At 46.3% G+C, this 107,472-nt stretch overlaps 1 protein-coding gene across 1 annotated transcript; it reads left to right on the forward strand.

Annotated features, from left to right (window-relative positions):
• Positions 1-23,902: 23,902 nt before the first annotated feature.
• Slc5a1 (solute carrier family 5 member 1) lies at positions 23,903-98,815 on the forward strand. The gene is made up of 15 exons (XM_045132501.1): positions 23,903-24,215; positions 33,032-33,103; positions 51,797-51,901; positions 53,744-53,803; positions 55,370-55,474; positions 68,799-68,904; positions 70,317-70,397; positions 72,162-72,382; positions 72,610-72,745; positions 76,068-76,175; positions 82,577-82,727; positions 85,843-86,011; positions 89,678-89,893; positions 94,670-94,772; positions 98,285-98,815. Exons 1-15 carry the CDS (start codon positions 24,081-24,083, stop codon positions 98,506-98,508), a joined length of 1,992 nt encoding a protein of 663 aa, XP_044988436.1. The 5' UTR covers positions 23,903-24,080; the 3' UTR covers positions 98,509-98,815.
• The last annotated feature ends 8,657 nt before the right edge of the window (positions 98,816-107,472 follow it).

Below are 107,472 nucleotides of genomic sequence, written 5' to 3' on the forward strand. Positions count from 1 at the left end.
TTTTCATTCTCACACAGAAGCCCAGTCATCTGTAGCTAGGATCCCCATATGAGGGAGAACATGTGGCGCTTGGCTTTCTGGGCCTGGGTTACCTGACTTAGTATAATACTTTCCAGGTCCATCCATTTTTCTGCAAATTTCGTAACTTCATTTTTCTTTACCGCTGAGTAGAACTCCATTGTATAAATGTACCACATCTTCATTATCCACTCATCTGTTGAGGGACATCTAGGCTGGTTCCATTTCCCAGCTATTATAAATTGAGCAGCAATAAACATGGTTGAGCATGTACTTCTAAGGAAATGAGATGAGTCCTTTGGATATATGCCTAGGAGTGCTATAGCTGGGTCATATGGTAGATCAATCTCTAGCTGCTTTAGGAACCTCCACACTGTTTTCCACAATGGCTGGACCAGATTGCATTCCCACCAGCAGTGCAGAAGGGTTCCTTTTTTTCCACATCCCCGCCAACATTTATGATCATTTGTTTTCATGATGGTGGCCAATCTGACAGGAGTGAGATGGAATCTCAATGTAGTTTTAATCTGCATTTCCCTGATGACTAGTGACGTAGAACATTTTTTTAGGTGCTTATATGCCATTCGTATTTCTTCCTTTGAGAACTCTCTATTTAGCTCCTTAGCCCATTTTTTGATTGGCTTGTTTGATTCCTTATTAGTTAACTTTTTGAGTTCTTTGTATATCCTAGATATTAATCCTCTATCAGATATATAGCTGGCGAAGATTTTTTCCCATTCTGTAGGTTGCCTCTTTGCTTTTTTCACTGTGTCCTTTGCGGTGCAAAATCTTTGTAATTTCATTAGGTCCCAGTGGTTAATCTGTGGTTTTATTGCCTGAGCAATTGGGGTTGTATTCAGAAAGTCTTTGCCAAGACCAATATGTTGAAGGGTTTCCCCTACTTTTTCCTCTAGCAGTTTCAAAGTTTCCGGTCTGATGTTAAGGTCTTTAATCCATTTGGACTTAATTCTTGTGCATGGCGAGAGAGAAGAATCTATTTTCATCCTTCTGCAGATATTTATCCAGTTTTCAAAACACCATTTGCTGAAGAGGCTGTCTCTTCTCCAATGAGTATTTTTGGCATTTTTATCGAATATCAGGTGGCTATAGCTACTTGGGCTTACATCTGGGTCCTCTATTCTGTTCCACTGATCTACATGTCTGTTTTTGTGCCAGTACCATGCTGTTTTTGTTACTATGGCTCTGTAGTATAGGTTAAAATCAGGTATGGTGATACCACCAGCCTCTTTTTTTGTTGCTCAGTATTATTTTAGATATTCGAGGTTTTTTATGATTCCAAATGAATTTTTGGATTGTTTTTTCTATTTCCATGAAGAAAGCCTTTGGAATTTTGATAGGGATTGCATTAAATGTGTAGATTGCTTTAGGTAAGATTGCCATTTTCACAATATTGATTCTTCCAATCCAGGAACAAGGGATGTTTCTCCACTTTCTAGTGTCTTCTGCAATTTCTCGCTTGAGTGTCTTAAAGTTCTCATTGTATAGATTCTTTACTTCCTTAGTTAGGTTTATTCCAAGGTATTTTATTTTTTTTGATGCAATTGTGAATGGGAGTGTTTCTCTGATTTCATCCTCTGTGTGTTTGTTGTTAGGATATACGAAGGCTACTGATTTCTGTGTATTTATTTTGTATCCTGCTACATTGCTGTAGGTTTTGATCAGCTCTAACAGCTTGCTAGTAGAGTCTTTAGGGTCCTTTATGTATAGAATCATGTCATCTGCAAATAATGATAACTTGATTTCTTCCTTTCCAATTTGTATCCCTTTTATGTGTGTCTCTTGCCTTATTGCTATGGCTAAGACTTCCAAAACTATATCAAATAGAAGTGGAGACAGTGGACACCCTTGTCTTGTTCCTGATTTTAGTGGAAAAGCTTCCAGTTTTTCCCCATTTAGTAATATGTTGGCTGTAGGCTTGTCATAAATAGCCTTTATTATATTGAGATATGTTCCTTCTATTCCCAGTCTCTGTAGGACTTTTATCATGAAGGGATGTTGGATTTTGTCAAATGCTTTCTCTGCATCTAATGAGATGATCATGTGATTTTTGTCCTTCAACCCATTTATGTAATGTATTACATTTATAGATTTGCGTATGTTGAACCATCCCTGCATCTCTGGGATAAAGCCTACTTGGTCAGGGTGAATGATCTTTTTGATATACTCTTGTATTCTGTTTGCCAATATTTTGTTGAGAATTTTTGCATCTATGTTCATGAGGGAGATTGGTCTGTAATTTTCTTTTTTTGTTCTATCTTTGCCTGGTTTTGGTATCAGGGTGATGCTGGCCTCATAGAAGGAGTTTGGTAGGATTCCTTCTTTTTCTATTTCCTGGAAAAGCTTAAGAAGCAATGGTGTTAGCTCTTCCTTTCAGTTTTTTATTTTTGAGGCAAGTCCAACAGACTGGCTTTTAAAAAAGATTTATTTTTAGTTATTCATTAGAGACAGAGAGATAGATAGATAGAGAGAGAGAGAGAAAGAGAATGGGTGTGCCAGGGCTTCCTGGCCACTGCAATGAACTCCATACGCATGCACCACCACGTACATCTAGCTTATGTGGGACCTGGGGAGAATTGAACCTGGGTCCTTAGGCTTTGCAGTCATGTACCTTAACTGCTAAGTCATCTCTCCAGCCTCAGATTGGCTTTTTTTAAAAAATGTGTGTGAGAGAGAGAAAGGGAGGGAGGGAGGGAGGGAGAGAGAGAGAGAGAGAGAGAGAGAGAAAGAGAGAGAGAGAGAGAGAGAGAGAGAGAGAGAGAGAGAGAGAGAGAGAGATGACTGGCATGCCAGGGCCTCCAGCCACTGTACTCAAACTACAGACCCGTGCACCACCTTGTGCGCATGTGCAACCTTGTGCATGTGACCCCATGTGCTTCTGCCTTAGGTGGGATCTGGGGAGTTGAACATTGGTCCTTAGGCTTCACAGGCAAGTGCCTTAACCACTAAGCCATCTCTCCAGTCCCTGGCTCCATTAAAAAAAAAAACACACAAAAAAAACTAAGCTACTAACTTAATAAAGAATTGACAAAGTTGGCTAGCCTAGATAACTTGGTTATTTCTAAATGTAACGTGTTTCTCATCAGATGATTCAAATTTATGCTAAGTTGCTTATTTTCCCTCTCGGTTCAGTGACCATCCCCTTTCTAGTCTAGGCGCTTTGTGGCTCGACTGTGAGGCCAGCGAGTTGGCAAGCGCCTCTGAGCCTCCCCAAAGTTGAGCAAAGGGAAATGAGTGCTTGAGTTCCCAGGGACAGGGCGTGACAGTGCTGGTAAGGCAATTAGTGGTTCTTGCTTCAGAGACAGGTGTGACCTGAAGAGGGCGGTCCCCGACCCCGCGGGCCAAACTCCTCCCGAGCCAGCGGGCGAGAGGAGCAGGCGACAACTCGCCCTCCCTGACCGCGCCGGGGGTGTGTGGGGACCCACCCATGGACCCCGGGGTTATCTTGCACACCTCACCGTCGTGGGCCTGGGACCTTTGTCACGGAGCGTGTGAGGACACTGCGCCGCAGACAAGGGTTAGACTGACCCCCCAGCTCCCACTCGGTGACCGGTGACCGTGGCCGGGAAGCCTCCTCTAGCTGCTGGCTACTTGCTGAGCGCCAGTGGCTTGTCGCGCACGGGGATGCTGCAGCTTGGCTCTCCGCTCTTGGCCTGTGCTTCCTTCCCCCTAGATCATTATCACTGGTCTTTCTCAGTGCTGTTTACAGTTTACATTACTCTTTTTTTTTTTTTTTTTTTGGTTTTTCGAGGTAGTATCTTGCTCTAGCCCAGGCTGGCCTGGAATTCACTATGGAGTCTCAGGGTGGCCTTGAACTCACTGTGATCCTCCTACCTCTGCCTCCCGAGTACTGGGGATTAAAGGCGTGCACCACCATGCCTGACATTAAAAATCAAGATATTTTAAGGAGCTGGAGAGACTGCTCAGTGGTTAAGGTGCTTGCTTACAAAGACTGAGGGCCTGGGTTTGATTCCCCAGTACCCACATAATTCCAGATGTACAAAGTGGTACATGTATTTGGAGTTCATTAGCAGCAGCCAGAGGTCTTGGAGGACCCGTTTATTTTTTCTTTCTCTATCTCTTTCTCTTTTTCACACTTCCCCTCTCTTTCCTTGCAAATAGTTAAATAAAAATATATCTTTGTTTATTTGCAAGGTTGGGGAAATGGATGTGCCAAGGCTTCTTGCCATTGCCAATGAACTCCAGATTCATGTACCACTTTGTGCATCTGGCTTTATGTGGGTACTGGGAAACTGAACTCAGGCAGACAGACTTTGCAAGTAAACGCCGCTGAGCTACCTCCCCAGGTCTGAGCTTTGTTTGTTAATATTGGTAGTATTGCATTATTAATTGTACGCAATACATAGTAGGTCTTGTGCTAAGCATTTACCGTGGTATCTCTTTAATTATAACAGTGTATTTGTAAAATAGATCTTGTTATCCCTGTTTTGCAGGAGAGGAGATAGTGAAACAATTTTCTCAAGGTCATAGTATAGATAGGTGAGAGAGTCTGCACACATACCTCAGTCCATCAGACTTCAAAAGTATGTTCAATAAATTCTTAATGAGTGAAAGAATGAATCATTGCAAAAGGCTGGTAGGAAACTAGCCTATTATGTAATCAGCTTTGAGAAGGTGTATATTCTGCTAGAAGAGGAAACAAGTACATACATATTTGGGCCTGAGATAGGTCCACACATTATTGGATTTCAGAAAAATTGAGGTGAATGGGGGAGGCTCCAGTGTAATGAGTGGGAATATAAATAGGTTTCGCAGGTCAGAAGGCATTGGAAGATAGTAGACTTCTTTGTAAGATCGTAGAGATGGCAGATGGGGCAGTAGCCAGGTGGCCCTCCAAGCTTGGTTGAGGAAACAGCATTGGGTCGAGGAGATAGTGAGGTCAGTCAGGAAAACCTAGGAATGTATGAAGATATATGGAGAAGACGAAGGGGAAGGACGAACTGGAGATAGGTTGGCAGATGGTGGAGGATCATGAGCTCCAGGCTGAGACCTTTGAGTGTTCAGAGCACCTAACAGTTTTGGGTCAGAGAGCGGCACAGTCTATTGTTCAGGACGGGTAGGAGGAAGGAAAGACCTTGACAAGGGAAGCTACAAGGGTGTTTCCATTATCTGAGGAGAAATGAGGTGGCTTGGTCTGGGGCAGGGGGAGTTGCTGAGAGTTGTAATGAAGAAAAGGCCAGAAAAAGCATTTCAAAGGAAGACCCCATGGGTTTCAGAAATGGGGAAGTGTGTCTTAGAAGCAAGTGATAAAGAAAGGAAAAAGAAAAAGGAAAAAAAAAAAAAGAAAAAAGTGATAAAGAAGTTGCTTGAGGGGATGGAGAGATGGCTCAGTGGTTAAGACACTTGCCCGCAAAGCCTAATGACCCAAGTTAGATTCCCCAGTACCCACATAAAGCCAGATGCAAAGTGGCACATGCTTCTGGAGCTCATTTGTAGTGGCTAGAGGCCCTGGCGTGCCATTCTCTCTCTTTCTCTCTCCCTCTCCCTTTCTCTCTCTCTCTCTCTGCCCTCTCTTTCTGCTGGCACATAAGTAAGTAAAAGAAAAGAAAAGAAATTAAAAAAAATGTTATTTGAGGTCAGATTCTTGAGTTCTGGTTCCAGCCCAAATCACGTGGCCTCAATAGGCCTTATCCCATTTACAAAAGATATGGGACGCGTTATGCTGTCTCTAGTGACCTTTCCAAGGTTCATGTTCAAGCTATTCGCTAGTTTCCAGGTCTGCAAGAGGCTGATGGCTGAGGTGAGCAGATCTGACGTGCAGACCCTTGGGCTTCCTCCTAGGGGCAAGCTGACTTCGGAAGGACCTCAGCTCTGGGCTCCTCTGCAAGGTAGCTGCATTGAGTATTGTCACGTGTGTGTCCCTGGGAATTCACATATCCTGCTTCCTTATGTTTTTTTTTTTTTTTCCATAGTAGAAACATCCTCGTATGACTTCGGGTTATCTCCTGAATTGTGTACCTTCTGAGGGCTGCCTTCTTGGACTCTGATAGTAACAAACTCATTGCACAATAAAGCTCATGTTATGGATCTTGCTAAAGGTTGCCGAGGAAGAGCCAAGAGGTCCGAGCTGAACAGAGCTTTCTGGGAATCTCCGTTCAGTCCCTCCACCCATAGGCCATCAAGACTGTGCCCTCCAGTTAGAATCTGAGTGTGGCACAGTCTGAAGTAGGAGAAGAGGATCAGCTCTATGCTGCCAGGACCCCTGAGCGGAGGGAGGAGGCTGTTAGGTGGAGGAATCAGGAGTGGGAATGAGGCAAGAAGACCTGCGAGTCAGGGTAGAGCCATGACTGGAAGCTAAGGTTTTGAGTCCCCCCCGCCCACCAACCCTGGAGGATTTCTTTTCCTTTCCTTTCCTTTCCTTTCCTTTCCTTTCCTTTCCTTTCCTTTCCTTTCCTTTCCTTTCCTTTCCTTTCCTTTCCTTTCCTTTCCTTTCCTTTCCTCTCCTCTCCTCTCCTCTCCTCTCCTCTCCTCTCCTCTCCTCTCCTCTCCTCTCCTCTCCTCTCCTCTCCTCTCCTCTCCTCTCCTCTCCTCTCCTCTCCTCTCCTCTCCTCTCCTCTCCTCTCCTCTCCTCTCCTCTCCTCTCCTCTCCTCTCCTCTCCTCTCCTCTCCTCTCCTCTCCTCTCCTCTCCTCTCCTCTCCTCTCCTCTCCTCTCCTCTCCCTCCCCTCCCCTCCCCTCCCCTCCCCTCCCCTCCCCTCCCCTCCCCTCCCCTCTCCTCCCCTCCCCTCCCCTTTCCTCAGCTCTGGGCTCCTCTGAGAGGTAGCTGCATTGAGTATTGTCACGTGTGTGTAACCTAGGAGTTCACATATTCTGCTTCCTTATGTTTTTTTTCATAATAGAAATATCCTGGTATGACTTCGGTTTATCTTCTGAATTGTGTACCTTCTCAGGACTGCCTTTCCTTTTTTTTTTTTTTTCTCCCACCATAGTACACTCTGAGCCCATATTTCTGGTGTGCTGTTAATGGTTCAAGCTGGGCATTGGTGCTTGCGTTTAATCCCAGTCCTTGGGAGGAACAGGAAGGAGGATTGCCATGAGTTCGAAGCTACCCTGAGACTACATAGTGAATTCCAGGTCAGCCTGAGCTAGAGTGAGACCCTACCTCAAAACAAAACACAAAACAAAACAAAAAACCAAAACAACATCCCCCTCAAAATAACGGACTGCTGCTCCCACAATGCATAAACCACAATCCCATGGGGAATACCTGCAACCCCACTGAGGAGCGTCCCCAGCAGAATGGGGGAAGGGACTAGGGAAAAGAGGGTCCTAACACGTGATGTCGCCTTACGAAATATGTTAACAGTATCAAGACACCTTCAGGTCATGTAGGCATTTTCTTTCTTGCCTCTGTCACCTCCCCCTACCTCAATTCCTCTGAGCCCCTTCCTCTTTTCAAGACTTCCTTCTTCTATTTTTTTTAATGCTTTTTTTTAATGTTTTATTTATTTATTTATTTATTTGAGAGCGACAGACACAGAGAGAAAGACAGATAGAGGGAGAGAGAGAATGGGCGCGCCAGGGCTTCCAGCCTCTGCAAACGAACTCCAGACGCGTGCGCCCCCTTGTGCATCTGGCTAACGTGGGACCTGGGGAACCGAGCCTCGAACCGGGGTCCTTAGGCTTCACAGGCAAGCGCTTAACCGCTAAGCCATCTCTCCAGCCCTATTTTTTTTTTTTTTTGAGGTAGGGTCTCGCTGTACCCCAGGCTGACCTGGAATTCACTATGTAGTCTCAGGGTGGCCTCAAACTCACAGCGATCCTCCTACCTCTGCTTTTCCCGTGCTGGGATTAAAGGTGTGCCCCACCACGCCTAGCTTAAGGCTCTTCTATTTTGATGTCTCATTCTGTTTGTCCTCTTCCTTCATCATCAACAACAAAATGTTGATGTCTTCAATACTGTGCAGGTCTTATGGAGGTAATGACATCCACTGTAAGGCCATGAATGCACCTGTCACCTCATGTCCGGACGGTACTGTCTCAACGTACTCCTCCCTACCCAGTCACTCTTAACTGTCTTCCCACCCCCTTGCCTCTTCTGCCTTGGAGAGTGTGATAGAGAGGTCTCCTTTGGTGCTGAGGTCTCAACAGCCTTTTGTTTATTTTTATTGTATTTATTTATTTGAGAGAGGGAGAGAGAGGAAGAGGCAGGTAGAGCGGGCACATCAGGGCTTCTAGCCACTGCAAATGAACTCCAGGTACATGTGCCACCTTGTGCATCTGGCTTAACATGGGTCCTGGGAAACTGTACCTGGGTCTTTAGGCTCCACAGACAAGCACCTTAACTGCTAAGCCACCTCTCCAGCCCTTAATAACCTCTGATTTTCAGTGCTTTGATGAGTTTTGCATTTCCTTAGTATCTAGAGCCATTCTGAGACAAGCTTCTCTGGTGAGAGCAACACTAAAATTCTTCCTGCCTCCCCTGCAGGGGCCCTGGTCCACGCGATAGAGACGTCTCGTCCAGTGCTGAGCACTCCACCGTCCCTTCTCGCCACCTTGATGAGTCTCTGGTCTCCCTGGTGGTCACTGCCATCTGCAAAATGAAGCTTCTGTAATCCAAAATAAGAATAGCATTAATCCACAGGCATAAACATAACCATTTAGAGAGCAATTTAATGGGCAAAGCGTATCTATTTAACCAAAGATCGTGATAGCTTCCACTCCCTGCCCCAGGGCCTATGGCCTTTCAAGCCATAGACTTTTCTTTTTGACGTAAGGTTTTTCTCTAGCCTAGGCTGATCTGGAACTCCCTCCATGGTCTCAGGCTGGCCTTGAACTCACAGTGATCCTCCTACCTCTTCCTCCCAAGTGCTGGGATCAAAGGCGTGCTCCACCACACCTGGTTAAGTCATAGGCTTTGACTGGGTTCTCAACACCAGCCGTGAACTGACTTCCATGGAACGGGCCTCACATCCAATCAGAGAGCCGTTGGTTGCCCCCGTCACTGACATGTCACTGTGGCACTGGTGGACACATCTTGCTTAGCTGGCCAGCTAGCTGTATATCCTGCAGGATCCACTGCTGGTTAAGACCGTTGATGACTGTTCCCCCACCACCCCCCCCCCCCACCCGCAGCCCATACGACGCTTTCCAGCCCTGGCTGCCGGGGTGAAGGAGGCTTCCTGCTCAGTTCCAGCCTGATCTCTCCACACCCAGTGACTGAAGCACGTGTTGTGATTCAGCAAGAGGTCTTACTTTCTAGTTCTGGAGGGCAAGCAAGAGCATTGGCCATAGCCTGCCTTGTTTACGGGGGTCACGATCAACAACTTACTGGGATTGTCCCACCCCACGTAGGCATTTCTTTTTCCTTAAGGGGTTTCCAAAGACAATTCCTCTCATACACCCTGGTCTCTGAAACTTGGCCTTGCGTGGGGACTCAGGATATCCAGTCTGTGTGTCGGTGAGCCTCAGTGATTCTGTGGGCTGGGTTTGAAGACATGTATGACCATGACCAGCTTTATAAGTGGGTTCTGGGGGAGCTGGGCTTGGTAGTCTCTGGCCCGAGAGACCCTCATGGTTAAACAGCAAGCGCTCTTTTTTTTTCATTTATTTATTTATTTAAATTATTTTAGTAAGTGCTCTTAACTGCTGAGCCGTCTCCCCAGCCGTATCTTCTTCCCCTAATTTGATGTCATGAGATTTGTCCGGGTTGTACGCGTCCATAGTTTGTGTCTTTTCTGTTGGTCGGCGTTCCATGCAGTGGCCACGCTAGACGGGCTGTGGTGGTGGCCGTTTGGAGACGCAGTCTCGCGATGTAGCCCAGGCTGGCCTATGGCTGTAATCCTGCTGCTTGAGCCTCCCACGCGCGGGGATGACAGGCACGCGCCACCGTGCGAGGTTTGAGTGGACACGGTTCGATGAATTCCTCCGCTGACCTGTCAGTGGACGTTTGGGTTAGACCCAGTTTCTGGCTGTTCTTACTAAAGTTGCTCTGGACATTCATATGCAGGGTTTGGTTTTCTGGATGCTGTTATCATTCATCAGGAGTAATTACTTATGGGTGGAAATTCTGGGTCATAGGATGAGCAGAGGTGAAACTGTGCAAGAAATTTTTTTAAAGATTTTATTATTTATTTATTTGAGACACACACACACACACACAGAGAAAGAGTGAGAATGGGCGTGCCAGGGCCTCTAGCCACTGCAAACCAACTCCAGATGCATGTGCCACCATGTACATCTGGCTTACTTGGGACCTGGAGAATCAAACCTAGTCCTTAAGCTTCACAGGCAAGCACTTTAACCACTAAGCCATCTCTCCAGCCCTCTTTTCTTTTCTTTTTTCTTTTTTGGTTTTTCGAGGTAGGGTTTCACTCTAGCCCAGGCTGACTTGGAATTCACCATGTAGTCTCAGGGTGGCCTAGAACTCATGGTAATCCTCCTACCTGGGCCTTCTGAGTGCTAGGATTAAAGGTGTGTACCACCACGTCTGATTATTTTTTAAAATTTTATTCATTATTGCTAATTTTTTTGGTTTTTGGAGGTAGGGTATTGCTCTAGCTCAGGCTGAATTAAAGGTGTGCACCACCACACCCAGCTCTAAGGCTGAATTTTTTAATCTGATTTTTATTTTATTTATTTATTAATTAGAGAAAGAGAGAGAGAGAGAGAGAGAGAGAGAGAGAGAATGAGAGAGAGAATGGGAGCACCAGGGCATCCAGCCACTGAAAACAAACCCCAGTTGCCTGTGCCCCCTTGGGCATCTGGCTTACATGGGACCTGGAGAATCAAACCTGGGTCCTTGGGCTTTGCAGGAAAGTGCCTTAACTGCTAAGCCATCCCTCCAGCCCTAAGGCTGATTTTTTTTTTTCTCAAGTTTTATTAACGTCTTCCATGATTATAAAAAACATCCCATGGTAATACCCTCCCTCCCCCTACTTTCCCCTTTGAAATTCCATTCTCCATCATATCCCATATCCCCTCTCCAACTGTTCAAGAAATGTTAAGTGTTGTTTCAACAACAGCTTGTAGGTGGAAGAACATGGCATTCGTTGCTCAGAGAGCAGGCCATGACCTTGGGCAGGTCATTCTTTCCCTAGGTGTCAACTTTCTCACTAGGGGCGGGTTGGGTGCTCTGAGCCCTCGTCAGTGTGGGGAGGGAGTCTGTTATTCTTAAAGGTCTTGCAAATAGAAAACGCACACACGCTTTCTTCAGGCACCAAAGGAACTGGCTTATGAGTCTGGCAGCTTTGCTGCAACGAAGCCGGCGCCCGCGGCTCTGCGTCAGGGCCCGAGGCGGTGATCTCCGTGTTAACACAGCTGTGGTTTCAAGAGGCCTTTGCCCCGCAGCGAGCACAGCTCTCCTGCATGGGACATGAGGATAATTTGCACTGAAGGAAACTCTCCCAGCCCAGGAGCTTTCTCAAGAGGTGGAAGATAAGCAGCAAGTGACTCAGGGGGGATAGAAACAAGAGATTGACCTCGGGCCTGGGATCCCCATTGGCTGGAGGGAATAGCTAATGGGCCCTGTGGGGGTCCTCTGTGACACATGAGGCCTGTGGTTGGATCCTGTATTAAAAAGTGAAGTAGGGCTGGAGAGATGGCTTAGCGGTAAAGTGCTTGCCTGTGAAGCCTAAGAACCCCGGTTCGAGGCTCGGTTCCCCAGGTCCCACGTTAGCCAGATGCACAAGGGGGCACACGCATCTGGAGTTCGTTTGCAGAGGCTGGAAGCCCTGGCACGCCCATTCTCTCTCTCTCCCTCTATCTGTCTTTCTCTCTGTGTCTGTCGCTCTCAAATAAATAAATAAATAAAAATTAAAAAAAAAAGTGAAGCATTTCTTGGCTGGAGGGATGGCTTAGTGGATAAGGTGTTTGCCTGCACAGCCAAAGGACCCAGGTTTGAGCCCCCAGGACCCACGTTAGCCAGATGCACAAGGGGATGTATGTGTCTGGAGTTCGTTTGCAGTGGCTGGAGGCCCTGGTGTGCCCATTCTCTCTCTCTTTCTCTATCAAATGAATGAATAAATAAAAATAAAATATTAAAAAAGTGCAGCATCTCTTGTCTCCTGGCAACACTTCTGTCTCAGCCTATTTCACATAGCCATCAGAACCGAGCAGAAGAAAGGCCAACCACAAGCCCTTCAACAGCAGGACGATGCCAGGGCCAAAGGGAAGGTTTGGACGTTTGCATTTTGCATCATGACGGCGGCTCACACTCACTGAGCGGAGCCGGGTCAGAGCAGACGGCCTGCACCTCGCTCTTGGGTGATGAGCTTTTGTTGATGTTTGTGTCTTCGCCCCCGTGGGTGTGTATTTATGGAGATGGTTATGGATCTGCCTGTAGATGGTCCCATTTTATGTGCACCACCTAATGGTGCCACTATTCTTAACACATTAGTCAGTCAAGGGTGACACACCCCTTTCTTGCTTTCTGCAAGGATTTCTGAGACTTGAGGTAAAAACGCCGCTGCGCAGCTTGCCCAAGACTCCCAGCCAAGCTCAGTGATAAGGATCACTTCCGGCTGCACTGGGATGCGCTCCTCCAGCCAGACAGAAGAATGTTCCTTGAAAGGAATCTTTGCTTCATTGCTTTGAGCATTTCGTGTCGTCCCAGGGAATATGTGTGTGCTCCATGTTCATGGTGACCAGACATAAATGATAGTTTTTTTTTTTCTTTCTTTTTTTTTTGTAAAAATATATTTTATTTATTTGAGAGAGAGAGAGAGAGAGAGAGAGGGAGAGGGAGAGACGGAAAGAGGTAGAGAGAGCGTGATAGAGAGAATGGGCATGCTAGGGCCTCCAGCCACTGCAAACAAACTCCAGATGCATGTGCCTTCTTGTGCGTGTGGCTTACTTGGGTCCTGGGGAATCAAACCGGGGTCCCTTGGCTTTGCAGGCAAACGCCTTAACCGCTAAGCCATTTTCTCCAGCCCCTTAAATGTGACTTGGACAAAAGTCCACCCTTTATCTTGCTTTATCTTGACGTCAACTTCTTTCTTGCAAACCACAAGGTCTTTCTTCCTCTGTTGGTTTTCCTTATATCTTTACATCTTGCTATCTGGCACTCCTGGGAATGCCAGGCATAGGCGGGCACTCAGGATGTACTTGTTACGTGGTGAATGAACTTTAGAGTCGAGTCGTGTGTCCGGATGCACGTGCCCGGGGAGGAGGCCCGAGGAGAATGTCCAGTGTCCTCCTCTGTCATTCATGTGCCTGTTTCCTTGAGAACGGATCTCCCACTGAACCTGGACCTGTCACGATTTTGTCAGACTGGCTGCCCAGTGAACCCCAGCAGTTCTCCAGCCTCCGCTCCCCGCAGGTCTGGGGTTAAGGGTGTGCGTGGCCATGCCTAGAGGCTGAGTGGGTGCTGGGGAACCTAGCTCAGGGTGAACCAGACCCTTTCAGGCCCTGTGTGTGTGCACCATGTGCTCTTCCCCCTGAGCCATCTTCTCAGCCCCACTTTCTTTATAGCCGAAAAGGCTGGAAAGCAGACACAGTTCTGACTCAAACACACCCGCTATCAATGTCACACGCCAGAGTGGAACATTGGTTATAGCTGATAATCCCCATTGTTACCTCACTTTTAGTCAAAGTCCATAGTTTACATTAGTGTTCACTCTTGGAGATATGCACATGCCATGGGTTTTGACGGTGGTAACATCATATGAACCATGATGGTATCTTTCAGTCAAGTTTCACTGGGCTAAAAATCCTCTGCTCCACCTACTCACTCCCTCCTCCCTGTGACTAATCCCTGGCAACTGCAGATCTTCCTCCTGTCTCCATAGTTTTCCTTAATGTTAGATGATTGTAACCACACAATAGAGCGATGTCTCAAAAGAGCTTCTTTCACTTAATAATATGAATTCAAGATTCTTTCATTTTTTAAAAAATTATCTTTTTGATTTTTATTTATTTATTAGAAAGAGAGAGAATAAGCATGCTAGGCCACCCAGCCCCTCAAAGGAATTCCAAATACATGGGCCACCATGTGCCTCTGGCTTACGTGGGTCCTGGGGAATCAAACCTGGGTCCTTAGCCTTCTCAGGCAAATGCCTTAACTTGTAAGCCATCTCTCCAGCCCTCTTCCATGTTTTGTTATGACTCAATAGATCATTATTTTCATGTCTGAATAATATAAATGTATTCCAGTTTGGATATCAATTCACCTAGAACAATAGCTAGGTAGCCCCCAAGTTTTGTTAATTATGATATTTTTAGTTTTTTAATATATATTAAAATTTTTTTTTATTTATTTAGTTGAGAGTGACAGTGAGAGAAAGAGGTAGAGAGAGAGAGGGAGAGAATGGGCACGCCAGGGCCTCCAGCCTCTGCAACTAACTCCAGATGCATAACGTGGGTCCTGGGGAATCGAGCCTTGAACTGGGGTCCTTAGACTTCATAGGCAAATGCTTAACTGCTAAGCCATGTCTCCAGCCCTTTTTTTTTAGTTTTTTGAGATAGGGTCTCACTCTAGCCTAGGCTTACCTGGAATTCCCTATGTAGTCTCAGGGTGGCCTCAAACTCATGGTGATTCTCCTACCTCTGACTCCAGATTGCTGGGATTAAGGGCATGCATCACCATGCCAGGCTTTTTGGCAATTATGAATAAAGGTATTATAAACACCTATTTACAAATGTTCTATATTTGTACAAAAGTTATTTTTCTAATTTTTTATTTATTTCTGAAAGAGGGAGAGAAGGAGGCAGGTAGAGAGAGAAACTGGGCACACACAGCCTTCGGCTGCTGCAAACAAACTCCGGACACATGTGCCACCTTGTGCATTTGGCTTACGTGGGTCCCAAGGAATCAAACCTGGGTTGCTTGGCTTCAAAGGCAAGTGCATTAACAGGTAATCTATCTGTCTAGCCCCCAAGGATTTCTTTTTTGTGGTACTGATGACTGAACCTAGGACCTTGTGTATGCTAGGCAAGAGCCCTGCCACTGAACTATATCCCTGGCCCCATACAGGTTACATATAACTATTAAGTATTTACTATGCTGCTCAATGTCTGATCCCAACAAAATGTAAACTCAGTCTCCTGAGTGCTAGGATTACAGGTGTGAGCCACCATGCTCAAAATGACCTTTTAAAAATTATTCTTCATTTATACTTTTTTTTTTTTTTTTGGCATTTGAATCCATTTGCTCTCAACCTCCTCCCAGGTTCCTGAAACTTCCATTGGCCTTACTTTGTTGTTTTGGTTGGAGTTCCAGTCCTTCCATATTTGAGTGTGGTTTCAGTCAACTTGAAGTCTTTCTCCCTTTACTAAGGTTGCTATTTCTGGAAACCCCATTCTCCCTAGTCATCAACATTTCCAGTTCTGGCACCACTCCTTTTATTGATGCATGCCAGTTGTGACGTCGAAGCAGCACAGTTACTCATCTTTATAAACCTTGTGAAACTCCCCATAGCTCAGCGATACTACCATTGTTCCAGAGGGGTCACTGTTGCCTCACGGTACCTCTGGTGTCTGGTACGTCATGTCGAAAGCGTCACAGCTAAGACAGGAAATAGTTTTCCTAATTCTCAGATCAGAGTGCTTTCATGTACTTCTCCAGTCACCTCTTTGTTCATCCATCGTTCAGTTCATCCATCTTGCATCCATCCCTCACTCACATATCACTCACCACTCCTCGTCCATCTGTGATCTATCCTTCCATGCATCTCTTTCTTTCTTTCTTTTTTTTCTTGACAACTTCCATGATTGTAAACAATATCCCATGGTAATGCCCTCCCTCCCACTTTCCCCTTTGAAATTCCACCCTCCATCATATCCCCTCCCACACTCACAGTCTCTCTTTTATTTTGATGTCATGATCTTTTCCTCCTATCCTGATAGTCTTGTGTAGGTAGTGTCAGGCGTTGTGAGGAAATGTGTCTATTTCTTACCCACTCATTCTGTTGCTATCTATTTCCTTCCCAATAGGGATTGGACCCTGGGCCTCACACATTCAAAGCATGAGCCCTAGTACTGAGCTACATTCCAGGCCTTATGACTGCTCTTTATTTCAAAACCACTAAAACACTGGGCGTGGTGGTGCATGCCTTTAATCCCAGCACTTGGGAGGCAGAGGTAGGAGGATCGCCATGCGTTCAAGGCTACCCTGATACTACAGAGTGAATTCTAGGTCAGCCTGGGCTAGAGCGAGATCCTACCTTGAAGTAAAAATTAAAATATTCAGTACCCATGTTCACAGCAGTATCGTTCACAATACACAAAAGGTGGGCGGGAGCTGTGGCGGGGGTGGGGGATGGCTCAGTGGGCGAGCGTGTTTTCTGTGGAAGCATGAGGACAAGCTCAGTCCCCAAAACCCACCTAAAAAAGCTGAACGTGGCCGTACATTCCTGTAATCCCAGCATGCTGAGACGGGGTAGAGATAGGAGAATCACGGAGGCTACCCTGGTCAGTCAGTTTAATTGAAAAAACAGGGAGCTCCAGCTCTGGGTTCAGGGAAACGACGTGGAAGAGTAATAGTCATCCAACATCATGTTCGGTCACTACAATGTCTGCACGTGAGCTGTGCACATCTGTACATATGTGTGCATTCACTGCGCGTGTGCACACACACACACACACACACACACACAGCAAAAAATGTGGATGCTCACCAGGTGTCCATAAACTAAAGAGATAAACAAAAGGCATATAGTAAATATTATTTAGCCTTACACAGGAAGGAATTATGACACATGTTATAATGTGGGTGAACCTTACAGACGTTAAGGTAGGTAAGCCAGTCACAAAGCCAGTACGATAGATTCAGTCATGCGAGGACCATAGAGCACAAAGCCAGTACGATAGATTCATTCATGCGAGGAACATAGAGCACTCCATTTCCTGCAGACATGAAGTAGAATGGGGGAGACAGAGACCCCCAGAGGCAGGGGAGGCTGGGAGCGCTGTTGTTCTGTTCTGGTTATAGCGATGCACTACATACAGGGCGTTTCACAGGTGCTGGGCGGTGAAGACAGAGAGCCGAGAGCCGGATGACGCCCTGGCCCTCACCGAGCTCGTCTTCTGCCTGGAACTACAGCCACTAAGAGGGCAAGCAAGGAAAGAAGGGATTCATGTTTTGTTCTGAATACAAAGTGAGCCAGCGTGAGGGTGAGGGTGAGGTTTGTTCTAGTGTGGGCAGCCAGAATAGATGGCGGTCCTTCACTTAGTTAGGGGTCATCAAAGTCTCAGGAAGTTCACATGCCCTCGCTCCCAGCAAACCACCGATCTGACCACAGCTGTACCTATGATTCTAAGGCGTCATTGGTTGTCTCTGAGTGGCCCATGGGTCAGGGGTCCCTGCTTTACTGGCTCCTGAATGTTCTGAGGGAGGCATTCCAGTGTTAGCATATTGCAGGAGTCCTCTGTGACCCAATTACTACCTACGTGTCTGCTCGTCTGCCCAGCCATGCAGACCACGGGTACTCCAAGTGCCCTGAGTACATATTCCAGGCGCTCTCACATCACACTCCCTCCCTTTCCCTACCTGAGTTACCTTAGGAGCTCTTCAGACTCCGTGCAAATATCCCCTCTTGAGTTATTGTCTCTTTTGCCCCCTCACCACTTCCCTTAAAGTGACAGAGTCATATAATCTACCTCACAGAGCATCACACTAAGATGTCCCCGTTTATTATTATTATTATTTTATTATTTTCGGTTTTCGAGGTAGGGTCTCACTCTAGCTCAGGCTGACCTGAAACTCACTATGTAGTCTCAGGGTGGCCTTGCACTCACAGCGATCCTCCTACCTCTGCTTCCCGAGTGCTGGGATTAAAGGTGTGTGCCACCACGCCTGGCAGCATTATTTTCATTATTTTAATGTATTCATCCACTCCGCTAATATTATTGAACATCTACTAGACATCATCCCCAGTCTTAGGGACAGCAAGGGCCTAGGGACATTGCCACTATCCTTATGAAACTTATGGGTTAGTGGGGATTATAGACATTAAGTATATAGCTACATAACTAAATGAACATTAAAAATTGAATCGATGGCTGGAGAGATGGCTTAGCACTTAAGGCACTTGCCTGCAAAGACAAAGGACCCAGGTTCAATTCTCCAGGACCCACGTAAGCCAGATGTGCAAGGTGGCACATGTGTCTGGAGGCCCTGATGCACCCATTCTCTCTTGCTGCTTCTTTCTCTCTATCTCCCCCTCTCCCTCAAAGGAATAAAAATTGAAAAAAATTGAATCAATGTAGGAAGGATAAATAAGGCTTTTAAATCCAGTATTTGTTCTAAGATGGGATGCAGATCAGGAAATCAAATGGAAGAAACAGAATGAGAGCAGGACTGGGGAGATAGCTCAGTGGCTAAAGGCACTTGCTTGCAAAGCCTGATGTTCCTGAGTTTGATGCCCCATCACCCACATAAAGTCATGTACACAAAGAGGAACGTGTGTCTGGTTTGTTTGCCTGGCATGCCCATACTCTAACTTTCCCTGTTCACAAATAAATAAGTAAAAATATTATTTAAAAGATTGAATTACTGAGATTAGATATTAGATGTGATTCTCTTTTTAAATTTTTTTTTTTTTTTTTTCAGAAAGAGTTTCACACTAGCCCAATCTGACCTGAAACTCACTCTAGCCCAGGCAGGCCTAGAACTCATAGCAATCCTCCTACCTCCGTTTCCCAAGTTCTGGGATTATAGATGTGTACCAACACGCCCGGCTTGAGTATTCTTATAGTGATGAAATGAATTCACCTTTTCACTGGGTTCAAATGGCCTGTTGGACACTTGAATGAAAAGCAGGAAACTTTTAGAATCAGTCATCAAGTTGGGGAGAAATTATCTGAGTAACAAGTTTAATTTTTAATTATGCCTTCTACGTAATTCATCTTCAAATGAGGTGAAATTCACATGACATAAGTGTAACCATTGTAACAGGAATCCAGAGGCATTTAGCACATTGTGTGGTATAACTCCCATCTCTAGTTCCAAAAGCTTTCCATCATCCCCCAAGGGTGCCTCCAAGGGCCCAACACTAAGCATGAGTGCATAAACACCTTGAAAGAAGAAGCTGTTGATCTTGTTCATTTTGTACCCCTGATGGTCAGCTGTTATTTGTTGAATACACAGATAACCTTTTAATCCCACTGTTAACCTTCATGGTGTTTTCAGTTGTCAAATATTTTTTTCTTTAAATTTATTTGGAGAGAGAGAGAGAAAGAGAGAGAGAGAGAGAGAGAGAGAGAGAGAGAGAGAGAGAGAGAGAGAGAGGGTGTCACTGTGCATCTATCTTATATGGGACCTGGAGATTCGAACATGAGCTCTTAGGCTTTGCTGGCAAGTGCCTTAACCACTAAGCCATCTCTCCAGCACTCAGAGTTTTTTTCTAGCCAGGCATGGTGGCACACAACTTTAATTCCAGCACTCAGAGTTTTTTTCTAGCCAGGCATGGTGGCACACAACTTTAATTCCAGCACTCGGGATGCAGAGGTAGGAGGACCACTGTGAATTTGAGGCCACCCTGAGACTATGTAGTGAAGTCCAGGGCAGTCTGGGCTAGAGCAAGACCCACTATCAAAAATAATTTTTTTTTCTTAATCATGTTAGCACATCATTAAAATTTGTTAATTTAACAAAAAAACATGGTATAAAAGACATGGTATATAACACATATAAAATGATTTTTTATATCTTGGTCATTTTTTGCATGCAAAGTTCAGAATATTAAGTATGTTTATAATGCGGTGTGACCATCGCCAGCATGTATTTCCATAACTTTTTACTTGTAAACTGAAACTCAGTGCCCAGTTTCTCCTGGCTGAAGTCGCTCAGTGACGTGCTGGGTCCTGGTTTGGTACTCAGTACCAGACAAACAACACTAATAACATCCGGACCCCTATCATTTTTGTTGTTGTTGTTTATTTGTTTTTATGACAGCGTCTCCATCTTGTCCAGGCTGACCTGGAATTCCCTATGTAGTCTCAGGGTAGCCTCGAACTCACAGAGATCCTCTTACCTCTGCCTCCCGAATGTTGGGGTTGAAGGCATGAGCCGCCACACCCAGCTTCCTGACCCCTATCTTTTATAAGTGGAATTGCCCAGGGAGCTCTGAGCCTGGGCTTTGTGCTTCTGGTGTCCCTGCCTTCGGGCTGGGTGACTGATGAGCGTTGGACGGACGGTGTGGGGGAAGTCTGCAGAGCCGTGGGGAGCTCCCCAGACCGGAACCTGCAGGCCTCTGAGCCACTCCCCGTCTCACCTCTGAGTCAGGACGCTGCTTGGTGCCCGTCACATTGACGGTGGACCTTAGAGAGCGGATCCCTCCAGGACACGAGGGTCACTTACCTCGCCCTTGCCATCTGCTCGCATCCTAGTCTCTGAGTTTACAGCAAACCAAGATGTGGGCAGCAGATCGTGCCTAGGGCCGTGGTGATTTCTGCCTTCAAAAACCACTGACTGGAGGGCCTCCCACGTACAGACAACTGGATGCCAGACGGGGGGTGGGGTGGGTGGGGGGGTAGAGCTCTGGCTTCTGGCCTGGCAGTAGTTTCAGGGTCAGAACCGAAGTCACTTCTCCTTGATTTGTTGCCTCCTGTCCCTCCTCTGCACGGACAAGTACACGGAGTTGATCACTATTGTGGCCGTTTACCAGCTGAGTGATCTTGTGGCAGTTTAACCCTCTTGAGTCCCAATGCCCATAACAATGGGGAAAACAGCTGGGTGTGGTGGCGCACCCCTTTAATCCCAGCACTCAGGAGGCAGAGGTAGGAGGATCGCCGTGAGTTCGAGGCCACCCTGAAACTACATAGTAAACTCCAAGTCAGCTTGGGCTAGAGTGAGACCCTACCTCAAATAACCAAAAAACAAAACAAAACAAAACAAAAAAGGGGTGGGGGAAACACTATGAAAACGGAAGCTGCTCCAGTTTGCACACTGGTTATGTATTCTTTTTTTTTTTTTTTTTTGGTTTTTCGAGATAGGGTCTCACTCTAGCCCAGGCTGACCTGGAATTCACTGTGGAGTCTCAGGGTGGCCTCAAACTCACGGCGATCCTCCTACCTCTGCCTCCCGAGGCCTGGGATTAAAGGCATGCGCCACCACACCCGGCTATTGGTTATGTATTCTTTTCCATTTCTGCCTCTTGCTCTGCGAGGACAGCAGCCTGACTGAGAACCTCTTACCTCTGAGACTCGATGAGGCAACCATGACAAGGATAAAAGTCCTCCATGCGGGCTGGAGAGATGGCTTAGCCGTTAATGCACTTGCCTGCGGAGCTAAAAGCTTATGTCCAAATCTCCAGGTTCCGTGCGGCCATTCGCAGTGATGCAAGTGTGCGATGTCACACGTGCACACAAGGGGCACACATGTTTGGAGTTTGTTCCCAGCGGGCTGAAGGTCCTGGTGTGCTCGTTCTCTCTCTCAAAATAAAATAAAATGATAATAATAAAACAGTCCGCCATGTCCTCGGGTACCGAGGATACGTGTAGCAGATGCTGGAGTGCATCTGTCCGCTCTCTCCTTCATCATCACCCCCATTCAGCCCCTGGCCAGCCAGGAGAACGTGTTCTGAGGTTACCTCACCAAGTAAAGGACAAGCCAGATGCCAACCTGGTGCGTCTAATTCTGTGGCCACTGCTGAGCTCAGTGTGGGTGAGTAGTGTCCAGGGAGGAGGTGAGGAGATTGATGTTTTCTTATAATTTAATTTACTTTTTTTTTTTTCTTTTTTGGTTTTTCGAGGTAAGGTCTCACTCTGGCTCAGGCTGACCTGGAATTCACTATGTAGTCTCAGGGCGGCCTCAAACTCTCGGCGGTCCTCCTACCTCTGCCTCCCGAGTGCTGGGATGAAAGGCATGCGCCACCACGCCCGGCTTAATTTACTTTTTATTTATTTAAGAGAGAGAAAGAGGCAGAGAGAGGTAGAGAGAGGGAGAGAGAGAGAATGGGCACACCAGGGCATCCAACCACTGCAAATGAACTCCAGATGCAGGCACCACCTGGTGCATGTGGCTTATGTGGGTACTGGGGAATTGAACCGGGGTCCTTTGACTTTGCAGGCAAGTGCCTTAACTGCTAAGCTATCTCTCCAGCCCAGGTGATGCTTTTTGACCATGGTTATGTTCCCCTTTTCTGCTTTCAGAAATGTTGGTGATAGAATGAGCTCCTTCCCGAGGCTGGGAGGTGTGGCAGGGGATGAAATCTGGGGTCAGGTGAGGCTGGCATGCTGTGACCTGCAGCCGTGAGGGCTTGCTGTCCCCCTGGTCACTGAGGCCCACGGAGCTGCTGGAGAGCATCAGAGTTGGTGCTGGGGTCTTTCTTCAGAAACCAAGTGTTCAAATTCTGCAATTACACGGGGGGGGGGGGGGGTCGGGTGAGGAAGTGGTTTTCCAGAGGGGAGTGGCTTGCCTAAGGCTACTTGGCAGTGGACCCAGCTCTTGACTCCAGCTCCTGACTTCCGGCAGTGCATTCCTGCCTTCTTGCTGATGCTCCATGCCGAGGACCAGGTGGGGGCAGGGTCCTGGCAAGAGCACTGGGAAGCTCAGCTGGTGGTCTTGCAACTTCTCCGCCTCATGGCTTCTGTCCTAAGCTAGTCTAGGATTTGGCACCTAGAAGAGCCAGGCTCCACAGCCAAGCAACCTGCATTCTTGCCTGGAGGACACATAGCAAACCTCCGTTAGGTCATTTTGGATCCAGATGCTCAGAGAGCACACAGGATTTGCTCAAGGTAACCCAGCGCATTCACAAGCCAAGCTGGAGGATCGTTGGCTGGAGCCCACCAGGAGCCAAAGTGCCGTTGCTCTCCGGGTTTGCGGGAGGGTGTGTGCCACCACACGTGGGCACTCTTCATGCTTTCACAGGTCCCCAACAGAGCCTGGAGAGATGGCTTGGCAGCTGAGGCCTGAGAAGCCTAAGGATCCAGGTTCGATTCCCCAGTACTCATGTAAACCAGATGCACAAGATGGTGCATACATCTGGAGTTTGTTTGCAGTGGCTAGATGCCTTAGTGCACTCATTCTCTCTTTTTCTCTATGTTCCTCTTTCTCCCTCTCCCTTAAATAAATAAATAAATAAATAAATAAATAAATAAAATATGTAAAAAAAATGTTTTCAAAGTCCATTTCAGTCGTTTGTTGATACCTGAGGGTGATTGGGTCTAGGGTCCCCTGTAGATACCAAGCTCTGCAGGGGATCAATTGTCAACTATGCAGTGGCCTGGCATTGGCACGTCGCCCATGCTCGTGGTCCTGTACACTTGAAACCGTCCTTAGATCATGTATCTACCCGCTACCACGTAAACGGTACAGAAAGCCGCCCTACTGTACTGCCGGGGAATGGAGTGCCAGGGAATGTGCGGCCAGTGGAATATTTTCCACCTGCAGCTGCAGCACTCCCAGGTAGGGAAAAGCTGAAGACCCCTGGCTCCCAACGGGACCTCTGCCCCTAGTTCCAGTTTCTTCCTCCCTAGAGTGGAGGAGTAACACTGCTTCTGGGGGCCGCAGGCCGGGGAGGATGAGTCAGGAACGTAGGCAGTGGGTGGGGACGCTGGTGGCCCAGCAATGACAGTCGTGTTGAACTGTCCTCCAGGCAGCATCCCGCCACAGTACCGGTGCTCCTGTGAACAGTCCTCCGTGGACACTAGGAGCCTGACTGATTTCTAAGAAAAGGTTCTGGGGCGCTCAGCCACTACACAGAGCAGCTAGGTCCCCAGAGATGCAGGGACTCATCCAGAGGCAGGTGGTGGGTGACTCACACCCTGCTACTTCGCGCTTTGCCGCAGGTAGGAGTCCAGCACGGGCCGGGCGGGGCAACAGCGCGGGGTGCCTGCTGCGGGAGCACAGAGGGCCTTTGTGCCAGGCGGGTACCACCCCTTGCCAGGCCCCTCCCTGCTCTGGGGACAGCCTTTACCTGCTCTGCAGGCCACCTCCCGCTGGCACAGGCTCCTCTTTCCAAGTTGCTTCCAGAGTTGCTGCTTCTCCGACGGTGCAGCCCAGCTCAGGGGCCCCGGGCTCCTGCTCCACAGCCCAGGGCCGGCTCGGGTGCCCTCCCCCGGGGCTGATCATTAACCTCAAGGCGGTATAAAGAGTGAGCAGGGCCCCCCCCCCCCGAGGGCCCGAAGGGACGCGTTGCCACTGCCATGGACAGTAGCACCTGGAGCCCCATGGCCACGGCCACGGCCCCGCCTGTCCAGTCCTATGAGCGCATCCGCAATGCGGCTGACATCTCGGTCATTGTCATTTATTTCCTGGTGGTGATGGCTGTTGGGCTATGGGTAAGTGGAGTCCTGGAGCGAGGGCCACTGGGTGCGTTGAAGGACTCACGGAGGAGGCGCTAGGGGCAAGGTGGACCCATAGGTCTATTCAGGGGTATGGTGTGTGTGTTTCTTGGGAAGATGGGGATGCAGGGAAGAGAGAGGGGGGCCCATGGGAGCCTGTCAGGCTAGCAGGCCCCCAGGAAGATCTGTGATTAGAGGAGAAAGGCCCAGGATTGTAGAAAGCAGGTTAGAGAGTGAGGGGCAGGAGAGGGGCATCCTAGAGCCCCAGGCACAGTCTCAGGGCAATTTCTGATGAATCTGGAAGCTACAGGGTCTCTGCCAGCCAGCCACAGGTGCTTGGGGAGGTGGTGGTGGTCGTGGTGGGGAGCTGCTAGCTGATCCAGAGGCCTTCTGTGAAGGAGATCCCAGGGAGTAGAGCTAGGTGGAGATGGGGAAGCTGAGGGGAGCAGGAGGAGGAGGAGGAGGAGGAAGAGAAGAGCCGGTGGCCCGATGCTATCATCAGGGAAGTCCATGTGTCTCCTCTTGGGATTGTGAGGACACACCAAACCAGAGAAACTTGTTCTCTACAGTCAAGGCCTCGCAAAGTTCATTTCTGACTCTGGCGCACCTAACAAGTCGAAAACGCCTGCTGATGATTTCAGCCCCTTCCAAGGGCTGTCCTGCGCGTGTGGTGACAGGTGGCCGGAGGCTCATGTGGCAGCGGGCGGTTTGGTGGGACCTTTGCCTTAGGGGGGAGGAGGGCAGCATGAGCTCTTCCATAGGCACAGCCTTGTCAGGGGGCAAAGGGAGGGTGCTTTTTATTGAGAGGCAGGAATGCTGATCCCCCTTCACAGAATTGGAAGTTGAAGTCCCATGCGGTTGTGATTTGCCGAGATTTTGTGATAGATGGAATTGTTCCTGGCACTCAGGTGTCTCAGTCCCAGCTTTTCCATGGTTCTTGGCACTCGACCACGGTGCCCGCTTCCCTCCCTCCCTCCCTCTGGAGCTTGGAGTCGAGACGCAAATGCATCCTCTGCTGGCCGTGCCAACACTGCCCCATTTCCCAGACAAGCACGGACCCTCTCAGTTCTCTTAACCCAACGCCTTTTAGCCCCTACCAATGCTGCAGGTGTTTACATTTTTTTTTTTTTAATGGTGTTTGCACTTTTGAAATATCTGTGAATCGGTATCTCTTGTCCTATTCAAGGCTGCTTAATGAGGCCTCTAGTGTTTGTCTATGTTTAATCTTCCCCCATTAGCCAATGCCCTGGGCCCAGATCATTTAACATGCTGGGTTTCTTCCTGTCAACGCTCCTCCTCTTAGTGCTTCTTCAGGTGTCAAGAGCAGCTGATGCTCGGCTGGCCGTTCTGACTCCCAAAGGAGCTCCGGCTGCACAGGGAAGGTGGCCCAGGGCCACCGTGTTCCCTGCACTTAGACACCCCGTCTCCCTCTGTCACTTGGCCCATGTCTTCCCATGCTAGTTAGCTCCGTTCTCTTCTCTCCCGGGCTTTTGCCTGTGACTTCTTTGGCATTTCTTTCTTTCTTTTTCTTCCACTACCTCTCTGTTTACTTCTTGGCGGGGTGGGGAGGAGGTTTTTTTTTTTTTTTTTTAACATCTGTTTAAGTTAAATCTTCAATGTGATTGTTTCTGGGAGATTTAAATAAGCTATCCTGTAACCCCTCAAGCCAGGGATTGTTAAAAACCAAAATCTTGTCCCATAGTCTGTTTTTGTATATCTCACAAGCTAAGAATGTGTCATACACTTTTTAAGTGGTATAAAAACCACAAGACAAAAATAAAATAAGAGTATGTGGTGGAGATCGTATGTAGGCCACAAAACCCAAAGTATTCACTATACGACCCCCTTTGTCTTTAGGCCCAAAGAAATAACTGCTTGTCTCATTCAGTCATTATGAATCTTGTTCCTTGAACCAATAGCTTCATTGATAGCAGAATTGACATGTCATCATTGAATGGCTGAGTTGGAATGGCAAGCCCAGCCCTTCTATTTTATAAATGAGGATGAGAGAGGCTAACTAGAAATCATTCAGATGAGTCAATCCAGAGGCAGGATTAGAACTTAGATCTTATGATGTCAAAGCCAATGCTATTCTGCCCTTTCTGTCCCCAAGACACTGTCCTTCCTGGGAATACCGTCTTCATTGTCTTCTCTAGCAATCCACTGAAGTGACAGTGTCCAAATTCCTTCTCTCCTCATATATTTTCATAAAGATGGGACCTATAGTTTACTGTCTTTAATCCTCTTCATTTTTTTTTTTTTTTTCGAGGTAGGGTCTCACTCTAGTCCAGGCTGACCTGGAATTCCCTATGTAGTCTCAGGGTGGCCTCAAACTCACGGTGATCCTCCTACCTCTGCCTTCCGAGTGCTGGGATTAAAGACGTGCGCCACCACGCCCGGCTAATCTTCTTCATTCTATAATCCTATGTCTGCAATGAATTATTTGACAAAATAATTTTTATTTTTATTTATTTGTTTGAGAGAGAGAGACAGACAGACAGAGAGAAAGAGGCAGAGAGAGAGAATGGGCACACCAGGGCCTCCAGCCACTGCAAATGAACTCCAGATGTGTGCGCCCCCTTGTGCATCTGGCTCACATGGGTCCTGGGGAATTGCGCCTCGAACCGGGGTTCACAGGCAAGTGCTTAACTGCTAAGCTGTCTCTCCAGCCCCACAAAATCATTTTTGATAAATTGTTACCAGCAGAATTTACTTGAATAGTCCCATAAGAAATGCTTCTTCAGTGGCCCCATTCCCATCTCTGGACATCTCAGGCAAAGAGGAACCCTTCCTGGTCCTCGGCTTTTCCCATCTCATCTTGCTGTGGCCCGTCAGACCACACTTACATGTCAGATCACAGTAGGTCACATCTGTGTCTGCCCTCTTCAGGCCCAGCACAGCACCCCAAGTTTCTCAATCTGGTCCTCAGTTTTGTAGACCGGGGGGCCACCCTCTAGCTCAATGATATTTTTGTGCTATTGGGGAAAAAAATGAAAATCAAGCCATGGTGTCACTGATTGTGATTGATTTTCTGTTACACTTTTGCAAGGATGAGTTCATTCTAGTCTAGTTATAGAGTGGACAGGTGAATTAAAAAATACTTTACTTATTTATTTGAAAGAAAGAGAAGGAAATAGAAAATTAAAAAATTATATTATATAATATTATAACAGGTTATATATTATTAACCCCTCACCCCAACTCCTGTTACCCTGGGGACCCTCCTCAGTGGGGTTGTGGTAATCACCGTGGGGTCATGAAGGCCTCAGTCAGCTCCAGTGGCGTAGTGGGGGGCCATGTCTCAGGGTATTTCTACCTGCTCTGTGGCTCTTACAGTCTTTCCACCCCCTCTTCTGCAATATTCCCTGAGCGATGACAGGCCTGTTGGAAGTCTGATTTAGTGTTAAGTTATTTGTAGTCTCTGGATTTCTGCTTTCATAGTTTTTTTAAAAAAATATTTTATTTATATTTATTTGAAAGAGGGAGAGAGAGAGTGAGAAAAGGAGAGAATGGGCACATCAAGACCTCCTGCCACTGGAAACAAACTCCAGATGCATGCGCCACCTTGGGCATCTGGCTTTCGTGGCTACTGGGGAATCAAACATGGGTCCTTTCACTCTGCAGGCAAGTGCCTTAACTGTTAAGCCATCTCTCCAGCCCTTTCATAGGTTTTGGTAGTTCTATGTGTCTGTCACCATCAACCTGGGGGTGGTTGTCAGGCTAGCAGTAAAGAACAGTGTTCATGATGTTGCTTCCTCTGCGATTTCTCCTGGGTCCTGGCAGACGTAGAGATGGAACGTCCCATGGTGGGCAGCCTGCTATCTCCTTGTCTTACTGATGGATCTTGACTGTCCTCTGTTTTCTCCGCCATCTGTAAAATCAAATGCTCTCCAAGTGTGAGAGCAATTTGGGTTAAAGGAGCTATGCAGATTATTTAGGAGATTTTTGGTGTGCTAGCCCACTCTTTCCTGACCATGGCATTCTGACTTGGTCTTCAGTACCAGATTTGAGTTCCCTCCCACGGAGCAAGCCTTGTGGCCAATCAGAGACCAGTTGGTTACTTGTAGAGGCTGCATGCCACTATTGCACAAGTGGGCACTTCTTTTGTTTTCCTTTTTTTTTTTTTTTTTTTTTTGAGGTAGGGTCTCACTCTAGCCCAGGCTGACCTGGAATTCACTATGGAGTCTCAGGGTGGCCTCGAACTCACGGCGATCCTCCTACCTCTGCCTCCCAAGTGCTGGGATTAAAGGCGTGAGCCACCACACCTGGCTTTCCTTTTTTTTTTTTTTTAAAGATTTTATTTTTATTTATTTACTAGAGAGAGAGAATGGGCACACCAGGGCCTCTACCTACTGCAAACAAACTCCAGGTGCATGTGCCATCATGGGCATCTGGCTTACATGGAGAATTGAACCCGGGTCTTTAGGTTTTACAGGCATGCACCTTAACTGCTAAGTCATCTCTCCAGTCCCTCCTCCTTTTTTTGGTTTTTTGAGGTAGGGGTCTCACTCTGGCCCAGCTTGGCCTGGAATTCACTATGTAGTCTCAGGGTGGTCTCGAACTTCCTACTTCTGCCTCCCAAGTGCTGGGATTAAAGGCATGTGCCACCACACCTGGCACAAGTGGATACTTTATTTATTTATTTAAATGTTTATTTTTATTTATTTATTTGAGAGCGACAGACAGACAGGGAGATAGACAGATAGAGAATGAGCATGCCAGGGCCTCCAGCCACTGCAAACGAACTCCAGACATGTGTACCCCCTTGTGCATCTGACTAACGTGGGTCCTGGGGAATCGAGCCTCGAACCGGGGTCCTTAGGCTTCACAGGCAAACACTTAACCGCTGAGCCATCTCTCCAGCCCACAAGTGGGTACTTCTTGTCCGGATGGTTGATCTTGTAGTCTGCAGGGTCCCCTGCTAATTCATGCTGTGTGTGACTGTTGTTCCCTGGCAGTTCCATGAGAGCTCTCCAGTGCTGGCAGGGAGCTAGCTGCCCTTTTGGTTCCGGTATAGTATTCTGCTGTCCTGTGACCACAGCCCGTAGTGGCTTCAGAAATTGGGTCTTACCTTTTAGCTCTGGAAGATAATCAAGTGTCTTGGCAATGGTCTACATTGTTTTGGGGGAACCTCATGGGTCTTCCTGGCCAAGAGCTCACTGTGGTGGGTAACCCAATTCCAGGCCTTGGATTTCCCAGCCAGAGTCCATGGTTGTGAGGTTAAGTTTCTCCCACCTTCTGGACAGGTGAATTTAATGTCTTGAATGAGACTGTGCCTTTCCATGCACAAGGCACTTCCGAACCTTACAGAAGACTGACAATATGTAGTATGCTACATAAAGTAAAAAAAAAAAAAAAAAAAAAAGGAAGGCTTATGAAAGTATCGTCATGGAACCCGTTGTTTTGCACAATATATGTTAATGAGTGGAAAGCTGGGCGCTGGGGGCGTGCACCAGTGATCCCAACGCTGGGGGCGTGGAGACAGTCTGATCCTTGTCAGGCAGTCTAGACCACTTGATGAGAGAGCCTCCCTCCCTCGACAAAGGTAGACAGTATTCCTGAGCAATGACCCCCAGGCACATGCCCATACCTGCGTATAGATATGTACTTGCACACACACAGACGCACAAAATGAATGGGAAAGGGATTTTTTTTTTTTTTTGAGGCAAGCCCAGCAGACTTGCCTTTTTTTTTTTTTAATGAGAGAGAGAAAGAAAGAATTGGCGTGCCAGGGCCTCCAGCCACTGCCATTGAACTCCAGATGAGTGCACACCCTTGTGCACATATACAGCCTTGTACACTTGCATCACTTTGTGCGTGTGGTTTATATGGGACCTGGAGAGTCGAACATGAGTCCCTAGGCTTTATAGGCAAATGCCTTAACTGCTAAGCCATCTCTCCAGCCCCCAAAGTAAGGATTTTGAAGGTAAAATGGAGTTCTCTCTCTCATAAACTAAATTAAAAAATTTTTTAAAATATGGAGTTTTCTAGGTATTCAGAGGGGCAGATTATTCTTTTTTTTTTTTTTTTTTTTTTTTGAGGTAGGGTCTCACTCTAGATCATGCTGACCTGGAATTCACTATGTCATCTCAGGGTGGCCTCAAACTCACTGCCATCCTCCTTCCTACCTCTGCCTCCCGAGTGCTGGGATTAAAGGCGTGCACCACCACACCCTGCTTAGATTATTCTTGTTTCTGAGGAGAGATCACAGGGGAGATCCCATGGAGGAGTCAGGTTTCACAAGGAAGGTGGCATTGAGAGGCCTTGGAATGTGAGCATGGAGGACCTGTGCTTCCAGAGACGAGGGGTCAATGATTTGAAGAGGAAAAGGCTTAGGGCAGTCGCATCTCTGCTTATCTTTTGTCCAGACCTGACATCTTTTCTGAATCTTTCCAGGTCCCTGCTCGAGACCTTGCCCTTACATTCTTCCCTTAAGCTTAGACTTCTGAGACTAACTGGGAGATGTTTGTGTGGGAGCCCTGAGTCCATTTTCTCTGTTCCTCCAACCATGGACTTCAGAATTACTTTCCGAGTGACCTTTAACAAACCAGCTTTTGGAGTCTGGGTCCCCTGGATTTATTTTGGTGACAGCCCTAGCTAGCTACCTTCTCTTAGGCCTGCTGGTTATCTTGCTGTTTCCAGGAAACCTATCATAGAATCTTCACAGAGTATGTCCCATGGGAGGGAGGACCCTCCCAGGAATCCAGAAAGACCTGGGCTTCCCCTGGCACTACCTGGCACACGGGGCTGCTCAATCAGTGTTGATTGATTGGCGGTATGACGATCCCAGTGCGTACACCCGTGCGGTCTGGGCACCTACCACTGTGTCCCTTGTCACGTTGTTGGCTGCGTGAATGGCATCACAGGTTACTTCCTTTGTGCCAATGATGTTCTTTGGCCTCAGTGGTCACACGTGAGAACACAAGCAGCAGTAATTGGGGACGTCACCGTCAGCCGTTAGCAGAGAGAGCAAGTGTCTGATCAAAGAAAACCAACGACAGAGAAAGACAGACAAAGGGAGAAGGGGGCCAGACGCCAGGCCAAAGGTACTGTTTCCATTTGTGCTGGAGCACTCGGTCTGGGCTGGAGCCCGAGGCTGGACCAGAAACCACTACAGAGTTCAGAAGCACCAATTCCAGAGGAGTCACAAGGGGCTGGCCATCATTCATATTGAAAATGGATGTTATCTGTCTCCTCCCGACCCTTCAGCGGCTCCCTGTTGTCTGTGAATAAAGCCTGCGCCTTGTAGGCTGGCATTTGAGCTCTTCCATCTTTTTCCTTCTGTCCCTCTCACTGTTGCCCGGTCTCAGCAGCTTCACCCGCCAGCACTGTCGTTCCCCAGACCACACGCCTGCCTGTTCTTCCGCCTTCTGCAAACTCTCTCCCTTTGTTTCTCTTGACTAATCGAACCTTACCCTTCCTTCAAGATCTGACGCAATGCTGCCCCTCAGGGAAACCTTTCCCGTCACCCCCCTCAGAAGTCATCTCCCCCTTACCTCTGTATTTACTTCACTAGTCCTAATATGTTATGAAGTCCTGGTTCTGTTGAGCTCCTAGCACAACCTCAGAGGGGACAGATTTAAGTTGAGTTTGAATGTCTGGCCTTTTATAAGCATATTAAGTATGAAAACTTTGCATTCTTTAAAAAATTTCTTTTGTTTATTTTTATTTATTTTTTTGAGAGTGACAGAGAGAGAGAGATTGAGAGAGAGAGAGAGGCAGATAGAAAGAGAGAGAGAATGGGCGCACCAGGGCCTCCAGCCACTGCAAAGGAACTCCAGACGCATGCGCCCCCTTGTGCATCTGGCTAACATGGGTTCTGGGGAATCGAGCCTTGAACCAGGGTCCTTAGGCTTCACAGGCAAGTGCTTAACTGCTAAGCCATCTCTCCAGCCCCAAAACCTTGCATTCTTTTTTTTTTTTTCTCAAATTTTTATTAACATTTTCCATGATTATAAAAAATATCCCATGGTAATACCTTCCCCTTGCATTCTTTTTTTTTTTTTTTTTTCTGAGGTAGGGTCTCACCGTAGCCCAGGCTGACCTGGAATTCACCATGGAGTCTCAGGGTGGCCTCGAACTCATGGCAATCCTCCTACCTCTGCCTCCCGAGTGCTGGGATTAAAGGCGTGCGCCACCACGCCCGGCCCTTGCATTCTTAAGATGTTTTTCTTTTCTGCTAGTGGCTTTATTGAGATTATAATTTACATATCAGATATTACCTTTGAAAGGTATGTATTTCATTAGGTACCTCAATGTGTTTTTTTTTTTAAATACATTTTATTTATTTATTTATTTGAGAGGGAGAAAGAAGCAGAGGGGGAGAGAGAAATAGAGAGAGAATGGGCACGCCAGGGCCTCCAGCCATTGCAAATGAACTCCAGATGCTTGCGCCCCCTTGTGCATCTGGCTAACGTGGGTCCTGGAGAGTCGAACTGGGATCCTCTGGCTTTGCAGGCAAGTGCCTTAACCGCTAGGCCATCTTTTCATCCCGCTCACCGTGTTCTTTAAGAAAAGCATCAAGTTCCATTTCCCACTGCTTAACATGCACGCAAACAGAGCCAGATGGAATACTTTTCCCACAGCCACAGTGTAGGTGAATTGCAGAGCCAGTTCTAGGGAAAATTGACTTCACTTTCCTGTCTGTCAAAGGTAGGTCTGGGTGTATAAGACTGCTTGTGTGTCTGTGGGGTGGAGACAAGGCATGTAAAAAGTGAGTGTTCAGAAAGTGCTAGTGCGTGGAGGTATGTCCTTCAGGCTGGCAAGGTCGATCTCCCAGTTTTCTATTAAGTTTTTGACCCTTTCTCCCTCAGGCCATGTTCTCCACTAACCGTGGGACTGTTGGAGGTTTCTTCCTGGCGGGCCGGAGTATGGTGTGGTGGCCGGTGAGTTTTCTCTGACACGTACATACATGCTTATGTATGTGCATATTTGTTTATGATACTTCTTTTAGGAACCTGTTTTCTTCTTGGCTGTGGTCCTGGCAGTTCTTCCTCATCTAGAGCCTTCATTATCCTGCCCAGTCCTCTCGGGCATCCTTAATCTATTGTGTTAAAAGGAATACCTTTTTTTTAAATTTAAACTTTATTTTTATTTATTTAAGAGAGAGAGAGAGAGAGAGAGAGAGAGAAAGAGGCAGAGAGAGAATGGGTGCACCAGGGCCTCCAGCCACGGCAAACGAACTCCAGACATGTGCGCCCCCTTGTGCATCTGACTTATGTGGGTCCTGGGGACTCGAACCTGGGTCCTTTGGCTTTGCAGGCAAATGCCTTCACCACTAAGCCATCTCTCCAGCCCAGGAACAGCTTTTGAATAAATAATGCTTGGAGTCTGTCAAGGGGTAAGTAGAAGAAAAGACTGCTCAAGGTGTTCAATGTGGAGAAACAGAAAAAAATGCACAGCCAGGTGAGGTGGAACACACCAGAGAGACTGAGGCAGGAGGATTGCAATTTCGAGGGCAGTCCTACCTACACAGTGGAAAAACCCAAACCCAAAACCTAACTGTGGTGGTTTGATTCAGGTGTCACCCATAAACTTAGGAGTTCTGAATGCTAGGTTCCCAGCTCATGGAAATTTGGGAGTTAATGCCTCCTGGAGGCAGTGTATTGTTGGGGGTGGACTTATGGGTGTTATAGCCAGTGTCTCCTTGTCAGTGTTTGGCACACTCTCCTGTTGCTATGGTTCTACCTTATGTTGGCCAGGGGGTGATGTCCACCCTCTGCTCATGCCATCGTTTTTCCTGCCATTGGGGAGCTTCCCCTTGAGCCTGTAAGCCAAAATAAAGCCTTTTTTCTCCCCCCCTCAAGCTGCTCTTGGTTGGGTATTTTCTAGCAGCAAAGTGAACCTGACTGCAACACCAACCAAATCAAAACAATAACAAAAGAAGCACAACCAAGGGAATTTTAGACAAATTTGAACTTCCATTTCTTTCTTTTTTTTTTTTTTTAATAAAAATACTGACCTTCTAGGAGTGATAGGAGAATTTTTCTGTTGCATTTTTGAATTTCTTTTTATTTTTTATTTTTATTTTATTTTTTAAAAATTTTTTGTTCATTTTTATTTATTTATTTGAGAATTACAGAGAGAGAGAGAGAGAGAGAGAGAGAGAGACAGAGGCAGATAGAGAGAGAGAGAATGTGTATGCTAGGGCCTCCAGCCACTGCAAACGAACTCCAGATGCGTGCGCCCCCTTGTGCATCTGGCTAACGTGGGTCCTGGAGAATCGAGCCTTGAACCGGGGTCCTTAGGCTTCACAAGCAAGCTCTTAACTGCTAAGCCATCTCTCCAGCCCGAATTTCTTTTTAAACTGAGAACTTTATTGCATGTTGATCATATGCCCATCAGGTTAGACTCTTACATCCCCTCTCCCCTGGCCCCATTCCACAGAGGGCCCTCCTCAGCGGGGTTAGCAGTGCTCACTGTGGGGTTATGAAGGCTCTAGGCTATCTCTGTGGTGGGGCACTGCCTCAGAGTACACCCTGTGGCTCTCACATTCTTCCCACACCCTGTCCCCCGATGTCCCCTGGGCCTTGGAGGGCGTGTTAAAGTGTCTTTTAGAGCTGGGCTCTCAGCAGTCTCTGAACTTCTGCTTTGAGGCGTTTTGAGTACCTCGATCTCCCTGGAGGAGGTTCTCAGGGCAGCAGTGAGAACTGCACCATCAGGAGAGTGTGGGACTTCTTACATGGTGCAAAAAACAAAACAAAGCAAAAAACCCCAACATACAATAGCTCTTTTGTTACCTGTCTCCTATTTTAAGGAGAGATTTTGTGTGTCTTGCCTTCTCTGGAACCTTCTTCAATACCTGATGCCCAGGAGGCTCTCAGTAAAATACTCATGAAATGGATGGAGGAGGGGCTTCCGCCCGTGTCCAGTCACAGCGTTCTGTGCACAAGGGTTCCTCATCTTGCTGGAGTTTACATTCAGTGACAGAAGAGCTGTTTCCTCTGATTCTTGCGCCCGAGTGGAACTCTCGCCATCAAAGGACATGTGCATGTGGAGGACACGCTTTCTGTCATATCACCACAGGGACTGAGCTGGGCTTCTCACCAGAGTCAGTGGTTGATTGAATTGTCCGGGCTGTTCAATTCTATGGGCTCTGGGTACACATTAGATCGGCTGGAGAAAGAGTTGATGGTGCAAACATGCACAAAAGGAGAAGGCAGGAACAGTAATGAGTTGAGAAGAGGGAAAGAGAGAAAATGACTGTCCCTGCTGTGATATAGACATGTTAGAGGGGAACTCTCAGGAAATCGCACAGCATCCTCCAACTGGATTTTGATTAACTATTTGGAGTTTAATAAAACGGCATTCTCATAGTGGCTTGGGCTATCCCTGAAGACATTTCTATTTAAAAATTAAAAAATATGAGCTGGGCGTGGTGGTGCACGTCTTTAATCCCAGCACTTGGGAGGCAGAAGTAGGAGGATCGCCATGAGTTCAAGGCCACCCTGAGACTACATAGTTAATTCTAGGTTAACCTGGACCAGAGTGAGACCCTACCTTAAAAAGCCAACAAAATTTTTTAAAATATATTTTTCTTTTTAAAAAAATATTTTGTTTTTCTTTCTTTCTTTATTTGATAGAGGGAGGGGAGAGAGAGAGAGAGAGAGAGAGAGAAAGAGAGAGAATGGGCACACCAGGGCCTCCAGCCACTGCAAACAAACTCCAGATGCATGCGCCCCTTGTGCATCTGGTTATGTGAGTTCTGGGGAATCGAACCTGGGTCCTTTGGCTTTGTAGGCAAGAACCTTAACCACTAAGCAATCCCTCCAGCCCTAAGTATATTTTTCTATACATTTATTTATTTATTTTTAAGGACAGAGAGAGAGAGAGAGAGAGAGAGAGAGAGAGAGTGAGAGAGGGAGAGAGAAAAGAGACAGATAATAGGCACACCAGGGCCTCCAGCCACTGCAAATGAATTCCAAATGCATGTGCCACTTTGTGCATCTGGCTTTCTGTGGGTCCTGGGGAACTGAGCCCCAGTCATTAGGCTTTGCAGGCAAGTCCCTTAACTGCTGAGCCATCTCTGTAGCCCTCTATGCAGAAAAAAAAACTGACAAGTACGCTTGTATTTATTTAGAGTGTACATGATATATTGATACAAATATTGTTTTGGCATGCATGTGTAGGATGTGGTATATGTGTGTGTATATGCACATGTGTGTGCACACAACGTGGAGAGGCCGGAGGAAGATGTTGGTGTCCTTCTCTATTTCTCTTCCACCTTATTTCCCTGACATAGAGGCCCTCACTGAACGTGGGGCTTCCTATTTTACTACGGAGCCCCAGGGAGCCTCTTGTCTCAGCTCCCCTCACAGCTGGGCATGTGCGGCCATGCCCAGCTTTCTACACGAGCGCTGGGGATTGAACTCAGGGCCTCCTGCTTGGGCAGCAAGTGCTCTTACCAATTGGCCATTTTTATAGCCTGATGTGGATTCTGTATATATATTATGCAATTATTAAAATCAAGCTAATTACTACATGTATCACCTCATCTACTTTTCTGTGGTGAGAACATCTAATATCTGATTTCCTAACAATTTCAAGTATACATTATTACTACCATTATGGTATATATTGATCTCCAGAATTTATTTAACCTAACTAAAACATTGTACTCTTTTTTTGTTTTCATTTTTATTCATTTGAGAGCAACAGTGTGTGTGTGTGTGTGTGTGAGAGAGAGAGAGAGAGAGAGAGAGAGAGAGAGAGAGAGAGAGAGAGAGAGAAAGGAGAGAGAGAGAATGGGCACACTAGGGCCTAGGATTTTTTAAAAAAATATTTTATTTAGCTGGGCATGGTGGTGCACACCTTTAATCCCAGCACTTGGAAGGCAGAGGTAGGAGGATAGCCATGAGTTTAAGGCCACCTGAGACTACATCGTGAATTCCAGGTCAGCCTGGGCCAGAGTGAGACCCTACCTTGAAAAAAAAAGTTATTTATTTATTTGAGATTTATAGAAATAGGCAGAGAGAGAGAGAGAGAGAGAGAGAGAGAGAGAGAGAGGGAGGGAGGGAGGGAGAGAGAGAAAGAGAGAAAGAGAGAAAGAATTGGTGCACCATGGCCTCTAGCCACTGCAAAAGAACTCCAGATACGTGTGGCCCCTTGTGCATCTGGCTTATGTGGGTCCCGGTGAGTCGAACCTGGGTCCTTTGGCTTTGCAGGGAAGTGCCTTAAATGCTAAGTCATCTCTCCAGCCCTAAAATTATTTTTATTTATTTATTTATTTGAGAGAGAGAGAGAGAGAGAGAGAGAGAGAGAGAGAGAGAGGCAACGAGGCAGACAGAAAGAGTGAATATGCACAAGCTAGGGTCTTTTGCCACTGCAAACAAACTCCAGATATGTGTGCCACTTTGTGCATATGGCTTTAAGTAGGTACTAGGGAGTCAAACCCAGGCAGGCAGGCTTTGCAAGCAAGCACCTTTCACTGCTGAGTCATAGATCTCCAACCCTGGCACCCAGTATTGTTATGCTTTGCTTCAATTATATGAGCTTGTAAGATTCTACATGTGAGTGGGGCCATGAAGTCGTTCATAGTCGATCCTTGCGATGGCCAAGAGTACTGACTGGATGCTGAAGTTTGGTGGCAAGCCTCTCATGATCACCTCTCTTCACACCTTGGTAGGAGGCACACACATTCAAACCTTACATTCTGTTGCAGGGATTTGTGTTTTTCTGTTGCCTGGGATTGAAAGCAGGAATCAAAGAGGCACCTTTGATCTCAAAGTTCAAGACTAGGTTAGAGTAGTTCCTCTACAGCCATGCTGTCTAATATGGCAGTCTATTCTTTTTTTTTTTTTAAATTTTTTAAAAATTTATTTATTTGAGAGCAACAGACACAGAGAGAAAGACAGATAGAGGGAGAGAGAGAGAATGGGCGCGCCAGGGCTTTCAGCCTCTGCAAACGAACTCCAGACGCATGCGCCCCCTTGTGCATCTGGCTAACGTGGGACCTGGGGAACCGAGCCTCGAACCGGGGTCCTTAGGCTTCACAGGCAAGCGCTTAACCGCTAAGCCATCTCTCCAGTCCTGGCAGTCTATTCTTATTTATTTATTAGAACCAGAGAGATGGAGAGGGACAGAGAGAGAATGGGCATGCCAGGGCCTCCAGCCACTACAAATGAACTCCAGATGCATGCACTACTTTGTCAGTCTGGCTTATGTGGGATCTGGATAGTTGAATCTGGATCCTTAGGCTTTGCAGGCAAGCGCCTTAACTACTAAGCCATTTCTCCAGCCCTGCATTTTTATTTTACTTAATATTTTAAGTTTTTTGTTTTTCAAGGTAGGGTCTCACTCTAGCCTAGGCTGACCTGGAATTCATTATGGAGTCTCAGTCGTGCCTTGGCCTCCCGGCAATCCTCCTAGCTCTGCCTTTCATCCTTGTGCTGGGATTAAAGGCGTGTGCCACCACGCCTGGCAAATCTTTGATTTTTTAGATAGGTTTGTTTCCTTCTACCTATCTCTTAAAATAAAAGTGTCACTCTTCTCAGTTCTAAGTTTTAAAAAATATTTTATTTTTATTTATTTATTTGAAAGAGGGTAAAAGGGAGAGACGCACAGAGAGAGAGAGAGGGAATGGGTCCCCCAGGGCTTCCAGCCACTACAAATGAACCCCAGATGCATGCGCTCCCTTGTGCATCTGGCTTATGTGGGTCCTGGGGAATTGAACTGAGGTCCTTTGCCTATGCAGGCAAGCGCCTTAACCCCTAAGCCATCTCTCCAGGCAAGTGGGCTTGTGTGAGGTTTCCCATCGCTGTTGCTTTCCTTGTTTGTGTCTCAGGACTGGGTTATTCTAGTCAGCAGAGAAGCGGGGCATCGTTCTTTTGTGCAGAACAACCCACTGCTTCCTTGACAAGCCTGATATTTGACTCTTCCTCTTCCACACATAGCATACAGCTAGGGCTCCATGAGAGTATAAAGATAACCATCCTTAGGGCTGGAGAGATGGCTAAGTGGTTAAGGCACTTGCCTACAAAGCCCAAGAACCCAAGTGTGAGCCTGATGTGTGTATGTGGAAGTGTGGGTGTGCCCTCAGGTGTCCATCCTCACCTTCCACCTCATTGGAGGCGGGATCTTGTGTGGTTCACAATTGCTTGCAGCAGGCTAGTTGGCCCACAAGCTGCGGGAGGGTCTCCTGTCTCTGGCTCGCGTTTCACCGCAGGTGCACCAGGGTCACAGATGTGAACCACCACATTGTGCTTGGACAGCAAGCATTGTCACCCACTGAGCCATCCTTCCTAGCCCGTGAACTAATGTTTTTCTTTCTTTTCAATTTTTATTAACATCTCCCATGATTGTAAAAAATATCCCATGGTAATACCCTCTCTTCCCCCACTTTCCCCTTTGAAATCCCATTCTCTGTCATATCCCCTCCCCGTCTCAATCAGTCTCTTTTATTTTGATGTCGTGATCTTTTCCTCCTCTTATGAGGGTCTTGTGTAGGTAGTGTCAGGCACTGTGAACTCATGGATATCCAGACCATTTTGTGTCTGGAGGAGCACATTGTAAGGAGTCCTACCCTTCCTTTGGCTCTTACATTCTTTCTACCACCTCTTCCGCATTAGACCCTGAGCCTTGGAAGGTGTGGTAGAGATATTACTTGGTACTCCAGTCACTTCTTTCCAGCACCATGATACCTTCTGAGTCATCCCAAGGTCACTGCCATCTGAAAAGAGAAAATTCTCTACCCAAAGTGAGTAGCATTAATATAAGGGTATAATATTAAGAAAAGTGCTTACTGGGCAGTTTGATAAGCATAGTATATACATTTATCCAGACATCGGCAGATGTTATACCCATAGGGCTCATGACTACCTGTTTTAAGTTTTCAGTATCAGGGATGTATTCCCTCCCATGGAGAGGACCTCCAGTCCAATTAGAGGGCAGTTGGCTTCTACCATGATAGACGTGCCACTATTATACCCGTTGGCTCATTTGGCCCGGCTGGCCAATTATAAGGCTTGCAGTGTCCACTGTTGAGTATCTTCACTGATGGTATCTCTTTCTCCCATTGAACTGCATGTAGAATGGCTTCTTCTAGCTTTCTGCCAGCAATTTTTTTTTTTTTTTTTTTTTTTTTGAGGTAGGATCTCACTCTGGCCCAGGCTGACCTGGAATTCACTATGTAGTCTCAGGGTGGCCTTGAACTCATGGCGATCCTCCTACCTCTGCCTCCCAGGTGCTGGGATTAAAGGTGTGTGCCACCATGCCTGGCTTCATGAAGTAATTTTAGATGGTATGTTCACTTAACACTCAAACTCTGTAGAAATGCCTTAGGGGCTACCCTCCTCCTCTCCATTCCCTGACAACTCAACTTCATTTATTTATTTATTGAGGTAGGGTCTTGCGATAGTTATAGCCCCCATGCCCCAGCTTCAACTCAACTTTTACTTAAAGGAACTCAGCTAACATTTTGTTTGCTGACGAGTTTGTACTCACTTAAAGTTTAAGAACGGCTGAGGCCAGGTGTGGTGCACATGTCTTCAATCCCAACACTCAGGAGGTCAAGGTAGTAGGATCACTGAGAGTTCGAGGCCACCCTGAGACTACATAGTGAATTCCAGCCTGGGTTATAATGAGACCCCACCTCGAAAAACTAAAAATAAGTAAATAAAAACAGTTTAGAAGAGTAAGTCCAATGATTTCTATTCTAAAATTTAAAATGATTTGCAATCACCACAGCAACATACATCTATAAGAAAGAATTAAAGGAAAATATGGCATGCAAGAAGGTATACATCTGAGAATTTTTTCTCCAAAATTGAAAAATACTTTAAATAGCATCAAAACTATATTCTTGGGCTTGAGAGATGGTTTAACGGTTAAGGAACTTGCTTGCAAAGCCAAAGGACCCAGGTTTGATTCCCCAGGACCCACATAAGCCAGATGCACAAGGTGGTGCATGCGTCTGGAGTTCATTTGCAGTGTGGCTAGAGGCCCTGGTGTGTCCATTCTCTCTCTCTCTCGCCTTCTTCTTTCTGTCTCTCTCGAATAAATAAATAAATAAAAATAATATAAAAAGTATCTTCTTAATTTCCCTTTGAAATAAAATGCCATCTCTCATTGTTTAGGAGTCTATACTTATAAGCCCATACCTAGAATTCAAGTTCTTTTTTTTTTTTTTTAAATTTTTATTTCTTTATTTATTTGAGAGTGACAGACACAGAGAGAAAGACAGATAGAGGGAGAGAGAGAGAATGGGTGCGCCAGGGCTTCCAGCCACTCAAACGAACTCCAGACGCGTGCGCCCCCTTGTGCATCTGGCTAATGTGGGACCTGGGGAACCAAGCCTCGAACCGGGGTCCTTAGGTTTCACAGGCCAGCGCTTAACCGCTAAGCCATCTCTCCAGCCCAGAATTCAAGTTCTTAAATGTGCTGGTCCAAGGACAACCTAGCAGAGGCCAGTGGCTCTGGAGGGTTGATATTTCTCTGTCTCCCAGCTGGGGCAGAAACTTTGCAACGGGCCCTTTGCTCCCTCCCTCTGCCTTCCTGCAGTAGCTTTTAGTGTAGAAGTGGGCAGCCAGAGAAGCCAGAGAACCCCGGGGCTTGGGGAAGGGAGAGCTGGCGCTAACCCTGGGTTGGTACCTGACAAAGGGAGAGCTTGGGTGTCACCCGTGAGAAAAGCAGAAGGAACTCAGAGCTTAGAGAGTCTGAGAGGAGATTAGAGAGAGGAGAGGGTGGTTCTGGGTGTTTCTGGGGCGTTAAGATCGCTTTGGCAACAGTGGTTATGACACATGCAGGAGAAAATTTAACTCTGGAAAAAGATCCCATTAAAAAAAAAAATTAGCAAGGCCCAGAGATTGAAATAGAAGTCATGGAAAGTTGTAGGTGCGGAACAAGGGTTCCAGGGCTGAAGTTACAAGACAATTCAGTGTACACAGGAAAGAGGAGGGACGGTTCCCCCCAGGAGCCTGAGTCATACTCCAGACAAGCCAAGTTCTCTCATCTTAGTAACATGAAACCACAAAGTGCTTACATCCCTGTACTGGTAGGGCCAGGAAACCCCTTTCTTGTGGCACTGCGGTTTGGCACCTTTAACTAACACCCTCCTGGCCGCTGTATTGTAAATACTAGTTGGAGGAGGTCGGCAATGTGAGAGTAGAAAACCTGGGAAGCTCACGGGCTGAGCTTTGAAGGAGACTTCTACCCCGCGTGGCCAGAGGGAGCAGAAATTACTGAGAAGCGAGGCCCCATGCGCCTTGGCTTGAAGGACAGTATGGTCACTCCTTTGCACTGGCAGAGGTGGCTCCATGGGAATGCCAACTGACACGGGACTGAACCCGTCCGATGACAATTCCCTCCGTGCAGATGCGAGCATTTCGGAGGGTACACGGTGGGAACTGCCCAGGGCCCAAAAGGATTTGGTTTTCTCTACTGTGTGACGTTGGGCAGTTCACGAACCTCTCTGAGTTTGAGTCTTCTCTGTAAATGTGGGACAGTCAGATGAGGGATTTCAAAGATGGTCCCATGACTAAACTTCTAAGAATCTATGTCATAGAGGAGGAAAGAAAAAAAATCACAAGAAGTTGAGTATAGGCATGCTGGTCAGTCCACCATCTCAAAGATGTAATAATGACAGGGCTGGAGAGGTGGCTTAGCAGTTAAGGTGCTTGCTTGTGAAGCGTAAGGCCTCAGGTTTGAGCCTCCAGGTCCCACATAAGCCAGATGCATATGGTGGTGCATGCATCTGGAGTTTGTTTGCAGTGGTTAGGGTTAGGGTGTGCCTATTTTCTCTCTCCCTCTCTGCATAAGGTCAGAGAGTAAATATTTGTGTTTTCAGGTATGCGATCTCTCATCATGGCTCCTCAACTCTGCTGCTGTAGCTTGAAAAACACACATGGAAAATTCATGAGTGAGTGGTGTGGTTGTGTTCCAATAAAACTTTATTTAGAAAGAGCAGGTGGAGGGCTTGTGTTGTTGTGTTGAGGACAGACAGGCAGTGTCAGGCAGCACACTATTGGTTTTCTCTCGTTCTGTTTTCATCCGTCACTTTATTTGATCAAATCCTCAGCGATCAGGGTTCGTAAGTACCGTGGGGATGAGGACTAACTCCGCAGCTTTCCCAGGTGTTCACGGAGATTAGTGCAGAGCCAGCTCCCTTCTGCTTTTCTGGTTATTCAGGTCTCTTTCTCCTTGTCCCTTGAGAAGGGAGTGTATGAGAACACGGGTGTAGTGAAGCCTCACGCGCGGTGCTGTGAGAAAGAGAGAGAGAGAGAAGACGCACCAGGGCCTCTAGCCACCGCCCTTGAACTCCAGATGCACGTGTCACTTTGTGCATCTGGCTTTACGTGGGTACTGGGGCTACAATGCTGGTCATTGGGCTTCGTAGGCAAACCTCCTCACCACTGAGCCATCTCTCCAGCCTCAAACTTTTTTTTTTTTTTTTTTTTTTGAGGTAGCATCTCACTCTAGCCCAGGCTGACCTGGAATTCATTATGGAGTCTCAGGGTGGCCTCGAACTCACGGCGATCCTCCTACCTCTGCTTTCTGAGTTCTGGGATTAAAGGAGTGTGCCACCATGTCTGCCCCCCTTCAAACTATTAAAATTTTTTTTTTATTGTTTATTTGAGAGAATGCAAAAGAGAAAAAGAGAGAGAGGAAGAGAGAGAGAGAGAGAGATTGAGCATGACAGAGCCTCTCACTACTGCTGCAAATGAAACCCAGACATATTTGCTGTGCCACATTGTGCATCTGGCTTTATATGGGCACTGTGGAATTGATCCAGGGTGGGCAGGCTTTGCGCACAAACACCTTTAACTGCGGAGCCATCTCTCTAGCCTCTGTTTCCTCTGATTTGTATCTTGGGCTCCCCGGGGAGCTGCCCCCTCCCTTCTTTCCTTCTCCCTCTCCTTCTGTTTCTCATGCTCTTTGAGATTAAAGTCTCACTCTGTAGCTCTTGTTGCCCTCAAATTTGTTACATCACCCAGGTTGGCTTCAAGTTTGTTACATTCCTGCCTCAGCCTCCTGAGGTTTTTTTTTTTTTTTAAATTTTTTTGTTCATTTTTATTTATTTATTTGAGAGTGACAGACAGAGAGAGGAAGAGGCAGGTCGAGAAAGAGAGAGAGAGAATGGGCGCTCCAGGGCCTCCAGCCACTGCAAACAAATTCCAGACGCGTGCGCCCCCTTGTTTGTCTGGCTAACGTGGGTCCTGGGGAATCGAGCCTTGAACCGGGGTCCCTAGGCTTCACAAGCAAGCTCTTAACCACTAAGCCATCTCTCCAGCCCAGCCTCCTGAATTTTTTTGGGATTTCAGGCATGGGCCAGCACAGTTGGCCCCTCACTACTTGTGGCGGGTCTTGCCTGCGGCTCCGCGCCTGGCTGTGAGGAGATCCACGCAGCTGTCCTCTGCACAGCAGCTCCCTTGTGTTCCTAGGCATCGGTCGACGGATGTGCAGCCAGGTTCCTGCCGTTCAGTTATTACCTAAGCTCCTGGCTTCTCTCCCACTGGCCATCCCCTGAGTGTTTTCTAACAGATTAGCCCTTCATTGTGCAGTCGGAGAAAGAAACAGGTAAATTATCATTGTTGTTCCTAGTTGGTTGGAGTCAGAAGAGTGCTGAAACTACCGGCTGAGATGTGGTCTTGGGGTGATTCACACTGGACATCTGTCTGGGCTTTTCTTGGCCCATCGGTAGCACTTGGCACAGGACAGAGCAGCTAGGGTCCTGTGTGTCTTTTAGGTAATTTTTTTTTGGGGGGGCTTTTGAGGTAGAGTCTCACTCTAGTTGACCTGGAAGTCACTGTGTCGTCTCAGGGTGGCCTCGAACTCACAGCAATCCTCTTACCTCTGCCTCCCGAGTGCTAGGATCAAAGGCATGCGCCACCACTCCTGGCAAGGTAAACTTTATGAGGGAGATGACTTGGAGTTAAGAGCATGGGTTCCAGGGCTGGAGAGATGGCTTAGCGGTTAAGCGCTTGCCTGTGAAGCCTAAGGACCCCGGTTCAAGGCTCGGTTCCCCAGGTCCCACGCTAGCCAGATGCACAAGGGGGCGCACGCGTCTGGAGTTCGTTTGCAGAGGCTGGAAGCCCTGGCGCGCCCATTCTCTCTCTCTCCCTCTATCTGTCTTTCTCTCTGAGTCTGTCGCTCTCAAATAAATAAATAAATAAATAAAATTAAAAAAAAAAAAAGAGCATGGTTTCCAGAGCCAAGCTGCCCTTGTTTGAACCCTAGCTCCGTGAGTGCCTACCTCTCTGTGCCTTAGCTTCTTTAATTGGGAAATGGTGATCATTTCACCCACCCTGAAGAGTCTGTTTTTGGGGGTGTGGGTGTGTGTTTTCACATGTGTGTGTGCATGCTTGTGGAGGCCAGAAGTTGACATCGAGTGTCTTCCTCCGTTGCTCTCCACTGTATTCTTTTTTTTTTTAATTTATTTTTATTTATTGATTTGAGAGTGACAGACAGAGAAAGAGGCAGAGAGAGATAATGGGCTTGCCAGGGCTTCCAGCCACTGCAAGCGGACTCCAGATGCATGTGCCCCCTTGTGCATCAGGCTAATGTGGGTCCTGGGGAATTGAGCCCCGAACTGGGGTCCTTAGGCTTCACAGGCAAGTGCTTAATTGCTAAGCCATCTCTCCAGCCTTTTTTTTTTTTTTTTTGAGGTAAAGTCTTGCTCTAGCCCAATTAATCATGTAGTCTCAGGGTGGCCTCGAACTCACAGCGATCCTCCTACCTCTGCCTCCCGAGGGCTGGGATTAAAGGCGTGTGCCACCATGCCAGGCTCCACTGTATTCTTTGAGACAGAGTCTCTCACTGGACCTAGAGCTAATGGATGTGGCTAGACCAGCTGGTCAGTGAGCCCTGGGGAGTTCCTGTCTGCACTTCCCCAGTTCTGGGATTCCAGGTGTGCACCACCACACCTGGAATTTTACATGGTTGCTGGGGATCTGAACTCAAGTTCTTCACTTTACCCACTGGGCAATCTTCTCAGATTCCCACACCTGGTTTTTGTGAGACAGGGTCTCATGTAGCTCAAGCTGGCCTTGAACTTGCTATACATAGTTAAGACTGGCCTTGAATCTTTGATTCTTCACTATTCTCTTCTCAACTGCTGGGATTACAGGTGTATGTCATTACACCTGGCTTTGTAGAGTTGTTTTGAAGATTAAATTAGTACATGTCACTGTATCAGGGCATTATATAGTTAGTTCTACCCAAGAGTTGGCTATCATCATAATCTTTTTATTTGTTTTTTTGAGGTAGGGTCTCACTGTAGCCCAGACTGACCTGCAATTCACTCTGTAGTCTCAGGGTGGCCTCGAACTCACGGCGATCCTCCTACCTCTGCCTCCCGAGTGCTGGGATGAAAGCCGTGCGCCACCACGCCTGGCTCATCATCATCTTTTAACTTTCAGACAACCTCTCACTATGTAGCTCAGGCTAGACCATAGAGTGATCATCTGCCTGCCTCAGTCTCCTGAGCTCTAATAGTACAGGTGTGCACGACCCTGCCTGGTTTATCATCACTATTGTATTTTATCTCCAAGTCCTAAGGTGGGGCTTCCGTCATTCATTAATTCATCTATCCACCCATCGTTCTTTCATCCTACAATTACATGTCAGTTACCTTCTGTGTGCCAGATTCTTCCACAGGCGCTCCTATGCATCCGTGCATATGTGTGCACGCCACTCAGTGTCACACAACAACAGAGTGTTCATAAGGAAATGAATGTACCTGGGCCAACAGTACGTGAGGAGGAGCAGGGTGACCCTTAACGTACAAAGGAAGACCTTCTGAGGATTGAACACTTTAGGCTGAGACCTGAAGGATCAGCGAGGGCAGCCAGAAATGAGAAATGTCTTAGGTGTGGATACGCCAGCTACTTTGATTCCCTCATGACACATTGTATACACGCACTGAAACATCATACTGTATGCCCCATAAGTGTTTATTTATTTATTTCTGTGTGTATTATTTAGTTATTTAAAAGTATATTTCTTTTATTTTAATTTTTTTGTTACTTTTATTTATTTATTTGAGAGCAACAGACAGAGGGAGAAAGCGAGAGAATGGGCATGCCAGGGCCTCCAGCCACTGCAAATGAACTCCAGACGTGTGCTCCCCCTTGTGCATCTGGCTAACGTGGGTCCTGCAGAATCGGGCCTCAAACAGGGGTCCTCAGGCTTCACAGCCAAGCGCTTAACCACTAAGCCATCTCTCCAGCCCTATTATTTATTTTTATTGGTAACTTCCATAACTATAGACAGTAACCCATGGTAATTTCCTCCCTCCCCCTACCTTCCCCTTTGAATCACCACTGCCCATCATATCCCCTCCCCCTCTCAATCAGTCTCTCTTTTATTTTGATGTCATGATCTTTTCCTCCTATCATGATGGTCTTGTGTAGGTAGTGTCAGACACTGCGAGGTCATGGATATTCAGGCCATTTTGTGTCTGGAGGAGCACGTTGTGAGGAGTCCTACCCTTCCTTTGGCTCTTACATTCTTTCTGCCGCCTCTTCTGCAATGGACTCTGAGACTTGGAAGATGTAATAGAGGTATTTCAGTGCTGAGCACTCCTTTGTCACTTCCTCTTAGCACCGTGGTGCCTTCTGAGTCATTCCAAGGTCACTGTCATCTGAAAAGAGAATATTAAGAGGGAAAGTGCTTACTGGGCAGTTTGGTGAGCACAGTATACACATCTAGCCAGACTGTGTATTTTATGTGTGGTATGTGTACATATATGGTGTGTGTGTGTGTGTGTGTGTGCGCATACACAGATAACATCTATACACACACACATGCAGAGACTAGAGGCAAACATTACATCTTCTCTATCACTTTTCTATTTTATTTCCCTGAGACAGGGTCTCTTACTGAACTTGGGATTTGCCATTTTTTGGCTAGTCTGGGTGACCAGGGAGCTCTGGTCTCCACTGCCCTTGGTGCTGGGCTGCAGGTGTACACAGCCAGGTCCGTTGAATCCAGGTTCTCATGCTTACGCCTCAGGCACTCTTACCTGCTGAGCCAGCTCCCCCAGAACCTTGTAAATATTTATAGTTATTATGTGTGAGTTACAATAAAATAAAATTGAAGGGGGGTGCTGGAGAGATGGCTTAGCGGTTAAGCGCTTGCCTGTGATGCCTAAGGACCCTGGTTCAAGGCTCAATTCCCCAGGACTCACGTTAGCCAGATGCATGTGTCTGGAGTTCGTGTGCAGCACCTGGAGGCCCTGGAGGGCCCATTCTCTTTCTCTGTCTCTGAATCTTTCTCTCTCTGTCTGTCACTCTCTAATAAATAAATAAATAAACAAACAAAACAACCAAAAAAAAAAAAAAAAAAACTGAAGGGGGCTGGAGAGATGGCTTAGTGGTTAAGACATTTGCCTGCAAAGCCTAAGGACCCAGGTTTAACTCCCAGGACCCACATAAGCCAGATGCGCAAGGTGGTGCATGTGCCTGGAGTTCATTTGCAGTGGATGGAAGCCCTGACTTGTCCATCCTCTCTCTCCCCTTCTCTCAAATAAATAAATAAAAATAAAATAAAAAAGAATGATTATATCTCTGTCTAAAAAAAAAAAAAAAAAAAGGGAAGGACCAGACATGTAAATATTTGGGGTTGCGTAATCCAAGAAAAAACAAAACAACACAATAAACACCCTAAATAAATACCACCTGATGGTGCAAGGCCATAAGGAGGAGGAAGCTTGAGGTACCCAAAGATCTTCAAGAGGAGCATTGTGCGAAGACACAGTGCATATAGATCATGCCCACTGAAAGGAGACTCCTGAGCTATAGGTGACCAATCTTGGCGCACCAAGATTGGTGCATGGGTTGGTGTCTTTTCTCCTTGACCTCTGATGCCACAGGGAAGCCTCGCCTGCCTTTTGTGCCCAGAACTCTAGGGGAAACACCAGCTTCAGCGGTTTTCCTGTTCACTTGGGTCTGTGAATAGGGAGAGGCCCATATGGAGGTAATGACTAAAAGACGACCATTGTCTCTGGGACGTGAGCTGACACAGAGCCAACAGAGATTAGGGTGACTCCAGAGCGAAGCTGGTGTCTAAATATTTACCAGGGTCTCAGAAATAAAGTATTCTGAATAGATGAACCTCACCTTATTTTCTGTCCCAAACCAGGAAGTTCAGTCCTGGAGTGATGGCAAAAGTCAAAGGTCAAACCTTTCCTGTTGAAAAGAGATGCCAGTTAAGATTAATGACCAGTTCCCGAGAGGGAGAGGGAGCAATCTGAAATGAGGCTGTCCCCGATTTACAGTGAGGTGGGTGGAGGGTCTTACTCCAGTGTCCCTGCGTGGGGAATTCAGGAGAGAATATATGGGAACAAAGAGGAAGTCAGTGTGGTGCTGGGGTCTTTTCTGGTGCCCCCCAGACTTCTACCACCTTGGGCTAGAATATATTGCACAAGTCATTCCACAACCCTGACCCTTAGCCTCCTCCTCTGTAAAATAAAGGTGAGAATAACATCTTTATTTTTTATTTTTTTGTTCATTTTTATTTATTTTTTTGAGAGTGACAGAGAGAGAGAGATTGAGAGAGAGAGAGAGGCAGATAGAAAGAGAGAGAGAATGGGCGCACCAGGGCTTCCAGCCACTGCAAACGAACTCCAGACACGTGCGCCCCCTTGTGCATCTGGCTAACGTGGGTCCTGGGGAATCGAGCCTCGAACCAGGGTCCTTAGGCTTCACAGGCAAGCGCTTAACTGCTAAGCCATCTCTCCAGCCTGCAGCTGCCTTTCAAGGTAGAGAGTACTCTGTCACCAGAGGCCAGCAAGCAGAAGCTAACCCTTACTTGGAAAGTGTTGCAGAGGGGACTCAAACTATGGTACCTGTGGCCTCTCACAACCGTGGGAGATTCTATGATTTCTCTCTTTCTCTCCTTTTCAGACAAGCTTATAGGAAAGGAAATTTACTTCATCAAATGTCATGATGAACTCCCTAAAATCATGCCTTTGTGATATGACATTATATTATTTTCTCAAGTATCACGTCATCAAACTTGCTGGACTTGCTCTGACCTGTTGCTTTTGTGGCAGCCAAGCTATGTAAATAGTTGGGATGATGTTTTTAAAACATATTTTATTTATTTATTTGAGAGGGGAGAGAGAGAGAGAGAGAGAGAGAGAGAATGCCAGGGCCTCCAGCTGCCATGAACACTCCAGATGCACGTGCCACCTTGTGCATCTGGCTTTACATGGGCATAGGGGAGACTAGTTGGGAAGAGGAAGGGATTCAGTGGAGGGGGCAAACGGAAGGTTGTGGGAGGGGATTATGATCATGTCATGTTATCTATGTATATGGAAGTTGTTGATAAAAAATTAAAAAAATAAAAATATTATAGGGATCTAGAGAATTATTACTATCATTAATATCTTTAAAAATATTTTTACTTATTTGAAAAAGAGAGAGAGAGAGAGATAAAGAGAGAGAGAGAGAGAGAAAGCATGCATGGGCTCCAGGGCCACTAGCCACTGCAAACCACCTCCAGATGCATGTGCCACTTTGTGCATCTGGCTTATGTGGATACTGGGGGATTGAATCGAGGCTGGCAGGCTTTGTAAGCAAGTGTCTTTAACTGCTGAGCTATCTCCTCAGGCCCAGCATCTTGTGTTATTTATGGAATTTTATAATTTAAAGGCTAGGAATCATTAGCTTTGTGTTCTTTCTTATTTGGTAAGCATACTGAGGGCTAGTGGTTTCTTTTAAGTGACTTCTTTCAAGATCATCATGTTTATTTACTGGACAAGGCTATAAGCCACCAGGCCTCACGGAGGACATGGAGACAGATGTGATGCCCACCTCTTTACCGCGTCTAACATTAACAGTAGGGGAGTTGTTTGGTCAGGTGCTTTCTGTTGAGGTTGAAGTAGTTTTCCTTTTCTTTTGAGGTAGGGTCTCACTCTAGCCCAGGCTGACCTGGAATTAACTCTGTCATCTCAGGGTGGCCTCGAACTCACAGTGATCCTCCTACCTCTGCCTCCCGAGTGCTGGGGTTAAAGGCATGTGCCACCATGCCCGGCTTTAGTTTTCCTTTTAAAGGGGTCTCATAGGAAGCCACTCACTGTGAGCCAAACCCCGGAGAGAATAAAGTAAGAAATTTTATTTTCTTATTTGATTTTATTCTCTTTTGAGGCAAGCCTAGCAGACTGGCCTTGTTTTATGTGAGAGGGAGAGAGAGAGAGAGAGAGGGAGAGAGGGAGAGAGAGAGAGAATTGGCATTCCAGGGCCCCCAGCCACTGCACAGGTCTTGCTCCTGAGCAGACAATTTTCAAATCTTTTGGAGGAGTTCTTATGGAATGGGAGACTTCCAGTGGATTTTTTTTCCCTTCTGTTTGCTTATTTTGGGCTGTTGGGCAGTTCACAAAAGATTCACAGATGATCTGATTTGAAGTTACGTTCGACTCTTCCTCCAATTCTCTCCTTTTTAGCATCATTATTTTCCAAGTCCGCATTTCTGCCTTGGGAGCGAGCTCTCTTGCGGATTTCAGCCTAGCCAAGCTCACAGCTGGCCTCTGTTCCCCAGCACCCTTCATGTGACTGATGCTCCTCTTCTTGCCTTGGCCCCTTCCAAGTGAGTGTCCTGGCCAAGCAGAGATTCCTTACTCGACACTGTCTCTGTGTTTCCAGATTGGAGCCTCTCTCTTCGCCAGTAACATCGGAAGCGGCCACTTTGTGGGCCTGGCCGGGACGGGAGCCGCCTCAGGCATCGCCATGGGTGGCTTTGAATGGAATGTGAGTAATACTTGACCCACTATGTCCTGATGGAGAAGCAGCCTGTAGTAGTCCATTTTTCAGTAATACGATGACATGCTGGAGGCTGGATAACTTTATAAAGGAAAGAAGTTCACACTTGGATGCAGAAAGTCCAAATAGCATGGTATAGAGTCTTCCAAGGGTCCTCGCTTGTCTGCGTGACCTCATTATGAATGGCAGGATGGTGGGATATCTATGAGAGAACGAGGTCATATCACCCCAAATAGGAAGCCAGAGAGGTTGGGTAGAGCCAGGACCAGATTTTTTAAAAAAATTTATTTTATTTTATTTATTTGAGAGTGACAGAGAGAGAGAGAAAGAGGCAGATAGAGAGAGAGAATGGGCGCGCCAGGGCTTCCAGCCTCTGCAAACGAACTCCAGACACGTGCGTCCCCTTGTGCATCTGGCTAACGTGGGTCCTGGGGAATCGAGCCTTGAACTGGGGTCCTCAGGCTTCACAGGCAAGCGCTTAACCACTAAGCCATCTCTCCAGCCCAGGACCATGTTTTTATAACAAGCCTACCTCAAGAATTACCAAGGGTGGGCGGGTTGGAGAGATGGCTCAGTGGGTTAAGGCACTTGCCTGCAAAGCCTAAAGATCTGGGTTAGATTCCCCAGTGCCCACCTAAAGCCGGGTGCACAAAGTGGCATGGGCATCTGGAGTTCATTTGCTGTGGCTAGAGGCCCCAACATGCCCATTCTCTGTTTCTTCTCAATATCTCTCCCTGACTAAAACAACAACAACAAAAAGCCAACTTCCAAAGAGTTCCATTGGAACAACTTTTGTCACTTCTGTAGGTAGTATTCTCAATGACTCAAGGATTTCCTGCTATGTTCTGTCTGAAAGGTGCCACCACTTCTTATGACCATAAGGACTAAGCCTCCCATATATGAACCACAGCCTAATCTTAGCAATCCGCGAGTTCAGTCTCTGTTCAGAGGAACTTAAGATGTTAGGGAACCCACCCCTTAGAGCCACCCTGGGGTAGAGATGGAATGGCATGACTTGAGGATCCCCAAGGTCCCGCTTTGCTTCCACCGTAGTTGTAGGAAAGATCCATTGTAACAGTATTTCTTCTTCTTCTTTTTTAAATTTTTTTATTTTCAAGGTAGGATCTCATTCTAGCTCAGGCTAACCTGGAATTCATTATTAGTCTCAGGGTGGCCTTGATCTCAAGGTAATTCTCCTACTTCTGCCTCCTGAGTGCTGGGATGAAAGGTGTGTGCCACCATACCTGGCTAAAAAAAATACATTTTCAGTTTTTTATTTGAGAGAGAGAGAGAGAAGAAAGTGTGGGTGCATCAGGATCTCCTGTCACTACAAGTGAATTCTAGACACATGTTTCATGTATATCTGGCTTTATGTGGGTACTGAGGAATCAAACTCAGGCCATCAGGCTTTGCAAGCAAGTGCCTTTAACTGCTGAGCAATCTTGCCACCCCCTAAATAGTATTTTACTCCTTATAAATCAGGAAGAGGCAAAAAAATTGCCCTGGCTGGGGGCCTGGGATTGGGATGTTAGTGGGAAGCCTCTGGGTCTCCTTTTGCTGCTGCTCAGATGCTTTTGTTGTGTGCCAACCAGGAAGCATAGCCACTTAGGGATTGTCCTCAGAGAGGAAGGAATAAAGGAGGGAGGGAAGAAGGGAGGGAGAGGAGGAAGGAAGGGAAGAAAGGAGGAAATGGTGGGTGATTACTTTTTCTGTAGCAGCTGAGGGAAACAAAGATGGGTGTAGATTTCTCTAGCAGCTGAGGGTCCCTTGAGGGAAACGGATGGGCTAAGGTTTATCCCGATTTGACTGTACCTCTTGTTTTGTTTCCAGGCCTTGGTTTTTGTGGTTGTGCTAGGCTGGCTGTTTGTCCCTATTTACATCAAGGCTGGGGTAAGTATCTGTTCTGTTAACCCATTTCATGCCAGCGAGCGCACACCTGTGAGCCCGATGTCCTGGACGGCGGAGGAGACTTTATGGATATAAGCCTTTCACATCAGATGTAAAAATGGTTCCCAGCTGCCTGCTGGGGGCATGAAACATCCTCAGTGCAGATTCACGACTCTCTTTTATGAGAAATTATTTTTTTAAAATATTTTATTTCTTTGTTTATTTGAGAGAGAGAGAGAGAGGATGAGGCAAAGAGAAAGAGAGAATGGGTGCACCAGGGCCTCCAGCCACTGTAAACGAACTCCAGTTGTATGCGTCCCCTTGTGCATCTGGCTTCTGTGGGTCCTGGGGAATTGAACTGGGATCCTTAGGCTTTGCAGGCAAAGCCCTTAACCACTAAGCCATTTCCCCAGCCCAAGGTTCATGACTCTTTGTCTAGCAAGGTCTCCCAAGCAACACCTCCCTCCTCTATTCAGAGCTCTCTAAAGCATCCACTCCTGTGGGTGTGCCCTTGCACTGACGCACAACTGTCTGTGGGAGAACCAGCAGCTTGAGCGAAAGAGCCATTTCCCCCCCACCCCCATTTGGGTGCTTCTCACGTTAGTGTGCAGTGATTCTCAGCTCCCAAACACAGCTTGAGTATTCCTCGTTCAACGAGGCGCACCACCCGTGAGTGAGCTTACATGCCAGGGGCTGCAAGGAATGGGGGGGGGGCAGGGGAGAGGAAGCAATGCAGAAGGCCCCTCCCGAAGATTCGCACATTGCTGGGGATGCATTCATCCCAGACGACTGCAGAGGAGCAAGCCGGGAAGTGCGGCTGGTATTTGGAGAAAGGAACTAAGAGGGGATTTGGGCAGACCTGCAGCCAGCCACAATCCTTGGCTCTGTGTGCAGAACGTGGAGAAGGTCATGGTTAGCCTGGCCAAATTGCGCAGTCCACTGGCAAGGGGCCACTGTTGTCTTATTTTCAGCTGAGGCAGTGAACAGACCAAAAATTATGTGCACATATATCTACATACATATGGACAGACAGACAGACAGACAGACAGACACACACACACACACACACACACACACACACACACACACACGGCAAGTACCTGCCTCTTCAGTTATGTCTCATCATGTGGTTAGTACAGGCTGGGCTTAGTGGTTTAATCCCAGCACTCAGGAGGCTGAGGGAGGAGGATCGCTGTAAGTTCAAGGCCAGCCCGGGACTACAGAGTGAAGTCCGGGTCAGCCTGGGCTGGAGTGAGACCCTGCCTCAAAACAAGCAAACAAAACGAGCAACTGTGGTTATTGGGCACTTTCTCTACATTGGGACTGTGTGCTGGGACCTAGCGACTCTTACAACAGGAGAGAGGGCATGTGGGCCTGAAGTCAGCAAATGCCTGGGACATCAGGGGGCCATCTGGTCGCTTTGTAGACTTCAGGACTAACAAGGGATAAATTCTTGACCGAAACTTCTGTGGTTCTGATACAAGGCTGGGTTTCGTTTTTTCTGCATACTCTGCCTCCACCCCGCCCCCGTCACTGCGGCCTCGGTGACCTCTCTGGCATCCCGTGCAGGTCGTGACAATGCCGGAGTACCTGAGGAAGCGGTTTGGAGGCAAGCGGATTCAGATCTACCTCTCCGTTCTGTCCTTGCTGCTTTACATTTTAACCAAGATCTCGGTGAGTCACTGCTGGGGGCGGGGTCCTGGCTGTCTCAGAAGCTATCCACGGTCACTGTCCCCAACCAAGGGGCAGTTATATGTTCCTATGAACTTTGTGCCTTACTCATTCTTGTTCCTTGGGTGGGGGGTAGGCAGTCCTAGTTCATGCATCAGGAAGCCAGCGGAGTGCCACGGGACCCTTTGTCCTCCGCTGCGGTACAACTTGAAGGTGGAGCAGGCTTATGAAAGTTCAGCAAAAGCTGCTCCAACTAGAATATTAAATGGGAGTTAGGATAACGTATGACCCAGAATTCCCAATACTGGGTATATATCCCAAGGAAATGAAGTTGGTAAAGGAAATACCTGACTTCCTATGTTTTTTTTTTCATATTTTATTTATTTATTTATTTGAGAGAGAAAGCGGGGGGGGGGAGAGAGAGAGAATGGGCACACCAGGGCTTCCTCCACTGCAAATGAACTCCAGACACATGCGCCATCCTGTGCATCTGGCTTACATGGGTCCTGGAGATTCGAACTGGGATCCTTTGGCTTTGCAGGCAAATGCCTTAACCGCTACGCCATCTCTCCAGCCCTCCTGTGTTTATTATAGCATGATTCGCAATGGTCAAGATATGGGATCAACGTGTGAGCTCATCAATAAGTGAATGGATAGATACAACTATGATCCCTTTTTGTTTCTCTGTACTATTCAGCCTTAGAGACAAATCTTATCATTTGACAAGCTGGATGAAACTGGAGGTTATCATATTAAGTGACAGGAGCAGGCACAGAAAGACAAATACTCATGATCTCACTTGTATGAAGGATTTTAAAAAGCTGAACTTATAGAAATAGAGTTTTTAAAATGCTTTTATAGTCGGGCATGGTGGCACATGCCTTTAATCCTAGCCCTTGGGAGGCAGAGGTTGGAGGATTGCTATGAGTTCAAGGCCAACCTGAGAATACATAGTAAATTCCAGGTCAGCCTAAGCCTGAGCTAGAATGAGACCCTACCTCAAAAAACAAAAAATAAAAAAAACAACCCTTTTATTATTTTTTGCATTTATTTTATTTTACTTTATTTGAGAGAGAGAATGGGCACTCCAGGGCCTCCAACCACAGCAAACAAACTCCAGATGCATGTGTCCTTTTGTGCAATTGGCTAACGTGGGTCCTGGGTAATTGAACCTGGTTCCTTTGACTTTGCAGGCAAATGCCTTAACCACTAAGCCATCCCTCCAGCCCCTATGACCATGATTTTAAAAGATAATTGAATTATTGGTCCATATCTAAAATTTCCTGATTATCACAAAATGTGTTCTTATAGGTGTGCACATGATTTCTCTTTCTCATAGGTAATATATTTGTACGTTTTCAGCCTCATGCCATTATTTTTCCTTTTATATTGTCTTTTAGTCTGCTACTTGTACGTCTAACATGGGTTCTTAGGCTTTGCAGACAAGTGCCTTTACCACTAAGCCATCTCTTCAGCCCTTTTTGTTGTTTAATAATAGGAATTCTTTATATGTTCTGAATTCTAGACCCTTACTACATCTATACATTGCAACTATTTTCTCCCATCTTTAGGTTTTCTTTTCACTTTCTTTAAAAAAAATTTTTTTGTTTATTTTTATTTGAGAGCGTCAGAGAGAGAGAGAGAGAGAGGGAGAATGGGCGCGCCAGGGCCTCCAGCCACTGCAAACGAACTCCAGACGCATGCGCCCCCTTGTGCATCTGGCTAACGTGGGACCTGGGGAACCAAGCCTTGAACCGGGGTCCTTAGGCTTCACAGGCAAGCGCTTAACCACTAAGCCATCTCTCTAGCCCTTTTCACTTTCTTTTAAAATGTATCTCTTTATTTCTTTATTTAAGAGAGAGAGAGACAGAGAGACAGAGAGGAGGCCAGCTTCTTGATGCTGGAAATGAACTCCAGACATATGCCCCACTTTGTGCATCTGATTTTACATGGATGCTTGGGAGTTGAATTGTAGCCCTGGCCAGCAGGCTTTGCAAGCGAGGCCCTTTGACCTCTGAGCCACTTTTATAGCTTGTCTTTTAACTTTCTTTTGTATATTTTAAATTTTTTGATATTAAGAATTTTTTTTTGAGACAGGGTCTCATGTAGCTAAGGCTGGCCTTGAACTTGCTAAAGTTGAAAATGACTTTGAACTTCTGATCCTCCTGCCTCTCCAGTGCTGGGATTACAGGCATGTTACCATCATGTTTGTTTTTTTGAAATTTAATTTTTTTATTGACAACTTCCATAATTATAGACAATGAACCATGGTAATTCCCTTCCCCAACCACATTCCCCTTCACAACTCTCCAACATATCCCCTCACACTCTCAATCAGTCTCTTTTATTTTTAAAGATATTTTATTTTTATTTATTTGACAGAAAGAGAGAGAGAGAGAGAGAGAGAGAGAGAGAGAGCATGCCAGGGCCTCCAGCCACTGATAATAAACTCCAGATGCATGCACTATCTTGTATATCCGGCTAACATGGGTCCTGGGGAATCAAACCTGGGTCCTTTGGCTTTGCAGGCAAACACCTTAATCACTAAACCATCCCTCCAGCCCTCTCTCTTTTATTTTTGACATTATTGTCTTTTCCTCCTATTATGATGGTCTTGTGTAGGTAGTGTCAGGCACTGTGAGGTCATGGATATCCAGGCCACTTTGTGTCTGGAGGAGCACATTATAAGGAATCCTAGCCTCCTGTTGTAGTCAGGTACACATTGCTGGTAGAAAACATCCGACCAAGAGCAGCTTGTGGGAAAAAGGGTTTATTTTGGCTTACACACTTGAGGGGAAGCTCCATGATGGTGTGAGCAATGGGTGGACATCATTTCCTCACCAAGATCAGGTGGACAACAGCAGCAGGAGAGTGTGCCAAACACTGGCAAGGGGAAGCTGGCTATAATGCCCATAAGCCCATCCCCAACAATACACTACCTCCAGGAGGCTTTAATTTCCAAACCGCCATCAGCTGGGAACCTAGCATTCAGAACACCCAAGTCTATGGGGGAACATGTGCATCAAACCACCACACCTTCCTTCGGCCATGCTTGGTTTTAGGCAGTGCTGGGATTGTTCTCGAGGCTTCATGAATGCCAGGCAGACTCGTGCATGCTAAGCAAACGCTATACTGGTTGAGCTATAGCTGAGGTCCTCAATTTTTTTCCTTGTTTTGGACAGCATCCTTTGATACCTGAAGGCTTTAAATCTCAGTGAATCTATCCGTTTTGCATTTGGTTGCTTATGTTGTTGGTAGCATTTCTTAGAACACACTGTACAGTTCAAGGTCATGAAGTCTTATCTTCATGTTTTCTCCCTTACCTTCTAGAGAGAGAGAATGGGCGCGCCAGGGCTTCCAGCCTCTGCAAACGAACTCCAGATGCATGCGCCCCCTTGTGCATCTGGCTAACGTGGGACCTGGGGAACCGAGCCTCGAACCAGGGTCCTTAGGCTTCACAGGCAAGCGCTTAACCGCTAAGCCATCTCTCCAGCCCGGCTTTTTTTTTTTTTTAAATTTTTAATTTATTTATTTGAGAGCAACAGACACAGAGAGAAAGACAGATAGAGGGAGAGAGAGAGAGAATGGGCGCGCCAGGGCTTCCAGCCTCTGCAAACGAACTCCAGATGCGTGCGCCCCCTTGTGCATCTGGCTAACGTGGGACCTGGGGAACCGAGCCTCGAACCAGGGTCCTTAGGCTTCACAGGCAAGCGCTTAACCGCTAAGCCATCTCTCCAGCCCGGCTTTTTTTTTTTTTTTTTTTTAAATTTTTAATTTATTTATTTGAGAGCAACAGACACAGAGAGAAAGACAGATAGAGGGAGAGAGAGAGAGAATGGGCGCGCCAGGGCTTCCAGCCTCTGCAAACGAACTCCAGACGCGTGCGCCCCCTTGTGCATCTGGCTAACGTGGGACCTGGGGAACCGAGCCTCGAACCGGGGTCCTTAGGCTTCACAGGCAAGCGCTCAACCGCTATGCCATCTCTCCAGCTCGGCTTTTGGTTTTTTAAGATAGGGTCTCACTCTAGCCCAGGCTGACCTGGAATCCACTCTGTATTCTCAGGGTGGCCTCGAATTCATGGTGATCCTCCTACCTCTGTCTCCTGAGTGCTGGGATGAAAGGCGTGGGCTGCCATGCCCAGCTGGTTTTTGGCCCATTTTGAGTTAACTTTTGTTTACAGTGGGATGTAGGGGTTCCTATATTTTTTGGGAGTTCTCCTAGAGCCACTTATTGTAGAGGCTATTGTTACCCCATGAACAATCTTGAACATCTTTCATTGATAGAACTCATAGGACTTTGTCTTGGAGTGAGGACTGACCATCAGGAATCTTCTCTCTCTTTGCACAGCTTCCTAACTTGGTACTGTTGGTGACCTGTGTGAACCTTTTCACTAGTGTCAGTGTGCTTCCTCCTCAGGATTAGTTGGTTTTTAGTCTTTTGTTTGTTTTTATTTATTTGTGAGTGACAGAAAGAGGGAGGGAAAGAGAGAGAGAGAGAGAGAGAGAGAGAGAGAGAGAAAATGGGCACATCAGAGCCTCTAGCCACTGCAAACGAACTCCAGATGCATGTGCCACCTTATGCATCTGGCTTACATGGGTTGTGGAGAATCGAGACTCGAACTGGGGTCCTTAGGCTTCACAGGCAAGCGCTTAACCGCTAAGCCATCTCTTCAGCCCCTCAGTCTTTCTTTTGATAGAGCTGAGTGTGGACTGGGGAGTGACATGAGGACGTGAAGCAGTCAGATTTTGGCTTTGTCAGGGAGAGGAAGGCACCAGGCAGTCAACGAGGAAAATGGATGTGAGTGGTGGGGCGGAGACACGCGCGAGGAAGCAGGGAGCTGACGGGGGAACCGTGTCTCAGCTCAGCGCGTGAGGCGTCACCTGTTGAATGCACAGAGCGAGGTCCCTGCCTTTCCTTCTCGGGGGAGCGCAGTCTCAAGTCCGCAGTTCTAGCAGGCGACAGTCTGTTAATTACAGTTACTGCAGAACAGGGCACTCTTTGCCCTTGGAGCTGGTGTGGGGTAGTCATATAAGTAACCGAGTGCCAGCCCTCTTTTTCCGCCTTCCCTATCACCTCACCTCTTTTGCAGGTTACTAATTAAGCCTCCTTGGACTTGGGAGCCCCCAGGTAATAAAGGAGCCACCTCCTCCAGCTCAGATCCCAATGGAGCACATTTCCCAGAAGCCAGTTTTTTTTAAAAGAATTATTTATTTATGAACGTGCCAGGGCCTCTAGCCACTGCAAATGGACTCCAGATGCTTGGGCCACCTGGTGCATCTGGCTTTACGTGGGTACTGGGGAACTGAACCTGGGTCCTTAGGCTTTGCAGGCAAGTGCCTTAACCACTGAACCATTCCTCCAGCCCAGCAGTGATTTGCTTTGCAGCTTATGGCTGGAGAGAAGGCTTAGCAGTTAAGGCGTTTGCCTTCAAAGCCAAAGGATCCAAGTTCAACTCTCCAGCACCCACATAAGCCAGATGCACAAGGGGGCGCATGGGTCTGGAGTTCATTGGCAGTGGCTGGAGGCCTTAAGTGCCCATTCTCTGTCTGCCTCTTTCTTGCTCCTTCTCTTTCTCTCAAATAAATAAGTAAAACTAAAAAAATAATTTTGCACTTTAATCGTACATGATTGTGTGTTTCTCCCTCTCTGCATGATTTCTGAAGCTCCTTACCGGAGACCCTGACCAACGCCACACTGGTTCCTTCCAGTGCCCAAATGCCCGATGGTCTCTTAACAAGCCCCTTTGACTCGCCTTCTGCTTGGTGCTCATGTGGTTCCCAGTGGGGCCTCTGCTCACACCTCCAGTACTTCCAAATGTACTGCATGAGGAAGGACTTCTATTTTGTTTTCTACCTCGTGGAAGAGAAAACTGGGCCTCAGAGAAGTTATATAATTTCCTCAAAAATCTCCGAGAGAAGGATCACAAAAGGACTTCTGAGGGGAACAGCAGCTGCAGGGTGGATGTATGGAGGACTGGAAGGAGAAACAGTGAATTGTTTTCTTTTCTCCTCACCGGGCTTCTTGGCTTGGTCTTCCCTTCACTCACAGCAGCTTTCTGACGAGCTCCTTGGCACTTTTGCCACTAGGACCTTTGTCCTTATAGATTCAGGTGGCTATAAGTTCACTTTGGGTCACAGAGTATGGACTTTTTAAAAGAACCACAGTGATGTCAGCTGTACCTGCTAGAGTCTGATATTCAGGAATGCACGGCTCATGGATAAAGGGGAAAGCTGTTATTTTACAAAGCATGGTAGTAAGATATTTATAGTACACATGAAGATTACCCAGTTTGTGTGTGCATGTCTGCGTGTACATGTGTGCGTGTGTGTGCATATAGACAGTTTGTGATGGGGAGGAAAGAAAACAGAAGGCATGGTGATATACATACATATAGATATATATGTATATGTATATATATAGAGATATGGAGAGAGAGAGAGAGAGAGAGAATTGTTGAGGAAGGGTCTCAGGCACTGAAATCGAACTCCAGATGCTTGCGTCACCTAGTGTGCATGTGTGACCTTGCACTTGCATTGCCTTTGTGTATCTGGCTTATGTGGACTCTGGAGAGAGATTAAACACGGGTCCTTAGGTTTCACAGGCAAGTGCCTTAACTGCTAAGCCATCTCTCCAGCCCTGCCTTGTGAGGTTTCAAAAACATAGTTTTAGTTATTCATGTTATTCATTTATTAAGAGAGGGAGAGAGTGTGAAAGAAAGAAAAGAACAAAAAAAAAAAAAAAGAAGAAGAAAGAAAGAGAGAGAGAGAATGTGTATGCCAGGGTCACTGCAAACAAACTCCAGATGCATGGGCCACTTTGCACATCTGGCTTCACTTGGATTCTGGGCAATGAACCTAGATCAGATTTGTAAACAAGTGCCTTTCACTTCTGGGCCATTTATCCAGACCTAGCCTTGTGAGATGTATATCCAGACAGGGAACAACCAGGATCCTTCCAGAAGGACTTCAGGAGAATGTAGGATCCAGCCTGTGTGTGAGTGATGGGAGGGAGAAAGCAAAGACATTGCAGGGCAGCACCCAGGCTACCGGGCAGTAGCCGTGAGTGGACTGGGCCGTGGCTGCCATCTTGTGGTCATATACCCTTTTGCTCTCTGAACCCTAGAATTCTCATTCCAGGAACTCTTAGAATTTTTTTTTTTTTAATTGGCTTCTTTAAGCACTTGCCTTATCAATCTATAAGAAGCATTTTGCTGTGTAAGTTTTCCTGGCCTGGTGTATCTGATTCTAATATGCCTTATCCCTTGAGATAAAGCATCCGATTTTATGAATCACACGTGATAACTGAATGTCTTTGTTTGTGTTTCCCTGAGTGATCACCACAGATCGTGCCTGCAATAAATTTTTACAGCATTTTCAACTGCACAGTTTGGATCCTTGGGTAAAGATAAAAAGCTGTGGCTTTTGCCTAAGAGTTGGCTGCTTATTACCTTGGCTGTTCCCTGTTGCAAATGGAAATCTGAGTAATGAAGCTTCTCCCTCTTAAAACCTCATCGCCAGGCAGGATTTAGTGGGTGCTCAGGTGCATCTTGGTTAGGATTGGAATGGACAGGAAACGCACACATATAAAATCACAGCTTCTTGAAACCTTGGAGCCGAGGCCGGGCAACCTGCCGAGGGCTCAATCACCAGAAGAGGGAACTCAGCTGCTTACAGACATTCATCCATTGAATCTGTATTTTTATTGTTCCCCAAGAGTCCTATGGACATAATTTAGATGAAATTTTAAGGTGACTGGAGCAGTGCTTTTGAGTTAAATCCAACCTATTATTTGCTTGGCAATAAAGTTTTGTTGGGGGCTGGAGAGATAGCTTAGTGGTTAAGACGCGCTTGTCTGCAAAGCCTAAGGACCCAGGTTCGAGTCCCAGGACCCACGTATGCCAAGATGCACAAGGTGGCACATGTATCTGGAGTTCTTTTGCAGTAGCTGGAGGCCCTGGTGTGCCCATTCTCTCTATATCTGGCTCTTCCTCTCCTTCAATGGTAGAATTGTACAGAGAGCTAAAATGCTGTGGATTTCAAAGCCTAAAACATTTTGTATGCAACTTCTTTTTTTTTGTGGCTTTGTGTATTGAACCTTGGGCCTTATAGTACTGCCAGATAGATCACACTCCATCACTGAGCTGTAGGCCCAACCTTTCATAATTTTTTGTTTATTTTTATTTATTTATTTGAGAGTGACCGAGAGAGCGAGAAAGAGGCAGAGAGAGGAAGAGAGAATGGGCACACCAGGGCCTCCAGCCACTGTAAACGAACTCTAGATGCATGTGCCACCTTGTGCATCTGTCTTATGTGGGTACTGGGGAATAGAGCCTCGAACCAGAGTCCTTAGGCCTCACAGGCAAGCGCTTAACTGTTAAGTCATCTCTCTAGGCCATAAATTGTATTATATTATTATTATTATTTTGGTTTTTCAAGGTAGGATCACGCTGTAGGTCAGGCTGACCTGGAATTCACTATGGAGCCTCAGGGTGGCCTCAAACTCACAGCGATCCTCCTACTTCTGCCTCCCGAGTGCTGGGATTAAAGGCGTGCGCCACCATGCCCAGCTTCATAAATTTTATTTTTACCTTTTGATTTGAAGCAGAGTTTCACTGAGTTGCTAAGGCTGGCTGTGAATTATCTTCATAGGGCCTTAAACCTATGATCCTTCTGCTTTGGCCTCCCTTGTAATTGGGATTCTAGTCCCTTGCCACCTTCTTTAGAGAAGAGCTTTGTGAGTCGCTGTCTTCTTCGTTTACTTCAAGTTGGTTTTGTTTAGCGTGTAGTAGTTTCCTGTCTTTGCCTCCCCCTTCCCTCCCTTTCCTTCCTCTATTTTGTTTTTCCCTTCCTTTTTAATTTTTTGCCTTGATCTCTTTGCTTTCTCTCTTTTTCTTAGAGCTACCAGTCACTTAGGAAAGGAGCAATCTGGGATGACTGGTGATACTCATGACTTTATAGGATTATAGCATAGTTCTTTTAGAAATATTTTATTTACTTATTTGAGAGAGAGAAGCAGATATAGAGAAAATGACGTGCCAGGGCCTCCAGCCACCACAAGCAAACTTCAGACACATGCGCCACCTTGTGCATCTGGCTTACGTGGATCCTGGTGGATCAAACCTGATTCCTTAGGCCTCACAGGCAAATGCCTTAACCACTAAGACATCTCTCCAGCCCATGTAGTTCTTTTATATCAAGGTTGGGGTGTTTTACTTTTACTTTTTGAGGTAGGATCTCGCTCTAGCCCAGGCTGTCCTGGAATTAGTCTCAGGCTAGTCTTGAACACACTGCAATCCTCCTACCTCAGCCTCCTGAGTGCTGGGATTAGAGGCGTGTACCATCATGCTTGACCAGTCTTCAGTTTTTTATAAATGAAGAAAGTTAACAAAATATTTCAAATGTACAGAATCACAAAAAAATGATATGGCAGCCACTTTTAATATCCATAACTCAGATTTTATAGATTCAAGCATTTTAAAAAAGAAATAAAGCATAATTTACTGCTATCTGCTCACGAATTCTAGTTCTCTTCTTCCTAAGAAGTAGAAGCTATCTAGGTATACATTCTTCTAGTTTTGTTTTGTTTTGGTTTTTTTTTTTTTTTTTTTGGTTTTTTGAGGTAGGGTCTCACTCTGGTCCAGGCTGACCTGGAATTAACTCTGTAGTCTCAGGGTGGCCTTGAACTCACGGCGATCCTCCTACCTCTGCCTCCCAAGTGCTGGGATTAAAGGTGTGTGCCACCACGCCCGGCCTCTAGTTTTGTTTTTTGAGACAAGGTCTTTCTCTGTCTAGTTCAGGAGACCTGAAACCCATTATTTAGCCCAGGCTAGATTTGAACTCATGGTGTTTCCTCTTACCTTAGCCTCCCTGGAGCTGGGATTATAGGCATGAGCCACCACACTTGGTTCCAGCCTATAGTTTTTATATTTTCCACTATATATGTTTATATACATCGAGCTTAATGTATCACTAAGAATAGATTGTGTCTTAAAATTTTGGCACCACCCTTGAAATTGTAAGGAACCTGCAGAAATTGCATTTAAAAGAAATCTTGGGGTGGGGAAGACACCTGCGGTCCTGTAACTTTACTTCAAACATCTTCGTAATTCGGTCTGGCTCATCTTGTATGCATTTTTCGTGACTATGGCCTTGAGTCAGAGCACTTGCCTAGTGTTGCAGTCAGGTTCGCATTGTTGGAAGAAATCGCCTAACTAAGAGCAGCTTGTGGGGAAAAAGGGGTTCCTTACAGACTCAAGTGGAAGCTCCATGATGGCAGGGGAAAACGATGAGCAGAGGGTGGACATCTCCTCCTCACCAATATCAGGTGGGCAACAGCGACAGGAGAGGGTGCCAAATACTCTGTAACACCCATAAGCCCGCCCCCAACGATACACCGCCTCCAGGAGGCGTTAATCCCCAAACCTCCATCAGCTGGGAACCTAGCATTCAGAACACCTAAGTATTAGGAGATGGAGGATGTAATTGTTGATTCCTACTGTTTTAGTAAGACGGTTAAAAGTAGGTGGCGGGCTGGAGAGATGGCTTAGTGGTTAAGCACTTGCCTGTGAAGCCTAAGGACTCCGGTTCGAGGCTCGATTCCCCAGGACCCATGTTAGCCAGATGCACAAGGGAGCTCACGTATCTGGAGTTCATTTGCAGTGGCTGGAAGCCCTGGCGTGCCCATTCTCTCTCCCTCTGCCTCTTTCTCTGTCTGTTGCTCTCAACTAAATAAATATAAATAAACAAAAAAAAGTTAAAAGTAGCTGGCAGCCAAAACCTCACGACAGCTACCATCTCGGGGCAGAGTGACAACCTCGTGATGCATAATGTTTTACTTTTCAATGAACAATTTCCAGTAGCTTGATGTGCTGCAAAGTCTCTGGGGTTCAATCCTGCTCCTCCAGCTGGGTTGTCCGCAGTCTGAGCAAAAGTCCATTTCAGGCCAGCAGCTCTCCTTGGTGGATGTCTCATAGTCCTGGCATCTCCAAAAAAAATAAAAAAAATAAAAAAAAAATTCTTGAGTCTCCATGGCAACCCATGGTTTCATGCAATGGCCTTACAGAACTTCACACAGGGGACTTCAACAACCTTGCCTCACATCACCCAATGGCCATTAAAAAACTGTATTGCAGGGCTGGAGAGATGGCTTAGCAGTTAAGCGCTTGCCTGTGAAACCTAAGGACCCCGGTTCGAGGCTCGGTTCCCCAGGTCCCACATTAGCCAGATGCACAAGGGGTGCACGCGACTGGAGTTCGTTTGCAATGGCTGGAAACCGTGGCGCGCCCATTCTCTCTCTATCTCTTTCTCTGTCTCTCTCAAATAAATAAAAATGAACAAAAAAATTAAAAAAATCTGTATTGCAAATTCAATAACCCTTTCCCTCACTGTATTATACTCCCACAGTACCAAATGGGCTAACAAGTTTGTTAATCCAGGGAAGAAGAAAGCCGATTTTAAGAAGCAGGAAAGTTCCTTCAGCATTCTTTCTTTAGCTTGCCTTGTTTCATAAGAGTCGGCACTCTTCCTATTGTCCCAATGCAGAATGGCTGGCCCAGTTCTCAGTGGTGATAATCTCTCAAATGATTGCAGCTGAACCAGGCTGTAGCCCTTAGCCTGAAACTTTCATTTCCTTTGGTGCTGTATCCTTCTGCTCTCATTAGGTCATCTCTCCTCAACTTGACCCTGTTCAGGTTCTCAGGACATGGCCGGAGCAGCCAGCCTCTCACACAAACTGTCCTTACCACAGTTCTGACAAAGGTCTCTTCCCCTGATAGTTCTTCCTGCGTTTAAGTCTTTCAACTCTCACCAGAATGGTCCATCAAGCTATGCTTCTAGCACTTAGTGCAAAGTTTCAAATCTACCCATTTTCCTCCCACAAATCAGTTTCCAAAGGAACAAAGGCCACATTGTCAGGTTTTGAACATCAATGACCCCCCCTCAAATTCTTGGTACCAATTTTCTGTTATAGTTATCATATTGTTGGGATAAAACCTCGGACCAAAACAAGCTGATGAGAGGAAACATTTTGTTTTGGCTTACAGTCTCAAGGGAAGCTTTATAACAGCAGGGAAAAGTGTGGTATGATCAGAGGCTGGACAACACCTTGGCCACAGCAAGTGGGAAGTAACAAGAAGAGAGTGAGCCAGATTGACAAGGGGGAGCTGGCTATATAACACCCCCAAACTGCCTTCTCAGGAATATAACCTCCTCCAGCAAGGCTGTACCTCCCAAACTGCCACCAGCTGAGGACCAAACAGCCAGAACACAAGAGCTTATGGGGACATCTGACTTAAATCACTGCAAAAGGCATCTGAAAACCTTTGGCAAACTGTAAAGTTTATTGGAAATAAAGGGACACATCTCTTGTGAAGAGGGTGAGCTCAGCCAGAGGCTCCTATATTAACCTGGCTTTGGCATCCTAGCAGGAATGCTGAGGTTTTTGGGTTCCAAGGGCAGAATTTGTATCTGAAATTAGGAATGACTCATGAGGAAAAGAATGTGTCTTTTTTTTTTTTTTGAAGCTCTACTGTTGAGCCAGAAGTTTTTTTTTTTTTTAATCTGTACATGGTCTAAGTAGAATATCATAAAACAAGATTTCTATTATCCCAACACTTGCAAGAAGGTTGTGGCTATTTATTTGCAAGGAGAAAGAGACAGAGAAGGAGAGAGGGAGACAGAGAAAAATGGAGAAAATGAGGTGCACCAGGGCCTCTTGCCACTGCAAACGAATTCAAAGTGCACGCATCACTTTGTGCACCTGGCTTTACCTGGGCACTAGGGAATTGAATCCCAGCCAGCAGGCTTTGCACATAAAGACTTTTAGCCACTGAGCATCCTCCCCAGCCCAGATTTCTTTATTTTGGATCATGGCATCTCTTTTCTTTTTAATTGTGAAAGAATATTTTATGGACTTTTTATGTTAGCATACAAAATAATGGGTTTTATTATGATATGCATGTGTGTGTTTTAAAAATATGACACTAGCCGGGCGTGGTGGCGCATGCCTTTAATCCCAGTGCTGGGGAGGCAGAGGTAGGAGGATCGCCGTGAGTTCGAGGCCACCCTGAGAATTCAGAGTAAATTCCAGGTCCGCCTGGGCTAGAGTGAGACCCTACCTTGAAAAACCAAAACAAACAAAAGACACTAGTTTACATAAGGCCATTTTCACGCAAGTACATAAGTGTATTTTGAGCATATCCTTTTTTCTCCTGGAATTCCAAGTACCATCACAAATAAACCTTGCTCGGAAGTCCAGGACTAGAGCTTGGATCATGTGGCCAGCTGGCCTCTCCCACTCCTAACACTGCCTCTCTCTCCTTTCCTTCTAGGCTGACATCTTCTCGGGGGCTATATTCATAAATCTGGCCTTGGGCCTGGACATTTACTTGGCCATCTTTATCCTTTTGGCAATCACTGCCCTCTACACAATCACAGGTGAGTCCATTCGAGGGGACCCGCAGCTCAAGCCAAGCTCAGGGCTAGCGAGGCCCCTGTGGGGGATACGAGAATGTAGGGGTCACGGTGAGGCAGAGAGGCAGTCAGGGCTCGTTGTTTGGTTTCCCCCACAACCCTATTAATGTTCAGTGAGAACTCCGGCGCGGCTGGAATAGTGAGGCCAGCGTCTTACAGGAGCCCGGGCAGAGTTTGGGCTGAGGGTTGTAAAGGTGACGTGGCTAAACTGGGACAATCAGGGAAGTGCCACGTGCAGGAATGAGAGCAGAAGGTGGCAGCAGGAATAGACATGGCATGGGCCGAGGCCAGGTGAGGCAGCAGATGCCCAAGGCTGCAAGGAGGTGGCCACTGGAAAGTCGTGGGGGTGGGTCACAAGGCTCAGTAGTTTAAGTAGGTACAGTGGCCTTGAAGCTGGGTAGAGGCCTTGGATTTGGCATGATGGGCACTGGGAGCCAACTGAGGAGAGACGGGGGAGTGGCAGAGAGGTTTTCCAGGAAGACGTGAGGTATGGCAGAAAAGCCAGGGCATGGGTGAGAATTGGTGAGTCCATGCAGACGTGCCAGGGCATGGGCGAGAATTGGTGGGTCCATTCAGACGTGCCAGGGCATGGGCGAGCATTGGTGGGTCCATTCAGACGTGCCAGGGCATGGGCGAGAATTGGTGGGTCCATTCAGACGTGCCAGGGCATGGGGCAGAATCGGTGGGTCTATGCAGACGTGCTGCTCTGCTTAGCTTTAGGGGACGGGCTCAACAACGGAACGTGCTGCCCTGGGCCCCATATGCTTGTGGACAAGAAGTTACAGAGACGAGCTTGGGGTGTCGTTTAGAGGCAGAGCACGTGCTTAACATGCACAAGGCCTACCTTCCTTCCAAGCACTACACAGAAAAAAAAAGTTATTCAATAGTGTGAGGAAGAAGAGCAGACAAAGAAGTGTTCCTCTGAAACAGGCCACAGGCAATGTCCCCGCATCATTACCACCCATTCTTAGCTCATTCCTTTTCTCCTTTGGGAGTTATTTCTTTTTGCCCTAGAGGAGTTAACTCTTTGAGTCATCTCCAGCTTAAAAGGTTCACATCAAGCTCTTCTCACTCAACTGTAGAGAAACGTTTCCTCTCTCTCTCTCTCTCTCTCTCTTTCTTCTCCCCCCAGCCTTAAAAGCATTTTTTTTTTTTTTTTTTGATGAGAAGTGGAGGTTGGAAACCTGTGGGATAGGAGAACGTTGTACAGAACGAGGGAGGACAGGAAGGAACAGCAGGTGGATGACAAGCGTCAGCGGGTGGGGGTGGCTCCTTCCCAGAAGGCACACCGTGGGAGGAAGGGCGTATCTGGTGGGGACAGGCAGACTGGTCACCCATTACATGTGGTCAGACATGTTGTTTTCTTGCCCACTTAGGGGGCCTGGCAGCTGTGATTTACACAGACACCTTGCAAACAGCAATCATGCTCGTGGGGTCTATAATCCTGACTGGCTTTGGTAAGTGGGTTTAAGGCAGACTGTGGAGTGAGGGCGGGGGAGGTATTATGTATATAGGCCTCCAGGAAGAGCAAAGCAAGGCTGGCTTCAATGTCTGTATCCTCGGCCCTCTTAAGGTCAGGGGTCCTGCCCAGGTTGGCCATCATTGTGGCTATGCAGGAAGCTGCCTCACCCCGGAGGACTCTGGTTAGGGCTGGCCAGGGAACACTTGGATTCTCTGCTCTTATCCATCTCTGTAGCTTGGGCCAGTGGCCCTCAGGGTAGAATATGATTCAATATCCATCAAGTGAAATATAGTCAAATACCATATTTTCAACCTGAGTCCTAATCTGCATTGCTCTGTTGACTGTTGTTAATGGTAGGCAATTATTTCCTTGCATGCCCTTGTTTGACAGATTTAAAAATTGGCCACTCCACGTTGACATCTCCTACACTTTCTTAAAATTTTACTTGTCTATAAAAATCATAAAGACATGATTGGAATCCCTACATCTGGGGATGCTTGTTATCAGATGACATAAAATGCATTTTGGGGCTGGAGTGACAGCTTAGCGGTTAAGGCTCATGCCTGCGAAGCCTAAGGACCCTGGTTCGATTCTCCAGGTCCCATGTAAGCTAGATGCACATGGTGGCACATGCATCTGGAGTTCATTTGCAGTGGCTAGAGACCCTGGTACACCCATTCGCACTCTCTATCTCTCTCTGTCTCAAATAAAAAAAAATAATAAATCAGAAAAAAATTAAAAAATTATTTTGTTTTTATTTGTTTATTTGTTTTTTTGAGGTAGGGTCTCACTCTAGCCCAGGCTGACCTGGAATTCACTATGTTGTCTGTGGCTGGCCTTGAACTCATAGTAATCCTCCTACCTCTGCTTTCTGAGTGCTGTGATTAAAGGTGTGCACCACCACACCTGGCTTGTTTATAGGTGCACAAAATCCTCTCTGGGTGTCCTGTAACTTTATCCACTCTCTAAAATTTAGTTTTCTGATAATTTTCACTTGGTTGTAGGCTCTCAGGGAGAGGGGTCACAAGGCAGGAGCTAGAATGACTTATTGAGGGCACAGCATGGAGAGCTGTCAGGGTTCCAGGTCCCTCACTCTTCCCTTTGCAGTGCTGGGCCCAGGGCTGGTGGTGGGTGCACGCTGGGTTATCATGTATTGAAAGGTTACCGGGTCTCTAAGCCTGCGCTTGAAGTATAAGTGCCATGACTGACCAAAAAGCTTGGAGGAAAAGTTTTTGTATGTGGTTCCAAACTAAGGTCTTTTTTTTCTTTCTTTTTTATGTGTGTGTGAGAGAGAGAGTGAGAGAGAGAGTGCATTGGTATGCCAGGGCCTTAGCCACTGCAAATAAACTTTTGTGCCACCTTGTGTATCTGGCTTACGTAGGTTCTGGGGAATCGAACCTGGGTCCTTAGGCTTTGCAGGCAAGCACCTTCACCCCTAAGCCATCTCTCCAGCACCCAAGGTCTTTTCTTTACATAAATGAACTACGTTCCCTTGTGTAAAACGTGGTGTGGGCAGAACACTTTCCACCACTTATCACTTGGGAACTCCATAGTATTTCCCAAGGGGGTTGGGCAGGGTTAATGGCCTCGTTCTGTCAATGAGAAATCCGAGGCCTAGAATGGGAAGGCCATTGGCCCGAGATGACCCACCAAGGCGTTTTCTCGATGGCGGGTCTTCTCTCTCTCTGTTTCTGAAGCCCCCTTAGAGGAAAGAGTTGACAATTCTGTGATGCTCTTTCTTTGAACCCTTACGTTGCAGCTTTCCATGAAGTGGGAGGGTACGAGGCCTTCATGGACAAGTATATGAAAGCCTTGCCAACCATGGTCTCCAACGGCAACATCACCATCAAGGAAGAATGCTACAGTCCCAGGGCCGACTCCTTCCACATCTTCCGAGACCCTCTGAAGGGCGACATCCCGTGGCCTGGGCTCATCTTTGGGCTGTCCATCCTCGCCCTGTGGTACTGGTGCACAGATCAGGTACTCACGCTGGACAGAGCCATGTGGACGGGCGGGGGAGGGGCACGGCTGGCACCGCCACCTGCCCGTGGCTGGCTGGGGTTGAGAGAGGTAGGGGAAGGCTCACGTGGTCTGTGGCTTGCTGAAGGGCTAGAGCAGAGAGCCATCCTAGGGAAGCTGGGGTATCAGGAGAACGTGTCGGGGTCCCCCGGGGTGGCAGCCTCCACTCACCGTGCTGTCCCCGGCAGGTGATTGTGCAGCGCTGCCTCTCGGCTAAGAATATGTCTCACGTGAAGGCTGGCTGCATCCTGTGCGGCTACATGAAGCTGCTGCCCATGTTCCTCATGGTGATGCCGGGCATGATCAGCCGCATTCTGTACACAGGTAATTCCGTTAGCCGGACTCACTGCGCTGCCTCTAAGGCATCTCTGAGGTCTGCCATCTCTGTCACGATGCACCGTTCTGTGCATCTGGCTTATGTGAGGACTGGGGGGAATCAAACCTGGGCCAGCATGCTGTGTAAGCAAGTGTCTTCAGCCACTGAGCCATCTTCCCAGCCCTGCCCTGGCTTCTTACACTGACAGCTGTTTTCTCCTCCTATATGCCTCAACGATTCCTTCTTCAGGTTCATGTTTTCTTAATATGTAGTTCTTTCTGCATCCCAACCCCCAGGATTGTAGTAGTGTCTGTAATGTCCTGTATAATTTTCTTTCTTCCTTTTTTTTTTTTTACTTTTTGGTTTTTCAAGGTAGGGTTTCACTGTAGCTCAGGCTGATTTGAAATTCACTCTGTCGTCTCAGGTTGGCCCTGAACTCACAGCAATCCTCCTATCTCTGCCTCCCGAGTGCTGGGATTAAAGGTGTGCACCACCACGCCCGGCTCTCCTGTATAATTTTCATGCCAACAGAACGCAGCCAGTCTTTGGTTGCCTCGTGCTGCGGGCTCAGTCTCATGTGCCATTTCCTTGAAGCTGCCTTGTGGTTTGCTGCATAGCATCGTAGATTCTTTCTTGGTCTTTCTGTGGCCTCTCATCATTGCTCCTAGCAGGTTTTATTATCTTTGCTATTGTTTGCTTAGTTAGCCGATTCAGAACTGGCTCTCAGGGTGCAAAATAGTGACAAGAGGGGAGCATTACAGAGCGGCAGCGTGGTCGGCACTCCAGGAGGAAGCCAAGATGGTCGGCAGGTGCCCGTCATGCTGTCATCGGCTGTGACCACCCCCTTAGTGACCTCCTCACCTTCCCTTGCTGACTTGCCTGTCACGAACACAGTCACCATCCCAGCATTCACGGCGTGTACATCCGCGGGCAAAAGCAGCTGCGGACTGTGAATGTTAAAAAGCACATCTGCACTGAAAGATCGTAGACGTTTTTGTTTGTCACTTCTAAACAACATAGTGTGATGACTAGTTTCATGGCGTTTATGTCACATTAGGTGTTCTGTGTAACCCGGAGGCGGTTTAGCGCCTACAGGAAGTTGCGCATACATTACGTGCCAATACTAAGTTATTTGACTTCAGGGACCTGAGCACCAGCTTACTTTGGTGTCCACTGGGCTGAGGGGTATCCTGGAGCCAATCACATATGATCAGCATGGGGAGATTGTTTAGCCAGCTGAATGGCTCATATGATGGTGTGTTACACACGTTTGCTTATGTAACGGTACTATAATGAATCAGTGCTATGTGAGACATACCTGTTCTAAGTACATAACAACTGTTTGTTGATATGAATTCTATACAAGTCTCTAGAATTTTCCCCAAGACTCCAGGCTTTGTTTCCTTCCCCTTGCAGGCTGTTTCCTTTTTATCTCTCTCACCAAGTTCCCACATTCTGGGAGTAGTTCCCACCATTGGGGGATTACCTCATTTTTCTAGGCATTTGACTCTATACCTTTAACACTGCTTAAAACAAACCTCTGTTTTAGTCGGGCCCCTTTTGAGATATGATGGGGCAGCTCTCTCCTTAGGATCTGCATCTATCTGAAAAAGAGAAGCAGATTCTCCAACGGAGAGTAAGTTAGCACCTGGAAAATTGAGATAACACTTACTTTTTTGATAGAGAGTTTAATAGGTGTAGGCCCTCTTGTACCTCATGATTGATGGTAGCTTGATATTGGAGAGTGGGCTTATGTTTGGATATGGTTCTGACTTGTTTCCCAACTCCAGCTATGGGTCCCATGCCACTGAGGGGATCAGTTAGCCAAATCAAGAGCAGTTGGTTCCACACTATAGCTGTGTGCCACTATTGCACTTGTGTGGGCATCACACCAGGTTATTTGTTGCTAAGTAGGTTAGACCATGAGTTTCTGGGTCCCGAGTGAAACTAAGGAAAATTGGCGAAACAAGCAAGGGTGCTGTTTTCCTGATGAACTGGATACCAGCACAAAGGGGAAGGAGACCAACACAGAGAAAAATCAACTCCTACCAAATCAGAGAGCCAGAGCCCCAGAGGCCCCCAACACCTCATCACTGAAGCAGACCAAAAATAAACCCAACATGGCTCAGGGAAATTTTGCAGAAGAGGGGGCAGAAAGAATGTCAGAGTCACATGTAGGGTCATGATATGCAGAGACATTTATCATACCAATAACTGTGGGCTAACTCCACAATGCACGACCCATTTAAATCAACAAGGAGGGGCCATTGGGAGGGGGTAGGTCATGGATGAGCCTAAACAATGGTACTAAACTGCCTATATTTGCTGAAAAGAAATCTAATAAATTAAACTTAAAAAAAAAAAACAAACCTCTGGACTGGAGAGATGGCTCAGCAGTAAAGGCTTTTACCGCTAAAGCCTAACGGCCTGAGTTCAATTCCCCAGCACCCATGTAAAGTAGATACACAAACTGGCGCATGCATCTGCAGTTCATTTGCAGAGGCTAGAGGCCCTGGAGCTCCCATCCTATCCCCTCTCTCTCTTTGGAAATCAATATGTAAATAAAATACTTAAACTAAGCCTTTAAATAAATTAAGAACCACAAATTACCATGATTCTCAGGAGAAAACACTTTTTTTTTTTTTTTTGAGACAGGGTCTCATTCCATATCCGAGGCTGGCCTCGAATCATGGTAATCCTCCTACCTCAGTCTGTTGAGTGCTGGGATTAAAGGCATGAGCCACCACACCTGTATAGAAAACAAGGTAATAGTCATTGTCACGCTGTTAGGATAGGGGATCCTGCCTCTCCTTTCTCCCCCTCATTATTTCTTGGTTTCCTTTCCTTCTAGCCTATGAACCATCTCCCCTCCCTAGTCAGAGCTTGGAATGTATCAGGGCCAGCAGGACAAGAACACACCATGGAAGGGCTTAACTGGAAGCTGTAATCTTTGTGACACCATTTTAGGACATTGGGCAGGAATGTCTTATTTGAAACCTACTATGAATAAACTTAATATTGGGTCTGGAAAGACGGCTTAGTGGTTAAGGTGCTTGCCTGTGAAGTCTAGGAACTCACGTTCGAATCTCCAGGTCCCACGTAAATCAGATGCACAGTGATGCAATCATCCAATGTTGCACATTTCCATGAGGAGGCACACGTGTCTGGGGTTTGTTTGCAGTGGCCAAAGGTTTTTGCACACCCATTCTTTTTCTCTCTCTCTCTAAAAAAAAAAAAAAAAAAAAAAAAAAAAAAAAAAAAAAAAAAGATTAATACTGGAATGCTTTCCTCAACGAATGCTTGATGATACAACTCTTCATCTCTCTCCAGACAAAATCGCCTGTGTCCTTCCCTCAGAATGTAAGAAATACTGCGGCACCTCCGTTGGCTGTACCAACATTGCCTACCCAACGCTAGTGGTGGAGCTCATGCCTAATGGTGAGTCTTTCTTGGCAGGTTGATTTGGTTCAGGCTCTGTCAAAACCTGTGGGTGCATTCTGGGGCAAAGCCACTTTTGAGCCTGGGTAGAAAAGTCGGTAAGAAAAGCTCACTTCAAGCCAGGCGTGGTGGCGCACACCTTTAATCCCAGCACTTGGGAGGCAGAGGTAGGAGGATCGCCGTGAGTTTGAGGCCACCCTGAGACTACATAGTGAATTCCAGGTCAGCCTGGGCAAGAGTGAAACCCTACCTTGAAAAACCAAAAAAAAAACAAGGGTTGATTTCAGTGTTTTCAGGTTTAGTACGTGTCTTCATGACACATGGCTTTATTGGATTCTTTGAGTCCTGGGACTTGTCCGACAGGTTAAATTTCTAGAGAGAAATATGACTTTCCCCTCCCTGCATTCTAGAGGACCTCTCAAAGCCCTTCAACAGAGAGGGTCTGAACCACCTGGGCGACGGTAGACACAGTATAGCGAGTCCTAAAACCTTAAAAGCTCCGGCGTTCCCACTACCAGTTTATATCCAAAGCAAGTGAGAGCAAGGGTAATAAGCCACTCACAGAAACTCCATTACATCATCTCACTTAAAGATGCAGAACTTAAAACCAGTTAACCTCATAGAATCAGAGAACAGAGCGATGCTTGCCAGGAATTGGGATAAGGGGTGTGTGTGCATTGGGATGATCTTGGCAACTGGATACAAAATTTCTGTTAAACAGGAAGAAAAATGTCCAGAGATCTGTTGTGCAACATGGTGACTATAGTCAATAAAATATATTATATGTACATGAAAATTGCTGACCAGGTAGGTGTTTTTTCAAGGTAGGGTCTCACTCTAGCTCAGGCTGACCTGGAACTCACTATGTAGTGTCCGATTGGACTCAGACTCACAGTGATCCTCCTACCTCTGCCTCTCCAGTGCTGGGATGAAAGGCGTGCGCCACCACGCCCGGCTCCATGTATGTTTTTTTAAGTGTCTCACCACAAATAGTGATAAATACCCAGAGGCCAGATGTGGTGATTTAGGTCTGCAGCACCAGCCCTGGGAGAGATGAGGCAGGTAGATGGTGAATTGGAGACTGGCTTGGGTTACATAGCAAGATCTGACCACAAAAACAATAATCACAAAAGACAAATATGGGAGGCAGTTGATATGTTAATTAGCTTGCATTAGGCATTCTACAACGTATGCATGTTTCTAAGCAGGATGGTGCACATGACGAATACATGTGACTTACTTGTAAGTTAAAATGAATCAGATTAAAGCACTCCAATAGGTATTAATATGAAGACTTGAAATAAGCACTGTACGTTCAGAGGTAGGGTCTCACACTAGCCCAGACTGACCTGGAATTCGCTATGGAGTCTCAGAGTGGCCTTGAACTCATGGCGATCCTCCTACCTCTGCCTCCCAAGTGCTGCAATTCAAAGGAGGTACTTTGTATGTGTGTGTGTGCGTGTGCGTGTGCGTGTTTAAGGTAGGGTCTTGCTGTAGCCCAGGCTGACTTGGAATTCACTGTGTAGTCTCAGGGTGGCCTTGAACTCACAGTGTCCCCTACCTCTGCCTCTGGAGTGCTAGATTAAAGGCGTGCGCCACCACGCCTAGATCATGGCTTTACTTTTTTTTTTAATCACAGACTTCATGAATGACCTTGAACAAACCATTAGTATTCAAATTACATAAGAGTAAGAGCAATAATTAACTCCTCCACTGAGCTGAGCTGCTTATTAATTAAAGTTGAAATAGGCAGGAGTCCTGACGGCTTTCTAGCGTTCCGGCTTGGGTTCCGCTGGTCTCTGCAGAGGCGTTGCTGTTTCTTGTTTAGACTGGCTCACCACCCCGCACCATGGGTGAGGACCACAGTGCGTCCTGCTGTAGTGGAACTGTGTCCAGCATGAGGCTGTGGTGCGCAGAACAACGTGCTTACATGTGCTGTCTCCGCTTCTTCTCCTTTGGCTGTAATTCCATAAATTCCATAAATACTGAATTCCCCAGTTATCTCCCTGAGATAGATTATATAGATAGTTTCCATTCCTCATTTTACTTTACTCCCTAGCATTTAGCATGCTCAATCATTTGTGTTTCTTGAGTCTTTCTCTCGCGCTGAGTTCATAATATCATCCTCATTTATTTTATTTTAACATATTTATTTATTTGGGGGAAGAGAGAGAACAACCAGGAACATGGGCACCCGAGGGTCTCTTGCCACTACATACTGCAGGCGAACGCACTACCTTGTGCATCTGGTTATACATGGATCCTGGGGAGTCAGACCTGGGCCATATGGCATTGCAAGCAAGCACTTTAACACTGCCACGTCTCCCAGCCCCATCCTCTCTTACTTGTGTTTTCTCTCCACCATCCTCTCTTTTTAAACAAATATTTTATTTTTATTTACTAATTTTACAGAGAAAGAGAGAGAGAGGGAGAGAAAGAGAATGGGCACACCAGGGCCTCCAGCCATTGCAATTGAACTCCAGATGCGTGCATCCCCTTGTGCATCTGGCTAACGCGGGTCCTGGGGAATTGAACTTGGGTCTGCTAAGCCATCCCTCCAGCCCCCTCTGCTTCTTCTTTTTATTTTTTTGTGTTCCATTTGCAGACAGCCTCTTCTCCTCAGCCAGTGTGCTCCCACTAATCCACATCACATTCTGTCTATCTTGTTTCCTAAGTTGCTCATAACCATCTTCTTTTCTCTGTTTTTACTTCTTTTATTTCAGTTTGCTATACTTTTATTTCTTGCCTGGACCACTATAAAATTATGATCAACAAATACATTGAGTGAATAAGTGAATGAAAGTTTATCCCTCTTTTTGTTTGTTTATTTGTTTTGAAGCAGAGTGTCACTCTAGCCCAGAATGGCCTAGAACTCATGGTAATCCTTCTACCTCAGCCTCCTAAGTGCTGGGATTAAAGGTGTGTTGCACTACACCTAGCCAGGAATGATGCTTTTATAAGAGTGGGAAAAAGAGCAGCTCTATCCCTCCTTTAGCAATTAGCTAATTAACTTATCCCAAGCACATGTTGGAGGTTAGGACTGAAGACGCAACCTGCCAACTCCTTGAAATGGGCTTGCATTCTATCAATTGAAAAATGAGAAAAGGAGCCAGGCCTGGTGGCACACGCCTTTAATCTCAGCACTTGGGAGGCAGAGGTAGGAGAATTGCCGTGAGTTCGAGGCCACCCTGAGACTATACAGTGAATTCCAGGTCAGCCTGAGCTAGAGTGAGACCCTACCTCAAAAAAACAAAATAAAAAAAAAAGAGAGAAAACTGGAGTAGATGATTATTATGATTGTTACAACTGCTTCTGCAGCTCCAGTGGTATGCAAATCTACATCATACAAGCTCAGGAGGAGACATTTCAAACACCCCCCACTACATGACAAGGTCACTGGCATAGGTGGCCTTTATTGTTCATCTTGCAAGGCTGCAGATAAGACCATCAAATTATTTGCACATGGAAAATCTAAAGCAATGACATAATCAAACTGTCACCACAGTCAGTTTCAGCAAATTCTTATCACCTCATAAAGAAATCCTGTAGCTGTGACAGAAATGAACGGTCATGGGCTGGAGAGATAACTTAGCCATTAAGGCACTTGCCGACAAAGCCAAAGGACCCAGGTTCAGTTCCCCAGTACCCACATGAAGAGCTATGGCGCATGCATCTGAAGTTCATTTGCAGTGGCTAGAGGCCCTGGTATGTCCATTCTCTCTCTGTGTCTGCCTCTTTCTCTCACTCAAATAAGTGCATATATATAAATGAACGGTCAGTGTGTTGGAGCAAGTTCTGGCATTTTATTTCTTTTTATTTGTTAGTTGCTAATCAATTCATCAGCTGATAGATAGTAAATTATTCCTACGTTTTGGTTACTATAAATAGTGATGCTGTAAGCCCTCTTGTACATGTTTCTGTGAGGACTTATGTTTTCATTTCTCTTGGGCGGTCACCCAGGATTGGAATTGGTGGATCATGTGACAATTCTATGTTCAATTCTTTGAAGAACTGCCAAACAATTTTCCATTTCTGCCTGCAACCTGAGAGGGGTTCCACACTCTTCACTTACGCTTCATATCATCTGTCTTTTCTGTAAGCTACTTGTTCCAGATGGTTGTGAAGTAGTAATCACTGCGGCTTTGGCTTAAATTTCCTTATGTCAAGCATTTTCTCATGCCATGACTGAAAACATATATCTTTGGAGAAATGCTATTCAGATTCTTTTCTTTTATCTTATTTTTTTTGGTTTTTCAAGGTAGGGTCTCACTCTAGCCCAGGCTGACCTGTAATTCACTATGGAGTCTCAGGGTGGCCTCAAACTCATGGTGATCATCCTACCTCTGCCTCCCGAGTGCTGGGATTAAAGGCGTGTGCCACCACGCCCAGCCAGATTCTTTGCCATTTAAAAAAAAATCTTATTATTGGGCTAGAGAGATGGCTTAGCAGTTAAGGAATTTACCTGCAAAGCCAAAGGACTCAGGTTCTATTCCCCAGGACCCACATGAGCCAGATGCCCAAGGTGGCACATGCATCTGGAGTTCATTTACAATGGCTAAAGACCCTCTATCTGCCTCTCTCTCTCTCTCTCAAATAAACAACTAAACAACATTTGAAACATCTTATTACTGCATTGTAGTGGTGGTTCTTTAATGATCTGTATGTTACACCTTTATCAGATATATGATTTGCATATTTCCTCCCTCATTCTATAGCTGCCTTTTACTCTGTTGAGAACCTCACATTTTCTTTTTTAAAAAATATTTATTTGTTGTTATTTACTTGAGAGATTGAGAGAGAGAGGAGAGAGAGAGAAGCAGAGAGGGAGAAAGAGACACACAGAGAGAATGGGCATGCCAGGGCCTCCAGCCATGTAAATGAGCACCAGATGCATGTGCCACCCTATGCATCTGGCTTACATGGGTCCTGGGGAATTGAACCTAGGTCCTTTGGCTTTGCAGGCAAGGGTCTTAACCACTAGGCAATCTCCCCAGCCTGAGAACCTCACATTTCCAATCTTAGTTTAAACATCTTTCTGCTGTAAAATGAATATTTTTGGTGAAAGACCTTATAAAAGTCCCCTTAATTAAAACCACTTACCACCACCACCATCACCATTATAACCATCAGTATCACCACCATCATCAACATTACCATTTAATTAAAAAAAATTTAGCTAGGGGCTGGAGAGATGGCTTAGCTCTTAAGGGCTCTTGCCTACGAAGCCTAAGGACCCATGTTCTACTCTCCAGATCCCACGTAAGCCAGATGCACAAAGTGATGTAAGCATGCAAGGCCACACATATGCACAAGATGGTACATGCATCTGGAGTTCAATTGCAGTGGCTGGAGGCCCTGGGGTGCCAATTCTCTCTCCCTCTCCCTTCTTCTCTCTATCTCATAAAAATATTTATCTAGGGGTTGGAGAAATGGCTTAGCGGGTGCTTTCTTGCAAAGCCAAAGAATCTAGGTTCCATTTCTTAGGTCCCATGTAAGCCAGAGGCACAAGGTGGCACATGCGTCTGGAGTTTGTTTGCAGTGGCTGAAGGCCCTGTGGAGTGCCCATTATCTTTCTGTCTCAAGTAAATAAAAAAATTCAAAAAAATATGTAGCCAGGGCTGGAGAGATGGCTGAGGATTTGGTGTACTTCCTACGCAAGCATGCAGGGTTGAGGAGCCCTGAGACTGAGTTCAAATCTCCGTGTGGTATGATCACACAGGCCTGTAACCCCCATTCTGCAGGGGATCAGAGACCTGAGGATCAATGGAGCCCCAAAAGTTCTGGAAAAAAATAACAACAACAACAAAAATTCTGGCACAAAACAAGACCAGAACAGCAACGTAGTGGACACCCTCCTCTTTGGCCATCACAAGCAAGCACACGGGGTACCACAGGCCACAAACATGTGCATATGCCACCCCCCACATTACACACACGTAATCAAGCAAAAACAAGTTACCCTAATATACTTTATTTTCTAGATCTCTGATGCTTGTGGGCTTATATTTTTTTAAAAAATAATTTTAATTTTAATTTATTTATTTGAGAGAGAGAGAAAGAAAGAGGCAGAAGGAATGGGCACGCCAGGGCCTCCAGCCACTGCAAATGAACTCCAGACGCATGTGCCACCTTGTGCCTCTGGCTTACGTGGGTCCTGGGGAACTGAACCTGGGTTGTTTGGCTTTGCAGGCAAGCGCCGTAAGTGCTAAGCCATCCCTCCAGCCATGCAGACTTATGACTTGAAACTACAGTCCATTTCTGGAAACGCTTCTTCTTTCTGGAGAGAGAAACTGGAGAACATAGCCTGGCTTCCAAAGACAGACGAACCTTAAGTGTTCCACACACAAGCACAGAAGAGCTGCGGGGCTGGATGTGCCTCTCAGAACCGTCCTCTCTTTCAGGGCTGCGAGGCCTGATGCTGTCGGTCATGATGGCCTCCCTCATGAGCTCCCTGACCTCCATCTTCAACAGCGCCAGCACGCTCTTCACCATGGACATCTACACCAAGATCCGGAAGAAGGCCTCTGAGAAAGAGCTCATGATAGCGGGAAGGTGAGTGCAGGTGCCCTCTGCCGTGTGCCATGGAAGCTTGAAAGACCAGAGGTGTGCCACCTGCGGTAGCCCTCCAGATAGGCAAGAGTGGCAGGTGCCTCCTGTAATTGCAGTAATCTCTGTGGCTTGTTATGTTTGGCCTTTAGTGGTTTTTAACTTCTCTCTCTGTCTACTTAACCATCTATCTACTTACCCTACCTATCATGTATTTACCTCCCTACCAGTCTGTCATCTATCTATCTATCTATCTATCTATCTATCTATCTATCTATCTTTCTATCTATCTATCATCTACCTACCTACCTATCTATTGTCTATCTCTCTATCTCTCACTCTATCTATCTATCTTGGTACTGGATATTTATAACTTCAAGTCACATTCCACTTCTGGAAACCTTTCTTCTTTCTGGAGAGATAACCTGGAGAACATAGCATGGCTTCTAAAGGACAAACAAGCCTCGAATATTTATGTACAAGCAGAAAAGAGCTCATGGGCTGGACGCCTAACTTAGAGCCTTGGGCGAGTGCTCGACTGGGGAGCTATGTCTGTTGCTCTAGTATTTCACTTTAAATGGAAGGTCCGAAACACTGCTCCTTTGGAAATCAGAAGGGACGTAATAGATCACCTACTGTAACTCTCAGAACGAGACTCACTTATCTTCACCAAGGCCAAACAGCAGCAAAGCCAGGGCGGACTCTGCAGCCAGTGAAGTCCTTTCCCAGGCCCTCCAAAGTGCCCCACGCTTGCCTTATCTTTCCTCACTGCATCTCTCCACACTGGTCTTTGAGTTCCAAATGCCTTCAACTTCCTGGTGTTTTTGCAGGGCTATTGTGAAGGTTGTGTGAGATTTCATTTGTGAATATGCTTTGAGAAGTAGAACATACCAAACATGTATACATATCATGTTTTGCTTTTTTCTTTTCTTCTTTCTTCTTCCTTTTTTGAGATAGGGTCTCACTCTGGCCCAGGCTGACCTGGAATTCACTATGTAGTCTCAGGGTGGCCTCGAACTCACGGTGAGCCTCCCACTTCTGCCTCCCGAGTGCTGGGATGAAAGGCGTGCGTCCACGCCTGGCTGCACGTGTCTGTTGAAGAAGGGTGCTGAGATTGAACTCAGCACCTTGCACATGCTAGGCAAGTGTTCTGCCATGGGGCCACATCTTTACTTACTGTTTTTCTCTGAGGCAAGGTCTCGCTTTGTAGCCTCAGTTGGCCTAGAACTCATGAGCCTCCCGCATCCACCTTCTGAGCGTTGAGATGACAGGAATGTGCTGCCCCGCCCAGCACCTTAGGTGACTCTTCCGTTGTGAGATGAGTTAATAGACACACAGGACACTGAATGCCTCAGCACTTGGTTGCATGGATGAGCTGAGTTCATTATCATAATTATCCATGAAGATTCTGGGTAGGTCAGCGGCACCTCTAAGATATCTGTCCATGGGCTAAGGCAGGTCAGCCTTCTCAGGGCAGGTAGAGCAAGTTTCTGGGTCCTCTTCCAGGAAGGATTTCTTGCAAGTGTAGGAGGGCCCTCATCAGCCAGATTAGGGGGAAGAAAGGAAAGGTGGTAGGGCACGGTCAAGTGCCAAGACGCCTGGCACCAAGGGGAGAGCTGACCAGCCCAGAATCTACTACCCTGATTGTGTAAGGCATCAGTGAAAATACATCCACCTTCAGATGCTTTCTGGAAAGAAACCATTTCGTTTGCTTTGCACACGTCTGGGTCCTCTGGTACTATGGACGTATTGAATTTTGCGTTTTCTTTTTTATTTACCTCATGACTGGTGCCCTTGGGCTTGTCCCACCCTTGACCAGCTCCCAGTGACCGGAAGCAACTTTAGACCCTGCTGCGTGGCTTGTAAGAGCCACCAAGGGCTTAGATAAGGGAGAGGTGAACATGGGCTGCCACCGTAGGAAAAAGGTCCATGGGAGGGAGATTCTAGTCTGAGTCAAGGTGGTGGGTAGGGTTCGAATAAATAGTGGGTGGTGAGAAGACCATTTCAGAGGGAGAAACATGTGGAAACATTAGTTTGTGATGGTCATATTAAAGCTCTTTTGCCTTAAATACATGTGAGGTAAGACAATCATTTCTATGATGAAATTGAATACAAGTAAAGAGCTCATAAGAAAGGCCAATATTTTTATTTATTACTTATTTATTTTGGTTTTCCGAGGTAGGGTCTCACTCTAGCTCAGGCTGACCTGAAATTCATGGTGCAGTCTCAGACTGGCCTTGAACTCACGGCTATCCTCTTACCTCTGCCTCCCGAGTGCTGGGATTAAAAGCGTGTGCCACCACACCCGGCTTTAAATTTTCATTTTTATTTGAGAGAGAGAGAGAGAGAGATTGAGAGAGACAGAATGGGCTCACCCAGGGCCTCTAGCCACTGCAAATGAACTCCAGACACGTGCCCCACCTTGTACATCTGGCGTATGTGGGACCTGGCGTCCTCAGGCTTCATAGGCAAGTGCCTTAACGGCGAAGTCATCCCTCCAGCCCTCTCGCTAATCTTCATTCCAACCATGCAAGGCTGGACATATTATGTTCAGTTTATGGCTGGAGAACATGAGGCTTGGAGGGAGGTTAACTGACGTGTCTTGTATCACATAGACACACTAAGAACCTGAACCCATGACTTTACTACCCCAAAGTCTGTAACCTTGTTCCTACACTGTACTGTCTCCTAAGGTGGGATTTTCATGTGGCGGTTGCTGGGTCTAGCTGACTGTTGTAAATCAAGTATGTTTCACTTACCTAGACAGAGGACTTTTTTTTTTTTTTTTGAGGTAGGGTCTCACTCTAGCTCAGGCTGACCTGGAATTCACCATGTAGTCTCAGGGTGGCCTCGAACTCATGGCGATCCTCCTAACTCTGCCTCTCGAGTGCTGGGATTAAAGGCGTGTGCCACCACGCCCGGCTTTTTTTTATTTTTGTAAGCACAGTAGGGAAGAAAAAAAAGACTCAAGCATAAATTTATTTCCTTTATTGTGTTCATGTTGGGTATGCATGTATTTGTACACATATGTTTTCCGGGGACATGTGCATATACGTGACACGCGGTGGCATATTTCATTTACGTGGAGTACTGACGGTCTGCTGCCGGCCTTTGATTCCAGGTTGTTCATGCTTGTGCTGATTGGTGTCAGCATCGCCTGGGTGCCCATTGTTCAGTCGGCTCAAAGTGGGCAGCTCTTTGACTATATTCAATCCATCACCAGCTACCTGGGGCCACCCATTGGGGCCGTCTTTCTGCTTGCTGTTTTCTGCAAGAGAGTCAACGAACCAGTGAGTATCACTCTGCCAGGTTCACAAAAGCCAATCTGCCCCAGATGTTTCATATGAGCTTTGCATTGGCTCTGTGAGAGGGGTTCCGTTCCCTGGAGCGCACGAGGAGCAATGTGCGTGCTGCTCAGGTTTGTATGGGAAAGCCTCAAGGAGCCACGGGTCTTTCTGCATGCTGGAGTGAACTCCTTGAGAGTTTGTATCAGGTCTACTTTCTTTCTGACACCCCACGTTTGCTACAATATCCCAGCGAATGTTGCACATTTTTTTAGCCCATCCGAGTGACTCTTATCTGACTGCGTGGCACCCCGTAGGAAGTCTGTAAGCCTCTGTGTGTACCCCTCCAGAGGAAGCTCTAGGACAAGCTACCTCCAGAGACTCTGCTTTGAGCTTGGCTTTTTCAGCAAGCACTCTCTGGGGCCCAGTGAGGGACAAAGTCCTGTTGCTCAAACAACTTAACGCGCAAAACTGTGTAAGATCGATGACAAATGAGTTAGAAAATCTGGCGTGAAATATAAGCTATTTCAACATGTGCTGATAACGCCGGGAAAGGCTTGTGGGAGGAGGATGGACTTGAAGGAGTTTAAAGCTAGAGAAGCGAGAGAAGGAATTCAAGACAGAGCAGCCTTTCCCAAACGTGGACGTGGAACAGGGCAGCGAGTAACTTCTAAGGAATGTCACGTGTCTTGGGAGGGAGCTTACGAATGTGGAGACTGGAAGGCACTGGAAAAAAGAGAGACCAAGGGAAGGTTCGGTATGATTCACTGGGAAGACGAAAGGATCTGAGCCCACACTGTCACTGTCACTGGTCTTAAAGCACACTGACGAGGGTGACTTTGGGTGGATATGGTGTGCCACCGTGATACTGCGCAGCTGTCTGAGGCCACCTGGCCCCCTGCGTCAGAAGGGCTTGGAAAGCGTAGGGGTGCTGGCCTGGCCAGGCGGCAAGTTGTCTGAATCAATATAACGACATGGCTTCGATTTTTCTCACAATATGACAAAAACAAATTATACCCTAACAGGGAAATACCTCCGTGGAGCACCCAGTGTACCAGTTTTGACTATACCCAGCACACGTGCACCTCTTCTTTCCACGCCCACAGAGAAGATAGTCAGTACAGATTTCTTTGGTTTTTGTTTTTCAAGGTAGGGTTTCGCTCTAGCCCAGGCTGACCTGGAATTCACTATGGAGTCTCAGGGTGTCCTCGAACTCATGGCAATCCTCCTACCTCTGCCTTCTGAGTGCTGGGATTAAAGGCGTGCACCACCACACCCAGCGAGATTTTTTGTTTTTAATGATCTACAACTGGGCACATAAACACCTCAGAGAGGTCATAATTAAACCTGAAATTGATCTTTTTTTAAAAAAGAGCTTCAATTAAGTTTTAAAAAATATTTTATTTATTTATTTGAGAGACAGAAAGAGGGAGAGAGTGAGACAGACAGACAGACAGCCAATGGGCATGCCAGGGCCTCCAGCCACTGCAACAAACTCCAGATGCATGTGCCCCCTTGTGCATCTGGCTTACGTGGGTCCTGGAGAATCCAACTGGGATCCTTTGGTTTTGCAGGCAAATGTCTTAACCACTAAGCCATCTCTCCAGCCCTGAAATTGATCTTTTTAGGCTAGAGATGTAGGTACACATTGCTAGATGTGTTCTATTAGGGATTGTCAGAAAGCTGCTTCCCTGGACGACTGCTAAGATGTAAATTAGGAGAGAGTATCTTAAACCAGCTTGCTGTTACAGCAGACTGCATGCACATTCAATGAAGCAATGGGCCAGCACTTCCAGCACTAATAGCTAAGAATTGGCATAGACTCCAGTGGTTTTTCACGTATAGGTTATTTTTGCCTCCTCTGCCTCAACAGGGGATATTTATCGATGGCTAGAAACACTTTTTAATTGTCGTGATTCAGAGAATGCTACATGTGTCCGGTGAGTAGAGTTCATGCAAATGGAAAACATCTTAAAATATACAGGACGGCACTCCCCAGGAATCATCCAGACCAAATGCCGTACTGTCAAGGTCAAGTGGTTCTTGGCCTTCTGGATAAGATCATGTGTAGCATCTTTTCTCATCACTTTCACATGGTGCTAAGGTTGAGGCCCCTGGGCTTGCATCTCCAGAGCACAACCAATAGAGACTGCAAGGCTATCCTCAGGAATATTCAGGCACCATATTTGGTGGGACATAACTAAGTCGTGAGGAAAATGTCAAAGGACACCAGCTTTTTCCAAGAGTGTCTTGAGGATAAAGAGGTTAATTGAAAAGAAGGGGAAAGGAAGGAAGAGGAGAGATGGCTAAGCAGTTGTTTGTCTGCAAAGCCAAAGGACCCAGGTTTGATTCCCCAGGACCCACAGAAGCCAGATGCACAAAGGTGGCACATGCGTCTGGAGTTTGTTTGCAATGGCTGGAGGCCCTGGAGCGCCCACTCTTTCTCTCTCTCTGCTTCCCTCTCTTTCTCAATCTCCCTCTCTCAAATACATAAATAAAAATAAATAGTTTAAAAATAAAAAAGGAAGAAAGGAAAGCATTGGCAAGTTTTATCAATACTATTTATAAGAACTAAAATCAGGATTTTGTTTTTGAAAAAATAATTGTTGGAGGGATCTACAGTGTACTTTTTTCTTTTAAGGTAGGGTCTTGCTCTAGCCCAGGCTGACCTGGAATCTCAGGGTGGCCTTGGATTCACAGTGATCCACCTTCCTCTGCCTCCCGAATGGAATGAACTTATTTTTAAAATTTAATTTATTTATGAGAGAGAGAGAGACAGAGAGAGGGAGAGAATGAGTGTACCAGGGCCTCTAGTAACTGCCAACAAACTCCAGATGCATGCACCACCTGTGCATGTGGCTTACATGGGTACTGAGGAATCAAATCTGGGTCCTTAGGCTTCACAGACAAGCGCCTTAACCACTAAACCATCTCTTCAGCCTAGTATACTTATTTTTCTTTTTCATTATTTATTTGTCTAAAAGACACCTCTAGATGTCAGATGTGGGGCTAGGCACTAGCAACTTAAAATGACTTAAATTAGCTTCTACCTCTGGGCTAGTTCCCAGCTCAGATGGAGAGACAGAATGCATGAATGATCATGCAGAAACGGGAAGATAAATTGCAAGCAATTACTTTATATCAGAATGTGCCTGGAGCCTGGTGGTGATGTTAGCTAAAGGCATACAAGTCTAGAGTGCTATGAGCATTACTTTTTGGGGGTGCTGCAAGACCTCACCCTTGTAAGCAAGCTCTCTACCATTGAGCTGTACTCCTCATTCTTAGATTATTCTTTAGGTGAAAAGGAATTGTTTTGAGTTAGAATTGGTGTTAACATTCTAGTCTAGTTGCTAAACACTTTCTCCTATTAGATTACACATATTTGTTTAGAATCCATGAGATCATGTTGCTGAAATGAGAAAGATGGATCTTTGGAAAGTCTTCCTTAACAGTCCCAGCCAGATTCTGCTCTCTGATTGCTGGTTTCTGATGGCCTCGAGCTACCATTTCTCTCTCCTTCATTCCCTCATCTCTGCTCACCCTGTAGGAATGTTAGAATGCAGAGAGAGAGAGAGAGAGAGAGAGAGAGAGAGAGCGCGAGAGAGCGCATACGCGCGCGCGTGTGCGTGTGTGTTTATTCAGGATTAATTAACCAAGGGTTTTCTTTCACAGGGAGCCTTCTGGGGGCTGATGCTAGGGTTTCTGATCGGAATGTCCCGTATGATTACGGAGTTTGCCTACGGAACCGGGAGCTGCATGGAGCCCAGCAACTGCCCCACGATCATCTGTGGTGTGCATTACCTGTACTTCGCCATCATCCTCTTTGTCATCTCCGTCATCACCATTCTGGTCATTTCCTTCCTCACCAAGCCCATCCCAGACGTGCATGTGAGTACCTGTCTGCAGCCTTGCCTGTCCTGGTTCCATGCGGAGGGAACACTTTGGGTTGAACTCCACTTGTTTGGATGTCTTATACTTACAGGATCAAAATAGTTACCTGCTGGGCTGGATCAGGGGTTACATATGCCTGCTTGCAATGACTGTTGGCCTGAGTTCAAGCCTCCAATTCTCATATAAAGCCAGATGTGCAAAGTGGCACATGCATCTGAGGTTTGTGGCGAAAGGCTATGGCACATTCATACTTCCCTGCCCCTACCTGTCAAAGAAACACAAATATTTAAAAAATAGTTCATGCTGGGCTGGAGAGATGGCTTAGGAGTTAAGGCGCTTGCCTGCAAATCCAAAGGACCCAGGTTCGATTCCCCAAGACCCACATAAGCCAGATGCACAAGGTGGTGCATGCATCTGGAGTTCGTTTGCAGTGGCTGGATGCCTTGGTGCACCCATTTTCTCTCTCTCTTCCTCTCTCCCCATTCTCACTCTCTCTGCCTTTCTCCCCAAATAAATGCATAACTAAATAGTTCATGCTTACCACTGGTTTCATGTAGAAGGACACAGGGCAGCAAGCGTGGTGTGCCTTCTGGGCAGTATGAAGCGTGTGCTCTGTGGGAGTCCTCACAGTCCAGACTTTACTTCAGGAGCTGTTCTCTGGGTCTTGCTCCCTGACTGACAGCTCAGGTGAAAGAGAAATGGGTTTATGAGAGCAGGGATATGCTGTCCTGGCTTAGAAGCCCATGTCCAAATGGCATTTCTATCTTCCATCTTTTATTTGAATGTGTATGTATATATGGTATGCATGCATGTGTGTATGCATGTGATGAGGCTTACACATATATGTAGGTGTGTGAGCATGTGCACGTGTGTGTGTGTGTGTGTGCAAGAGGTTAATGCACAGTGTCTTCCTCCAACACGGTCCACGTTATGTTTTTAAAAAATTGTTTATTTTTTTTATTTATTTTAAAGCGACGGACACATAGAGAGAAAGAGGCAGATAGAGAGAGAGAGAGAGAGAGAGAGAATGGGGCACCAGGGCCTCCAGCCACTGTAAACGAACTCCAGACGTGTGAATCTCTTTGTGGCTAATGTAGGACCTGGGGAATCGAGCCTCGAACCAGGGTCCTTAGGCTTCACAGGCAAGCGCTTAACCGCTAAGGCATCTCTCCAGCCTTTTCCACCTTATTTTTAAGACAAGCTCTTTCCTGAACCTGGAACTCACTGGTTCAGCTTGACACTCACTGGTTCAGGTAGACAACAAGCCCCAGGCCCTCTCCTGTCTCCACTTCCCCAGTGCTGGGGTTACAGGTGTGTGTTGCTGTGCCAGGCTTCTCTGTGGGTGCTGGGGACTCAAACTCAGGTTCTCATGCGTGTGTGGGAAGCACTTTACCAACTGAGTCATCTCTCCAGCTCCAGGAACTAGTGTTTCCTGTGATAGCCCTGTGGTCATAGCTTTCAGAGGTTTCTAGAAAAGAACATGGCTAGTTATAAAAATCACTATTATGTTCAGGGAAACATGAAGTGTGGTTGACTTCTTAACTGTTTTTCCCAATGAAGCCATCATCAGATTTAAGATAGTTCTAGCAATATGATTTAGCCTGTCTTCTGCTGGCTAATAGAACACACAGACCGAGAACATTATAAGTAATAGATGTCTACTCATCTCACAGGTACGGAGGCTCAGAGGGGCCAAGGCTGAGGGGCCTTTTGCAGCATCACCACGTGGTGGAGGTCAATGAGAGGCAGTAAAAGGGAGAGAGCACAGAGGCCAAAACTCCTCCTCCTCATTTGAACAATTCTCCAATTAATTATATTAATTAATATATGTTAATTTTAAGAGGCAATTAAATTACCTACCTCTAGAGGTAATCTAATTAAAAACCCATTCTGCTAATACAGTCACAATGACGGTTACATTGTTTGAACATGGGTTTTGGGGGAGACATTCAAACAACATCGATGTCTACTTGTTTCAAGACTTCAAAAACTGTAAATAGCCCTCTTTAGCTCTAGTTGCTTTCATTGGTTTAGGCTTCTCTCACGGCTTTGCCCATCCAGATGGAGATGTCCGATTATGGGCCTATTGTACTATAAGCAAAGCAGTCGGGTATTCCAACATAGACGGCATTCTACTTTCCTCAGGTTAGTAAGGGAATAAAGGTAGAAAATGAACCCAACACATCATATGTAAATGTGTATATTATATGTAAAAATGTGTACACACAGACTGGGTAAATCATCAATATTAAGTTTATATATACATAGTTTATATACATATATAACTAATATATAATGTATGATGTATGTATGTATATATATATGTATACACACACACACACACACACACACACACACACACACACACACATATATATATATATATATATATATGAGAGAGAAAGAGAAAGGGTTGTGTTAACACTTCTCAAGCAAGGGCCTGTGGAATCCTTAGGAAACTTTTAACCTCACTGTGAGTTTCAAGAGCTGTGACAATCCTCAGTGTCAAACAGAAATTGCTGCTGTCACTGCAGAGTCACCATCACGGCTATTAACTAGATCCGCCAGGGGCTTTCTTGGTGCCATGGGCCCTGTTTACACGTGTTTCAGTATTTGGGAGCACTTTTAGTCTGTGCTTCCTCCTGAGCCAGAGAACGCAAGATGCTCACCACGGGGACAGTGGGGTGGACACATTGCATCGTTTTTCATACTTCTTTAAGTTTCGGAATTATAACCTATGTTATGTAAATAGAAACTGCCTCTACTCTACCCCATCTTGACATGGCCTATATTCTGTATTTTCCTTTTTTGCTTTTGGTTTTTTGAGGTAGGGTCTCACTCTAGCCCAGGCTGACCTCTGCCTCCCAAGTGCTGGGATTAAAGGCACTGGCCACCACACCCGGCTATATTCTATATTTTTCTCTCTTAAAGATTATTTATTTAAGTATTTATTTAATCCCAGTACTCGGGAGGCAAAGGTAGTAGGATCGCTGTGAGTTTGAGGCCATCCTGAGACTACATAGTGAATTTCAGGTCAGCCTGGGCTGGAGTGAGACCCTACCTTGAAAAACCAAAAATAAAAAAAAATAAAAATAATATAATTCAATTAATTAATTAATTAATTAATTAATTTGCAAACAGAGAGATTGAGAGAGAGAGGGAGCAGACAGAGAATGGGTGGGCCAGGGCCTCTAGCCACTGCAAACGAACTCCAGACACATGTGCCCTCTTGCGTATCTGGCTTATGTGGGTTCTGGTGAATCCAACCTGGGTCCTTTGGCTTCGCAAACACCTTAACTTCTAAGCCATCTCTCCATCCCAATATATTCTGTATTTGTCTATTTCCATTACATGACACAGTGAAAAACTATGTTCTTACAAAAAAAAATTGGGCCGGGCATGGTGGCGCACGCCTTTACTCCCAGCACTCTGGAGGCAGAGGTAGGAGGATCGCCATGAGTTCGAGGCCACCCTGAGACTACAGAGTGAATTCTAGCTCAGCCTGGGCCAGAGTGAGACCCTACCTTGGAGGAAAAAAAAATTGGAAAAATGGGGACCCAGTCTTGTTTCCACACTTGCAGTGCTCAAAGGAACAGATTACCATGTAAGAAAAAGAATGCATTCAGTCAACTATTTTTAAAAAAATTTTGTTTATTTTTATTTATTTATTTATTTGAGAGCAACAGAGAGAGAAAGAGGCAGAGAGAGAGAGAGAGAGAGAGAGAGAGAGAGAGAGAGAGAGAGGGAGAGAATGGGCACGCCAGGGCCTCCAGCCACTGCAAACGAACTCCAGACGCGTGCACCCCCTTGTGCATCTGGCTAACGTGGGTCCTAGGGAATCGAGCCTCGAACCGGGGTCCTTAGGCTTCACAGGCAAACACTTAACCGCTAAGCCATCTCTCCAGCCCCTCACTCAACTACTTATTTGGGCAGCCTCTAGCCTCCAAGTAGACATATATCATAATAGCTACTGAGTAAGTGTATATGCTTTATATTCAAGTCTCCAACATATTTAGAGATAATTCTGTGGGTGAGGACTGTTACTGTGCTTGTTGTACTGAGATACCGCATTCTTTTTAAAAGATTATTATTTATTTTGAGAGGGAGAGAGAGAGAATGGGCACAGCAGGGCCTTCAGCCTCAACTCAAGATGCATGCGCCCCCTTGTGTGCATGTGCAACATTGCATGCTTGTGTCACTGCATCTGGCTTCCATGGCATCTGAGATTTGAACATGAATTCTTAGGCTTTACAGGCAAGCACCCTAACTGCTAAGCCATATCTCCAGCCCAGAGACCACATTTTTCTATTTATTTATTTTATTTATTTGTGAAAGAGAGAGAGGGAGAGAATGTGTGTGTGTGTGTGCGCGTGTGTTTGGGTGTGCCAAGGCCTCCTAGCATTGTATACATGTGGCTTTACATGGGCACTGGGGAATTAAATCTAGGTCCATCAGGCATCTTTAACCACTGAGCCATCTCTCCAGCCCTCTTTCTATTTCTCAGTGCACATATATATATATTTTGTTTGTTTGTTTGTTTTGTTTTGTTTTTTGAGGTAGGGTCTCACTCTAGCCCAGGCTGACCTGTAATTCACTATGTAGCCTCAGGCTGGCCTTGAACTAATAGCAATCCTCCTACCTCTGCCCTCCTGAGTGCTGGGATTAAAGGCAGGTGCCACCATGCCTGACTCCATATTTCATTTTTTTTTAAACTCAACTTCTTGGCCTAAGATACTCTGGATCTTTCTGGTAATCTGTTCTGCTTTTGCACAGCTGTATCGTCTGTGTTGGTCTCTACGGAACAGAACCGAAGAACGCATTGACCTGGATGCAGGAGAGGAGACCGAGGAGCACCCGAAGGACACCATTGAAATCGGTGGGTTTCCTAAGCCACGAGACGTGGCTCTTGCTACAGCAAGCCTGAACCGAAGCTGTCACTCACTGCCTTCACCGGAGCTCATCTCTCTCCCCTAGGAGGGAGCGCGGGGCAGGCTGCCGCGGGGCAGGCTGACGCGGGGCAGGCTGACGGGGCAGGCTGGATAGCTGGGTTTGGGAAAGTTCACTCAGGGGTGAAGGCGGGGAAAGTTCCCCCGCCTTCACCCACTGCTCATATTTCGTAGTGCTCAGGGAATCCGTGGATGCATTTGCTGCCCTGGCACAGTCAGGGATGGGAGAAGAAGCAGCCTTTGTGACACAGGCAATGACCTGAGGCGGAAGGAAAACAGGAGTCACGTTCCTGTCTAGTGACACTGGCATTTTGGGGCACAGGTTTGTGGGATCCTGTGTTTCTCCATACAGGTTTAGAAAATTGAACTTATCTGGAAGCTAAAGATGCTTAACCCATAGGTTTCCCTTTGTAATTTTTTTAAACTTTATTTATTTGAGAGAGAGAGAGAGAAAGAAAGAGGCAGAGAGAGGGAGAGAGAGAACGGGCATGCCAGGGCCTCCAGCCCCTGCCAACGGGCTCCAGACATGTGTGCCTCCTTGTGTATCTGGCTTATGTGGGTCCTGGGGAATTGAACCTGGGTCCTTTGGCTTGGCTAAACCATCTCTCCAGCCCCTGTAATTTTTTTTTTTAAAGTTCATGGGATTGAGCCTAGTCTTTAGCACATGCAAGAAAAGCACTCTATCAACCAGGTGTGGTGGTGCAAGCTTTTAATCCTAACACTCAGGAGGCAGAGGTAGGAGGATCACCATGAGTTCGAGGCCACCCTGAGTCTACATATTGAGTTCCAGGTTAGCGTGGGCTAGACTGAGACGCTATCTTGAAAAAAAAATGAAAGAAAAATACTCTATCTCTGAGCCATACCTGTAGCCTAAAGCTTATACCTTAAATGAATGCTTTTTCTTCAACTCCAGTGCTATAACTTCTCGCCCTACATGGAAAGGGTGCCCACCTGGGGAAGGCATACGTGTGGCCTGCGGGAGTATGGGAACTCACACTCATGTGCTAAGAGCAAACAGAACAAGTTATGAATGCTGCCTCGGGAATGTCATAGGTTCCTAGCTCTGGATTCAGGAAATGCCTAAATTCACCAAATGCCTAGAGAGAACATGATCATATTGCCTCACTGTACAGACGCACACCCTGAGGCTCAGGGAGGGTGAGACACAGCGTTGATCGCCCTGCATCGGACACGGTTTGCTCTTCGTCTCTGAGGCATCTCACCTCTAAAGCTTCTACCTGTCCCTTTGGCTCTGTCCCCTCACAGTCACGTGGCTCAGTGGCACGGAGCATCTTGACAATGGTGCTGGAGACAGGCATCTCCTGCTGCTTGCCTGGAGCAGGCAGGCACGGACGTGCCCTGTGCCCCTTCTACTTCCCCAAATGCCTCCACTGTGGGTGAGACTATCACAGATACCAAAGAGGATGTGGAGCTGGGCATGGCGGCATACATCTCCAACCCCAGCTTCCAGATGCAGAGGCAGGAGGATGATAATGTTTTAGGCTAGAAGGGCTATATAGTGAGACTTTGTTTTAAGAAAGAAGAAGCCGGGTGTGGTGGCGCAAGTCTTTAGTCCCAGCACTCGGGAGGCAGAGAGAGGTAGGAGGATCGCTGTGAGTTCAAGGCCACCCAGAGACTACATGGTGAATTCCAGGTCAGCCTGGGCTAGAGTGAGACCCTACATTGAAAAACTAAAAATAAAATAAAATAAAATAAAAACAAAAAGAAAGAAGAAAAAAAAGAAGGACATGGGTCACATAGATGGGTAGTTATTATTGAAGAGATTATTTTTGTGCCTGAGAGCAGACTTAAAACCCGTGGCAGTTCCTTTCTCATTGCTGAGGAAAAAAAGCACGTGACAAGAAACAGCTGATGGGAGGCAAGGGTTTATTTCAGGCTCACAGTTTCGAGGAAGTTTCATCATGACGGAAAAAGTGTGGTGGAGCAGGCAGCTGGGGTGCCCCATCTCCCAAAGCAGGAAAGAAGTCTGTGTGAGTGAGCCAGCTCTGAGCACCCAGCTGGGATAGACTAATTCTTCAATCTGCCCCCAGCAACGCATTTCCTGCAGCAAGGCTCCACCTTTAAGGGCTCCACCAGCTGGGACTCACAAACCCCTGAGTCTATGGGGGACTCTTTACATTCCAACCACTCACAGAACCCATTTGATTTTAAGTGAATTAGGAGGTAGGATAGTAAAGAGACAGATGTGGGTTTGGAGTCAGATGGAACTGGGAAGGATCCTTGAGTTTTTTGTTTTTCTTCTTACTCTCCTGAGAAGCAGATGTATTCGTTTCTGAAGTCCAGGCCCCTCGTGTAGGAGCGCTGTAGGCGATGGCAATTTCACAGCACAGATGGGGGCATGGGGTGGGATCGTGCTCCATCACGGGAGTTGGCCGTCATTGTCACCATCCAGATGGATTTTAAGGTGCGTTTTCTAACTGAGTTAATTTGGAAAGGGACGAGGGTCAGGTATGCGTCTCTCAGGATGGTCTAGATGGGAATCCCGTTGTCTGAAAGACTAGCTTGGTGACCTCTGAAGTTCACGGCAGCTCTTGAGTTCTGTTCTTTTTGGTGAATTTCTGGTGAAATCAGCCCAAACACCATGCCCTACTGAAGCAGAAATAGCTGTGGGTCCCTGGAAGCATCCCGCAGTGGGTGCCACCCTCACCGTCTTCCGAGAACCGGCAGCACGAGGAAGACTTGCCGTCACCTCCCCATCTCCTCATCAGATGGATGCCAACATTTTACTCATAATTTAATGATAACTATCAATCATGACATCTTAATGATAAATACTCTAGAGATTCATTTGGGTCACACATCATCCTTTTATGGAAGATTATGTAGATATGATTCTCCCAATTCTGCAATGAGGAAGATGAGATACAGACACTTTTCTAAGGTGACTCACCTTTTTTTTTTTTTTTTAACTAGGTATGCCCTAATCCACTTTTTAATGAACTAGATAACTATTGATTTCTCACTTGAGCTAGTCAGTAAACTAAACTCTCTTCCCTTTCTTTCTTTTTAAAATATTTTATTTCTTTATTTATGGAGGGAGAATGGGTGCACCAGAGCCTCCAGCCACTGCAAACAAACTCCAGGTGCATGTGACCCCTTGTGCATCTGGCTTACATGGGTCCTGGGGAATAAAACCAGGGTCCTTCAGCTTTTCAGGCAAATGCCTTAACTGCTAAGCCATCTCTCCAACCCACCCCCCTGCACCTTTTTTAGTTTCTTTTTTTGAGGCAGGGTTTCATTCTAGTTCAGGCTGACCAGGAACTTACTCTGTAGCTCCACATGGGCCTTGAACTCACGGTGCTCCTCCTACCTCTGCCTCCCAAGTGCTGGCATTAAAGGAGTGCGCCATCACACTCCACTCCTCTGGGAACTTCAAAAACAATTCCTCTGTGTCTAATCACCCTTTTATCCTTTTCCCTAGACACGGAAGCTCCTGTGGTGAAGAAAGGCTGCTTCGGGAGGGCATATGACCTGTTTTGTGGGCTGGACCAGAGTAAGGGGCCCAAGCTGACCAAGGAGGAGGAGGCAGCCATGAAGCTGAAGCTGACTGACACCACGGAGAAGCCTCTGTGGAGGACAGTGGTCAACATCAACGGTGTCATCCTGCTGACCGTGGCGGTCTTCTGTCATGCATATTTTGCCTGAGTCCTGCCTTCTGCTGCAGAAGTGTTGAGGCCGGACTCCCCACCTCCCTTTAGCCTCATTCTGTGGTGGTCATGGGAAACTGATCCCTTGTAAACTTCGCCCAGTGGGATAAAACGTGTACATATGTGATTAGAAGCTAGCTAGAGAAGAATCATTATTTTGCTGTTAACTTATGTATTGGAAGCCGGTGTGATGCAGTTATCTGTATGTATAAGAGCTGCGGAGGAACAGTGACGCCAGCCTATTTCAGGTGCATTCATCATTTACAATGCTGTTTGTAACCCTTAAATATTATTTTTAAACATAATATTTGGTCTGGTTTCTGCTATTTTTCTGTATGACTTCATTTTTTTTTTATTGTTTAAAGAAATCCTTTCCCCCATTATCACATCCTTCTCAAGTCTTTCCTGGTACAAGAAAAATTAATCTGGGGCTGGAGAGATGGCTTAGCGGTTAAGCGCTTGCCTGTGAAGCCTAAGGACCTTGGTTCGAGGCTCGGTTCCCCAGGTCCCACGTTAGCCAGATGCACAAGGGGGTGCACGCGTCTGGAGTTCGTTTGCAGAGGCTGGAAGCCCTGGTGCGCCCATTCTCTCTCCCTCCCTCTATCTGTCTTTCTCTCTGTGTCTGTCGCTCTCAAATAAATAAATAAATAATTTTTAAAAAAATTAATCTGCTAAGCAGCTGATGAGCATGGAAGCCAAGGATGGGGGACTTTGCCCTGGGACATTTGCTCCTTGAAGCGAAGATCTCAACAGGACAGAAGGGAGGGACTGAGGGTCCTGACTCAGGCCAGTAGGGAGAGCAGATAATCTTTAGAACTTTTTTATTTTTTATTATTGACAACTTCTGTAATTATAAACAATAAACTGTGATAATTTCCTGCCCTCTCACTTTCCCCCTCACAACTCCACTCTCCATCATACCCCCTCCCTCTCTCAATCAGTCTCTCTTTTATTTTGATGACATCATCTTTTCCTCCTACTATAATGGTCTTGTGTAGGTAGTGCCAGGCACTGCAAGGTCATGGATATCCTGGCCATTTTGTGTCTGGAAGAGTGCATTTTAAGGAGTTCTGTCCTTCCTTTGGCTCTTACATTCTTTTCCCCACCTCTTCTGCAATGGACCCCGAGCCTTGGAAGGTGTGGTAGAGATGTTTCAGTGCTGAACACTCCTCTATCATTTCTTTTCAGCACTATGGTGTCTTCTGAGTCATTCCAAGGTCACTGCCATCTGAAAAGAGAAGCTTCCCTAACCAAAAGTGATAGTAGCATTAATATATAGGAATGAACATTAAAAGAAGTGCTTACTGGGCAGTTTGGTGAACATAATATATACATTTAGCCAGATACCATCAGGCATTACACCCCTATGGCTCATGACTTCCCTGTCATAGTTTTTCAGTATCAGGCATCTAGTCCCTCCTGTGGAGCTGGCCTCTAGTCCAATTAGAGAATGGTTGGTTTCCCCTATAACAGACACACCATTATTGCACCCATTGGGCCTGGCTGGCCAACTTTAAAGCTTGCAATGTCCACTGTTGAGTAACTTCACTGGTGATTTCTCTCTCTCTCCCATTGAACTGCATGCAGAATGGCTTCTTCCAGCTTTCTGTCAGCTGGTCTACATGGAGGAGGTTTTCAGCTCAGTTCCAGCAGGATTTCTCAGTGACCTTGCAGCCCAAGCATGTGGAGTCTTCAGCAATAGGGTCTTACCATCTATTCCTGGTGGCAAACCAAGAGTCTCAGTAATGGCTTGTAATGTTTTGGGGGCATCAGTGGCCACCCTGGCCAACAACTCACTGGAAGGTATCCCATTTTTGGCACTGAACATTTTCTAGTAACAACCTATGGCTTCTGGGTGCCTATTGTCCAAAGCAGTAGGTGGCCATATTTCTTATTCATACCTTCTTAAAGTTTGATTAACCCTTCCACCACCCTTCCTCTATTCAATCTCTTCCCCTGACCTCACTTAGGCCTTTCCACCCCTAGTACTCTGTTCATCTACTTACATATATACAATACCATCCCCTTAAAGTCCCCTCCTCTCCTCCCTCTTTTATAGCCCCTTTCTAGCTTACTGGCCTCTGCTGCCGAGTTTTATTCTAATTCACTTACAAGTCCAAAATTTGCAGCTAGAGTCCACATATGACAGAGAACATGTAGCGCTTGGCTTTCTGGGTCTGGGTTACCTCACAGAGCAGATACTCTTGAGTCCAAAGAATTTTCTGGTCTTTAAAACAAATGTCCTTTGTGTGTCTCTTGTGGCTGTGAAATCACTCATTTTTCATTCACTGTCCCTGGCCACTCAGAGATGTTTGCAGGCTAAATGATAAGGGTATTTCTTCCATTACTGATAGATGATACTTGCCTAGCCCTTGGTTAGGTTCATGTGCACACTCTTGATTGAGCTTCACTATAGTCCCGTCAATGAAAATGCATCACTTTAATAGAAGTAAACACGTTGAGATCCTAACATATAGAAATTCTAGATCAATCCTGACCATAACTGAGGTATAACTGTGGTTATCATCAGTGATGTATGAGGAAACAGGAGGTCATGATAGTTGAATGGAATACAACAGTTAAACAATAAAAAATAATCCGCAGCCAAAGCCAGATGCAGAGGTGTTTATCTATTGACCCAGAAAGACTGAAGCAAGAGAGGATCACTTGAGTCTTTGAATTTGAGATTAGTCTGGGTAATATAGCCAGATCCATGTATATATATATAAAATGCGGCTACATTTGGAGATGGTTTTAGTTTAGAATCTCTAGTCAACCTGAGGTGAGTAGCTCTGCCTCCATACTGTGCTATTGAGTCAGCTGAGCCACTTGGGTTACCCTTGATCATTAATAGTAAATTGTGAATAAATTATAAATGATAATTTCAGGTGTGCAAGGGTTTCTCAAGCTGAGGACAGTCTTGTACATGGGAAAAATGATTGGTTATTAAGGCTTAGTTTACGGAACTGGAAAGTCACGCTGTATTGGGCCACAAAGTTGTGGACTTATAAAAAATACAGATGATGATCTTAAAAGAAATCTCTCAAACTGAAAAGACAAGTGTCCTTCCATGCAGACTAACACGGGTCCTGGAACCTTTGACTTCTGTGGGAGCATTGTTCATTTAGATGTGTAGCCAAGTCAGACACTGGAGTTTATTTAGGCACGTTTCTGTGCTTGGAGTTCACTAGGACCTATTCATTTGTAGTGCTGAAATCACTTCCTCTTAAGATATGCCAACTTCAGCATTTCTTTTTTCTTGTATGGATTTATAAAAACAAATCTTGAGAGAAAACCACATGTGTGCTTCCTTAGAGGACAGGATTAAAAAAAAAATTTTTTTTTTAACTTTTTAGGCACACACTTTTTTTTTGTTTTTGGTTTTTCAAGGTAGGGTCTCACTATAGCCCAGGCTGACCTGGAATTCACTCTGTAGTCTTAGTGTGGCCTTGAACTCACAGAATTCTCCTACCTCAGCCTCATGAGTGCTGGGATTAAAAGTGTGTGCCTAGCTGGGTTTAGTGGAGCATGCCTTTAATCCCAGCACTCGGGAGGCAGAGGTAGGAGGATCGTCGTGAGTTTGAGGTCACCCTGAGGCTCTATAGTGAATTCCAGGTCAGCCTGAACTAGAGTGAGATCCTACCTCCAACAAACCATTTTAAAAAAGCCTATGAATGGGGAGGTCTGAAGCTCTAGAGGGGAAACTACTGCTGTTGTCTGGCTAAATGGATATATTATGCCCCACCAAACTGCCCTCTAAATACCTATGTTTATGCCCACATAGGAATTCTGCTGTCACTTTTTTTTGAGGCAAGCCCAACACATTGTCCCCTTTTTTTCTAATGACCAGGAGTGAGAATGAGTGTGTGTATGTGTGTGTGTGTGTGTGTGTGTGTGAGAGAGAGAGAGAGAGAGAGAGAGAGAGAGAGAAAGAATTGGTGTGCCAGGGCCTCCAGTCATTGTAATCGAACTCCAGATGCATGCGCCACCTTGGGTATGTGTGCGATCTTGAGCACTTGTGCCCCCTTGTGCATCTGGCTTACATGGGACCTGGAGAGTCAAACATGGGTCCTCGGGCTTTGCAGACAAGTGCCTTAACCTCTAAGCCATCACTCCAGCCCTGTTGTCACTTTTGGTTAAAGGAGCTTCTCTTTCTAGATGGGTGTTCAAAACTCATGAAAGTGCTTAGAAAAAGAGACTTTGGAGTGGTTCAGCACTAAGTGAAACATCTCTATCACACCCTTCAAGGCTCAGGGACCATGGTGGAAGAGGTTCTAGAAAGCATGTAAGAGCCAAATAAAGGGGAGGACTGCTTATGATGCTGTCATCCAGACACAGAGTGGCTTTGACAGCATGACCTCACAGTACCTGATACTACCTACACAAGACCTGCAGAATAGGAGGGGAGAACATGATGATAACAGAATATAAAGGGAGAGGCTGGTCGTGGTGGTGCACACCTTTAATCCCAGCATTCAGGAGCCAGAGGTAGGAGGATCATCGTGAGTTTGAGGCCACCCTGAGACTACAGAGTGAATTCCAGGTCAACCTGAGCTAGAGTGAGACCCTACCTTGAAACACCAAGGGGAAAAACATATATGGGAGACTACTTGGAAAGAAGAATGGATTCAGTGGACAGGAAATTTGGGAAGTCGACAGAGGGGACGGTGGGAGGGAATTATCACGGTTTATTGTCTATACTTATGGAAATGTCAATAAAAAAAGTTAAAAGAAGGCTGGAGAGATGGCTTAGCAGTTAAGGTACTTGCTTGCAAAGCAGAAGGACCCAAGTTCCATTCCCCACTACTCACATAAGCCAGATGTACAAGGTGGTGCATGCATCTGGAGTTCATTTGCAATGGCTGGAGACCCTGGTGTAGCCATTCTCTTTCTCAAGATTAAAAAAAAAAGAGGGCTGAAGAGATGGCTTAGTGGTTTAGGAGCTTGCCTGTGAAGCCTAAGGACCCAGCTTCAATTCTCCACTACACATGTAAGCCAGATGAATATGGTGGTGCATGTGTCTGGAGTTCATTTGCAGTGGCTAGGGGCCCTGGTTTGCCCATTCTGTGTCTCTCTGTCAAATAAATAAATAAATAGGTAAATAAATAAAATATTTTTAAAAAGTATGTATGTATATATGTGTGTATATATATATATATATATACATACATACACATATATATGTACACATATATTTTTTGCAGTCAAGCATACACCTTTATAAGTGGAAATCCTACGTGACTTTTTTTTCTGACAGTAAATATCATGCCCATTAAGAATTATAATTTTCGGGGCTGGAGAGATGGCTTAGTGGTTAAGCGCTTGCCTGTGAAGCCTAAGGACCCCGGTTCGAGGCTCGGTTCCCCAGGTCCCACGTTAGCCAGATGCACAAGGGGGCGCACGCGTCTGGAGTTCGTTTGCAGAGGCTGGAAGCCCTGGCGCGCCCATTCTCTCTCTCTCCCTCTATCTGTCTTTCTCTCTGTGTCTGTTGCTCTCAAATAAATAAATAAAACTTTAAAAAAAAAAAAGAATTATAATTTTCAAGCCAGGTGTGGTGGCACATGTCTTTAATCCCAGCACTCTGGAGGCAGAGGTAGGGAGGATTGCCATGAGTTCGAGGCCACCCTGAGACTACATAGTGAATTCCAGGAAACCCTACCTCAAAAAAAAACAAAAACAAAACAAAACAAAAACCAAAAAAGAATTATAATTTTCAAAAGTGGAATCGGGCCCAATAAAGTTACAAAAATAAAAACAGAAATTTTTGTCCTTAAAAGGGATAGAAAACGGTATTTTCCTTGCAATGTCATAAGAGACTCATCAGTATTTCACTTTTCCAAATGTTGTGTCTTCTCTCCATGCTCTACCATTTCAACATTACTTGCTGAGGGAAACAATGAATGAGGAAAACGTAGTTCGCCCCCATGGGACCATACTCACCAGGTGAGGGAAAATATAAAAACCGAGACTTTCTTAAAAGCAAAAACAAGGCTCAATGATTTAAAACATCTTCTACATAATTTCAAACTTCAAAGCATTACTAGACATCCCTCATGTGGCCATGGCGGCACGCGCCTGGAACCCCAGCACTTGGGAGGCTTCGGTGGGACGACTGCCATGAGGTTTAGGCCAGCCTGTGCTATCGAGTTTCTGGGGTCTGCTTGGGTTACGGTGAGACTTTGTCTCAAAAAAAGAAAAAAAAAAAAAAAAGAAAAAGAAAAAAGAAAAAACAAATTCCTGATCAGTATGCAGCCAGGAAGAAACAAAAAACAAAGTTCTGAAATTGGGGACAGTGGTACAGCGTATGTCTGACATCTTTCATTTCAGTAGCATCAGCCTTGTTAAGGTTTACTTGTTGTCTTACTTAAAACACTGATTAAGCCAGGCGTGGTGGCGCACGCCTTTAACCCCAGCACTAGGGAGGCAGAGGTAGGAGGATCGCCATGAGTTCAAGGCCACCCTGAGAGTACGTAGTGAATTCCAGGTCAGTCTGGGCTAAAGCGAGACCCTACCTTGAAAAACAAACAAACAAGCAAAAAGCCCCATTGGCCAGGTGAAATGGTTCATGTAGGTACAAGCACAAAGACTTGGGACCATGGTTTCTGCATCACAAAAAGGACTCAGCAGTGGAGCTCCTCCTATAAACATTCTATCCCAAACACTCTGAGTGCAGAGTCCATTTGTCTATAAATAAAATGAGTTGTGCATTTTCATAAATAATTTTATAAATTGATACACTGGATGCTAGATAAAACTATGCCTTTAAAAATATTAAGCCTCAAAATTTTATCCCATGTTTTAAGAAAGGGATTATTAAAATCATTTTTGAAATGAGATAGTACATGTATTTAAATCTGGACTTTTCATACTTAATCATTTCTCTTTTTCTCTTTTTGGTTTTTCGAGTTACTATAATCAAACTCCAGATGCATGCTCCAGCTTGTGCACTTGAGTCACATTGTGTGTCTGGCTTACGTGGGACTTGGAGAGTCTAACATGAGTCCTAGGCTTCACAGGCAAACACCTTAACTGCTAAACCATCTCTCCAGCCCATGTATACTTTTATAAAAAATATTTAATTTATTTATTTGAGAGAGGGAGAGAGTGAGACAGAGGCAAATTGAGAGAGATAGAATGGGTGTGCCAGGGCCTCCTAGCCACTGCAAACGAACTCCAAACACATGCACAACCTTGTGTATCTGGCTTTACGTGGGTACTGGGGAATCAAACCTGGGTCCTTAGGCTTTGCAGGCAAGCACCTTAACCACTATGCCATCTCTCCAGCCCTGAGATACTTTTTTAACTTGTGTGTGTGTGTTAGGGATGACGAAGGAAATGGTTCATGAAATAGGGTGAAGTTTACCAATTATTCTTTCCCTGAGACCAAGGCTGAGATCATTGTTAGAGGAATTACAAAAGCACTATCGTTTATCAATCATTTTCTATCATTTATTTTTTGTTTATTTTTATTTATTTGAGAGTGACAGAGAGAGAGAGAGAGAGAGAGAGAGAGAGAGAGAGGGGGGGGGGGAATGGGCGCAACAGGGCTTCCAGCCACTGCAAACGAACTCCAGATGCGTGCGCCCCCTTGTGCATCTGGCTAATGTGGGACCTGGGGAATCGAGCCTTGAACTGGGATCCTTAGGCTTCACAGGCAAGTGCTTAACCACTAAGCCATCTCTCCAGCCCGAATTTCTTTTTAAATTGAGAACTTTATTGCACGTTGATCATAGGCCCATCAGGTTAGACTCTTACATCCCGTCTCCCCTGCCCCCATTCCATGGAGGGCCCTCCTCATGGTGAGCCTTATCTCCTTCAATCCTGACAGCACCCCATGACGATTGTCTCCAGTTTATAGATGAGGAAACAGATTAGATTAAATAACCAGTCTCATAGCTAATGAAGGCAGAACTAGAATTTGAACCTTTTCTCTTAACTAGCACACTGGAAACATTCTCTCTCTCTCTTGTTCTCGAATTAATTAATTTATTTATCAAGTAAGAAAGTGGCACCGAAGAGATGGCTCAGCAGTTAGGGTTAGGTGCACTTCCTGCACAACCATGAGGGTCTAATGGGACTGCCCAGGTTCAAATCTCTAGACCCCCACATAAAGCAGCGGGGCATAGCCACATGTGCCGGTAACTACAGTTGTGCAGGGGAACCCAGCCCCCCAAATCAGCAGAAGCCTGCTAGCTCCTGACGCAGTATAAAGAGATTCCAGCTCAAAAATCAGACCATGCTGTGGAGCAATGAAACAGGATACCCAGAGTTCTACTCTGGCCACCACAGGCCAGTGACTGGGGTACCACAAGGGCACATACACATGCACACGCCACATGCACAAGCCCGCCCCCCATAAAAAAGACAAAATCGCCAGGCGGGGTGGCACATTCCTTTAATCTTAGCACTCAGGAGGCTGAGATAAGAGGATCGCTATGAATTTGAGGTCTGCCTGGTACTGCTACAGGGGCAGAGAGGGAGACAGAGAATAATGGCATAGAATAAACATCCCCCTCCCAAAAAGGAGGAACGGGAGAATATCTAAGAAAGACCGGACTAAAGCAAGGTGAAAGACCAGCAAGGCCAGCATCAAAGCCTGCTCTTCCATAGCTGGTATCTGGGACTCGTGATGAAACCCTGTGGGCTCCAAAAGGCTTGGGTAGTTCTGCCACTCCAGCTGTGCCAACTGTAGTCTCTCTCCTGGGCAGAGCCCATCCCGAGGCTGCGACTTCTCTGGGCGGACCTCCCATGATTCTGGCATTTCTAACATCCTTGGGTCTCCATTGGAATTTAAGTTCATCTTCAAAGCTTCGTGCAGTGGCCTCTCATGGGCTCCTTGCAGGAGTGTTGAGTCTGCCTCACAGTGCTTAGCCTATGCAGGTACAAGAGGCATACAGAACTCCAAATAGACAGGCCGAGAAAAGAAACTCCCAACATCGTATTATAGTCAACACTCTAAATA

The sequence above is a fragment of the Jaculus jaculus genome, chromosome 13 (assembly GCF_020740685.1).
Source record: "Jaculus jaculus isolate mJacJac1 chromosome 13, mJacJac1.mat.Y.cur, whole genome shotgun sequence".
Classification (NCBI taxonomy): Eukaryota; Metazoa; Chordata; class Mammalia; order Rodentia; family Dipodidae; genus Jaculus; species Jaculus jaculus.

What these genes read in the sequence shown, in the direction of transcription:
- Slc5a1 (XM_045132501.1), top strand. Translation starts at nt 24,081, where the DNA reads ATGGACAGTAGCACCTGGAGCCCCATGGCCACGGCCACGGCCCCGCCT. An exon ending in ACATTTTAACCAAGATCTCG is followed by an intron (nt 55,475 to 68,798) that starts GTGAGTCACTGC and finishes CTTTCCTTCTAG; the next exon opens with GCTGACATCTTCTCGGGGGC. An exon ending in TATAATCCTGACTGGCTTTG is followed by an intron (nt 70,398 to 72,161) that starts GTAAGTGGGTTT and finishes CTTACGTTGCAG; the next exon opens with CTTTCCATGAAGTGGGAGGG.